This window comes from Leptinotarsa decemlineata, unplaced genomic scaffold (genome assembly GCF_025532065.1).
Source record: "Leptinotarsa decemlineata unplaced genomic scaffold, Ldec_3_MD MMD2_tig00026314_RagTag_RagTag, whole genome shotgun sequence".
Classification (NCBI taxonomy): domain Eukaryota; kingdom Metazoa; phylum Arthropoda; class Insecta; order Coleoptera; family Chrysomelidae; genus Leptinotarsa; species Leptinotarsa decemlineata.
The window spans coordinates 17,103,028-17,247,206 of NW_027412684.1; the positions used below are offsets into that span (position 1 = coordinate 17,103,028).

The following is a 144,179-nucleotide window of genomic DNA, read 5'->3' on the forward strand; positions in this document are numbered from 1 at the left end:
GATCGGATGCCACCGGAAGCGTTGCAAATGGCAGAAAATAATGCGCCCCGTTATTCGGCTAATAAAAGTAAGATGGCTCATAAATTTTGGGCGACAGCCGGTTACAATTTTTCATCAGGCGAAATTACACCGCTTTATGACGCCCTGACACAAAACGGGCTCTAATTTCAACCTAGATATGCCTGAAACTTAATTTTTCAAACTCCCGGTGATATTTCACGATGTGAAATATCACGTGCGGGGAGAGACTTCCCTGAATGCGGTGGGAATTGCGGAATTGAAAATTCATAAGGTCAACTGAAATGTTTCTCGTTGATGTGATGAATAATCAAGAAATTGAGGTTAAGTTTGGTTGATTTTTTAAGGAACTCGCTATAAGTTTTCAAGGTTATCCGCGACATAATGATGAATATCTACAAAGCACAAAAAACATCCACCGACAATAAAACGAATACCGCGATTGTAATGAAATATGTTTATAAATATCTTCATCAAATATTGTCCCAAATTCGACAGTTCTGTTTTTTCACGTACCAATTCATCCAGAAATGGGACTGAAGATGATTTCTCGATAAAAATCAAGGCCAACTGCTCCAGAGCCGATTCAGCAAACACACATCGTTGTCTATGATCGTTTACCTTCAGTTCCTGGGTTGGTTGAATTTTGTACGGGTGCTTCAACGAGATTGTTTAACAGATTGACCATTTCAGCACAGCATTTCAATCTTCTGTATGGTTAAACTTGAACAAAAGTTGCTTATTGCATATGTGCAGTCTAATCTACAAACTGAATACCAATCCCTCATGCTCCATATCATTTAACATCTGAACTTCTGAAAAGAGTGTATGTATATCGTCTGTCCGCAAGTTTCTCTACAAAATATTGGTCATTTTCACATTCATTCTTGAAAGTCTACGACTCCTTACATGGAAGAGCAAGAATGTTAAATGCCGCCTCCATGATAATTGAATATGTAAAGGATGCTATGACATTATCATTATTTTTCAACCTTTAAGTTTACGCTGGTCAGGGCCTATCCCCCGAAGCCCCGATGCATTTAGGAGGGCGTGCCAGCTTTATTCACCAACGACCACTCCCCACACCGTGGGTAGACCAAAAACTACGCCATCTGCATCTATCCGGCTAAGATTTCTGTTTTAGTGCGGCAGGCCTGTATGATTTCAAGATTCGACAGTAAAGAGGACATTATTCCACCAAGGACTTCAATAATCAAAACTATCATCTTGACAGAGTGGTCTGGATAGAGTCTGCCGAGTTCGAAGAGAAAATCTCGATATAGTGGGGAACCAATAGTTCCAATAAATTCGGTACTTATTGTTCCCCACAACGGATTCAATATTCCTCGGAGCGTAGGGAAATACCAGGGTCTCGTTATTACCGTAAAAGTATCGTAGGTAATAATAAAGCACTCCTAGGGCCGCGTTATGTCGATGTATATAGGCTGAAACCGCATATGCTGGCCCTACACTTTGGATCAGAAACTTCTATAACATCAAACCACTGCGTTAGACTAGGGTGTTAAAGACACCATCCTGGTAAGCCATAATGAACACCTGACTTCAGCCCACTCGACCTGAGGAAAGCGAAGGTCAGGCTCTTTGATGAGCCAAAGTCTTCAATGTTATTAAAGAAGACTCTATGCATTGGCTTGTCCTTTTGTTGCCGCAGAAGTGCGTCTTTTATATGGGCCTTTGGCTAAAGGGGTTCCAAATCGATGACAGAGGTGTGATCATCTTGTTCAGTGTCGAAAACTGAACCTGTTGAATTTACTGGCTTCATCCAATATCATTCTGTCATGTAGACACTCCAAACTGAAAAGTTCTTGTTGTCGGAGAAAGTACAAACTTGAAACAGACAGTTTGGGTTGCAAACTTTTATGGAGGAGCATCATTTTTCGGATCTTTACGTTGAGTTGATATAGTTCTTCCCGAGTCCACTCCATTACTCTAAACGGGTAAACTAATAATCCAATCATTTAAGCTTAAATTAGGTAAGAATCTCGGAAATCGAGATACCCATCTGTAAGTCTGTAAATACTTGTATATTGACACCCTAAAAGTTATCTCAAAACCTACATATGGTAGGGTGTAAGCACCTATTGAATTTCAAGGTCAAAGGTCACAAAAATTGGTTTTTTGCGCTTTTTTTGGAAATATCTCATTTCCTATGGGTTTTTTTGCTATTTGTATTTATTATCAATATTGTAGAATACAAAATTCTCTACAAATTTTGTTTGAAAAAATTATATTAGTACTAAACAAGCCAGAGATGATGCGGATGTTCTTATTGTTGAAACTGCAATTGAAGAATGAAAGTCTAAAAAAACTGCAGTTATAATAGGACAAGATATTGATTTACTTGTCATTTTAATTGGGCGTACACTGTCTTACGAACAAGAAATTTTCTTTAAAAAAGTTGGGAAAGGTAATGTAAAAACGGAGATATACTCGACTAAAAGTTTTGATAATTATCCTCATTCTAAAAAACATATTTTATTTCTGCACGCATTAAGTGGCTGTGACACAACTTCTGCGCTTTTTAAAAAGGGAAAAAAATCATTTTTAAAAGTTTTTGAGAAACTGACAAATTTGGATGAACTAGCTGCAGCATTTGAGGAAGAAAATTGTTCGGCCCAGAGTTTATTAGAGAGTGGAACTCAAACCTTATTGGCAGTCTATAATGCTCCGAAATCTGTGAAAAGTCTCGATCATCTTCGTTATATGCATTACGTCAAGTCTACAAAACTTAATAAACCTGTGCAGCTTTCAAATATTCCACCAACAAGTGCAGCTGCTCATCAACATTTCAACAGTGTATATTATCAAGTTCAAACTTGGTTAGGACATGATTTGGAACCCCAGGTATGGGGTTGGGCAATGCGAAACGATTTTCTGGAGCCTATCATGACAATTTTACCACCTGCTCCAGAAGATTTGCTAAATACAATTTTCTGCAACTGCAAGAGTGGTTGTGGTTCGCGATGCGGATATGCAGGAAAGCGGGCTTGCAATGCTCTTCAGCTTGTGGCCAATGTAATGGGCAAGCTTGTCTCAATGCTCTACCATATCAGAGCGACATTAACGAAGATGGAACCTTTGACTCCGAAATCATGGAAGAACTTGAAACAAATGTCGTTGAAGACGATAATGAAGACCAGTTTGAAATTTACCAGCAGCCAGAAGACGACGATGAAAAGGAAGAAGATGATTAAAATTATAAATTGTAGTTTTTGTACCCTTTATTCCATTTCTTTACTTTCAATAAAAATATATGTATTCAATGATATTTTTTAATAAAAAGATTAATTCATAATTTATTTGTTTTTTTTTTCATTATGTAAGAAGTTATAAATATTAATCAGGTTAAAATTCAAATATAATTCCTATATTTTCATTAACAATTCTGCAATTACATGGGCAGGTAAGTGTTGTTAAATAAATTAATACTGAATAAAAAGTGGATAAGTTAGGAAAAAAATGATAAAATATGATATAATAGTTGATAAAAATTGATAAACATTTATAATCATTGATTTATCGATAGTACATCAACTATATATGGCGCGTTTTCGACCGGAGGCACCGGTTGACCTGAAGTGATGCTGTGACCGCGCGCTCTCCGCCCTCTATCTCGAAAACGGTTCACCGTATAAAAAATTTTTTCAACAAAATTTGTAGAGAATTTTGTATTCTACATTATTGATAATAAATACAAATAGCCAAAAACCCATAGGAAATGAGATATTTCCAAAAAAGCGCAAAAAACCGATTTTTGTTACCTTTGACCTTGAAATTCAATAGTTGCTTACACCCTACCATTTGTAGGTTTTGAGAAAACTTTTAGGGTGTCAATAGACAAGTATTTACAGACTTACAGCTGGGTATCTCGAATTCCGAGTTGAACTTACTATAATGACTGTACTATAAGATTCAAATGGCAAGCATATTCATTGTAGCAAAATTTTTCTTCCCCAACAGTTCTGATGACCAGATCTGATAACGTTTGTGCTGATAATTGCCGGGGAGAGAGTTATTCACTGCTGTTACCTTTTGTATACGTCTCCCCGGCTTCCAGATGAAGTAGGATGCTTCCATCTACGAGCTGCACGTCCTCTCCGTAGTCCTCGTATCGCCTTGTTTTGAGATGGACCGTTGCACATTTGTCTATCCCGGATTTCATACCGATATCATGCCTGTACTCTCCCACCATATTCGAAGACCGATGGAGATCTCTTTCTCCAGAGGCATAAAGTTTAAGATCATCCACATAGAACAAATGGGCGACTTTGTGCATCCGGTTTCCTGATGTGCCACAGTTATACCCTCGAGTGTTTCTGAGCGCGACGGATGATGGCAATAGTGAGATACAGAAAAAGAGAGGACTGACGAATTCGCCTTGAAATAAACCCCTTTGTGATGTCATGTTTGGACTCTGGCTTGACCAGATGTTATGGTGAAGCGGGTCCGCCAGAGTGGTGTCAGTTGTTCACTATTTTTTTGGATACTGCAAGTCATCTGAGCTAATGCTTGGATGCCTTATTTAACATTATTATATAGGGTTGGTTGCCCAGAAATTCGACTTACAAAAAAACCTTTACATCACTTCCTGAAATAAAAAAGAATGCTGCAGCTGTTATGAAAATAAAGCAATTATGTAGCATCATCAACCCCCTGCACCCTCTCACGGAATTTTCATCCCACGAGGAAGCCTGGAATCTTCTATAAAACAAGAAAAACCGTTGTATTGTGCCGGGGTTATGAAAGAGAAGCTAGACCGTCGAAAACACGGCATTTCTCCATCGATCGACGGGGCGTAATTAAATTTTTTATGATCGCACCCGAAAATCGAGAGAAGGGTAGTTGCCGGGGGCGGCCGCTGGCTATAAAGCTTCGGGGGCTGCAATAGACTGTTATTTTTCGGCTTTCTCATGAATCGCCGTGATGGGATACTACCTCGATTTTTTATGGGCTAACGTCAGAAAAGCTGACGTCTTTGAACGCCGTTATGGAATGAATAAAGGTTTTTATTGAAAACGTAATGGATTTCATCATGAAACTGATTTTTTTATGTTCATATTTTAGCTGAGGTGGAAGAATTCGAGTACTCAGGATTTTTGGAGGTTTGTTTGAACATCCCGTTACGCGATTCTCCCATGAATTTCCATTATCGTAATTGAAGCAACTTGCTATGGTAATTGATGGACAAATTTTTTTTCAGTAATTTTCTAAATTTTATTTTCATTACGACTTGTGTGTTCTTCACTGAAAACTAGCATCGACCACAGTTAAAGATTTATATCCACCATGGCGGTTTATTGTTTTGATGTATATCTGCCTCCGATTGTATTGCAGTTGATGTTCAAGATTCAATAATTATATTCTCAACTCGAAGAAACTTCTTTTCGGTGAGTGATTAAACTGAAAATTCGTGATTTCTTGTCAAATTTGAATGATAACAGCAAGGGCGTCTCCTGGATTTGATCTAGGGGGGGGCAGTTGTTACAGTAAGGGTAGTAGCAAGGTGACGACGACTTCTAACAAAATAAAACTTTAGAAGATTCTGGAAAATTGTTTTTATTCATTAATTTTTACACTAATAATAATTTTCTATGATTTGCTGAAAATTTTTCTGAAACCTTTTCTTCGACCATCTCACGTTTTTTTTTAACAAAATCCCGATGCATGCTCATCAAACATGCAGCTAAGCCAGGTCTTCACTCTTTGAAGCGTACTAAAGGACCGTTCTACGGTCGCCGTAGTGGGTGGAATTGCAATCAGAATTGAAAGGGCTTGCCTCATGGCGGAGAAAAAAACATTGGCTTCATTTGAAAGGTCAGTTACTTGAATATCCTTCAATTTGCCATCAGTTAACCATTTTTTCCTCCATAAGTTAAACCATAGGTCCAGTTCAGCAGTGATGAGAAGCAGCGCCCTTTTGTCGATTTAAAAAATAGTGAATGGATGTGGAAGTTAGCCTTCTATGTCGATTTGACAAATCAAATGAACGAACTGAATTTGAGATGGCAAGGAGAAAATCAGCTTTTTCCTGATTTATTCACCAATATCAAATCTTTCAGGCAGAAAATAATACTATTTCAATCGCAATTACGTAAAAATGTTTCACACATTTTGAAACATGTGAAATATTCAGCCACACTACAGAGACTGAATTTCCCGTCAATTTTGCAATCGAAACTTTGAGTGCTTTGAAGATAAATTTCGATACTCGTTTTTCAGATTTTGATGTCATTGCGAATGAAATTAAGCTTTTCCAAAATCCTTTTGATTCTGACATTGAAACCCTGGCTCCGGAAGTCCAAAAGGAAATTATTAATTTACGGTGCAGTGATATGCTTAGGAATAAATATCAAAATTCGTCTTTGTTGGAATTTTATAAGAGTCTTCCACTGGAACAATTTGATAATTTGCATAAATTTGCTCGTGAGTTGTTTTCTGTTTTTGGTACTACTTACTTGTGTGAGAAAACGTTTTCCAAGATGAAGCACACAAAGAATGTTTACAGATCTCAATTATTCGATGAGCATTTTAAATCTCTTTTGATAATTGGTACAAGTAAAATTGATCTACAACTATAAAGTATTGTCGGTAGAAATCACAATTACATAATCTCATTAGTGTTTTTGTTTTACTGTGATTCATTTCAATTATTTGTTAGTTATTAATATGCTCAAACTTAGATACTTAAGTTAAGTTTTCTTTGTCATCATTTCTGTCGTTAAGTTTTACCTTGCAAGTAAATAAAACCGAGTAATTATCATTCTGTGTTTTCTTCTTCAACTTATAATAGCAATAATAACAACAATTAGGTAATCATTGGGTGTCGCGGGCCAGATTGATGATAGTAAATCATTGGCTGTCGCGGGCCGGATTGATAAAACTGGCCGGATTTGGTCCGCGGGCCGTAATTTGGAGACCCCTGCTCTATCCGCTTCACCGGTTTAGCGAGAGCTGACCATTTGGCGGGAGTTGGCCGTTTTCTGCTTGATTATGGGTTTCCAGGTGTTGCGTTTCTCCACGCTACTTTTGCTGAATGCGTCGTTGGACAACACATAAGCAGCTTCTTCGAATTTCATCTTAAACCAGTACTCCTCCCTGTGGATGATCTCAACTTGGGGCCACTTGATGTTATGATGATGACTCCAAACATGCTCTGCTATTCCCGATTTGCTGGTTTCTCCTCGTTGTGCTCAGCAATGCGGACTTTTAATGTCCTCTTAGTTTCACCGATATAGGAATTCCCGCACTTACAGGGTATCCGGTAAATGCAATTTTTGGAACTGCAGTCCACGTTTGGCCTTGTGTTTTCATGGTGCTGCTACGGATAGTGTTCCCGGATCTGAAGCAGGTTCTAATGTTATACTCAAACCCAATTCTTCTCATCCTTTCTGACAATCCTCTGATGTAGGGAAGTGCAATGACTGATTGTGGCGGCTTCTCTTCCTTGTGAGGCTCTTGATGTTTTCTAGCCAGAGTATGTTTCACCATCACTTCTGAAGATCTTTTTTGATAATGTTTAGTTCCTTCTCTAGACCTTCCTTCGATTTACAGAGCTCGAAAGCACGGTCTACTAGAGTATTGATGATTCCATCTGGACCATTCCTCCATGTAACATTGTCAACCACATTCAAACAAATAGATCAATTTACTTTTTGTACAAGTGCAGAAAATTAAATTTTTGGTATAGTAGATCGTGCAAAAAATACTGAATTCATGCTCGATCGTAGGCGAAATTGTTAGTAACTTCTCAACTATTTGTTGTTGTCAAATCGTAAAATAGTAAATTAAATTACAATTCGAATAACACGATAATTTTCTTTGAAGGCGAACTGAAATTATATGAAATTACACTAGACTTCTACCCGTTATTCCATCAAGCATAAAGCAACAAGGAAAGACAGCCCCGATACAAGACGCGCTTCTCTCGACAGAATTTCAGTTTCTTAAATCTCCGGCAGGCACTGACGAAAAATAATCGCGAAGGAAATTACATTTCTCGACTACTTAGCTTTAATAATGCTCAGGCACTCGCACTAGAGGGTGAAACGAGATTAAATCAAAACAGAAAAGCCAATCCGGGGAGGCAAGTTTTTGTTTGACGGTATCTGATACGGAATCAGCGGAAGATCGTCAGATTTTCTCTTCTATAATGCAACAGATCACTGATCATTTGAATGTTAATGAAGGTATAATCGATCTTGAGCAGTTTCGACAAAAAAGAATGGGTTAATGTAAATGTTGGTCACCTAATTATCAGTTATTTATTGATGATACTAGCACAAGACGAATTTAGCAATGCAATAAGAGCAACCAACCAGCATGAACCTGTTTGGCGAGTGGTTTTATCAATAACTGGCTGCTCCATTAGTATTGCTCAAAAATAAGAAAGTTTGAGTTAAAAAAATGGACATCCATCTACTCCTAATAACAATTCATGGAGCTACAAAAACACATGACATTGAAACGGACAAAACTTTAGAATTTTGTTTTCACAACTTTACACAACTTTATTTACTGAATAATTTTGACGTCTGACTTCTGACAACAGACCAGATATACCGGGTGTCCCACATTTTATGTGACAGGCAATATCTGGTTTGTTGAAGTAGATACACAAAAATGTTTCATACAAAAGTTTTAGGAGTTCATGAGAGCATATATATATGAGATATATATATTTAACGTAGATGCTACGTTAAATTCTGATATCATTTCATGTTTGGTTTTTGAAATTTGGTTACGGCGTTGTTGAGTTATTGCTTAAAATGTAAAGTCTTGAGAACGACTATTATTTTTTTTAAATATTTCATACAATTATTCTCTCTGCATCAGATCACATGGAAATTAGTCAAAATTTTGGGTGTTCGAAGTAATGGTTTCAATTTTGAAAACAAATCTTTAATTAATAGCAATGTAAATAATATAACTTGATAAATCATTTCATAAGAATGGTAGGTACCTAGAAATAAGTCATAAAAATTGTTCAAAGTGATGCCCATTAGATATTATACAAGCTTCGAAACGTCGAATCACTTCTCTCGTACAAGTCGCTCTTATAATATCAGGCGTAATATCACTGCACGCTAGTCGAATTGTCATTTTCAGATCATCCACATTCAAAGGGGGAGTAGTGAAAACAATATCTTTTAAATAACCCCATAGGAAAAAATCAAGCGGTGATAAATCTGGGGAACGAGCCGGCCACCGAATTGGACCTTTATTACCAATCCATCTATTTGGGTACGTTCTATCCAGATATTCAGTAACAACCTGTGAATTGTGAGGAGGAGCACCATCTTGTTGCCACCAAATTCCTTGTCGTTCTGCTATGGGAATATCTTCCATCAACTGGATCAAATCATTTTCTAGAAAATGTAAATATCGCAATCCATTGAGATTTTCATTGAAAAAGTAAGGTCCTATGATGCGGCCATTGAACAATCCACACCATACATTAATACCCCAAGTAGTTTGAAAATTACTTTCGCGGACCCAGTGGGGATTTTCTTGAGACCAATAGTGACTGTTATGTCGATTCACAACTGCATTATTGTGGAATCGCGATTCATCGCTCCACAAAATTTGACTGAATATGTTAGGACTTTCATGTAATATTACCTGAATACAAGCAATGAATTCAAGTCGTCGTTCAAAGTCCGTGGGTTTCAAACCTTGCACCAACTGAATTTTGAATGGGTGGTATTTATTTTCTTTCAGAATTCTCTGTACATTAGATTTATTCACACCGACTTCTTCTGAGTATGGATAGAAACATGTGGATGAATAATAATATAAGCCAACACATTGATCTCTAAATCTTCAGTTCTAACAGATCTCGTATGATGACGATGCTTTATAGTAGAAGGAAATGACCCAGTTCGCAATTTTTCTACAACTCTCGAAAAAGTCATTCGTGACGGAATGGGTCTGTCTGGAAAACGTTCTTGTTATAGACGTTGTGCTTGACGGCAGTTTTTCTGACATTCCCCAAAAATTGATAACATATCAATGCAATCACTTGGACTAAACGCGAAAGGCATACTGGAGTTTTCGCACAAAGAACACAGTTACTGTTTTGCAAAGAATCACTGAATCGAACTGACAAGTAGATACAATTCAACAACATTTGTTACTATGGCATCAACAAGCATAAGCTACTTGATGAAATTGTGCAATATAAAGCAATTCACCCTCAAGTTAGTCACATTCTCAAGAATTTCAATATTATATTCAACTGATATCGATATCGTATCGTAGAGGTGAGAATAATGGTTTGTATTCAGTAGTAGTCTAGTTCAATTTGATAAAAGATATAGACTGGATTCGTGTACGAGTAAATGAGTTTTTTTGAAACTTTATATTTAAGGAAAAGTGCAATAACTCAACAACGCCGTAACCGAATTCCAAAAACCAAACATGAAATGATATCAGAATCTAACGTAGTATCTGAATATGTAATGATATACAGGTCATTCTATTTAAAAAAATGGAATTTTGGTTTGTAGCACCTACACCAAACACCCTGTATATTTGAAAATTATATCAAAATATAGCTCTCATGAACTCCTAAAACTTTTGTATGAAACATTTTTGTGTATCTCCTTCAACAAACCAGATATTGCCTGTCACATAAAATGTGGGACACCCGGTATATTATTATTACCAGCACAGAGCTGGTTACGTTACATGAATAACTGTTTTATTCGCTATTTTGAATTCATCAAAAAGTCAATTTGAATGAATCCTCACGACTATAGAAAACAAAACAAAACATGTTCATATCATAGGTTTATTATAGGTTATGTAATATATTGGAGAGAGAAGGTAGATGCCATGGACCAAAGAAAGGAGTAAAAGCGGGTATTTCATGATTTAATTCTCCTTGGAATTTTCGTATGATATGATAAATTTGTGTAAGTTTTGTAATGGTGGATTCGAAAGATATTTTCAACGAGTATTGATTTTTTTTTTTTTGAATTTGGTAAGAGTGTTGATATTTTTCAGAGGTGATAGAAGCATAGCATATTGTGAAGTTGTGGACAAAAAAGAAAACAAATCTCTGAGTGTGAGTCTTACGAAACAATGGTAGTTTTATTTTTCAGTGACTCTACTTACGTTGGATTAACATTGGTCATATTTTTCAATGTTTGAATAAATCCATATCACGCTTTGCAAGGCATATAAGGATCTGATGTTTAGTAATTAGGTATCACTATATAGATAGAGAATCACTTGCATGTAATCTGTGTTTTTTAGATATTATTTCCATTGAAGTGTTTTGTATTGTTTCCATGCAAGTCATTGTACTATGAAATGTTCCACCCCAAGCTATTATATAGTACCATATTATCGACTCAGCTGAAGATGTATAACACATTCTCAAATTATTCCTATCCAGAATATCTCGTAGGTTATAGAAGGTTATAGAAGAAATAAGCTTTCTCAGTCTTTTGGTGACTTTACTTATGTGTTCGTCCCACCTGAAATCCTGGTCTAGCATAACCCCAAAGTATTTGATAGTTGAAGTCTTTTCTATTATATCACATGTACATGGTTGAAGTGAGTCGCATCTCAAACTTTTTATTTTTAGTTTTGTTCTGTTTGGATAATCAGTGAGAAAATGTCATAAATTTCGTCTTACTAACATTCAAGGTCAGCAGATTATAATCAAACCATGTCTTGATCTTTTGGAGCCCATCTTCAGCAAGTTTATAGTGTCATTAGCATAGCAGATTAGGTGACCACAAAAGAAGGTCATTTCTGTGATACTATTCATGCAAATGAGAAAGAGAACTGGTCTAAGAACACATAAAAGTGTTTAACTTTGCATATCCAAAATATCTGCCACCTTTCTTAATGCTTTTTTTTAGCAAATGTCTCTTCTTGATGAACATAAGCAAATTTCGATAATATAAGTCGTAGTCTCCAATACCCACATTATCTAAGCTTCTGAAATTGTTCATGACTTGAAAAAAACCGAGAAACTGTTTCGTATGAATCATGTTGACGGTAAACAGAGTGTTTTGAAATAAGTTTTTCATGTAACGACAGAAATTCGACACAATAATTTGGCGAAAGAACTGGTGACGGACATTTGATAGTGTGGCGAGAGCGGAGGGATTAATTCAATTATGAAAATGAAAAACACTCGTTTCAGAAAAGCTATTTCGAATTAGAGAAAAGATGGAGGCATATATATTACCACTGCGAAGCCGTGGCGGGTCGCTAGTTCAATATAAAAAATATTGCATGTATTGAAAACAAATTTCCATATTTTTCGCCAAGAATTTAAATGCTAATCACCGGTTCTTTCACCAAATTGTTATATGGAGTTTTGCTAATGAATTCTTTACCTCACATTATCGTTTTCAACGTTTTCATAAACTAGTCATTTTTCAACAGTAACAAAAAGTCGTCAGGTGATATTTCATTGTGAAATTTTCACTGAACAGTTTACAAGACCACTAAAGCGAAATATATCGATAGCTATCGATGACTATCATTGCCAAATGCCTGGTTGATTCTTTGATCTGTTTCGGCAACGCCCTGACTCAATTTGAATTCGTAGAAAAAAATTTGCCAAAAGTCGCTTTACGACATCACTAAGTTATGAGCTGAAAAGAGGAAATGAAATAAAAATTTGGAAAAAAACCAAATCAGTGTGGAGTATAAAATTTTTTATCGATCAATATATGGAGCTACGAAAACACACGACCTCAAAACAGAAATTTTTTGATATAATATAGTTGAAGCACTGAAGTCTTGAGTCTTCCAAAAAATGAAACCTTAAGAAAAGTTATACAAGCGGAATTTAGAAAAAATACCCTTAAGTATGCTAAGTTCAAATATATATAATATGCGTCGAAAACAGTAGACGACGTAGTAGCTGTTGAAGTCATTAATGAACATAGTCAATGCTACAACTTACATTCTACATGTCAAGGGGATACGCCAGCTTTATCCAACGCATCTGCTTTCCCTTCAAATCAAAGTTGAACAAGAACTGCATCAATTCGGTCGGTGGAAATAGTATGGGTTCCTTTCCATATTGTATTCTCTGAAACGAAAAGGCAAATTTCTCTGCCGTTACTCCTTTGAAAACTAGGAAGCAATAAATGTATCTAAAATAAATTATGAAGATCTATACTGCACGATTAGAATGGAAATATCGCAGGTTTGGACAAAAAAGTGACAAACTATGGATAAATTGTTCAAAATAAGTCTCAAATTGACCAAATAGAACTAAACAAACTTGAGCAGGAGAGATCAAGCCACTGTAACTCGTTTGAGGATCGGTCACGGTAGAATTACACAGGAGCATTCATTCAAAAAGCAAATTCCTGAATCATGCACTTAGCAATTCACCGCTGACAGTGAAATGTATCGTATGTTTTTAATCCTACTACCATGAAGCATGAAAACTACTGAACACCCTTTGAGGTTGATGCGGTTTTGCTTGAATAAAAAAATCTAATTCATATACAACAGCAAAAATCAAATTATATATTTTGGAGAACGAACCGGTACTTATGGCGAATGAACCGGTGATTCCTCAGTTGATATTCTGGCGAATGAACCACCATGCAATATTTTGGCGAATGAACTAATATTTAAGATTCTGGCGGACGAACAGGTCATTCTTCATTTAATATTCTGGTGAACGAACCATCGTTTGATATTTTGGCGGATGACCCGCCATTTGCTATTTTGGCGAAGGAACTGGCGATTCTGCATGTAATATTCTGGCGAAAGAACCGCCGTTCAATATTTTGGCGGATGAACTGCCATTTAATATTCTGGCGGAGGAACAGGTGATTCTTCATTTACTATTTTGGCGAATGAACCGGCGATTTTATTCAATATTTTGAATTAATTCCAAAGAAAACAAAAATCGCCTTCAGCAAAGAAGTGTTCCTTCCCTGGAAACCTGGATTTCTTGACTTCCAAATCGGAACTTTGACAGTTTTTATTTTTTCGACCCCAATATAGCGCCCAAAAAACTATGTTATTTTTTACTGATAAATAGCTACCCTATGAATTTGTTACCAATGATATTTTATCGAATCGAGGTATTTGTTCAGTTTGAATTGACGTGAAGCTGCATGCAAAGTCGACAAAAAAAGGTGTTAATTGTATCCATCATTAGGTGATACAATTGGTTTAGTTTCTTAGGTGTAAATTCTATGTGGCCTCGTCATGTGAAAAGAAAATCATTTATTGCTCCTGAAAACTTTGTTGATCTCATTGATTCGTTAAGAAAATTGAAAGTGAAGTTATGTAGACTCCGAGGAGAATATGCCAATTGAATACAAACTGCCTTATTTACAATAAAGATTAGTCTGTCTCTGCTGTCAAGCAAAACTTTGCTACTTTGCTACTTTTAGGAGATTCAGAAAAGTCGATTTGGCTATCAGTGTGGAATCACATGTCGCAAAGAATGATTATGAATTATATGAAATCAATACTTCTTTATATGCTCTGTTTCTGCAAAGATCCGTATTTCCTCCAACCGAGTCGAATTATACAATAATGGAAAGGATATACTATTACTTGTGTTCATGTGCCTTGTCTCGGCAAAGTGGTTTCACGAATACCACTCAAAAGCTTTTGATGAAGCTTCTAGGATGTAAATAGTGAGACATAAACAACAATTAGTTTTAACGGGATGAAAGCTTTTATTAGGAGCTGGCTATGATAGAAACATATATAATTTTGAATTAACTAATGTAAGGCTATCTATCCTACCTTTCATAATTGAAAAATGGAATGAAAAGTTTCAACGCGATTCAGACAAATGTACCTCTAAGCTAGCGGGTCAAGTGATGAGTGGGATCTTTGTTGAGGTTTTATAATATTCCGTTGAGTTTTTTTGTAGTCGAGACTCTGATAGATGAAAATGTCTATCTTCTTCTTGTTTTATGGCAGAATTAATTTTAAGTTTTTTTTCGAAGACAAAACACAAGCAGTTTAGGAAAATCATTGAGGTGATCTGAGATCTGTACCTGTGCAAAAATAGCGATTCAAGTTGGTTTTTCATCGCTGGGGAGTGAATTCATTTGGAAAAACTTTCTGAGGAAGTTTATTCCATATAAACACAGTTCTCCAAATGGATGAGTTCTTAAACGGTGATATGTATCGCTCTTAACTTGAACATCTTGTGGAATTATCTATAAAAGAGAGACCTTAATAGCCTGGAACATCTTTGATGTTCCAGGCTATTAAGTCGGGAAGTAGGTATTTAAAGGTAAACGTTTGATTCAATTTTTTTTCTAGGAATATATTTTTTTTATTGAAACCAAGCCTGTATGTGGCATCTATTTCATGGTGGGTCTATCATAAACGAATGCGTATACAAAATTTCGTGTTCGTGCTATTTACCGCTGAGGCGATCTCTCGTACGGAGCCGATCCTGGCTGCAGCATCAGGTCACCTTCATGATCAACATGCATTGTCGTCGGTTCTGGACCAGCATGCGAAATTTCAGGTCAATCAGATACCGGAAAGTGGGTCAAATTAAACTTGCAAGATTTGTTAACATACATACAACTCAAGTTAAATAAAAGCTTTCAAAAAGGGAATGATACGAAATGAGAAGTGTTTTATGGCTCAATGCTTGTTTCATCTGGCAAAGTAGAAACAACTGTGCCGAGAGTTTTTTTACAGAGATGGCCAATATGTGATTTCCAGCGAAGCGACTCATCTATAATTACCTATACCTTATAATTCATTTCTCAACGATTTATTAACAAATCAGTACAGTACAACTACGTTTATAAAAAATAATAAGAGAAGGTATAGCTCAACATATCCCGAGACTTTCTACTGACAAAATCCCACTCCTGAAGCCAAAATAGCAACACTTGACTTCCTGTTGTAGATCCATTACAGATAAAAAGCTCATTCATTAGTTTCCTGGAGTCGGCACGTTGAGCAGCAAGTTCTGACCTTGTCTTGATTTGGACAGTTGATAGGCAATATCCTCAGCTGCTTCGATTCTCCTCAATTCGACAAGACTCTCTCCAGCATCACCAAAAGCTTTGGCCAACAGAACTGCGGCTGTTCTGCCTTCTCTGCCAAGAACCTAGCTTTTTCAGCTTCCTGTTGTGCAACTTGTTTCAGTTCAAGAGCCTGCGTAAACTCTCTACCAAGTGTTAAATGTGTTGAAGAAATGTCGTCTAGGATCACACCAAACTGTCCCGCTCTTTCTGTCAGAACATCACTGAATCACTGACTTTTTGTGATACCAATTCACGGCTTTGAGAACTTCGGTGGTGATCGATGGTAGTACCCTTTCTTCGTAGTCCTGTTCCAGAATGGTGTAGATTTTTTGAAGCTCGCCTGGGACTGGTTTGAACAGAATACGAAGGGTGATGTTGACGTTTTGCAAATCTTTGCTACCAGTTACAACAGGAATGCTCCTAGGCCTAGACCTAACATCAAATATGATTGGTTTCTGTACCTACGGAATGGAAAAATGTGTTCCTTCTCCGATTACTTGCTTTTCAACGCCAGAGAATCTGTAGAAAATTACCGCCCTGTGTTCACCATCCACATTATACAAGGCAGAGTGAAAAACTCCTTCAACTAATGCTACTCTTTATCCAACTTGCCCGAATCTATTAAATACCTGAGCGGCAGACATAATCAATGTTTTAACTGAAAGTATTGACGAAAGTAATCTTATTCTTCTGTAATCTCAATGCGTAAACTCCAAATGAAATATTTCACACAAAAAATATGAAGAAAATGTCTGACCACAATGCTGAATTTTGACAATTCAAATTCAATTTAACTTGAGCGTTGATTGTTAAGTGGTATTGAAAAATATAGTTATTTTCTGAGTTTTTTTACCCGATTGAGTTTCAGTTTTTTGGATATAAACTAGTATTCTGCTTTGTCTTCGTTTCTTTGGCATCTACAAGTAAATTTGAGATATCGGAATTTGATTGAAACATTGTGGTGTCGTCGGCAAAGCAGATTACTGTACCGGGTGAAAGGTAATAGGATATATCATTTATATAGACTACGAAAAGAGATGGACCCAAGATGTATCCCTGAGGTATTGCATTATCCATAGACATGTCATCTGATAAATTACCATTTGTGTATACTGCCTGCTTTCTAGATGAGAGATAAGACTTGAAAACTGATTTCAACGATAAAAATGAATATTGATGAATTAATGAATATTAGAACTTTCAAATTGATTTGAAACATTATATACTTTTCATGATTGAAACGGAATGAAATAAAATATAGAGCAGCCTTTTTTCCCACACACCCTCGCCCGGTTTTTACGACAACATTACCAAATCGAACTTCATTCCTGAATGAACCATCGGAAAAATAATTCCCTTTCACCAAGATTTCCTCACGGTATCAGCCGCCCCGACGTGACGTGCCGTACGTTTCCGCCCCTACCGATTTGGGGAGCTTTTCCCGTTAGAGTGCGCGCTCAACTTCACAAAATCTCCCTGTCCGAACAACTTCAGTCCTGGCTGTAACTCCGCGGACGTCTTTTCGTGGAAACTCATAGAGTTACTCCCACTCGCGACATGACACGATATTTTTCTGTCGGCGGTTGATATACCGGGAAGGTCAAGAAGTGAGGTACCAGGGCTGACATTAACAGACTGTAAATTACCGTCGAGTGGGAATTCATAATGTTTTGTTTTTGCAATTAGTATGTAAGTATTTTTTCCCTTAGTTTTTTTTTGTAGATGATATAATGAAAATTCATGGCACGGACTGAAAATGGAGTGATAAAAGAACGAATTGATCTCTACTAGAAAATATTCACCTTTCAATTCGAATCGTGAGAGGGCGTTTTTGGTTTTTTCTGTTCGTTATTTTCTTAGGGCGTCTTCGTTTATAATAATAATGATGAATAGTAAATGGCCTTTATTTTACTTGGCAGTGCTTTTCTCTCACTCAACCAAGCATACATAGTCAGATACATACAAATAAAATTGATTCTGAAATTAGTTTTCAACTTTTTTGATGCAATGATTTCAAAGCCGTCGAATTTGTTCACATCTGAAGATATTAAAGAAAGCTGCTTCATATTTCTTCCGATATTATTATCGGAAGAAATGGAGTAGTGATACAGAAAGAAAAATCACATGTTCTCACAAAAATAATGTAAATATTTAAAGTATAAATGGAAATAATTTCACAATTCATGATATACACCAGCTTCATACTTATATTTGAACTTTTACTCATATGTTCTAATCCACATCTGTCATTATTCTTCACCATATTCTGTACTGTCGCAATCTTTCTGAACAAGGACTTACCTTATAGAATAGACAGCGACTCTACAGAAGTGCAGTGAACAAGGACCATATTAAGAACAGAACAGTAAATGAAATATAAGATATATGACTTTCATTTGCTATACGTATATGGTGTATGAATGATGAATGTTATGATTGATAGTTTAGTTTAGATAGTAACGGCCTGAGCAGAGAAGGATTGCCCAAACTGTTTGTGCTGTGGGATAGGTCATTCATTCCGATTTCTGAGACTTCTGTCATGTGTATGGCGTTTGTATGTCAACTTCTTCAGAATTTATTGAGGTTGTTGTTCCATTTGGAGGTGATAAACGAAGTTAACCAGATTCAATTCTCGTTTTTTATACATTTTCAGCCACCCAGTCTGATGTATGAAAGGATATACATGATTTCTAAATGTGGAACCAGAAATCAATCTTGTACATGCATTCTAAACTTTCTGCATTATATCAATCAATCAATTCTAACAGAATCAACTTAATACATAGATGTGTAGATCATGCAAAGAAGATGTGTAGATCATAAGTATTTACTAAGATAGTACATTCCATACTAGACTCATAAGAACGGACAAAACTGTTGGACTGGAAAAATGAAGTTATTGGTCGATGAAATTTTTAGAAATTTTTCTCACGTGAACTTTCCGACCTGATTGTATCATAGAAATCAAAATAAGTTTGTTTCGAGAATGTCTTCTCATTTTACTGACATCTCAGCTCTTCACAATCGCGAACATACATCATCCTCAAAGAAGATTGAATACATTTCCTCAAAGAAGATTGAATACATTTCCACGTACAATTATTTTCAACGAATAGCTTCAAGATGACTAGCTAAGACAACACCCTCATAATTACAATGTACCGTTCATTAATTATTCACACACAGTTATGTGTGTGCGTCTTCTTGAAGAGGCGGAAAACGATACAAAGCGAATAGCCTAGTTTACGAGTGCTTTTTAGCAAAATCCTATCCTGTAAGACCGAGCATAACGGTTGAGGTGTTATCAGAGTAGTAACTGAAAACTTTATGGAACTTCTGAAATCATCCATCAATTCAATATATAAAAAAAAATATACAAATTATGGAATTATAGAACAGCAATAAAAATTAATCGACGCTCCAGGGCGATTGATTCCAGTGGCGCATTTGCTTTTCCAGCTGCAGGATCACCCGAAAAAACCTGCAGCACCACATCATATGAAGATCTTGATCTGCCACTGTCCTCTCTTTCATAGAATAAAATGAAGGGTGTCTTCAAAGGCTCCAATAAATTCAAGATATCGCCAGACTATCGTCAAACTTAAACCAGTCCGTTTCGTCTTTGATCAAGGCGTAATAATGTCCAGATTCACCACAGTAAACAATGACTGCATGAGGGCTGATTTCTCAAACAACAATAAAGAAAAAACTGAGACGGATCGATCTGAAGTAAATAAGGTGACTTGTTTTTTTTAGAATTTAATAAGTCAAACAGGCAGAACTTTTTCTGAAGAATTGAAGATCACGGAAGTGGTTTTTTCAATGAGAAGACAATTTCACTTTTACAAAACATCTTTTGGCCATGACTTCAATCAACACGAGCTATTACCTTGAGAGGGTTCTCATTTTTGGGAATGAGGCGTGCTTTATAAGATATAAATAGTGCAGAGTTCTAGAATAGCCCACAACGTTTCAGAACATCTAGGAATATTCTGGAATGTTATATGATGTTCGAAAATAGTCTGGATATTTGTGTAAAATCCAGGAATACTCCAGATCATTCTAGAATGATCAAGGGAGTTATGATCGTATTTTATAGTAGCTCTATATCTCTCATCCGTGGAGAAGGTTCCTGTTTTTATCTAAAAAGAAATCATTTTGAAAACACAAGGTGTGACAATTTCGCATTTCAGAAGTTTCTTGAACAGCTCACAACATTCCAGAACATACAGGATCTTCAGGAATGTTGTATATAGGTCGGAAATATTCTAGAACGTTCGGGAACATCCCAGGTCGTTGTGTAACATTCTTGTACACAAATGAAGAGATATTTGATTGAGTGAAATAAAAAACATTATTTTTTGCAGATGCTTCAAAATGTATTTGTTTGTGAAAGTTTGTGAAACGTTTTTTAATGAATAGAGAAAAAAAGGTTTTGTAACACTGAAAAAATATGACTCAAAAATTGATTTGTTTTCACTCTAAAGCTTATCCAACGAATGAATGAAGTATTATCAGTCTTTATTTCAGGAACATGAAAGGACATTGTAAGTAATGCTCTGAAGGAAATATTCCTCAATATTGATGTTGGGTATCAAAAAAGTTCTAATAAATATATGCATTGTTAGCAATAATCCTTTGAAATTTACGGCGACTTTTTAAACAATATAGAAGTTATGTGAAAGCTAATTTCCGGGTTTTTTCAACACGATCTGTATGTTTTCATGTCTGAAGTTTTGTCTACTACTGCGGTAGGCATTATCGGAAATGTGGTAACGGTCGCAGTGCTCGAGTTGGTGCTCCAGTTGTTGTTCCCATCGTTTTGACCACATTACCTACAATACTCGTATCTGACTCTGATTTTATATTATCAATAAGGCGTTTCTTGGTTTCTCTGAATAACATGATCTTGTTTTTGTACCTGGAAGGAAAGGTAGCCAGATTTCATTGATGTTTATTGCCAATTTTTTTTTCAATTTCTTTCGCCCCTCTATATACTTTCAGATAGTGATTTTGAGTATTACTGTACACTGTATGTTCGAATCAGATGATGGTATACCTCGGGTGTTACTCAAGAATATCTGGGACATTGAGCTGACCTTAGACTTCGTCTGTTCAGTTACTGAAAGCCTAAATATTGACTTCACGTCGTGTTTCTCTAAGATTCTCCCAACCCAGTCTACAACATTTTCAAACTAGGGACGACAGCTTTTCTCGTGACTAGCCTAGCCTTCTTTGCTGAGCCCATGAGGAGACCACGATGAAGCTCACTAGTATGTCTCCAGGCCCTAACTTCATATTTTGAATGACTCTGTATTTCCTATAAATGGCTGCAATTGAGTTGGCCAGCTCATAAGTTGGTGAATCTATCGCATTTGAGATAGGACCAAGCGGTACATTCTCTTTATGGAAACGACCAGAAAAACAATTCGAGCACCAAATCATTACTGTTATCAAATCGCCTTCGATAATGTATACCGTAGTAGTAGACGAAACGTCAGGCATGAAAACCTGCAGACTACGACCAACAAACCCGGAAAATGTTTGACGGTGGTTGACAATATTTCGTTGTGCATTTCATCAGTTCGGACTTCCATTGTCTAATATGATTGAAATTGTTTTGAAATCCCTGAAAGAATCTGTAAAAAAATTACAAAGATTAGCTGCAAAAACACTTCCATTGAGCAAAAAACTGAAACTACAATGAAATAACATACAAGCAACAACCAAAAAAAATTCAACTATAACACTAGCTGAAAAATTAACGAAGTTATCAACAAGAAATGAAAATTAGAAATATAAAATTGAAAGATTCCAAATCAAGTCACTTCACGACGTTTCGATTGTTAGTATTTGTTTTTTTGGTTGTTGCTTGTATGTTATTTCATTGAAATTTCGGTTTTTTGATCGATAAAATTGTTTTTTCAGCTAATCTTTTTGATTTTTTCAGGGATTTAAAATCAATTCAAAACATATTAGACAATGGAAGTCCGAACTGATGAAATAATAATAATAATAACTTTATTCACAACGTATACAGATTAGAGTACAAAAATAAAACAAAATATGTGAACAAAGTGGTTTGACGATAAGAGCAGAGCTCTTGTTTCGCAAGAAGTTATAAAGAATATGTGAGTACATAAATATTTGTATGAAAGTAAGTAGGGCCTTCATGGAGTAGAAACTACAAAACATTGAATACTAGACAAACAAAAAGTAAGAGAAATAGATAAAACCTCAGACAAATATTACACGTTCTATAAGAATAAAGTATTGATATACAAATAGATAAAATCCTAGGCAATATGGATAACATTATGCTATTTACAATACAATATGATACAACTTTGGAATAAATTTGACTAACTTATGTCACTGTATTGGTTTGGAATACAAAATTTTCATTTTGTGAGGTACGGTGGTAATTTAGTTGCCATGAAAAAATATGATCTTTGTGAAATTGACTTTTTAACAGTAGGATAGGTTAGTTGGTCGCGATATCGTGTGTTATAGTCGTGGTTTCGTGACGATGCTTTAGTTTTGCTGAAATGATACTTCACGTTTGTACAATAGTAATATAATTGTCTCATATCCATAACTCCACACTCTTTATGCAGGAGATCTGACGAGAAATGTGAATTTCTAGACATGATCAACTTCATGAATCTCTTTTGTAATACCTCTAACGGATTGAGGTGTACACGCAGAGCTAATCCCCATGCTGTTATACCATATCTCAAATGGCTCTCTACTAGGGAACTATATAATTGATTAAGTTCTTCACATAGTTGTCCCCGGTCGTAAAAGCACATTCTTCGATACAGAAGTTGAAAATCAAACAATTATACTCACGTAGTCTTCAGTGGGATCTTTTTCAAAATTTCGAATGAGACAAGTAGTTTTTTAGATATACGGAAAAACCAGTCTATAATTTTTTGCTAGTTCAAACTTTTTGTCGGTCCTAAATAGCAATTTTTTGTGTTGGAGAACCAGTTTTCTACGAAATGGCTTTTGTGAACTAGACTACAACGACTATACCTCCCATCTATTGTACATCCTTATAATTACAATGTACCGTTCATTAATTACTCACATCCAGGGGTGCGTATGCGTCTCCTTGAAGGGACCGAGAACGACATAAACCGAACCTCAGATCTCATTCCGGCTCATCTCGTGATTTACGTTGCGAATTGTAATTTCCTTATATGGCATTCCCGGTTGTCTGGAGCGCTATTATAAACTTTAATGCACGTAATCTAGTTACCAAAATACCTTGTAATCCCTCGGGATATCTTGTTCGCTGGCGTTTTGAGATAATTCCTAGAGCAACCGTCTAGAAACATGATACAGGGGAGAATCTAGTGGTGCGGGATGCTAATCGCTCCTTATTTTTACTTTTACCCGTGAGGTTTTGGGAAGTTACTCTCACTTACGGTGTTTGTGGATGTTACTCTCACTTTTGGAGCTTGCGAAAGGTGTAGGAGGATTGATTGACCGCATTGGTGTGTGAGAGATTAGAGAGAGATAGAGGGAGTATGGATTCATTATCCAAAAGAAGAACATCCCTAGAGAACATCCTGATAAATGAACAATTACATTATTACATGAAAACAGTACATATAAATAATCACATCTAGGTAAAAGTACTTGTGATGTACTGTTTGGAACCTTTGGTGTAGTGATGAATATTACTGGAGTTTTTTCCCAACACCAAATCGTTATTTTTACACCTCGACACGTGTTTCGATCACCAAGTGATCATCTTCAAGAGGAAGATAAAATTAACAACTACTCAAAACTAAAGCTACTTATACTAATCAGGTACATCATACAGGTAGGTAATCAGTAATACCACCCATACAAGTGTACCACCCTAAATTAATTTTACAATTGGCCTTTCTATTATTTTACAATATGTCCTTGTGTATGTTTAAATGTTACAGCTATATATAGAACAATTTTCAGCTATATAAAAACGTGCTGGGTTGAATTTTTTGGTGCATCGTCTTTTGACTTTCCCTCTAACACATGATAGGTTCACAAAAGAAAAACGTACAATACAGGAAATAGCAGCAATTAATGGTTTCCCGAGGGGTATTGTAGATGACATAATTAGGAAAAAGAAGTTTAGGTTAAGAATGAACCAAATCTCGACTTTCAGAAAGGACAAAAACCAAGATAAATACATCTCAGTTCCATACCACCAATATACGAAGAACTTTGGAAAGATTTTCAAGGAACTAGGTATGGAGGTGGTTTTTAAAACAAGTTATACACTGCAGAGCCTTTTGGAAAGTCCAAAAGACAAAGTCGAGAATTCGGAAAAGTCTGGAATTTACGAAATTGAATGTAGGGACTGCGATGCAAAATATTATGGACAGACAAAAAGATATATTAAAGTGAGATATAAGGAACACATAGCACACTTAAAATATGGAAGACCTGAAAAATCAGCAGTCGCCCATCATATTTTGCAACGAAACCATTCCATAGACTTCAGTTCTTTAAGATTAGTTAGACAAGTTAACAACAACAGGCAACTAGATGCCTATGAGAGTGTAGAAATAAGTAAACATAATAATATTATGAATAACGATAACGGACCAATACCAAATAGCATACTATATAACTTGTTGAAATAATATTGTTGGGTTTACTGATTACTATAAAAAGACACATTGTAAATATATTTAGATAGGAAATATTGTGAAACTAATTTTATATAGCTGAAAATTGTTCTATATATAGCTGTAACATTTAAACATACACAAGGACGTATTGTAAAATAATAGAAAGGCCAATTGTAAAATTAATTTAGGGTGGTAAACTTGTATGGGTGGTATTACTGATTACCTACCTGTATGATGTACCTGATTAGTATAAGTAGCTTTAGTTTTGAGTAGTTGTTAGTTTTATCTTCCTCTTGAAGATGATCACTTGGTGATCGAAACACGTGTCGAGGTGTAAAAATAACGATTTGGAGTTGGGAAAAAACTCCAGTAATATAGGTAAAAGTACACATATATAATTGCATAGTGCTTTTCTTTAATGTCCTTCCCCCTCAAAAAGTTGAAATTTGGGATAATGAAATTTCAAGATGGCGACTAGGCGCCATCTGGGAAGAAAATAAATAGAAAGGAGGGTCTTGTGACAATATTTTTGAAGCTCCTGACAAATTCTGCACAACCCTAGAATATAATGTCAATACCTTCAACTACTACAGAATGGCGAAACTTTTAATAATTGCCTGAATTCATTGACACTTAACTACATAATATGAGATAATAAGCTTGAAGTCAGTTCAGAAAATGCTCAAAATGGTTGCCTTGAACTTCTTAACAGATGAACAGCGTATCCGATATTTCACGCCGAACATTTTCGAATATAGTAACGTCAATATCTCTACAAATATTTATAATTCTCTCAGTTCAGTTTCGTGCACCTTGCTTCAAATAGTCCCATAAAAAAGTCCGGAGGTGTCAAATCTGGCGACCGGGCTGGCCATTCTGTAGGACCTCGACGGCTAGTCCAACGACCGGGAAAAGTAGTACCCAAATAGTTTCTTACTTGTATGGAGTAATGTGGTAATACTCCATCTTGTTGGAATATAATATTCATATCAAATTCATTAGGATTCGCTTCAACGATTTCAGTGATGAGAGGGTTTACAGTAGTATCCAGCATATTCAAATACAATTCCCCTGTTGAATTTTGATCAATAAATGTAGGTTAATTTCACTAGTTCGGACTTCCATTTTTTAATATATAAAATGATTTGAAATCCCTGAAACAACTAAAAAATAAATTAAAAATAAATAGCTGTAAATAACAATTATATTAAGCAAAAAAATCCTGAAATGAAATAATAGTGAAATGAATTACAAGCAAAAATAAAACAATTGAACAAAATATAAAAATAAAAAAAATACAAAATGAAAATAAAGATAAAAATAAAAAGTTAACAGATTTGAAGCCAAGTTAGTTCACGACGTTTCGATTGTTGGTATTCACAATCGTCTTCGGGTGATGACAGTCATCACACCGAAGACTTTTTGAAAAATATTGGCGTACCGCCAGACCTAAATATTTCAATAAACGTATAATATCAATTGTTCTAGAAGTTTTCAAAGGATTTTTTCAATTAAATTCCTGAGAAAACTTCATATTTGATGGTTAGATATTTTTATAATCATATTATCAACCCGAAATTCGGGTATCACCCTCTACATTTCACGTGCCATATCTGGCACACAACCCTATATTCTGCCCTCTTGACCTCAGTATCCATTCATCACCACTTATATCCTCCAGGAGAGCCCTTTAGTCACCAAGTTTTGCGAAACGTTCTTTCTTTTCGTTCTTTTGTCTTTCAGAAGAGCGTAAAACTTTCAACATCCGAATAAAAGAAAAATTCATTATATTTCGTTTCGCATTTATTTATGCTCTGTGGATTTGCATCAACTACCCGAGCCCGAGTCCTTTTGTTTATTCGTTAACCCCGCATTCGACTAATGCATGCAGAACCGGATCTGGAAAAAAAATTCGGGGACGCTTTTGCGTTTGCTTGTTCGATGAACACCTCAGGCTTTCATTTTTTTATTCAGAACGAGTCGTCGAATAAAGAGTGGAGTTTTTGATTCACTTACGGCAAAGTAAACTCCGCTGTATGCAAATTACTCGTTTCAAATTAATTTCCTCACTTTGCGAATCAAACCGTACTGATAGATTTTTTTTTGGAAAAAATAGTTTTCAGTTTTCAAAACAGCAAATGTTTTACTAGCAAAAAGGATTCAATAAAACTGAATCGAAATATAGCATTCGGGCATATGGTATTCTTGAATGTCTTGCCATTAATATCTAGGAAAATGGATAAAACTTCTAGGAAATTCCTAATTTCTCTTGTGGATAATATGAGATTTTTGTTGGCTCTATATCAACAACATCATTTGTAAACAAGGCAATTCAGGGAAGGCATTTCCATTTTATTAGTCAGTGGGCTATGCTTAAAGACTGGCAGTGAACAAATCTAAATAAATGAACTTTGAACGTTCAAGCCAGTCTCGGATATACCTACACAATAGGTTCAATGTACTGACGCCTATCAATGTTAGGCGTCAGTCCATTCAGTCCACTATGTAGGTATATCCGAGACTGGCTTGAACATTTAAAGTTAATTTCTCAGAAAAGGAATTTTCAGATCACGTTATTATGGTCTGCTGATACTTAGAATTGAAAAATATATTGCCTGAAACTCAATTTATATTTAGGAAAGAGCATAGCCTCTATAGAATGAAACCCTGGACGGCTCAGTCGAACCCTAAAAATCTGATTCAATTTCCAGTCGTGCAGGTACAAAGTATATGCGCTGCTGTTTCAACATTTTCCAAACAGAGGCAACATACACTGTATTTCAACAGTCCGAGTTTCTGCATATGATGATGTAAGGCCTGTAAGAAGGCCTGTTAGACATCGTAGATCATTGTCCAACAACTGTTTGGTATCAAGCTTCGGAAGGTGAATGAACACCTTGGAAAGAGTCACTCCTGGAAATTCTGCCAGAAGTCCGTAAATCTTCTTGCCATCCAGATGTTCAATCTTTGTTTGGCGAAGCCTAAAGCGATACCAATGGCAGTTTCTGGTCCGATGAAGCTACTTGCAGCACCCCCCTTTGCAAGGAAGTCAGCCGCCCTCATTGCCTCAGGCACCAACTGTGATCAACGCATCAACCTATCGTACTTTGGAGGATATCACAGCTACCCTTCCCGACGTGCACTTTGCCAAGATGACAAGGTCATCTACGAAAGCTTGCTGATCTACTTTCCTTCTATCGAGGGCATCCATCAGGAACGACCACAGAAGGGGAGATAGTACCACACCTTGAGGGCAGCCTCTGGTGATCCTGAACCTGATGGCTTCGCCTTGAAGAGTCGTAGTTGCAGTTCTATTTACCAACATGGCATAGATCCAGCCAGTTACAGTCGATTCTATACCTTTCCTAGCCAGAGATGATCCTATAGATTAAGGAAGTGCATTGTCGAATGCTTTTCCAATATCGACAAATACAGCAACCAAGAAGTGACTCAAGGGTCCATTTTTGGACCTCTATTGTTCACATCCCACTTTTCTTCAAAGAATTTAGAATTTGTATACAGAATACCCAAGTGCATCTTCATTTTTCGCCAACAAAAATAAACAGAACTATAGACGATTCGAATATTTTTTGATGATATGAACGATTGGTTTCCTTAAGTTTTTGAACTCAACATATCATTTACTGGATCAGTAAGAATAGATATTTGCAAATGGAGATGAAGTACAATGAGCTGAATAGAGTTTCCCACAAAATGTATTCAGTCTTTGGTGTACCTTTCTTTGTGATAATGGTTTCAACATTTGTTTCTCTCCTTGATATCTGTGTATAGAAGAAGCAGCCTATGTTGATGGCAGCAGACCCAACTATGGTAGGTGGAATCATGAATGTGCTTCATGATATTCTGAGTGATAGCTTATATTTTATCAATTCAAAGTATGATTCAAATTATCGACAGTACATACCGTTGAATTTTACTTCATATTTCGGGGAAATCAAGTGGTAAAAAATATATCACACTTAGATCTCTGCTAGCTATTCCAATGTTAATGTATTGATGACTCATGAAGTATCAAAAGACTCCTAACTATCATACGGAGCGATTATAGCTTCTTGAGTTGATATTTCCATATCAAAAATCCTTTTGGCATGAATGCTAAGTTTATTGTGACAGTTGTATCATCATCCTGTGTTTGTTACTGAACTTTGATGGCTGTAACATTCTCAACCTGTGATCTTTGTATCTTAATTCTGTGATATCGACTGCCAGTCATTATGAAATAGTGTTGTTATGCAAAATCCAGAATTTCTCAGATAGTGCTTCTGCCGAGTGAGGGGTTCCTCGAGGTGCACTGCTTAGACCAGTCTTGTTCTTCATTGATTACAATGTGTTAGCAAATGTAACAATCAATCGAAGCCAAAAACTATTTTCTGAATCTACACTTATGTAGCATCCGATAATTTTTTGAGACAGTCTCACTAACTATTGCTATGCCAATACACATTATACCAAAGATGACAACATGATTCTCTTCTCTAAAAGTTTGTCATTGCTAGTATAGACTAATTCATTGAAGGACATGAATGAAAAGTTTGACTTAATGATAATATTGAAATATTAGCTTCTGTATCTGTATCAGCTGAGACTGAATTTTTGATTTCTAACCACATTTTCCATGTCTCTAGTTACTTAGATCCTTCAAATATTTGGTCGAGGGTTACTCAATAGTCAGAAATAACTTTTATAAATATTCCAGAATCACCAAATTCCTACTCAGTTATATGGAATGAAAACCACTCATCTTCCCGTGAAGCTGAGTTTTCTCAGTTGACATTACACGAATGATTTTGTCTTTTTTTTCGTGTCTGGCTATTTCACGCCTGAACGACTGAACGGATTAAGATGAAACTTAAAATAAATACAGCTTATACATCAGAATAACGTGAAGGCTGGGTGATTTTTTGGGAGGTATATGATTTGATTTTCTAAACAACACAAAAAATTTGAAAAAAGAGATGAAATCTTTATTGGAATCGATGAAACGATCAATATAATTTATATTGTTATCGGCGGCTCCGCTTTAGATGGCCCATGCGCAAGGTTCAATTTTGGCACACTCTCTCCAACATATCGACCGGTATTTCATGTATAAATACTTCAATATTGGTTTCCAGAGCGTCAGTCGTTGCTGGTTTATCCCTGTAGACATGAACCTCAATATGACCCCACAAGAAATAATCCAAAGGCGTTAAATCACACGATCTAGGCGGACAATTGACGGACCCCAAATGTGAGATAAACTGTTCACCGAAGGCTCTTAATTGGGCCATTGTTTCGCGTGCCATGTGGCATTTGGCACCAACACATGTCAGGCATGACCAATTCTTCCATTTTGAGCAAAAACAGTTGTCAATCATCACACGGTAGCGCTCACCATTCACAGTAACGTTTGGCCATTGTCGTCTTTGAAGGAGTACGGCCCGATGATGCCACCGACCCATAATCCACACCAAACAGTGACTTTTTCAGGGCACATCGGTAGCTCCTGCAATGCTTGTGGCTGGACTCCACTCCATGTGCGGCAATTTTGCTTGTTAACATATCTATTCAACCAGAAATGAGCCTTGTCGTTGAACACAATTTGATCTTATTCCAACTTTGCCAGCGCCATTCACCAAATGTTAGATGTTGTGGGAGGGTCATGTGGCTTCAATTCTTGCACTAGCTTATAAGGTTTCACATCCAAATCTTTTTCCAAAATTTTCCACGTAGTGGAGTAACAGAAGCTCAATTGCTGCGAACGGCGGCGAATCGACATTTCACGGTCATCACGAACATTGGCGTATACAGCCGCAAAATTTTCTTCGGTCCTCACTCTACGTATGCGTGTTGGTGGTTTAATGTCCAATAATGTAAACTGGGTTCGAAATTTAGTCACAAACTTCCGAATAGCTCCCTCAGTAGGCCGACGAAACTGCCCATGAATTGGAAGAAGTGCACGATGCAATTTCTTCACCGAGCATGAATTTTGATAACAAAATTCAATAATTTGCAAGCGTTGTTCATTCGTGAGTGAGTAAGTTCATTCGTGGTTAAATTATAGACCAAACTGAACAAGTTTGACAATGACACAAGACACGATTCACGCGTGATATGTCAGAAACAGTGTTGCCAGAAAGATACCAGCAAAAAAAAATTACTCGTTTTGTGTAATTTCGGTCATAATATAAGTATTTAGTGCTCCCTGAGAGCCATTTTGGCGTGCGCTACCTATACAGTTGGAGTCCTAAATGGTTCTAAATAAACGTTCGCGATATCATCTATCTACCTCCTATATGGTATCCATTATATACAAAATAATATATATATATATATATATATATATATATATATATATATATATATATATATATACACAATTGTCGTTTCAAGTATTTAGTGTAGATAAAGGTTGTCTTTTACACTAAGTAATTTGGACGAATCGTTTTCACGATAAGATTAACATGACACAATACAGTGAGCTATTACGCGTCGCGTCTACTGTAAAACGACGGGGGACGATATGCGGGAGTAGAGGAGCGTTGACGGTTGTGTTAGTTTTGGGAATTTCTTTATAGGAAACATAATTCCATTTTCGAAGCTATTCATTACTTAGTGGAGACAAATACGGGCGAAGTCTCGGGCAACAACTAGTAATTCATATTTCACGTTTTATCGATTTGGTACTCTGTTGATATAGTAGTATATTGAATTTGAATATGTCGAATTCATGTTTCTCACTGCTTCGCAAATGAATTATTTACACAGAAGACAATATCCTTCATTTTCTCTCCAAGAGCATAATTCTCTAAAACAGTCTTGTCAACAAACGCCTCATCTCTGCCTGATATTCTTCACCAAACACTTCTTGCGAGGACAAAATGAATTATTAGAGGAGATTTCCAATCTTTTCGGAACAAATGAAAAAATCCCGGAGAGTATTAATCTTCCTGAAAGGTCTGCGAAGTTGGAGAAACAAGTTCCAGCACAAAAAATATCTCCTGGAATAATGTGGCCCGTATGGAAAAACGTCTTTGTATGGCGAAAGTTTGGAATTCATTACCCACGACTGACTGAGTTATACTATTCCGTTATTCAATTTCAGTATCCATTCGGACGGTGTTTTTTCGGCATTTTGAGCGATCCCTTCGACTTTTAGGAATATATTATTAGTGGGTCTGCGAAAACTTTGGACGAGGGTGAGGAATTTTGTCGGACTTCGGGTATCTGAGATGGGATTTTGTAACACCTGGAATGTATATTTTACGAGAACTAACTGAACAAAATTAGAATATTGTTTAGAAAAGGTGGAGTTTGACCATGATGTCATTGTACAAAATTTGCTAGGTTGAACTTTCATGAGAGATTTGTTTAAGACTTACAGTAAGTAGAATTTTATGAGGTAAGGTTTCTATTTGGTATCTGTTGACTGATTAGGATTGCAGCAAGAAAATATCCATCATTTTTTCACTTTTTATGTGCGGTAAATACCAAATGAATAATATACATTGCATTTCTTTAATGTCACCTCCCCTTTTATTTTTTGAACCAACCAACTCAAAAAATTGAAATTTGGGATAATAAGTTGGGGGTAGTTGTTTTCTGATAGGTGTCAGTCCATTAACCTACTATGCCTATGCCCACTGACTATCTGTGAAAGTTTTCTTTCCTTATACGACTTATCATCGACTTTATGTTGATGAGATACACTACCTTTCACTGACGAGTGGCCAAACAGCCCGAAACCGGTCTGCAAGTGTGTTCCAATAATTGAAAACACAGCTCTACAAAAAAATTATGTTGCCCTGGATACTTTTGCAAATTTTTATGTTTTTGAGTGCCTAAATCATGAATATATTTATGAAACTACTGAATGTGCTCTATTTTCTTTGCGCGTACAAACATCACGTGATCCCCACTTCTCGGGCTCCTAGCTCTGCAAAACAGCTGAGAACACTCAGTTATTTGATAATATTGAAGTACTAACACGGAAATTTGGATAAGTTGTTATATGTTAATATTATGTTTCAATTGTTGAGTGTCCGTTCTAATATATTCATCTTGTCTTTTTAATCATAAGTTTGTCACGAAGGAAGTGCAAATATAGTAGTGATTCATTCTGTTATTTTTGTGGTATTTATATATCAAAAAAACAAAAAAAAATATCACAGATTTTGTTAAGAAAACTTATGCTGAATATTTCGGTTTTAAAATGGACAAATTAGATAAATCATGGATTCCTAATAAAGTTTGTAAGTCTTGCGTTGAGTCTTTGCGGTCGTGGAAAAAAGGAGAACGTTCTGAATTAGACTTTGGTATTTCTATGATCTGGATGGAGCCTAAGAATCATTTCGATGATTGTTACTTTTGCGTAGTAGATGCTGAAGGTTTTAATCGAAATCAAACGTGGAGATATCCAGACTTACAGTCTACAAAATGTCCTGTTTTACACAGTGAAAATATCCCTCGGCCTATTTATGTTTCAAAAGTGATTCGCATGCCCTCAGAAACAATGATGTTGCCAAATTCACAGAAATCGAATCAGTCTACCAGTGGAAGTGAATGGGAGGGTGAAACATCTACGGCAAAGTTGTTTTCTCAAAATGAACTCAATGATTTAATACGTGATCTAAATTTATCAGAACAAGGATCAGAACTGTTAGCTTCAAGATTGAAAGAAAAAACGTACAGAACGCAAGAAAGTGAACTATTACAGTTTTTTGATGAAAATGAAGGATTGGTATACTGTAATAATATTGCAAAGCTGCTTCTGGATATGGGTTTGAAAGAATACAAATCTACTGAGTGGCGTCTTTTTATTGATAGCTGTAAAAGAAGTTTAAAATGCGTCTTACTGCATAATGGAAATAAATTTGCATCAATTCTAATTGCCCATTCTACAAAACTCAAAGAAGAATATGAAAATGTCAAATTAGTTTTGGAAAAAATCAATTACTCGGAGCATCAATGGTCGATCTGTGTGGATTTAAAAATGGTTAATTTTTTACTTGGTCAACAAAGAGGATACACGATACCCTTTCTTCATTTGTATGTGGGACAGTAAAGCAAAGCAACGTCATTGGGAACAAGATGTTTGGCCTGGAAGAAATTCTTTAACTGTCGGTAAAGCTTATGTAATAAGAGAGCCGTTGGTGAGCAGAGACAAAATTATACTTCCACCATTGCATATTGAGTTAGGAATGATAAAGCAATTCGTAAAAGCTTCGGACAAGGAAGGAGATTGTTTTAAATATATTTGTAGAAAATTTCCAAAACTTAGTATGGAAAAGTTGAAAGGTGGAATATTTGATGGTCCTCAAATACGGCACTTGATGAAAGACACTGATTTTATTGAAGTTATGACTGTTCCGGAAAGTAAAGCTTGGGAAAGTTTTGTGTCGGTAGTCGAAAATTTCCTAGGTAACCATAAAGCACCAAATTATGAAGAAATTGTACAAAATATGCTGACAAACTTTCAGATTCTAGGAGCAAATATGAGTATCAAGTTACACTATCTTTGCAACCATTTGGATTTATTGGACGATTTTCCAAAATGTCGACTATCATAAGAAAGCAAAGTAAAGACATTTGACTTTTTCGATTTTGAAATGTAGGCCAAACTCATGAACACAATAGGTTACTGACTGATAGGATTCTTCTGTAGTTTATACCACGCAGTAATTTTTATGGCTTTCAGTTAATCCTTTATAACACTACAGCACATTCTCCATCGATGTAGCTTTGTAAAATTTTTGTATTGTGCTAAGTTATAGGCCCGAAAACAGTAAGAAATAACACTTAATTCTGTACATCCAATGAACAAAGTAACCCAAACAAAGAAAGATGCGTGATAAAAGCATTATCACAACCACATTTGCATTTATTGGGTAAAATAAAAAGTTTTCGTATGCTGGCCAATCAGATGCAACTGCAATCGGCTGCAGGAATTCATGTTACAGTATCGAAGTTGTCAGTAATGTTTTAAAAACTAATCAATGCAGTTTATTGTATGATTTTCACTATAAACTCTCACTATAAGATCCACTTATAGTGAAAATCATACAAAAACTGTATTGATTGGTTTTTTAATATGGATTTTCATCAAGTATCGGCCAGTTCTATTCAATTACAGTAACGTTTTAATGCCTGTGGTGTGTACACATACGGTATTTCATAGGTTGAAATATTTTAAATGTCAAGTACTGAAACGGCTGAAGAAACTGCTAATTGGTGTCCTGACACTCCACCGGAAAAATTTTCCTATACCCAGCTGCATATTATTGAAAATAAAAATCGGTCGTTCCTTAATGCGACTCTGTACAAGCAGCCTTGTCTGGGAGATCACGTGCACTGTGCATGATAATGTTTTGAAGCACTATGTTGCTTAGATGAACAGAGTATAGATACGTCACTCTATCAATGAGAAAATAAATTTCCACAACCGGTAAAACTTTCAGTTTTTATTCAAATTTCAGACAGAATTCCGCAACGCACTTTGAACGTTTTCGAAAACACTGACGTCTTTTTCGGAAATCAATTCAACATCATTTGAAAGAAAACAAAAATATTTGAAACGAATCAGTATCAGTTCCTCAAAGAGATCTGCGAACGGAGTCTTTTACAAAGTTAGTAGATCAGGAAAAGCTATATTTCCAAAGATTGAAGTAGAGAATGAGAGTTGGATCAGAAACAAGCGACGCTTCTGTTTGCAAGTTGACACAGTGGGCAATCTATCGGAATTCCCTAGTGGCAAACACTATAAATCATAAGACGCCATTAGTCAAGACTAATTGACCTATCAAAATATGTAAACACCTCTAATTAAACATCTATATTAGCACCTGTTACCAATTTGACATACGATGATATATGAGAACATGGACACTCATACGACAAGCAATTAAACAAAGATTTTGGCTGATATTCAGTAATGAGTTTCTTTCATTCTGCCTATGGAATTTGTACTATCTATAAAGCTGCTGAGTGAGCTGAGAATCTGGGGATTTTAAATATCACCTGATTCCTCAAAACCTCACAAAAATCCAAGGGTAATGCAGAGATTACTTTTAAAACTGTCTCGATGTTTCCAACTGATTTTTATGTATTTAGGTGTTCTGGAAACTGAGAAAATAGTTTGCAAAACGCAGAATTGTATTTGTTTGAAGGTGGTTGACAATGTTTCGTGGTGTATTTCATCAGTTCAGACTTCCATTGTCTAATATAATATAAATTGATTTGATAACCCTGAAAAAAGAAAAAAAAAGATTAACCGAAAATAACAATTTTATCAAAATGCTGTGTACGAAACTGCTACTTCCAACTGAGGGGCTGCCAATGGGGTCGCCACTTCCACCTGTTATAGCCAATTTATATATGGAGTGGTTTGAAACTTTGGCCATTGAAGAAGCCCACGAGAAGTCCCGAGTCTGGTTGAGATACGTACACGACACCTTCATAATATGGAACCATGGGAATGCAGAACTAGACACTTTCCTGAAGCACATCAACAACGCAAGGCCTTCCATTACTTTCACAATGGAGAAGGAAATCCACAACGAATTGCCTTTCTTAGACTTATTGGTGGAAAGGACCGACACTAAATGGGAAACATCTGTATATCGAAAACCGGATCACTCTGAACCAGAAATCCAACCACCGTCAATTGACTAAGAGAGGAATTATCAAAATTCTACTGGAACGTGCTTTTGGGCTCTGTAATACAAAGGAAGGTCTCGAAAAGGAACAAGGCATCATCAAAAATGACCTTCAACGAAATGGTTACTCCAAAGTGATGATAGAACAAGCCTTAGCTAGAAGACAGCAAGAACTCCACAAGGAAGAGAAGCCGCCTCAACCAGTACTTGTACTCCCCTACATCAGAGGATTATCGGAAAGGATAGGACGAATTGGGTCCAAGTATAACATCAGGACCTGCTTCAAATCTGGTCGAAAAAGCACTCCAAATCATACACAGACAGCTATCCGAAGACGGGAATCTGACAGAGAGAACGAATCTACCTATAGAAGTAATTATGGAATTACTAGGATGCTGTGTACGAAACTGTTATTTCCAACTGAAGGACGAATTCTTTACAAAAGATGACGGACTGCCAATGGGATCGTTACTTTCACCAGTCATAGCCAACATATATATGGAGTGGCTTGAAACTCTGGCCATTGAAGAAGCCTACAAGAAATATCGAGTCTGGTTGAGATATGTTGACGACACCTCCATAATATGGAACCATGGGAATACTGAACTAGACGCCTTCCTGAAACACATCAACAGCGTAAGACTTTCACAATGGAGAAGGAAATCCATAACGAATTGCCCTTCTTAAATGTTTTGGTGAAGAGGACCGACACTAAGTGGGAAACATCTGTATATCGAAAACCCACTCACACCATCAATCGACTAAAACAGGAATCATCAAGACTCTATTAGACCGTGCTTTCGGGCTCCGTAATAAGAAAGAAGGAATCCGAGCATTCTGAATGCTTTATTACAGATATTATTGACATGATCAATAAAGCTTGGATCTTTATCGAAAATAATTCCCAAATCGCAAAAGCTTTTGACAGTTTGAAGAGTTACATCATTAATGGAGTAGTTTTCAATGACAGGCTGTCTTATTCTATAAAATCTCAACACATTACATTTCTAAACGTTAACTTTCAGACAATAAGTATCACAGTAGGTACAGAAGCTATCCAGGTCATTCTGAATACATTCAATATCATTGGTAGATCGCACTGTTTTGAAAAACTTAAGGTCGTCCGCATACAGAGATATATTACAGTGTTTGAACACTGATTAAACATCATTAATAAAGAGTAGAAATGATATAGGCCCAATGTGCGAACCTTGCGGAATCCCTGAAGTCACATGAATTATTTCTGACACACTGTCAGCTATCCTCACATTCTGCGATCTACCGGAAAAGTTGGATTCGATGATAAACATTTCGATTATCTATTGTAATAAACTGGAGGGTTTTCATTAATTTTTTTCCTTGAATTTATGATAATTATAGTTCGTTTGCTGATTCTTTCATCGGATGTGATTACTCGGGACCGGCCAATTCGAATTCCAACGAAGAAGTATTGGATAGAAAATTGAAATACCTTTCATAGATTTCTTTGTTTGGTAGCGCCCTCTTTTCGACGAATGATGCAACACTATTGTTTCTTCTGTCAAAAAGTACTAAAATGATATTATTCTACATTGATTCAGTCCGACCTTGATGTCATGTTTTGTTTAGGAGTTAAGAGGAAAAATTAGTCCGCACTGTAGTTCCTAATTAACAGAAAAATATACAGCTTGTAGCAACGAAAACTTAACAGAGCCGTTTTTGAATATAAACAGTGAGATTTTTAAAAAAGCTCGGACACGTCGATTTCTAATTGAAGGGGGACACCTTTCAGACTAATCAGATTTTTTGTTGTACGCACCCCCTCGGAGAGGTGCATCCGACGACCCTTATTTAGATAGGGAAAGTAGGTCGAGTGGCACTTTGTTTTAAATCTGATTAGTCTGAAAGGTGTCCCCCTTTAATTAGAAATCGACGTGTCCGAGCTTCTTTTAAAAATCTTACTTTTTATATTAAAAAACGGCTCTGTTAAGTTTTTGTTGTTACACACTGTATAGCTTAGGGTAGGAAATACAAAATATAGATAGAATAGATGGAAAAGTGTACACACAAACTGTACCTGTCTCTATCAGATGACCACGTGACAGAAATGTATACAAACTACTTGCATATCAAAACACGAAGACTGAGTTAACAACTAAGTGAACAAGTTCTTGATCTATCAGGAAGCTAATGACGACAAAGATGGTCCAATTAGCAAGATATATTCCCGGAGGATACTTGGCTGTTTGGTTAGTATCCCGGACGGAGTTTAACTGAATTCCGTTGCAATTTTCTTGTGGAAATTCGCCTTGCATGAAGTTAACTAGCGGTGAAACTTTGTGGACTTTGGAGTATAATCTAGTATTGTTTCAAGTATTGATCAAATGTGCACCAAATGCATATTGAAAATAGGATAATGTCTCATTTCAATTCTTTCTTGATGAACAAAGTGTGTGTGAGATATCATCGATATTTTTGATTCGTTTGGAAGACCTCTTGATGCCATTATGTGTGGAATATAACATCGTCCAAATGTACGCCACGACTTTTCTGGCTGAAACGCATCCGAAACGCACCAAACATTTCATGACTTTCACACTTTGTGACTTATTCGAATACAGTTGCGACTCAAGAGAACCCCACAAGAAAGAGTCTCTCCTCCCTTTATTTTTTGAACGAGTCGACTCAAAAAATTGAAATTTGGGATAATGAAATCAATACATGAGTACTTTATTTTGAAGTGAAATTGACAGATGAAATTTCAAAGATGGCGAGTGGGCACCATCTGAAAAAAAAAACATTGAATGGAAAAGGGGGTCTTGTGACACACCATTTCGAAGCTCCTGACGAATACTTCACAACCCTAGAATATGAAGTCAATATCTTCATCTACTACAAAATGGCGGAACATTCAATAATTTCCTGAAGAGAAACACATCAATATCAATATTTCTGGAAAAAAATTTTTTATCTGCCATATAGCAATTGCAACAACCCGATAAGGTTTGTAAAGTTATTTTTTGTTCATAAAAACGACAAAAAATGTCAGTACGACAATGAATATCATTGTTCAGTTAGAATATTCTCATTTATTTTACCGGTTTTACTAGTAAAAAGGTACTACGTCATCAATCTCTAAAATGGTCAACTCTCGTCTTCCTACTTCTCCATCATTACATATTTCTCAGCTTGGAAACCGTCTGATTTGCCTATTCCTTTATAATTCCAATCGCAAAAATGACAATCTCAACATAAAGTCGTTGAAAATTTGTTTGGAGGCAGTCCCAGTTATAGTTGAGAGGAAAAAATTGAAAAATCTATTGAATTTATTGTATTTTCAGAATAATTCTCAACAATGATTATTATACTTCATCATTTTCACACAGGCTAAATTTATATAAAATATAGGATAAAGAAAATAATTTTTGTTCATTTTCCACTAAGATTTTTATTTCGCTGGAAGTAAATTATTTTGTAATCTTACAAACTTCCTCTCGTTCATTGGTGTAATTCAGGATACATTTGGTTGAATTTTCTACAAGTTCTGGCAATTATTTGATCACACTGTCCGTGTATAATAAATAATTTCATAAGAACTTCGTTTGAAAAATCAATATTTGCATTCATTTTCGGCGATTTTTTGAAACACCGTCAATAACCATTTATCAATTACTTATAAAAGTCACCAAACTGTCATAAGCTTGATATTTCCACGGCTACCTAGAAATCAAATTCTTTAAAAAATATTTTTTGTACAACTGTTAGTGAAAATCTCTTCAATCAGAACACCTACCAAAAAATCATTTAGAAAAGTTCACACATGCAGTTCGTGCTATTGGTAATATTAAATCCCTGTGAAGTTACTGACGATGACGAAGTAATATTCAGTCCAATTGTAGAAAGTCCTTCATGACTAACCAATAATCCTCCTTAAAATAACGTGAGTTGGCGTATGTAGTTGTAGCATATGCCTTGTAATCCAAAGAACATGTGTTCAAATCCCATGGACCTTATAGTTTTTTTTATTATCAGCAGTAACTTTATACAAAAAAATTTGTATGATACATTTATTGAAAGTGATTTTAGTTTGCTCGTGAGTTTGCTCCACTTGCTGATGCTCGTTTTGCAATAATCCCCACTCACAAAATAAAATGCCACTTTCAACACTTGTAGGTAAAATGTGAATAACTATTTTTTCACAAAAACGGCTTCATTAAGAAAACTTGACGATTTAGGTATAGCGACATGTATATTATCTTGAAGCATTTTTCACCATCTTTCAATTTACCGAGTAATATACAGGGGGTTTCATTTGAAATGAAATAATGGTAATAATGGAAATAATAGTAATTTTAGCACGCCCTGTATGATATGGCGTCGATTTCTTGGTATTATTTGAATATTTCGAGTTTGTCCAAACCATCATCAAAATATCAACATTCCAATTTCAGTTCGTTTTTTTATGACTGAGCACTTTAAATCGGTCAAACTAGAGACCAATATTAATCGTTTAGTTTTGATGCTAGAGACTTCTACAAAGAATTGAAATGATTTTTTTTAAAAGCTTTACTAAATATTCGAAGAGGTTCCTCAAAAACTGCGTTATTTTTTGATAACTTCAGATTGAAACTTTCGATTTGACGAATGAGAATCAATATTGACACCATTATTTCCGTTTCTTATAAGCTACATCGTCAATAAGGATGCTTTTTGTTTTTTAGTTGAAAAATTGACACTTTCACTTACGGAGAAATCGAGAAATATTCACTTTCAGAAGCTAAAGTTACTCAAAACAACTTCCTGGCTCATTTTTTATGAAAAAAATTTAAATCCTTGAGAAAGGGTAGCACCAATTCCAGGGTGAGAGAAACCTCCGGTACAGTGTCTACTTTCAAAGAGACTCAATAGATCGGTCAGGTCAGGTCAAAACTGAGTGGGTCAATTCGACCTTCCACCGCAACCCGCAAAGGTTTATTGTGTGTTACACCTATCCAGCCTCGATCAAACAAACCCAGCTTCTCAATGAAGCCGATTAGTTCATATGGTGAGTAATTTTTCAGGTCTTGGCTTTGGCTCTGCCAAAATCTGATAACCTCATTCGGTCCGCAGCGGGGCAGGCACAAAGTATCTGCTCTGCTGTTTCGTCATCTCCCAAACAGAGGTAACACCCACTGACTTCCGACAGTACGAGTGACCTGTAAGAAAGTCTATTAGACATAGTAGTTGATCCCTTCTGTAGTCCAACAACTGTTTGATTTTAAACTTCGAAAGGTGAATAAACGCCTTGTGAGCCAATCCTGTGAGATGTTGCCTACCATAAATCTTCTTGCCATCCAGGTGTTCAAAATTTGTTTGGCAAAGCCTAAAGCGAAGCTAATGACAGGTTCTGATCTGATGAAGCTGCTTGCAGCACATTTCTTTGCAAGGAAGTCAGCAGCCTCATTGTCTTCCAGGCCAGAATGGCCAGATTTGTTGAGTATTCCTTTTGAAGAGAGTTGTTTTTGACAGCGGGAGGCATGTTATTGGTGATATTCAAGAGTTAGTCGAACCCAAATTTTATGGACTTCATTGACTGGACTAAATTCTCCAAATGAACTACCAACCAACTGAAGGAATGCTGTTACTCAGATAAACGATGAGATAGCGGTATTCGAGATATCCAAAAGTTGATAAACTGCATGGAAGAGGTGAATTGTAAATTTCGTGGAAGAACATCTCCGAGTAATCCTTTCAATTTATTGGCCTATTATATGAATGTTCCGGCGTTATCCTACAATGCGATGAGATTATTCCGCCGGGGATATATCTTCATTATTGCACCGAACTTCGATAAATTTAGCTTTTAACCTGTTTTCGAGATATACGTTATTGCACTTCAAATTTGTTGGATTGATATATCTTGATCTCGCTCAGTGCGAGCGAGGAAATGATGATGTACTGTAATGGTGGCTGGAGAAACCAATATATCAATCAACTTCCACAGATTTGCAAGATGGAGGTGTTAGATACGTCATTGCTACTGATACTGATGATACTGTTTGCAAATAAACGCAGATAAAACCACTGTATCAGTTTTTGGTAGTAAATACCACAGAAAAAAAAAATAGAAAACGTTAAAGTTGAAATCAAGAAATCTCACAGATGAGATGCTCCTTCAATCTGGGTATATTTATGGATGATGAACTGAGATTCAAATCCCATATCTGTCATATTCGTCAAATAACATTCATGAACTTGAAGAAAATATATGCCAATAGACAATTCCTGAATCAGAAAATGAAGTCATTTCTCTGTGATTCATTGGTTCAATTATTGTGACTCGGTATATGGTCCATGTTTGGATGCCTAAGATATCCGTCGTTTACAAGTGATGCAAAATTCGTGTTTGTGACAGATATATGGGATAAGAAGGCGACAAAACATATCTCAAAATCTAAATGAGCATGAGTGGATAAATATGGCAAAGAAAAGATGAGTTTAATCGTTTTGTCTGTTTCGTAAAGTTATCAGCTCAAAAACCCCACCTCGAACAAACTTTCTTTCAGAGAGGATATCCACAACATAATTCATAGAACAAACACATATGAGAGATCCTTTCCGTATTGAGTGTCGGAGGTTTATAATCTAATTTCCAAAGACTTAAAAATTTGGGTTGAAAAAGTTTTTGAAAAAAGATCCTTCACTTTTGTGGAATTATTCTAGGATTCTTACAAATATTGAATAAACGTTGTTTGTACAATAGTGAAATTGGGCATTTCTCACATTATTAACAAAATTTTTCACCGATGATGTATAAATTAGATTGATGAACTGTTTTTATTTTATTAAAAATACGCTTCAACCACGTAGGGTTATCAGTGAAGGTTCAGTGATACAGATTATGCTAGTGCTATATTTCGTATAACATATTAATGTGTTTGAGAAAAGCTAAGAGATTGTCAGTGAATTTCACTAGTTCGGACTTCCATTGTCTATTATATAAAATGATTTGAAATCCCTGAAACAAGTAAAAAAGAATAATTAAAAAAGAATAGTTGAAAATAACAATTATATTAAGCAACAATAAACCTGAAATGAAATGATAGTAAAATAACCTACAAGTAAAAATATAATAATTGAATAAATAAAAATTAAAGGAATGCAAAAAGAAAATAATAAAAAAAATAAAAAAGTGTAGAGATTCCAAGTCACGTTAGTTCACGACGTTTCGATTGTTGGTATCTACAATCGTCTTCGGGTGATGACTGTCATCACCCGAAGACGATTGTAGATACCAACAATCGAAACGTCGTGAACTAACGTGACTTGGAATCTCTACACTTTTTTATTTTTTTTATTATTTTCTTTTTGCATTCCTTTAATTTTTATTTATTCAATTATTATATTTTTACTTGTAGGTTATTTTACTATCATTTCATTTCAGGTTTATTGTTGCTTAATATAATTGTTATTTTCAACTATTCTTTTTTAATTATTCTTTTTTACTTGTTTCAGGGATTTCAAATCATTTTATATAATAGACAATGGAAGTCCGAACTAGTGAAATTCATCACGAAACATTGTCAATCACCTTCAAACAAAGATTGTCAGTATTACAATTTTACCCTAATATGTCTTTGAGTGAACAGGTAATATTGAAAATGAGTCTATCATTATTGTTGGAAATGCAATGAGGGCAGTGCAAAAGTGTAATTACAATAAGCCTGAGCTACTTCTAAACGTTATATTGAACATATCAATAATTTATATATGTAATGATGAACTTGTATCTGACAGTCATTCATTTACATACAAATGTCAAACAATAACTGAAAATAAATGATTGACGTACAATACAGGGTGTGTTGCATTTTCAATTACCAACAATTATGATATATAACGCATTCGGTTAACATATGTACAACAATTGAAATAGAATTACACACTGTACATTTAGGTTGCTGTTCGCCCGTCAGAAGATGTTCATGAGTAGCGCGTGTATGACCCAGTTAAAGTCGTGAGAGGATTACTTGTTTTTGCCTGTTATCAGGTGTGTTCTTCTATGTCAGAACCGATGCCTTGATGCTGGATAATTTTGAGGATGATTCGTTGCATTGGGATTGCCAACAGTTGGAGAGGATATGTTTGTAAAAGGGTTTCAGATCTCGAAACGCAACTTGAAGTTCTGTTGCTGTAATCGGGTTGGTAATAGCTTCCTTTGCTAGTTTGTCTGCCATCTCATTACCTGCTATTCCTAGATGCGATCTAATCCACATAAAATGAATTTGTGATTCTTCATTTTCTTGCAGAGAGTGTATAGCTCTTTTCATGGGGAGTATAATGGGGTGGTTGGTGTACATCTTCAATTGCCTCAAGTGCATTCCGCGAGTCAGATCTTGTGTAGTAGAGACAAAAGTCCTTGAATATCGGAAATATATGATTTTGCCACACTTGAAGGATCAGGCGTCAGACATTGGTGTAAACTGGGTGTAAAAGGTCTTCCACTGGTGGGTTTTTGTCACCAGTCCTGAGTTTTTTCCTCCTCTGATCTGTATCAGGTTTCCAAAATGTTGGATTTTCATTGACTTCAAGGGCTGGTGGAGTTGTTATCTCAGATCTCGTTCTCTTAGTTGGATTATTTGATGAAGGATTTTCATTAACATTTTCTTGAGAATTGCTATCGGTGTTAACTGTGTCTTTCTGTATTGAGAGTCTTCGGTTTTGTTTGGGCAGTTGACTGCTAAATGTCCTCCTTGTTTGCAGCTGAAGCATAGCTGATGATCCAAGGAGAGGTATGTATGGTAGGGAGTATCGTCAAAGTTTATAATTATTGAGTGGGGGATTTTGGTATGGTCTGTAGGAGTAACGTACGTTTGTCTTCGAAAGCTTAGAATGTGTTTGTATTCGGGATTAGAAACTTCTATTCTCAAAAAGAAAATTGGTGACACCAGGTTTAGATTTAGCTTGCGTAATTCCTGCTCCAGTAAACTATGGGGACTAGAAGGCCACCCATTCGAAATTATTAGCTAGTCTTCGAGCTCTATGGATTTCTTGATTGATAACAATTGTTCCGTTAGCGTTGTTCATGAATTCTTCAACTTTTCCTTCGCTGGATAGATATATGCATACTCTGTTGTTTAAAATTCTTGAGGAAAAAAAGGATATCCTTCGGGTTCACATTTCCACCTGAAGCAAGGAGGTAGTCTTCTAACTTCAAGTTATCTAGGGCATTAAATAGAATTACTTGTTTTTTAGTGGGGAACTTCGGCATGTATGGTTGGTTTAAAACAGTGATAAACAATCTTGTAGAGTTATTGATACTCTTGTAGTCAGAAGTACCCGCCAATGGATTTTCATCCATAACTGATAGCAGGTTTCATCGAGATCTAGTACGGACCTGCACGCTGCTTCCCGGGCCGATGATAACAAACAGTATTCGTCCTTGGATTGACAGCAATTTACTATGTTTTTCTTTTGTAGGTGAATTCAATTGAGAAAAAACAATGGACTTACGGGTCTCCAAGTGGTCTCCAATTTTGTGAAGACGTGTGAAATCCGTGAATTTTTCAAATGGTTTATTTCACTAATAAACTGATAATTTGAAACGTTTCTGATACGTACACCAGTTTTTTACTCAGTCAGAACCGTACTCCCGATGAACTGTTTTGTTCTCCGTAAAATTGTATATATGTTGGTAGGAAAATGTACATAGATATACGTGTCTGCCAAACTAAAAACATATGTCAATTTTTCTTACCTAATTTTTATCTATTATTTTTACTCGTGTCAATATGTCAAGAATTGCATTTACCGGATACCCTGTGAGTGCGGAAAATCCTTTATTGGTGAAACTAAGAGCTCATTGAATATTCGCATTGCCGAGTACAAGAAACACACACAGCGAGGGGAAACCAGCAAATCAGGAATAGCAGACCATGTTTGGACCCATCAACACAACATCGAGTGGTCCCAAGCTGAGATCTTGCACAGAGAGGAACATTGGTTTAGGAGAAAATTCAAGGAAGCCGCATACGTGTTTTCCAACAACGTATTCAGCCAAGCTAGCGTAGAAATACGCAACATATGGAAACCCATCATCAAGCGAAAAATGGCCAACTCCCGCCAAACGGTCATCTCCCACGGAACCAGTGAAGCGGAAAATGGAAAGCGGGGATAAGTGAAAGTACTCGAACGACCTATTAATAGTCATCTCTCGGAGGAATCAGTCCAGTCATCACCCGAAGACGATTGTAGATACTAACAATCGAAACGTCGTGAATTAATTTGACTTGGAATCCCTCAACTTTTTATTTTTATTTTCTTTTTTCATTTCTTCATTTATTTTTGTTCAATTGTTCTATTTTACTTGTATTTCATTTCACTATTATTTCATTTCAGATTTATTTTGCTTAATATAATTGTTATTTTCAGCTATTCATTTTCAATTTTTCTTTTTTAGTTGTTTCAGGGATTTCAAATCATTTTATATAGTAGACAATGGAAGTCCGAACTAGTGAAATTCATCTCAAACTTCTTTATCTTGAACACACTGTATGCATCTATTCACTAAATGGAGTTCAGTAAAATTAAACAATTCCTTTTGGAAAAGACTTCCTGATTGGAAATGAATAATGCAATAAATCCTACAGCGAATGCAATATCTTATTGAATCAAACTCCATTTTGACGTGAATTCCATCTGCATATTATTTCAGCTGTGCCATGTTATACTCTGATTAATATGTATGGATACATAATCAAGTTTGCTGTATCTCCGCTTGAATATCATCCCATCTGAAGGCAGAAATATGCCAAGCTGATATTTGAAATAAACTTTGTTCGAAGAAAGTTTTATGAGACGGTATTCGAGCTCATACCATTGTCTATTTGTTCTTGCGAAACCTACGGGGATGTCATCCTCATAGTGGTCATGGTAATCTTTAAGTTCACCAAAAATCTGTACAGTATGGAGATTGAAAAAAATTACTCAAAACATTATTTGGACTTGGCAATGACAAAAATCAACAATAAACACGAGTTTTCAATGTTTTGTCTTATCCGTACACTGTCTGTTCTAAAATTGAGGTGAATATTCATTTTCCAGTTCGTTGCCTTCAATGTAGTCTTCCTCCGATATAATACACTTGTGTCATCGTTCACCTCAATCCTCGGAGTAGTTCTGATATGCACTTTTTGGTATATCTTTGATAGTCCGGTCAAATTAGACTAAAAAATAAGAGTGAAGGTACATAAATTCACAACAAGCTGCAAATGCACGTAATTATTCAAAAAATAGTTAAAAATGAGATTTTGAAATTCCGAATGACTACGATGCCTGGAAAAAATGTACTGGAGGTCAAAGGTCAAAAATCTCGAAAAAAATTGGTTTTTCGCGAATTTCAGGAAAACAGTAAGTTTTATCATAAAATAACTTAAGATAAAAATTGTAGATTATGAAATTCTCTACAAAAATGTATCAATACTTTTTCTTCTTGCAGCCACGATTTCTGAGATATGACGAGTCAAAAAGTTGTAAAAGTTGTAATCGTCATTATATGCATAAGTATGCCACGTATATACAGCTCTAAAGTTGTAATTTTAGTGTGATGACCTCGGGATGCGTAAAACACAGAAGTCTGCCATTTACGATTATTTCCAACAGGTCAATATTGAAATTAACGATACTAATACGACATACATCATTGACGGTGGATACTTACTACATCGTGTTGTGTGGGATAGCGAAGAAACATTTAGCATTATTTTAGATAAATACGTTCAGTATGTACGTAGACATTTTGGTGCCAGAATTACGGTCGTATTTGACGCCTATGATGATTGCACGATAAATATTAAAGCTGCAGAACAACGTCGTCAAACTTTAGCAACATCTTCATCTTCCGATATTCTATTTGATGAACTTATGACAGTTCCTACCAGTAAACAGAAATTTCTTTAAAATACTCACAACAAATCTCGGTTCATTTCAATGTTGAAGGATAAGTTTATTGGCGAAAATATATTGGTTGAACAGGCTAATAACGATGATGACGTACTGATTGTTGAAACAGCTATAGAGCAATTTAATTTGACAAATACAACTATTGATGTTGGTGAAGATGTAGACTTACTCGTACTTTACTGCTCGAACTCCACCTGAAAAAACTATTTTCTTTGTAAAGCCAGAAAAATTGTAATATATTCATCAAAAAGTTCATCTACTTTTGCAAAGAGTCAAAATCATGTACTATTTTTACACGCAATGACTAGCTGTGATACGACGTCTGCATTTTACAGGAGGGGTAAAGCAACAGTCTTTAGAATGTTTGAAAAACAAGATTTAGTTCAATGTTCTGAAGTTTTCAAAAAAAGTAATTCGACTCAACAAGATATTATCACCAACGGGATTCAGTTTCTTCTTTCTATGCACAAAGCTCCGAAAAAACCACCTGCTTAGATAAGTATCGATATGCATGTTTCGTAAAAAACACTAAAAATGAGAAACAGGTGCAATAAGCTTGTCTTCCTTCAACCTCAGTTGCTGCTCATCAACATCTTTTCCGGGTATATTACCAAGTTCAAGTGTGGCTTGGTTATCAGCTAGACCCAAAAGACTGGGGTTGGAAGTTGGTCGACAATGCATTGGAACCTATTCAGACTTTACTTCCACCTGCGCCGGAAAAACTGTTGAACACAATTTTTCGCAAGTGTAAAAAGGGATGCAGCGCTAAATGTGGCTGTAAAAAAGTTGGACTGTTGTGTTCTCTGGCATGTACACATTGTCAAGGCCAGTCATGTTCTAATGCTGAACCACCAATAGTGGAGGATTCATTTGATACCAACGAGGAAACATGCGATACATCACTCTTGACGCAGTCTACCTACACCCAGGATGAACATCAAGAAGAAGAAGAAGAGCAAGAAGAGGAAGACCAAGAAGAAGAACGACAAGAAGAAGTATTTGAAGGTTATGACTCAGATGAATACATTTTTACATTTTTTTAATTTCAATCGCTTTTATAATTTCCAACCCTTCCTAATATATTTTATTATGCAATTTTTCAATTCGACAGAATCACAACAGATATGTGGAATAGGCCTACTGGGGAAACCACGTTAAAAAAACGAGCTAAGTACACTACTTCATAGGTGGCGTGGAAACGTGTGCATATAATGACGATTACAACTTTTACAACTTTTTGACTCGTCGTATCTCAGGAACGGTGTCTCTTAGTAAAAAAAGTATTGATATATTCATTTATTTTGTAGATAATTTCAAGATCTACAATTTTTATCTGTGATTATTTTTTCGAGATTTTTGTCCTTTGACCTTGAATAATTTTTTTTACAGGCATCGCAATCATTCGGAATTTCAAAATCTTATCTTTAACTATGTTTTGAACAATAACACGCGTTTGCAGCTTGTTGTAAATTTATGTAGCTTTCAATGTCTAGATTGACCGGATTATGAGCTTCATTCTCAATCGTCGCAAAACGCTATCCTTCTAGAGGTCCCTTCAGAGGCCAAATCTGGTGAATACGGTGGCTGGGGCATGATTACAGTTGACGTATTATAACATTCATGTTTCTTCCACACATTCATATCAACACAAAGTAACATGATGAAGTAGTGTGAACTAAACCAAATAAAACAGTTTATTTGAAGGTGGTTGACAATGTTTCGTGGTGTATTTTATCAGTTCAGACTTCCATTGTCTAATATAATATGAATTGATTTGAAATCCCTGAAAGAATTTGTAAAAGAATTAAAAAGATTAACCGAAAAAAATTATAATTTTATTAAATAGAAAACTGACATTACAAAGAAATAACCTATAAGCAACAACCAAAAAATTAAAAATAGAAATATTAATACATTTTTTCTTATTAGTCAGTGGGCTGTTTGAAGACTGGCAGTAAACGAAGCTAAAGAAATGAACTTCAGTAGGTTGAATGAACTGAAGCCTATCAGAAAATATTTACTCCCCTGGCTAATACCACGAAGGGCGTCAGTGCAGGAATCTTCATAGAAAATGTCCTGCATATGCAATTGGTTATACAACTGAAAGAGTCGACCTTCAATTTTGGAACGAGCACACTTGCAGACCGGTTTCGGGCTCATTAGCCCGAATATCATCGATCTTAAGTCGATGATATTCCATAATTGGAAATCGGAATTCTCGGTATAGTTTTCGAGTCTGATCGAGGTGACTACAACTCTGTCACCGAGTTGGAACCCGTTCAGCAAAAAGCTCAGATAAAAGCCGCAGAGATCACCTTACTTCTGCGGAGACACAAGGATAAGCCAATGCATGGGGTCTTCTTCAATAATATTGAAGACCTTGGCCTATCAAAGCGCCTGACGTTCGCTTTTCTCAGGTCGAGTGGGCTGAAGTCGGAAACTGAGGGGTTTATCATGGTTTGCTGGGCAACACCTTAGTCTACCGCAGTCGCGTGATGGGTATAGAGGTTCCTGACACAAGGTGCAGGGCCTGCCGCGAGGCGCCCGAGACCCTAATGCACTTGCTATTAGCATGTCCAGCATATGCGGTCTCGGCCTATATCCATCGACATAACGCGACCCTAAGAGTGCTATATTACCATCTACGGCACTCTTACGGTATTGACGAGACACCGGTGTTGCCCTACGCTCCGGGAGATATTGAATCCGTTGTGGGGAACGAGAAGTGTCGAATTTATTGGAACTATTCGTTCCCCACCCTCAGGCTCAGACAAGCTAATGAGCCTGATGTAGTCCTTCTCGACCACCAGAGCAAAACGATATTTGTCGTGGAGTTTTCAGCTCCTGGCGAGACGAATATCGTCAGAAAAGAGGAGGAAAATCGGATAAAATATCGAGATTTTCTCTTCGAACTCCGCAGACTCTATCCATATCACTCTGTCAAGATGGTTGTTCTGATTATTGGAGTCCTTGGTGGAATGACGTCCTCTCTACTCTCGAATCTTAAAATCATACCGGCTTGCCGCACTAAGGCAGAAATCTTAGCCGTACAGATACACAAGGCTGTCATTCTTGGTTCACTGCGCTTGCTCAGGGCACCTGATTCTCGGAACCAATGATCACTTACCCTTTCACAAACTCATTCATGCAAAGATATATCCAAGGAACTGAAAATATTAACATTAGCATGTCTAGTCATATCAGAGTTGAGAATGCTAGTATTCGACAATAATAATGACAATTTCCCGATCATATGGCTCCTAGAATATACAATGCTCTTCCTTCAAATGTAAGAAATTGAATAACAAAACTATCATTCAAATATAATTCGAAAGCCTTTTTGACAAAACAGTGTTTTTATAAACTGTACGAACATTTGTCGTGGAAATTTGCGGTGAAATCAATTTTTTAGTATTAGTTTTATTGTATTTTAAATGTAAACGACTGACTTTTTCCATATGGTTTGTAATTGTCTTAAAGAAATAAATGACTATTATTATAATTACTATTGCTTCAAATTTGTGTTTCCTCATGAAAATCTTTCTAAAATCCAGCTTGATCTAACTCCAGTATCATTTCAGGAAATTCAACACCGCTCCCGAAACACCAACTATCAAGGCCAAAGTATCAAGTCCGCTAGAAAATAGTTTGTAACAGATAGATAGTTACAGGTTTCTGCTAACATTAGTGGTGAGTTGGAACTGCTACGAAGCTATAATCCGATGCAATTTGCAGCCGGACAATTACAAGTTCATGCACGTTACGTCGCCCTAAACGAGTTTGAATTATCAAAGTCTCATCGACGGATGGACGATTCGAGAGTAATTACGAAGAGAATCGCACAATGTGCCGTTCAATTAACATAAAGTTGATTCTCTGGCCTCAGTGGGTGGAATATCGAGCTAACGATCATTTAATAAAAGGGGTGATTGGAGTTCGCTTGAACGCATTTCCTTTTGACACGCTCGGGTTGAAGTTTTGAATGGCAATTACCAGAAGGGGTTTTGAATTTTATGTCTCAGCTTTGTGCCACTGTAGAGGGTTCTGTAATTTTTTTCGGTTTCGAACTGCCAGTTATCTTGAAAGCAGAAACCTATTTAAATTTTAATTAAATTTTTGGTGTTTTCGAAATTATTTTCACTATACAGGGATTCTGTCAGAAAGATATGAGTTTATCAAAGACGATGAAATATTCAACTTGTTCGATTGATGACCTATTGATTTTATAGAAATTCATATTGAATATAGGATGAAGTAAATAATTGTCGTCTGATTTATACTGAGTTTTTTATTCGTAACGACTGGTTTTCGTTTGTTAAACCAATTCACCTGAAGATGGTTTAACAAACCGAAACTGGTCGTAACAAATGAACAAGTAATAACCATTTTACTTGATAATGGTTTATTAAACCTGAACTGGTCGTAACGAATAAAAACCCACTTATCATTTTACTCAAAAATGGTTCAACAAACCGAAACTGGTAGTAACAAATAAAAACTCACTAACCATGTTACTTGAAAATGGTTTAACAAACCGAAACCGGTAGTAACAAATAATAACCAGCTAACCATTTTACTTGACAGTGGTTTAACAAACCGACACCGATCGTAACCAAATACAAAACTTAGTAACCATTCAACTTGAAAGTTGTTTAACAAACTAAAACCGTTAGTGATAAATAAAAACCCACTAATCATTTCACTTGATAATAGTTTATCAAATCGAAACCAATCGTAACAAATAAAAACACACCAACCATTTTACTTGGAAATGGTTTAAGAAACCGAAACCGGTAGTAACAAATAATAGAAACCCACTAACCATTCTACTTGAATGTGGTTAAACAAACAGAAATCGGTAGTAACGAATAGAAACCGACTAACCATTTCACTTGAAAACGGTTTAACGGTTTAACGAGTAAGAAAATAGAAACCCACTAACCATTTTACTTGAAAATGGTTTAACAAACCGAAACCGGTTGTAACCAAATGAAAAACTTAATAACCATTTTACTTGAAACTTGTTTAACAACCCGAAACGTATTAACAAATGAAAACCCACTAACCCTTTTTCTTGAAAACGGTTTAACAAGTCAAAACTGGTCGTAAACAAATAAAAAACTTAGTAATCATTCTACTTGAAAGTAGTTTAACAAACCGAAACCTGTAGTTACAAATAAAAAATGTAATGATTATTTTACTTCAAAATGGTTCATCAAACCGAAAACGGTCGTAACAAACAAAAACCTACGAACCATTTGACTTGAAGGTGATTTAGTATACCGAAACTTGTTTCGACAAATGAAAACCCACCAAATATTTTTATTGAAAATAGTTTAACAAACTGAAACTGGTCGTAATCGAATAAAAGAAACTGAGTAATCATTTACTTAAAAGTGCTTCGACAAACCTAAACCGGTCGTAATCAAATATAAAACTTTGCAACTATTTTACTTGAAAGTGGTTCAACAAACCGAAACCGGTCGTAACAAATGAAAAATTGTAATAACAATTCTGGTTGAAAGTGGTTTAACAAACCGAAACCTGTAGTAACAAATGAAAACCCAATTACAATTCTTTTTGTAAAATGATTTGAAAAACCGAAACCGGTCGTAACCGAATAAAAAACTTTGTAACCGTTTCACTTGAAAGTGCTTTAACAAACCGAAACCGGTGGTAATCAATTAAAAACGTAATGATCATTTCACTTTAAAGTGCTTTAACAAACCGAAACCGGTCGTAACCAAATAAAAAAACTTGGTAAACATTTCCCTTGAAAGTGGTTTGACAAACTGAAACCGGTCGTAACAAATAAAAACGTAATAAACATTTTACTTGGAAATGGTTCAACAAACCAAAACCGGTCGTAACAACCCACTGATAATTTTTGTTAAAAAATCTGTCTGTTTTAAAATCTGTTTTTCCGTTAACCAGCTGTCGCACCCCTACGAACGACAACCCTCAGAAGTCGAAACTTGTGCAAGCTAAGGATTAACGAGGTCTTACCTTTTAACGTGTGATTCCTAACACGGTAAAATGGTTTAATGAATCGAAACCGGTCGTAACGAAATGAAAACCTCAGGAACCATTTTACTTGGAAGTGTTAACAAACCGATACCGGTCGTAACAAATAAAAAACGTAACGACTATTTTACTTGAAAGTGGTTTAACAAATCGAAAACGGATGTAACAAATGAACAATTAATAACCATTTTACTCGATAATGGTTTATCAAACATAAACTGGTAACAAATGAAAACCCACTAACCATTTCACTTGAAAATGGTTTAACAAGCCAAAACTGGTAGTAACAAAGCTCACTAACTATTTTACTTAAAAATGGTTTGACAAACCGAAACCGGTCGTAACCAAATAAAAAACTTGGTAAACATTTCCCTTGAAAGTGGTTTAACAAACCGAATCCGGTCGTAACAAATAAAAAAGTAATAACCTTTTTACTTGAAAATGGTTTAACAAACCGAAACCGGTCGTAACAACCCCCTGATAATTTTTCTTGAAAATGGTTTAATAAACCGAAACCGGTCGTAACGAAATGAAAAACTTAGGAACCATTTCACTTGAAAGTGTTTTAACAAACCGAAACTGGTCGTACCAAATAAAAAAACGTAATAACCATTTTACTTGAAAGTGGTTTAACAAACCGAAACCGGTCGTAATAAATAAAAAACTTAATCAGACGAAAGTTAGTTTATTTATATCATGTAAAATAGATTGGTGAGAAAAAGGTAACAAACTCAATATTTTGTAATGCCCAGATTCAAGAATTCTCAAAAATTTACTGAATGACCTGTTAACCTCTATTGCATCAGTTTTTTGATGTGGTGATTGGTAATAACTTCATTACATTAATATTATTGAAGTTCTTTCCCAACACCAAACCCATATTCCTAACACTTCGACACGTGTTTCAAGCACCAAGTGATTATCTTCAAGAGGAAGAATATTCTTCCTCTGGTGTTTGTGGATCCTGTACCAGTCGGCCCCCCTAGTTGGAGGCAATTAGTTCTTTTTTTTCTGTGTGGCGTCATCAATGAATGCGTGTTCTGCCACAGTTTGATCCAGTCTACAGTTTATTTCATGTTCCTTCAGCTATGTTCCCATGGACTTTTTGGTGGTTCCGATATATACGTTCCTACAAGTGCATGGGTACGCGATAGGCCTCTACTGCTGAAAGTGGGTCACTTTCGTCTTTTGCCGACCTGAGGCTTTGTTGTATCTTCCTGGTGGGCCAGCTCCCCGACAATCTTGATCTAATCTACACATCTTTGCGAAGAGATCATCTCGAAATTGATCACTTCCTTTCTTTCTTTGGAAGATTCTCACATTCTTTTATATAGAAATGGAGGACTAGAATATTCTGAATGAAAAATATTCTTCACCTAATTAATTATACTCAGTTACTCGCTCATCCATTATTATTTCGCAAGTGCGTCTCTATTTCTCTAGGAACTCACATGAAAAGGACATCCACAACCGTGTTATTCAAAATTCCAGCGAGACAACCCCTCACATAATCTGCCGTTGTCTCCAAACGACGCCGTTGAATAATTCCCCCTTCACCACGCTGACGAAATTAGCGTCAAAATTGTATCCCGTCTAATAAGATATTGCCATTAACGAGACGCTCTATATGCATAAACAATATCTCTCCAGACTGAGATCGCTTTTAAATTCCTGATTTAATCTTGTCTCGAGCTAGACGTTCAAGTCTCTAGTCTTGATTTTATATTATGGCGGAATACTATAATTTCTGCCGAGATGGAAAAAGACTTGATTTATTATTCAGATGGCGTTTCCAAAAAGTGCTCGAATGGAGATGATAAAAAAGTGATCATTCACTGAAGGACGATTTCTTGAGGGAGATACTTTGAATGATGAGTATTTTTTTGCCAAATGCCACTTGAATTTCAGTATGGAATGGAATGAAACTTTATGTATATCGATTAGGTGAGAAAGTTCACAATCTCAGGATTCTCAGACTCACACAGAACTAATAATAATATATTCATTCACTAGAACAAATGAAAGGATTGATTATATAATATCTACAGGGGAGTAAATGGTTTTGATAATATTTTTTATACATAATTTATATAGTATTATATCATGAAATGAAATACAAATGGATAAATATGAGTGATACTCCACAAAAACATATGATTTTGTCATGGAACAATGAAAGAAAATAATGAAGGATGAAGGTGTATACTTGTTGACGAAAAAGACAATCAACGTATACATATACATACATATATACACACACACATACAGATATATAAATGGAGCCATTTGAACATTATAATATCGATACTTTTTCATTGAAGAAAACTCAGTCTACAATGAAAACGAAGGCCTCTGAAGAACAGTCTGTTAGACTTTCACTTGTTATTATTGCTTTTATAGTTGTTTATTATTTGATGAAATAATAATTTTGACTCGGCTAGACTCTTATGTTAAGTTGAAATCCCTTGAAGTTTTAGGAGTTCATGAGAGCTATATTTTGGTGTAGGTGCTACAGACCAAAATTCCGTTTTTTAAAATAGAACGCCCTGTATATCATTACATATTCAGATGCTACGTTAAATTCTGATATCATTTCATGTTTGGTTTTTGAAATTCGGTTACGGCGTTGTTGAGTTATTGCACTTTTCCTTAAATATAAAGTTTCAAAAAAACTTATTTACTCGTACACGAATCCAGTCTATATCTTTCATTAAATTGAACTAGACTACTACTGAATACAAACCATTATTCTCACCTCTACGATACGATATCGATATCAGTTGAATATAATATTGAAATTCTTGAGAATGTGACTAACTTGAGGGTGAATTGCTTTATATTGCACAATTTCATCAAGTAGCTTATGCTTGTTGATGCCATAGTAACAAATGTTGTTGAATTGTATCTACTTGTCAGTTCGATTCAGTGATTCTTTGCAAAACAGTATCTGTGTTCTTTGTGCGAAAACTCCAGTATGCCTTTCGCGTTTAGTCCAAGTGATTGCATTGATATGTTATTAATTTTTGGGGAATGTCAGAAAAACTGCCGTCAAGCAAAACATCTATACCAAGAACGTTTTCCAGACAGACCCATTCCGTCACGAATGACTTTTTCGAGAGTTGTAGAAAAATTGCGAACTGGGTCATTTCCTTCTACTATAAAGCATCGTCATCATACGAGATCTGTTATAACTGAAGATTTAGAGATCAATGTGTTGGCTTATATTATTATTCATCCACATGTTTCTATCCGTACTCTTGCAGAAGAAGTCGGTGTGAGTAAATCTAATGTACAGAGAATTCTGAAAGAAAATAAATACCACCCATTCAAAATTCAGTTGGTACAAGGTTCGAAACCCACGGACTTTGAACAACGACTTGAATTCATTGCTTGTATTCAGGTAATATTACATGAAAGTCCTAACATATTCAGTCAAATTTTGTGGAGCGATGAATCGCGATGGAGTTGTGAATCGACATAACAGTCACTATTGGTCTCAAGAAAATCCCCACTGGGTCCGCGAAAGTAATTTTCAAACTACTTGGGGTATTAATGTATGGTGTGGATTGTTCAATGGCCGCAACATAGGACCTTACTTTTTCAATGAAAATCTCAATGGATTGCGATATTTACATTTTCTAGAAAATGATTTGATCCAGTTAATGGAAGATATTCCCATAGCAGAACGACAAGGAATTTGGTGGCAACAAGATGGTGCTCCTCCTCACAATTCACAGGTTGTTACTGAATATCTGGATAGAACGTACCCAAATAGATGGATTGGTAATAAGGGTCCAATTCGGTGGCCGGCTCGTTCCCCAGATTTATCACCGCTTGCTTTTTTCCTATGGGGTTATTTAAAAGATATTGTTTTCACTACTCCCCCTTTGAATGTGGATGATCTGAAAATGAAAATTCGACTAGCGTGCAGTGATATTACGCCTGATATTATAAGAGCGACTTGTACGAGAGAAGTGATTCGACGTTTCGAAGCCTGTATAATATCTAATGGGCATCACTTTGAACAATTTTTATGACTTATTTCTAGATACCTACCATTCTTATGAAATGATTTATCAAGTTATATTATTTACATTGTTATTAATTAAAGATTTGTTTTCGAATACACCTCTTTCAATTTCGCAATTGTTTCATATTCAAAATGATTCCTGACTGAATTCCACAACTCAAAATTGAAACCATTACTTCGAACACCCAAAATTTTGACTAATTTTCATGTGATCTGATGTAGAGAGAATAATTGTATGAGATATTTAAAAAATAATAGTCGTTCTCAAGACTTTACATTTTAAGCAATAACTCAACAACGCCGTAACCGAATTTCAAAAACCAAACATGAAATGATATCAGAATTTAACGTAGCATCTGAATATGTAATGATATACAGGGCGTTCTATTTTAAAAAATGGAATTTTGGTCTGTAGCACCTACACCAAACACCCTGTATATTTAAAAATTATATCAAAATATAGCTCTCATGAACTCCTAAAACTTTTGTATGAAACATTTTTCTGTATCTCCTTCAACAAACCAGATATTGCCTGTCACATAAAATGTGGGACACCCGGTATATGTATAGAGATTTTTCCCAAGCCCACAGGTGGATTCAGGCTAAAATACAATCATTACTTACCCAAAATGATCTGAATAGCAGGTATTCCTGTAAATAAATTTAGAAATGACACAACTGAATGAAAGAAAATGTAGAACAGTTTGATGAAATATAAAATTCAAATTCTAAATAAAAATTACCTGAAGAGAATAGCAAATAACTCGACAAATGTTCTGTGGCTACACCGAACTAATTGAAGTGAATAACGGAACGCACTAACAGTCTGTAAAATGTCAGTTAATATCTCAGGGACATTATGTGATTTTCTACTCTTTCTCGATGGACGTTCTTGGAATTGTCCAGTTTTTGTTTTTGAACAAATTATTTCTTTATATATGCATATATTTAGATACTGAATATGGAAAAGGTAAATCCCTGGTTTTCCTTCAGTGAGTTGTGTGTAGTGGAAATTTCTTATCCACTGGATCTTCCTCTCCTGTGATTGGAATTCTCCAAGTGCTGAATTTGTGGTGGAATTCATCTTATATAGGTTAGTTTTTATTTTAATTCATTCAGTTACCGTTATTCGATATAATTATATAATATTTACTGACTTTCTATCAAATTTAATTTAATTTTCGGAGACAGTAATTTTACGTGGCGTCCACTTTCGTCCTCTTTAGAAGAATCCTCTTGTTGATAAAAAAGTTGAAAATCTTCCGCCTTCCTTAGTTACCAACTATAATTTTTCATAAATCCAAATTTTCAACTTTTATATCTCAAAAACTATCTGCTCTACAAGTTTACTGCTTACTTCTGAATTTAGATACTTCTTTCCTTAACATTCATATAAATAGATAGTTAACCTCACTTATGTGTAAGAATAACCATTTTTCATTAGCATCCTTCAATATCTGTAAGTAGGGAAATGGTTTACAACAATAAAATTTAAACTTTTCATCGTTTCTAAATATTTACAACAAGTTTATAATTTCTCTTCCAATTTTATTTAAAATATATCATTTTGTTTCCATTTGACGTTAATTTTCAACCTCTGCAGGTTGTCTGTTTCATGGAAATGAATAAATTTTGGTACACACATTTTTAATTTCCCACCCTTTTGTAGGTACTTGTTTCATGTCAAGTCTGGAGATTTCTAGACATGTACGGGGTGACCTCGCTGTACTTCTTTATCTGAATTTTTATGAGATGTTGTGAATATCTCCACCCATTGTTGTTATTGAGTATTTTTATAACAATATAAGACTGATTTTGATTTTAATAGTTGTAACAATACAAACATTGTCAGTCATACGCGATTATTGTTGATGTTATGTGCTTTAGCATTCTCTCGTGTGCTTTCCAACATTGTTTGCCTACTCGAAATTATTCAAGGGTCTTCATACGTTCCACAATGCATCGTAAATAGTTGGGAGTGCCTAACCCTGGAGAAACGTTTCATCTAGTCAAACATCACAAATCTTGATGAAACGAGTCGGCGATCCAGAGCGAGAACGATTTTCTGAAATCCCATCGTATGAAAACTCCCGGAAAATGACACACTTCACGCGAAATGCTGATTTCTGAGCGACATGACAGAAATTCAAATAGACATAAATGTGAACGAGGTTATTTCTTTTTTGGATTTCTTGAGGGAACTCGCATGGAAAATGCCCGTTACATTTTGAATTAGTGAAAGTAACATGACTCAATGGAATCTAATTAGAAAGAAGAATGCCAGAGGGAATTTTTACGATTGAAACGATTTCGTTTTTCATACAGGAGTAGAGCCATGCATTGTTTCATTGAAATATCAAGTTACGGAAATTCCAATACATTTACACATTTCACTTGATTGGAAAATCTCGGAGTGGATGAACGTAGTGAAGAACTTCTTTCGTAATTATTGAGAATTATTTAATCTGGTTTTTCTTTGAGATTTCGTTATGAAAATTCTTTCCAGCCTTTTGTAATGCTTGGCAAATCCACCTATGCCTCTTAATATTGGAGGCACAGAAGATCAACTGGTACAGTGAGCGAGAGCTCAATAACATCGAGGAACTCGTGTAGATAACATCGTGTTAGTACAGTAAATGTATCCTTAACATTTTATAAATGAAGGATACCACTCAGCAATGAAGTCCGGAACAAAGAACGAAAACGGATACACCCAAAAGACAATAGATAAACTAGAAAACAGAATCAAACAAAAAATACAGAACAAGGATCAAACCACCCCAACAGACAAAACAACACAACGCTGGACAGCATTTACGTACGTAGGACACCAAACCAAAAAACTAACAAACATCTTCAAACCACTGAACATCAACATCACATACAAGCCGAACACGAAGATAACACAAAAAATAAACAACTATGAAAAAGAAGAAGACAAAGACCAAAACGGGATATACAGTATACAATGCTCGGACTGCAACAAATTCTATATCGGCCAAACCAAGAAAAAACTGATCCAAAGATACAATGAGCACAAAAAGGCATACATAAATCCAACAGTATATAAATCAAACCTTGCAACACACGCCATTCAAAACAAACATAATTTCCCCCCACCAGAGAAACTAAAACTCATAAAACAAGTCAACAAGGGAAACCGCATGGACATTTGGGAAAACTTGAACATCCATAAATTTAACAGTCATAAATCACTTATCGAGGAACAAGTACAAATCAAAACACAACAAGACCTCATATTCAATATATTAAACAAAGCCATACACATTCCTAGAGAAAATCTAACACAAAGAAGAGTACCTGATGCAGAATAAATACAGGCAAATTTACCTAAAGTACCTGAAATACCTGAGTTAAGACGCTCTGACCGTATAAAGAGGCAGACAACAGGATGACCAGTTCAGTTTGAGGAGTGCCTAGAAGATGACAGTACTACCAACTGTCGAAAGCGCTCGCAGATAATCAATAGAAGATATAAAGCTTCAAATCCTTTTTGTAGAATTCAATATTGAAATACTCAAAAAAAGGAAAATTAGTTGCATCAATCAAATATATCAAATATATATATATATATATATATATATATATATATATATATATATATATATATATATATATATATATATATATGTATATATATATATATATATATATATATATATATATATATATATATATATGTATATATATATATATATATATATATATATATATATATATATATATATATATATATATGTGTGTTCCTTGTGCTCCATGTGAAAAATTATGTACTCAATCTGAGAAATGAATCAATAGTTCATAACTGTTCATAGTTATGAACTATTGATTCTATTCGAAATAGACATTTATTAATTATCCCAAAACATAAAACATCGACAGTCAAGGAATCACTTGCATATAATGGCATAACATTTTCGGAGGCAGCTATAGCTACTTGCGTGACATCCGGGTCCAGGATAAATACAAATAGAGATTTTATCGAGTGTGCATGATATAAATCAAAAATTAAATAATTTGTGGACACAACACTCAAAAAAGGGGGGCAAACCGCGGACACGTGTTTCTGGCTATTGGCCTCATCAGCGCGGTGCAGCCAAGTGTAAAGATGGGAAACACTTGTTTGCCGAAATCAGGAAACAACACAAACGCACGGAGTCAACAACAGGAGCCAACCGCACATTTGTGGTTCCAGTTAGAAGACCTAGAATTTTCAAGCTACATCTAACATGACCACGGAGGCAGTTATAGCTACCTGCGTGACATCTGGGTCCAGGATAAATACAAATAGAGATTTTATCGAGTGTGCATGATATAAATCAAAAATTAAATAATTTCTGGACACAACACTCAAAAAAGGGGAGCAAACCGCGGACACGTGTTTCTGGCTATTGGTCTCATCAGCGCGGTGCAGCCAAGTGTGAAGATGGAAAACACTTGTTTGCCGAAGTCAGGAAACAACACAAACGCACGGAGTCAACAACAGGAGCCAACCGCACGTTTTTTTAGGTAGCTGGAGAGCCATACACAAAAATAATCCGACAAACCATAGCATCAAAGCTTGTCCAGCAAACCTTCATACCAAACAGGGTCAAAGGCCTTAGAAATATCGAACGCAACAGCTATTGACTCTATATCGGATCGTCACGTGAGATGGAAGGTTGATCCTCTACGATAACAAGAGACATTGAGGATAATGGTTGAATACCAATGATCTTATTCAATCAATTTGAATAAGTTCACTGAGTTATTACAGTTTGAAGTAGATTCAAAAATGGACAAAACTTTCAGAACCATCTGATATATACAGACATCATTTCTTGTAATGAGTTCGAGCAGGTGTTGGATGGAAGAAAATATGAGTATTGATGATAATCAGTCACAAATCAACAACAAATGATTCAGTTCTCGTATCAACTCTATTTATGATTCTGATGACTGCAGTCGGGAATCACCGGTAAAACTCTAGAACTCTAGAATCTACAGATTTCTAGAAAGGACAGTAACATTATATAAGCCTGCCTTCTTGACCCAAGAGGGCAGTTCAGAAAGTGAATCGAGCGGCTGAACAGAAGCTCGAATAGCAGAAATAAATTAGGCGTAGGTGTTGTGAATAAATTAGTTTGTGATTAGTGAAATATTGTTGAAAATTAATTTGTTCAAGACGTTTATTCTTTAATTTGTAACGATAGTAAAAAATAGCTTGATTTGCCAAGCTGTACAGCTATGACTCTCTCTTCAGTTTGGAGTATCACCGGAGCTCCCAAACCCCATCGAACAGATCCGGTATTGGAAAGCCGGAGTGCTTCGTTTGTTGCTGTCTCTTGGTTTATTCAAAGTTTAGATAGATTGAATGCCAGAGGGACCAACTCAATTGTCTCCTCCGATACCGCATCCTCACCGCATTTATAACCTTCCTTCATCCCTCCCTTAAAGTCTCTTTCCATGCTTGATCGATAAAAACAACGAAGTTAAAAGCAATCATCACTGTGGCAACTAATGAAAACAAATACTGGAAATGAGGAAACGAGCAAATACTGCCTCAAAAGCATCAAGGTACAAGCTACTAATGAGCTAATTATGTAGCACACTTGACATTAATGAACCCCAGAACTAATAATGACAACTACATTGACAAACACCGATACCGTAATTATCGCCCTGTTATACTCATTTGGATTGATTTGCTCGTCGTTCTTATCGAAATTATTCACAAACATTTGATGACGTGTCAAACATACGATCTAATTTGAATTCGAGGGTTTGGATACCATCTAGAAGCGCTGTTGAAGGATTAGTTATGCTTTTGGAATATTGAACAATCTTGAAGAAAAAAAAATGACAACAATTACGGAATGTCAAAAAACAGTTAATGAAAAAATGTACACGGTGTTCCTAAATGTCATGTTACAAGTTTAGGAAGTGATTCTACCGATGAATATGAAAAAATAACTCAAAAATAATGATGATCATCTTTATTTCCACAGACTTGAAAATACCATTATCGGTGCTATCATATGAAATTATATACATACGAAGTCTTTTCAACAAATATAGTGAATTTTCATTTTTCTCAAAAAAAATATTTACTCATCAATTCCTATTCGGTTTCGTTCAAAGTATTTACCCTCATATACAGTGTGACCCATTTTTAATGGAAACACCCCCCTAAAATTTGAAGTTAGAAATCGATTTTGATAATTTTTTCTTTAAGTGTCAAGTACTAAAATGTTTACCTTGGGACAAAATTTGAAATGTTTATTAAAGTTTCAAGGCATACTACGATATTTTTTCTTAGTCGAAAATCGGGGTTTTTCATTAGCGATTTTTTTATTGAAAAAATCACTACGCCACTGGATTCAGAGTGCCTCTAAATGGGTGTGACCAAAATTTCATGAAGAAAAATTCATTATTAACAAAGTTATGACAACTCAAAAATTCGAAAACTCACAGAGCTAACAGTCACAATATATCATTTTTTTTATGATTTCAACAATAAAGTGCCGCTAGATGAAAAAAAAAAAACAGATAGCGTGAATATTTTTAATGAAAATAACGGAATTACATTCACAGAATTCAACTAACAATGAAGCAAAAAATTTTAGTAAACGTAACTAATAACTAATTATTGAAATGTTTCGATTCAGTGCAACAATTAATTCTAACTCATATTCTAGTAGCCTCTACTAATCCACCACGTATTTCGATACATGTGTCGTAGCGCTTACGAATGTTTCTGATTACGTTCCTTAGTTCTTGAGGGCTAATATCTGCACATACCTGTCGAATTCTTGTCCAAAGTTCATTTCTATCTCTTGAGCGGTTTTTGTAAACCTTTTGTGTGAGAAGTCTCCAGAGAAAAAAGTCCAAAACTGTGAGGTCTGGAGATCTGGGTGGCCACTCTATAAACGGACTACCACGGCCTATCCATCAGTTTGGAAAATGTTCGTTAAGCCATTGCGTCACAGCTCTGGCATAATGAACTGAACACCCATCTAACAGGACAATTAAATTCGATCGTTCATTGATTGGCAGCTCGTGAATAGCATCCCAAAACTCTGTTTAAAAATTCCAGAAACCTCTGCGCATTAATGTTTTCCTCAAACAAGAAAGGACCAATAATTCGTTCGTTCAATATCCCACACCAGACGTTGATTTTTTGGGAATAGTAGCTTTTACAGTTTATTACCCAGTTAGGATTATCCGCTGCCCAATAGCGATAATTCTGTGATGACACTACTCCATTTGTAGTTAAAGTGGCTTCGTCGGTATATAAAATATTTTTTAGGAAATTTCTATTGTTTAAATATTCCCCTTGGGCTCATGAACATGGCGTCTTGCTTCGTCGCCTTCTTCAAGTGTGTGTAAAAACTTCGGCTTGAAAGGTTTAATATTCTTCGCCTTGAGACATCTCCGAATAGTTTCTCGTGGAATATTCAAATCTAAAGTGGCATTCCTTATACTGGCATTAGGATTATTTCCGAAATAATCTAAAATGATTTGATCATTCCTGTCATTCCTGTTTCGTCTTTGTACAGGATTACTTTTTAACATCATTTTTGATACTGCACCAGTTCCATTGAATATTTTATTTATTTTATTTACCATACTGCAGCTAATACGAGGACGATCTGGATGTCTCTCATTAAATACTCTACAAACCTCTCTAGCACTTCTAACGTCATCTCCCGAAAGGCGTACAATTTCAATATTCTCTCTTACGCTCAATCTTGCAGCCATGACACTAAATAATTCGAAGAACTGTAAGGTGAATATTGTTGACAATAGTACACTTGGATCTTCCACAACTGTCAAACTGTAATATCATTTCCATGGCAACTAAGATTTAAATTGAAATATTAGGTCGTATTTTTAGTTAATTTGCATGAAAACTTGAATGTAATTCCGTTATTTTCATTAAAAATATTTACGCTATTTGTTTTTTTTTTTTCATCTGGTGGCACTTTATTGTTGAAATCATAAAAAAAATATTCTCATGGCTATATCTGTTGATATAGGGTGTTTTTTTGTAACTGTTAGCTGTGTGAGTTTTCGAATTTTTGAGTTGTCATTACTTTGTTAATAATAAATATTTTTCTATGAAATTTTGTTCACACCTATTTAGAGGCACTCTGAATCCAGTGGCGTAGTGATTTTTCCAAAAAAAATCGCCAATGAAAAATCCCGATTTTCGACTAAGAAAAAATATCGTAGTATGCCCTGAAACTCTAATAAACAATTCGAATTTTGTCCCGAAGTAGACCTTTTAGTACTTGACATTTCAAAAAAAAATTATTAAAATCGGTTTACAACTTCAAATTTTAAGGGGGGACCCATTAAAAATGGGTCACACTCTATAATAAGTGTACTTGTGCCAGCTTTTTTCTAGAAGCAGGTTAGAGTTTCGATATGCACATATAATGGATATAACTGGAGTTTTTTCCAATTTTTTGCTTGAGAAAGCTATTGTATAGCGAAACACGTGTCGCGGTTTTTGTAAAATCCTTTTATAGTGATAATTATACAATAAACTGTATTAGAGAGTTTTTTTCCAGGTGGCATGTAGTCCATTGAAGATGACATATTAGGATGGAAAGATTCATCGTTGCTGAAGTCATCACAAGTTGGATTAGTTGCCTCAGTACTGGGTTTATAAGAGAGTTTGAAGTTCAATTTTTCAGCAGGGGGTGGTCTTTGAGCTTTTTCCTCTTTTGTGTTTTCAAAACCTCAAGTTACGTCTTCGCCTGTGCTTTTTGTGGAGTACAAACAAAATTAGTTCTGAAGCGAGCAGCAACAGGTGGTCAACTGTCACACTGGAGCATCATGGGAGTTTTTTGAAGTTCATGATATAACTGGGAGGAAACAGCACTGAACAGAACTAAATCCTGAGTATTCTATATTTCCCGACTATACTGTGATACCTTACTCTCCTTTATGAATAAGCGTTTCTGAAACGCAAATATCGCATTGAAAGGGGTTTATTTTTCCAGAGAGGCTGGAAAAAATGCTTCTTCACTTTTCATTTCTGCATTAATGAACATTGAACTTTCGAAGAAAAGAAACAAATAAATACAATAAGAACTCTTCATGAAGATTATATCATATTACAGAAAAACTACTTCGCAAAACTCATGAATAATGAATTTGAAAAATCTCGATTGGAAGAGGAATTTTGCGATGTGCATACTATAGAATCAAGAGCCACCGAATTGAATTTTTGTTCAATTTTTATTCTCTGCAGAAATTTCGCTCCTGAATTTCCCGAAAAGAGCAACAGCGAAAGAGTAAATACAGACAATGTAAGCCTTAAAAATCGCCTGAATAATTCATGTGCCCCCAAGACAAAGGCTGGGGAAGTGCCGTTTGGCCATATTTAATGCAAAACTCAAAGTGTATACATAATACCTGGTGTTAATTAGCATTATTTCTCTTCGGGACTTTTCCACGGAACGTTAGCCTCTGCGAAAATGTTTCAGTTAACCGAGCGAAAAGCGGAAAACTTTATGCAATGTACCTACTTCGCGCTAATTGTTTTTCTTTCAAGGTATTTCTGATTGAACGCAGGAGAATTAAGTAAACGGAGGAAACTAATTCACTGAGTTGATAGCGTTTGAAATAGTAATTTACGTAACAAGTTTGGAAAACACAGTTTTTTTGGAATAGTAGACAAAATTCTGCGAGTTAAAAAACAGTTTTTGACGTGTTGACAACCGTGTAGAATACACATAAATGAGACACATTTCTTCATAAATTTTTTTTGATGTACAACAAAATTTTGAACTTTTTAATTAGCATTTGTATTAAATATAGAAATTTGAACAGAAGATATGTTTATATGTTTAAAATCTGTTTTTCCGTTAATCAGCTGTCGCCCCCATAAGAACGACAACTCTCAGAAGTTGGGAAACTTGTTCGAGCTAAGGACTAACGAGGTCTTACCTTTTAACGTGTGATTTCTAATACGTGATGACATAAACATTCTAATTATCATTTATATAAATGATATCTGTTGCTGGGGCTTCGTTCGCGTAGAATTTTGATTGTCACTTTAAGTTTCGTTACAGACATCCTAATCAAATAGTCAAAATATATTTTCGAATGATCCAAAGTTTCAGCTTTTCTTGACGAAATTCAATATAGTCTTTGAATCCCTAGTTTTCCACCTTGGTGGTGTAAATTCCAGATTCTTCTTCTTGATGCTTATTTACGCTATACAAAGAACATACCTGCATATTTCAAGATTCTAGGATCTATAGTTTCAGCTGTACGTTGATATAAGAGTATCACTAAATCAATAGGTACCCACTTATACGATATTGAATAGCATCACCAAAAAAACTGAAAGGATTAGAATGAAATAAATTGGTGATCCTACTCCCACTAATATTATAAATGCGTAAAGTTTGTGAGGATGGATGACTGTAATGCATGCTTTAACGTTTTTTACTTTTTCACGCCTAAACAGCTCATTAGGTTCAAATTCAAGTTGGTATATAGATAGATTATGACCTGGAATAACACATAGGGTAGAGGTTCCTATAGGCTAGTATTGTATAAGTGGGGTTAACTGACACTTTGATATTACATACAGCCGAAGCGAATGAATCTAAAATCTTGAAATATGCAGGGTAGATTTTTTGTATAGCGTTAATGAGCATCAAGAAAGAAAAGGAGGATTTTCCACCCGTAAGGTGGAAAAAGAGAGTAACCAATTTGTTCAAATTATTTAGTGTTGAAGACAAAGTTTATCTATACTGAATACCTAAAAATACAATTATATCAATTTTCATAGAAATTTGACAGATATTTTAAAATGTGCATTGTGAAAAAAGTATCCAATTCAATTGGTGTTTATGGCCTGAAGTCTCTATTATTCGTTCATGAACTCGGAAGGAGAATATGCTAAGCAACGAAAGATCACCGTTCTACCTCTTTTTTGATAGGAAGAATTAGTATTGCTAATCAACATGGCAATGCTGCTTTGGTCCTTGGAACTATTCCTCTTTCACATAATTTTGATGAGATCATGCATTGCCCTAATTTGAGTACGGAACTGAAATCTTCCCGAAACAAGCCCAGATATGTAGATATTCATCAGTCTCCTATCAAGGTTAATTCGCAAGTGATTGGACCACCTTCTTCTTCTTCAGTGCGGTTAATGGATTTAGGTTATTCCTGTTTCCCAAATATGAGTTGCAGTCCTCGTAGTTCTGGTTCCCTTCCAGTGGAAAAGCTGCATGGAGCAAGATCCGAATCGATTCCTTTACGAAACCTTTCTTCACTTGGAAGGATCGATCGCAGCTTGAGAAATGGTTCTTATGGAGATTCTGTGGAACATGTTCTTCCTGACGAATCAGTAGAGAGTTGTCCTGATGATCTAGTGAAGATAATTGGATTGGATGATTTAGAAAACACTTGTTACATGAATAGCATTTTACAAGTGTTGTTCATGACGAAGAATTTCAAGAACGAAGTTTTAATGATGAACGAGAACGGGAATGTTTCCTACTTATTTATCAAACTCAAACACCTGTTCATGCAGCTGCAGTTTCGTAAGAATGTATCATCTTTCCCTCCAACCGATTTCCTAAAGTCTTTGGAGTCCACTAGATGCCCGTTAGGATAACAAGAGGATTGTTCCGAATTCTTGGGGTTTTTGTTGAATACTCGTGAGCAAAACAATAGCAAAATCAATACTCCTAACCGCTCTGGATTAAATAATTCCGTACATTCCATATCGTCTTGCTGGAAGAATCCTCACTCGTTTACTCTGTAGTAAATGTTTAAGAGGTAGTGAAAACTTTTGTGAATTTCTGGAACTTCATCTAGCTTTTCCTAATACGACTAATAACCAGTCAGTGTAAAGCTTATTGTTGAATCATCTGAAAATGGAATTTTTAACAGGTGATGATCGACTGTATTGCCAAACATGCGCCAAACTAACTGACTGTTATAAGGAAACAAGTATATCTGTGGCACCAGTCAATCTAATAATAACACTGATGATCTTAAAACAAGACTCAACCTCTGACGGAAGCAAGAAACTCTTTGGAAGGTTCGAAATAGATGAACATTTCAATCTAGCAGACCACTATTATAATATTCATGCAGTCATTGTTCACTGTGCTTCTGGCGTTAAATTTGGTCATTATTACGCCTTGGTCAAAGACGAAACGGACTGGTTTGACGATAGTCCTGTCACTAAATGTTCTGGCGATGTATTGAATCTATTGGAGACTCTGAAGACACCCTACATTTTGTTTTATGAGACTTTGGTAGATCAAGATCTTCAGATGATGTGGTGCTGCAGGTTTTTCCGGGTTTTCCTGCAGCTGAAAAAGCAAATGTGTCACTGGAATCAATGTATAGCGAAACACGTGTCGCGGTTTTTGTAAAACCCTTATAGTGAAAATCATACAAATAAACTGTATTGACTAATTTTTTAATATGGATTTCAATCAAGTATCGGCCAGTTCTATTCAATTATTATAATATTGGTATAGATTTATCCACGTAAGAATTCATGCAATTTTCAATATTTAAAAAAATGTGTTTATCTTGCGGTTCAAACCACTGGTTCATTCAGAGGTCGACTGAGTGAGTGGAGCAATCAGTTACTACTACAAATAAACGTTGAGGAACTGAAACAAATATTAATATTAGAAATTGTGTACAATGTCACGTATAAGATGAAGCATCTTTTTCTTCCATCACATTACGATTTGATGTCACCGGAAGAAACAAATTTGCTTTTTTCCAGAAAGCTAATTTTTTCTGAAGATAACCCCTCCTCAATTCCTTCTGAAGTATCTGATAGTTCCAGATCCTATACAGAAGATTTGGAGATGTTGGTATCACTCAACATCCCTGCAAATCTTTACAAAGGAATAGTTCGTGTCACCTACTCACTGCATTTTTCTAATATAGTAGCATTTCACGAACATGAAGTGCAATGTATATCCTTGAAAAACATGGTGGAAAGAGATTGTCTTCTCATAAATGACTGGTTTTGCCAAAAACTATTAATTGTCAATCCGAAAAAAAAAATCTTATCACTTTCAGTTGCAATAAATCCGGGGCTGTACCTTTCCATCAAATTGTAGTCAACTTACCTAAAAAAACATTATATATTGAATCTGTAAGAAGCATCAAATATCTAGACGTGTATATCGATAATAACTTGAGGTGGAACTCTCATATCACCATAAACTGCGTAAAAGTATTTATCAATTCAATACCCTTAAAAAATGTATGCCCATCACTGAATTGAAAAAACTGTACTATTTCAATGTTGAGAGTCATTTGAGATACGCTATTCAGGTTAGGTGAAACGCATCTAGGATATATTTGAGTCATCTAGAAATAATCCGAAAAAAGATTCATTCGGCTAATTCTCAATAAACCCTTCAGATTTTCTTTCAGATAGCCTGTATGAAGATTTTTTTTTATATTGGACATATAATGAGTTACATATGTTCCAATAAAATGTTATAATTCGGTACCTGAAACAATAAAAAATGGTGTTAACAAGCATTTCTCAAAAAAAGCTGGGGGTATATGGATATGCTGAACTAAGACTTCAAATACTTACCAGGACTTGATACAACTTTAACGACTGAGCCTAACGCATCTTCCGCAGATGAAATTCTTCTTACTCACCTGTTATTTTATTATATATCTTTATTGAAAATTCATTATTATTCTTATAGATCTATTTGAAATTAATTTCATGTATATTTTATTGCTATAATGAAATAAGTACTTGGGTACTTATTATTTTTTACTGTCTCATTCATTTGAAAATTATTTTAAAATGAATTTATATTATGTATTTTGTACCGCTATCTGTTGAGTGAACAAAGTTATTATTATTATTATTACATTGTGTGTTCTTTATGATGCTTGACTTATTCATTTATATACACGCGCATTCTCAAATTGTTACAATTTTCACATTTCATAAATTTTTTTAATTTTGTAATTTTTTCTGAATGTTACATGCATATGTTTTTTGTACATGATACCATTCATACATATGTCAATTTTTATGGGAAACAAGCGCTTTGTACTTTTGTTTGAAGGTTGTTAACAATGTTTCGTGGAGTATTTCATCAGTTCGGACTTCCATTGTCTAATATAATATAAATTGATTTGGAAACCTTGAAAAAAAATTACAAAATTACCCGAAAATAACAATTTTATTGAACAAAAAACTGAAATTATGGAGATATAACATACAAGCTACAACCAAAAAATTGAATTGAATGAATTAAAAATATTATTAACATAAAATGAAAAATAAAAATCGAGAGATTCCAAACCAAGTTACGTCACGACGTTTCGATTTTTAATGTCCACAATCGTCTTCGGGTGATAACTGGACTTATTCCTCCAAGATCTGACTATTTATAGGTCATTCAAGTGCTTTCACCTATCCCCTCTTCCCTCTCTCCGCTCCATTGGTTTTAGCGGGAGATGATCATTTGGCGGGAGTTGGTCGTTTTTCGCCTGATTAGAGGTTTCCATATGTTACGTATCTCTACGCTGGCTTGACTGAATGCGTTGTTGAACAACATATGCGCGGCTTCTTTGAATTTTCTCCGCGTTGGTTGGCCTGGTGTTCGTGAGGCTGCTACGGATCGTGTTCCCAGATCTGAAGCAGGTCCTGATGTTATACTTGGACCCAATCCTTCTTATCCTTTCCGATAATCCTCTGATGTAGGGAAGTACAAGTACTGGTTGAGGCGGCTTCTCTTCCTCATGGAGCTCTTCAGTATCTGAACCAGAAATCCAACGAACTGATGAAATGCTTTGCACTTATCCCAAAATTGCTTAATTCATTCTATGTTGTTACTTATTTGTATCTGTATTTGTATTTATTATTTGTGAATAAAGTTATATTATTTTTATCATTATTTTCAAATCCTTTGCCAAGTTATTTGTTTTTTGTTGAAAGAAACACCAAAAATAGTTCATTCTGTGCCATGTTGGAGTCAGTAAATAACTCTTAAACAATCTCCCAAATCAGTTCATTACAGGAAAACTTCTCTTTGTTTCAGATCGGCAATCCATTAGAATGCCCAACAAATCTCGCCAACAACCCACATCGCACATCATCAAAGACGAAGTAACCTAACCGACTGACATCGCAATACAATGCATCATGCATAACACGATCACACTGAGTTTGACCCTATTGATCGCTTCCGTCGAATGCTGCCCCTTTCCCTGCATATGCAGATGGAAGAACGGCAAGCAGACCGCAGAATGCGTAGACAAGGACCTGCTGATAATCCCGGAGGGCCTCGACTCCACTACCCAAGTCCTCGAATTCTCGGGCAACAATTTGAGAACGTTGCATCGCGAGAAATTCCAACAACTGGACTTGATCAACTTGCAGCGCATACATCTGGCTAGTTGCAGGATTAGCGTGATAAGCGAGACAGCTTTCAAAGGATTGACGAACTTGGTCGAGTTGGATTTATCAAGTAACTTCCTGGATTCCGTTCCCACTGGATCTTTCCGGGAATGCCCATCGCTAATGAGGCTGACGTTGACGAGTAATCCCATCAAGGCGTTAGAACAAGGAGCGTTCCGTTATTTATCACTTCTGAACACTTTGGAGCTGAGCAGTTGCGATATCTCGAAGGTGGATGCTGAAGCTTTTCAAGGGCTGTACAGTCTGGAGTGGTTATATCTGGAAAGCAACAGGATGAAGACATTTCCCGCCTCCTTACACTTGCCTGCTAGCTTGAAAGGCATTCAGCTTCAGGAGAATCCCTGGCAGTGTGACTGCAACTTACTGGAGCTCCACTCGTTTTTGCTGCAGTTCATGTACCCCTTTTCCATAGAGCCGCTGTGTGACAGTCCGAAGGGCTTGGCAGGTCGCAAGATCAAGGCCTTACCTAGCGATGTCTTAGCCTGTCTGCCAGAGGTGAGTCCCACCACGTTCTACCTGGAAATAGACCAGGGGAAAAACATATCACTCACGTGCCAGGTTGAGGCTGTTCCTGAGGCAGCGATCAGCTGGTACTTTGAGGGTCAGCTGCTGCAGAACAACTCTCTCCCAGCCCCTGGTCTGAGGTTGCTATACTTCCTGGAAAGAGGATCCTTGAGCAAGCGCAGCGAGCTGCATCTTTACAACGCTCATAGCGAAGATAGCGGGACCTTCATTTGCAATGCAGAGAACACCGCTGGAAACTCACACGCCAACTTCACCATCCGCGTCATGCTAAAACAAGAAGCTAGAGTAGACCTGGACGAGGTCCCTTATGAATTCATCCTCATAGTCACCTTCGCGACTTCTTTATCCGTGCTGATACTGCTGATGGCAGCTGTTTTCTCGGCGATGAAGTGCCGTCGGCATTCCCGGATGAGGAAAAAGCGACACGATTCCAAGGTAGCTTTGGGCAATTACAGCACCGATAATTCTTTGAAAGATAGCGTTAACGAGTCTCTGGAGAGCAGTAGGAGCGCCAATTACGCAGAAATTAAATTTCGTAAAGATCTCGCAAATCAGGAAGGGGTGTCGCTGGTTGTTATTGATCAGGAGCTCAAGTTCTACCAGGAGCAGAACCCGGACCTTATCGACGGGACGGACGTCATCGAGAAGGGGGATGGAGCGTTGCGGAGACAGAAGTCGGTGTCGAGGAACGTGCGGTTTGACTATGTCGGTGACGATGGAGTGAGTGAGTGCGGGATGTTCATTGTGCCCGGTGACGTGCGGGTTTTTCCAGGTATGAACCATTATAAGACGCTGCCGAATAAGAGAAGGACTGCTGCAGCACCCTCTGGTGAGTTGATACTTCACTATTCATCATTAACTTGAGTTTTTTCACAAATCCAATAATGGTAATGATGATGGAAAATGGTGAATATTACAGTTGATTTTCTTATTTAATTGATTTTTATAAGTATCGGTCGGATCAAACGATATTCTTTTCAATAAATTATATTATGGATCTTGGGAAAGTGACGTAGTTGCAAATTCAGTTCATTTTTGAAATATTTTTACATAATTTGATAGATAATCTACAAATAATATTTTTTAATGCAACCTATACTGTGTGTCCGCAAAGTATGGAATAAATTCGATATTTCCAAAACGAAAAGTCGTTTTACAAAAACCTGAAACACGTCGATTTTCAATTCCAATATCCTACATTTCACAACAAAATTTCTTTATACAAGGTGATCCATATTAATGTGATGGCGTCGTCGATAATTTTTTTAAAGCAACACCCTGTATTTGGTATCAGTTTTAGATAATAAGTAACGAGCTAATTCCGAAAAGGTATGATATTTGGGGTGTAATAGAGAGAATTTGAAAGATGTTCGCTCAGAAAATGAATTTTATTGATATCTAATAAAAGTAGAAATTAATTCACAACACAACAAAAACATATTTTTTGAATGTTTCCTACACTAAATTAGTCAATTTCTACTAATTTTGGGGTGATAAAAACGAAAATGACAATGAAAAATTTTTATTAGCTCTGGTTTTCGAGATACACAGTACTTAATCTTAAAGAGTAGTTATACAATACGTGAAAAGTGAAAGTACATAAAACAATATTGTTATGTTTCTTTTAGAATATTTTAAGTACAAAATAATAAAAAAAAACATTATTCTTAGTGTTTTGACAAATAAAAGAAGTTTGTACCACCAAATTTCAATTAAGTCCATCCGATTCATTGTAAGATCGCTGTCGGTTAGCTTGTCTTTTATAAAACACTTCTGGAGCATCCCTACACACAGACCAGCAGTAGTCTGCAAGCATTGCTTCATTCCAACGGCCCTGATATCTCTGTTCCATTAAGGCAATGTCTTGATGGAATCTTTCTCCATGTTCGTCACTCACAGCTCCACAGTTTTGTGGGAAGAAATTAAGATGAGAGTGAAGAAGATGAATTTTTAAGGACATGTTGCATCCAAGTTGGTGGTAAGCTTGAAGAAGCTCTTTAACCAATGCTATGAAGTTATCATCTCTTTTGTTACCTAAAAACCCATGTACAACCCCCTCAAAGGCTTCCCAGGCTCTTTTTTCATTTCCTGTTAAAATCATGTCAAAAGCAGGATCATTTACGATTTCACGGATTTGAGGCCCAATAAAGATGCCTTCCTTGACTTTAGCATCACTCAACCTGGGAAACTTTGCTCTCAAGTACTTAAAAGCTTATCCTTCCTGGTCCATGGCCTTCACAAAGTTTTTCATTAGTCCCAACTTGATATGTAATGGGGGAAGGAGAACATCCTTAGGATCTACAAGAGGCTCGTAAACTACATTTTTCTCATTAGGGTTTAGGTCTCGTGTAGGCCAGTTCATTTTTTATAGTGAGATTTTCTATCCCGACTGTCCCACAGACACAAAAAACAACAGTACTTGGTGAACCCTAATTGCATTCCTAGGAGTATAGCAATGACTTTCAGATCACCACAGATGTGCCACTTGTGTTGTTCATATTTGATTGATTGGAGAAGTGTTTTCATATTTATATACGTTTCCTTCATGTGAACTGCATGACCTATAGGAATAAAGGGTAGCTGATTTCCATTATGCAGAAGTACAGCTTTAAAGCTTAGTTTTGAAGAGTCTATAAACAGTCTCCATTCAGATGGAGTGTGATCCAAATTCAAGCAGTCCATCAAACCATTAACATCAGAACAAACTACGAGGTTTTATTTTTTCTCAAAAAAAGGAAGCAAATCTTTTTGACGCTATGTACCAACTGTTGGTGATGAAATATTTCATTTGTTGAAAACTCAATATACATATATATAATATAATGATACTATATCTTGAAAACAAGAGCTAATATATAATTTTTATGGTCACTTTCGGTTTTAACACGTGGAAATACATTAAAATCATCTAATTTCAACCCCGAAACAAAAACTTTGTTTTGTTGTGATTATTTCATATTTTTTTCTAATTATTATTAATTCAACAATAGGTAAGTAATCCAGTAATGAATACATGACTTTATTTTATATGTTCAAACTATAGTCCTTGCTGTAGTTGACAGTAACCGTGCTAACAAGTATTTCTTAATAATTTCAAAAAACTAGGCGGCTAGTATTTTTTGTTATTGTGTCAGTATTTCGATTGACGTCAGTAAACGTTGAATAGGACAGTAGTTGTTGTATTAATTCCTGAATTTTCTGTAGTATTGCTTCGAATCAATTTGAAGTAGTAGTGAATTTAAGTATAAAGCAACGATTTGAAATATTTATACTAGATTGGCTATGGAGACAGATCGAGAAGTCAGATGGAAGTGTGTACCTTTTTCAGTGAAAAATATCCAAAAGACGCATACTGCAGTCAGCAGTAAGTAAGATTGAAAAGAAATTTCGAGAAACTGGTACAGTTGAAAATGCACGCAACTCAGGTCGTACTTCTGTAAATAATGATACAAAACTAGATGTTCTACTTACTTTTGAAGAAGGTGTGCACACTTCTGTTCGTAAGGTTAGTCCTGATTTCGATGTCAGTAAAACAACTGTACACAAAGTATTGAAATTGGAAAAATGGCATCCCTTTGAAATCGACCTTCAACAGAAATTAAACGAGGATGATCCAGATAGAAGAATAGAATTTTGTGAAGCCATGATGGATAACTGTCTCCTCGTAATTTTTTTTTCTGATGAAGCCACTTTTACAATAAATGGTGGGGTAAACTGTCAGAATTGTAGGTACTGGGCTAAAGAAAACCCCCACTGGATGCGTGAGCATGATACACAATACCCAAAAAAGGTAAATGTATGGGCTGGCATTGTAAGAAACAGGATCATCGGACCCTACTTTTTCGACGGTACTTTAGACGGGCCAACATACCTTCAGTTTTTGAGGGGATATCTTGTACCTACTTCAATTAATTTATTCCCCAGTAGAATTAATCCTGGAAGTTTTGATGGAAGTTTATGGTTTCAACAGGATGGTGCGCCTTCACATTATGCTGCAGATGTTTGAAGGTATCTCGATCAAATGTTTACGAACCGATAGATTGGTAGACGTGGACAGCTCATAGTGAAGATAGCGTGACCTTCATTTGCAATGCGGAGAACACCGCTGGAAACTCACACGCCAATTTCACCATCCACGTTATAGACGTGGCCAGCGAGGTCACCAGACTTAAATCCATTGGAATACTTTATGTGGGGCCATCTGAAGAATGTTGTTTATAAAACGAAACCAGCAAATATTCTAGAATTTAAAGAGATAATTCGAACAGAAATAAACAATATTTCTCAAGAAACCATAAACAAGGTCCAACAAGGATTTATTCAATGTTCAGGTTACTGTCAAATACAGCAAAGTATACAGTTCGAACATCGAACATTTAAATTAAAGTCATGTTTTCATTACTGGATTACTTTCCCATTGTTAAACTATTCATTAGAAAAAAAAACATAAAATAAAGAATTAATTTCTACTTTTATTAGATATCAATAAAATTTATTTTCTAAGCGCATATCTTCCAAATTCTGTCCGTTAGACGCCAAGTATTATACCTTTTTGGGATCAGCTCATCACGGATTATCTAAAACTAACACCAAATAGAGGTTGTTGTATTTGAAAAAATTACCGATGACGTCATCACATCAATATGGATCGCTCTGTGTAATGGAATTTTGTTGTAAAATGAAGAATATTGAAATTAAATATTGACGTGTTTCAGATTTTTGTAAAACGACCTTTGGTTTTCGAAATATTGAATTTATTCCATACTTTGCGGACACACTGTATAGTACAGGCACTGTTACCGCGAGAATTTCCGAGTCGTCTTGAATTTTACAATTGGATGCTGGAAATGATTAGAAGAAATTGTGACTGTCTAATGTAGACGAATGTAGTTTTTCTCAGGACAAGATTATTAATTTTCATGATTACCATATATGGGCTGATGAAAACCCTCACGCTATTGTCGAAACTAACCATCAAGAACAGTTTTCTCTTAACGTGTGGCTCGGAGTTATTGGGGATGATTTAATCAGGCCTCATTTTCTACCTCCCCGATTGAATAGTGAGACATACGTTCAATTTTCAAGAGAAGTACATCCAGTACTGCTGGAGGAAGTTTCTTTGGGCTCCCCCCCATTTTAGTCAAGTAGCATGTCAGCATTCAACTGAAACATATGCAAATCAGTGGATAGCTCGAGTAGGACCACATAACTGGCCCGCTCGAACCCCGGATCTTAATCCTCTCGATTTCTCTATTTGGGGCCATTTATAGCATTTGGTTTATCGTCCTCCTGTTCGCGATGTAGAGGACTTAAGAAACCGCATCATCAATGCTTGCAGGGTAATCAGAGAGACTCCAGGAATATTTGAGCGAATACGTGGCTCAATGCGCCGAGGTCTAAACGCATGCGTAATGTCTGAAGGTAGACATATTGAACATTTACTATGATTTCTACATGTTGTGTGTCAAGTTATTGATGAATTAGTTTTGTTTATTACCCTTCAATCGTTTAATGCAGGTACTAACTACAAAATAACAATGAATCCAGTTCGCATTTATGACGATGTATCTCTGTAGTTGTTCGTAAAATAATTTTTTGCTGCGAACTGGTTTATTTTGGGCAAAAAACTCAAGAGACATTTTTTGTTTACAATGAAACAGGCTATCGGAAATTAACTCTTAAATGGTAAACAAATGATAAGACAAAAAGTTAAATTGGAAATAAATTTTAGGGGCTGCGTTTTCCACCCCTTACAACCATGGGGTAAACCAAATAAATTACTGGCTAAGTGTCTTTTCGGCAGTACCAAACGTCTGATTAATTTCAATATTGTAACTTTCTCAGTGCTTGTGAAACACATTTTTATACAAATTTTATATACCCCCTTTAAGGGGCTGTATATCAACAAGAGATGCTCCAATGAAGTTTCTTTGTATGAAAGAACCTACCTTTTTTCGATGAGGAATGACCTCCTTGGATGTTTTACACTTATTCGCTTACACCCTGTATAATTTTAGTGAGTGACTATAAACAAATATAACACTCGCTCACAGAAAAACTTGGAATCATTGAATGGACAAAGTATCCTTCAAAAACCAAAACTTCCTGACCAAACTCTGCCTCCACAGTTTTTTTGTAAAAAATACTCATAGAAAAACACAAATCTCAACGTATCACGTGATAAGAATGTCAAAAACGCTAGCGTCTTTCACAGAACTTCACACATACCAACATATAACTGGAAAACTCAGAGATTCTCATCTATATCTGTTTATATTTTGTTCTTGTCACAGCTCTGCGATGGTAAATTAATTTCGAAAAAACACCAAGGTATTTGTGCCTTGAATTCATAAGTAGGTACGTGTTTTGTATACATATTTATGGTAATATCATTTCATCAATCAGAATCAATTATTTCTGCTATCTCAGGAAGTCTATGAAAACAGGAAATACTGTAGAATGCAGCAAAAAAGAGACTTGGCACGAGTATACGTCTGGAAAATTCGAGCGACGATAATCCGTTCGAGAATAGCCTCGACGAAAAGCAGCAGACAAGGATGGCGATATTGAATTAGCCAATTACTGAAAATTCACTTTCACGAAGGGAATACAAATGAGTCTTTTTCCATTGGCAAGAACGTCGGTGCATTTTTACCTGGAGGAAAATGCTGGAACGGCTGGTGGATGGTATATTACTATTTTCTTCACTGAGTTCCACTCGATTCGAGAAGAGCTTATTAAGGAAAAGTGGAGCGTCTTGTGGCTTCATTATTTGAACGGAAAGGGAATGAAAACCGGGCGTTATTTTAATTAACGGGTTGGGGTTTCTTCTTGGAAACTCGGCGAGGTATTCTCCTCAGCTCATTGTTCGATGTTGGTAGAATTCACTTCCTTTTTCTCATTATTTTATAAAACGAGTGCACGATATACTCACGCTTTTTTTGAATAATCTGCTATATCTTCAAGTGCCGGAAAAATGCGGTTTCATGAAAATTACTCATTTTTATACATTATTCTTGCACAATTGTGCAATCAAAACTGATTCAAGGAATTAAATTCGCTCTAATTCTCTTTCCTCTCGACATATTCAATATATAAGACTAGTCAGAAATAATTCGAAATAAAATAAAACAATGTACATACAAAACAAATCAAAAATACCATATAAACAAGTTGTCACAATAAAAGTACTAGTTGATGAAAATATAGTCAACAAGCACAAATTAGTGATAAAACTTCACTTCAAAACACTCATCTAGTGAGTAAAAATATTTTTTCAATAGAAAGTTATGTTTTTGAAGCGAAATAATGCTTTCGATGCTTCAAACTTTTTGAGAAGTTGGTATAATATCCTAGGTCCAATACAATTTGGAAAACTTCATTAAATTCAATGTATTAATTTTGGAATTTCCATGAAATTTGTCAATATTTTCAATATTATGTCTGAATAATGACTTGTTCACCTTATGGTAATTCATGATCACTTAAATGAAGAGGATAAAAACACTTTTGCGATTTTTAGCTAAGGAATTCATCAACATATACACCTAAAAATTTAAGGGTTTCTGCAGTACTGTCCTTCATTCCATTATCAGATGTAAACGTGAGTTTTTGCTGAAAATTCTAGTAAGATACCTAACGATTTTTATTTCAGACTGGTTGAAATGTAAGTCATTACCGCTATAGTAGGCAATTCATTTTTTTATACAGGGTCCTGCAACAGTGGCGCGGTGTTCCATATCTCTATTTAGGAAACAGATAGGAATCTAAATTTCTATAATATTACTTTATTGCACGAGGTCGGCAAAATAAAAATATTGGCTGTCACACAGGGTGTTCAATTTTTTCTGGGCGGATCCCAACTGTGTTTTTTCAAATGGCAACCTATATTTTTTAAACTTTTTTCGGTTTCTACATAGAAAGTAAAACACACTTCATGCATATCTTTACTTCAAAACTATTGACGGTTTTCGAGATATCTAGCATGACAGGTTTTTTTTCCAATATTCGTCACTCAGAATATTTGAAATTATAAAGTTGTGCCCAGTCCAATTGAATTTTTTTTTTGGTCAAATATTCTACATTGGTAACCCTCTCAAACGATATATCTGAAATCTACCTGTGATATACAGGGTATGAAAAACCGCTTGCCACATATTGTAAATAAAAAATTGCAGAATCTTCCTTATTTTGAATGGAACACCCTGTATATTATTGATTCATAAGGAGCGCCAACGAAACCTCTACAAATTTCATCAAGTACTCCCTATGGCTAGGTTCAATAGTTTTTCTTAAAAAAGCATTTTTTTCGAAAAATGGTCGTTTTTCCTATTTCTACGCCATAAACTCGACATTTTTTTAAAGCGAAATCTATTTGACGACTGAAGAATGTACGAAAAATATTTCGTTTCAATTTTGTACATGATAGTGTGTCCTATAGTTTTTCTTATTTTTTTTTTTCTAAAAATGACAATTCTCTATTGTATCGCCATGATATCAATGATTTTTTGACTGATGTGAAATCCATATCTAACGACTGTGATCGAGATATATATTATGTTTATAACACATTTATTCTCTAAATAGAACACAGTGCAATTTCATCATTTGATGCATAGTTTTTGTCCAAGTCTTTCATTTGAATTTCGCCTCATGCCTAAAATTACCTGTTGCTAGATAAACAAGTTTTGAATTACACCGCAAAATATACATTCTTGAATAATTACAATAATTTCAATAATCTCGAAATTTGTGCCATATTTTTCCGGTCTGAAACAACCTCAGCGAATAAAATAAAATTAAACGATTTGTTGAAACCGGATGTATCAATTATTTTAAACATGAGCGCATCAAGCCAGCTACTAATGAAGATAATGAATTGCAAATTCTTCTTGCTGTTGAAGAAGATCTTAGTTGTAGGAGTCAACGACAAATTGGTGAAATAGTGGATATAAGTGAGAGATCATTGCAACGAGTTTTGAAGAAACATCGCTTTCATCCATCTCATACTACTGTATGCCGCTTTTGAGAAAAGAGTGAGATTTTGCAATTGGGCCATGGGAAAAATTCGTCGAAACGAATATTTATGAACCTAGCTTTCTGTCTAAGCCGACTACTTTGAATGGTGAGTGATTTTTCAGGTCACATCGAAAGAGCGTGACTCTGCTAAACTCTGAAAACCTGATTCGATCCCCAGCGCGGCAGGCACAAAGTATATGCTCTGATGTTTCATCATTTTCCAGTCTTCCGACTGTCTAAGATGATTCAAATGACAGTAACCTGTAAGACGGACTGTTAGACATCGTAGTTCATCCCTACTGTAGTCCAACAACTGTTTGGTTTCGAACTTCGAAGGGTGAGCCTTGGAGTAAGCCAATTCTGGAAAATTTTGCCAGATGTCTTTGAATCTTCTTGCCATCCAGGTGTTCAATGTTTGTTTGGCAAGAATTCAAAGCAATGCCAATGACAGGTTCTGGTCCGATAATACTGCTAGGTATGGTTTCGGAAGTTGGTCATCTATTCCAACACAGTAAGAACCATTTGATGAAAAATTTGGATTCAAATCAACATGGGGTCAGTAACATCAAAATGCTGAACTCAATACAGCAGTTTTCCATAAGGAATGAGTTTTCACTGTCGAAAAACATAACATGGACAGGACGTTGATATAGTTAGGATAGTGTAATAGATTTGAAATGGTGGATCGACCTCAGATCAATTCTTGGTACTAGATTTCAAGTACTCCAGCCTCTAAGAATAATATAGTAAGTTTCTCAGTTGTTATTTTTTCCATGCATCTGCTGTAAAGACACGTTGAACTAATTTGATGATAGTTTGGAAGATCTAACTTTTCTCCATTTTTCCCAAAATCAGGAAAAACTGTACACCATATCCATTTCTATCCTTTGTATAGATTTAGATATTTTCACTTCGTTGAATGTGATATTTCCAGTGGTCTGTTCATTTGTGACTTGGCTTTGGAAAAAATTAGGATTACTAATGTTATTGTTGAGAAAAGAAATTCTGATTTCGTTTCGGAAGTCCTACGAATATATTTTTCCTGGGAACTTATCTTTCCTGAAAATATTAGTTTGTCAATTTGAAGAAAACCTAATCTTAACGAAACTCTGTTTTTCCTCTACATCAACAAATTGAATATTGATATCTTCGGGAAAATAACCGTATCTCACGCTCCTCGAACACCCACCCTTTCCGATATTCCGGATCCGCGAATGGAAAGCGAAAAATAGTAAAAAGCGACGTTTTCCCACTTTCCTCCGCGAAAGCACTTGACTTGATCCCTTGATTTCCAGGTGAACCATTTCTCCCCGACATAACGACCTCTTATAGCCACTCCGAAAGTTTTTATATTTCGGTTCCATCCCCGTCCTGATGGATAAATCCATTGCAACCCCGACGTCACTCATGACGAATTCATGAGCCGGATACCTGACCTGAAACTAAAATGTTTGCGAGCCTTTTTACGACACGCTGCCATAAAAATCGTGGTGCAACTATTTTGTATCAATTTTTCAGGTGGTTTTGAGTAATGCCGGAGATTTCGTAGGGGGAGCAGTGGCAGTGGATTCTCGAGGGACGTGTAACTCGAGATGTTTCAACTGTCTTAGGTTTTGAGATTGGAAAGGAAGGGGTTCTCAGTGACTTTACAACTGTTAATACTGTGGAAGTCGGTAAATTATGTACAGAGAGGCTAAATTGGACACTCTTGAAGGGAAACTCGTTTTCAAACTAATAGTTGCAAAGTAGCAGCTTATAATAGCATATTTCACAGATCAGTCAATGTTCCTCTTTCAATAGATAATTTCAATGAAGAGATTAATATCATCAAGCAACTTGCGGTAAACAATGGGCTTAAAGCCGAATCAATAAACAAAATACTTGCCAAGAAAATTATAGAGCTTTAGCGTATTTTAGACAACCAATGGAAAAAGTGGCTTCATTTTTGAGAGATGATATATTTAAATTGCATATAGAATAAGTAATAAGTTGGGAATGTTAGTTAAAAATAATAAAGTCAAAACATCCAAATTCGAGAAATCAGGAGTATATAAATTAAATTGTGGAATGGTCAAACGGGCAGAAAATTCAGGAATCGAATCCAGGAACATCATACGAGCTATGTAAATAAGAAAAATTCAACATATTCAAATCATCTCTCTCCACTTTTTTATTTTTATTTTCTGTTTTCATTTCTTTATTTTCATTCATTCGATTGTTCTATTTTTACTTGTATTTTATTTCACTATTATTTCATTTTAGGTTCATTTTGGTTAATATAATTGTTATTTTCAGCAATTCATTTTCAATTCTTCTTCTTTAGTTGTTTCAGGGATTTCAAATCATTTCATAAAGTAGACAATGGAAGTCCGAACTAGTGAAATTCATCATAAAACATTGTCAATCACCTTCAAACAAACGAATAATAATAATGATTTATTATTTACCACATGTGCTATATTTTTCAATTGAAGACTGTGGAAATCAAATCGTGAGATGTAGTTTTTGAAACTAGATGAAAACTGATGGCTGTGTCTAAGAGTCAGATTTTATAAAAAACTCAATGATGAAAACCGCATATCGATACCTATCATCGTTTCTGAGTCACAGCATGTTTTTCGAAAATGTGCCTTTTGATGGAAAACATTTTTTTGAAGAAACACCCTGTATATTCCTGCACATTTCAATAGAGCTTAAAATCACTTTTCCAAAAATGTAGCACACTTGATGTTCGGCTAGAGTCATCTTTGAAATACGGAGCTTTTAGTTGTTTTATGTGGACTTTGGAACGCACACTTTGATCAAATAGGCTTTGGACGATGCAGCAATGAAACAAAAAAAATTCAGTAGTTGCGATTGGATGTTAAGAAAGCTTTCCACGGCAGTAATTGAAAGGCATGGTTTCAATAAAAGTAATAATGGATTCAGTCGTGGTAAATCTACCAGCACAAATCTGCTTATTTATCAACACTGTATAATAAATGGCTCCGAAAATAGACACCAGGTGGTGTCTATTTGTAAATGATTTGAAATATGTTATTCTTTATAGTGAATTTCTTTTGTTTTCTGATGACCTGAAGATGTTCAAAGTTATTCATGACTCAACTGATACAAATTTATTACACCCCATATTGCAAATATTACTTCCAAAGCACTTGAATGTTAGGTTTCATTTTTTGATCTGCAAATGAATTATTTCTTACTTCAATAAAACTTATATATTGTTCAATTGTTAGATCAATAATCAAATACAATTCCACAATTTGGTGCCCTTCATATAATGTGGATGTTGATATGCTTAAAAGTGTTCAAAATAAGTTTTTAAGGTACTCTGCATATAAACTGGGATATCATATTGGTGAATATGACTTTAAAATTATATTGGATATTCTTAACTTGAATACTCTGGCTTTCAGAAGATTAAAATCAGATCTTACACTAATTCATGAAATAATCAACGGTAGCATCAATTCCCGAAAGTTGTCGAACTTATAACTCTAAATGTAAATCGAAGGGGAACAATAAATTCAGAAATCTTCAACGTACCCTTTTTGTCGCACCAACTATGGCCGGAATGAATCTGTAGGTAGAATTTTGAGACTTGCAAATACATGAAATGTAGATTCAGAATTTTCTCATTTTTTTTTGGAAACATTTAAAAAGACTGAAAAATCATTAACTTATTTTTACGATTTTTTTTATACTTTATATATTTTCTCCTCAAAACTAGCTTGTATTACTGTTGAATACATATGTGTGAACTTGTTAATTGTTTTGTGAAGAATAGGCAGTGCCCTAAATGAATAAATAAAATCTGTACTATATTCACTACTATTAAATGAAACTTCAACAATGATAATAATAATTACAAAGAACAAACAATGAAATATATTTTTTCAGAGAAGGTGAGATATATACCAGCTTCTCCAACACATAGGCGACATCTCTTCTGAACGTTTTTTACCGAATTAACTAGTTCAGCAGGGGCTAGAACTTTGCATCCATGCCGCTTCCAACTCGTATCTAGAATTGGTCAGCAATTTTGAAATGAAATCTTTCACACTTCTCAAGAGATAGTATTCCATAGGCGTCAGCTACGGTGACCTGGCCGACCAATGGTTGGGTCCTTGGTTGGCTATCCAATTATTGCGAGGCGAAGCCACGTCTTGTTGGAAATATATTTTTCTGAGCTCTATTAGTGGTAATTCATCAACAAGAGGTTCAATATTCTGCCTAAAACTTTCTAAATTCCTCTGAGATATGAGTGCCATTATAAATGAAAGGGCTGATAATTCTACCCCCGAAAACACCTGCCTACACACTAAATCCATGTCTTCCTTGACTCCTCTGCTCCACAATAGGATGAGGATTTTCTTGTGCTCGAGTATAAAAATTATAGCTCTGTTGGAATATGCAGGAAAAAACGGGTGTCTCATTAAAAATAGTTTTCCACCGATAACTATCCATATCTCATTTTGAAAAATGAGATTTCTGCACCATTCAATTCTGAGTGGAACAATTCTTTGGAAATATCTGCATACAAACTAAAATTTTTCGACAGGAAAAAAGTTATAGTAAATTTTCGAAAATGCACATTTTCTAAGAACATGCTGTACAAGAAATGTATTGGTAATTTACCCGGAAAAGATGATGAGCAGCAACTGAGGTTGGAGGAAGACAAGCTAATTGCACCTGTTTCTTATTTTTAGTGTTATTTTTAGGTGTTTTTTTTCGGAGCTTTGTACATAGAAAGGAGAAACTGAATCCCGTTGGTGATAATTTCTTGTTGAGCTTTTCCTGGCTTTAAAAAGAAAATAGTTTAATAACGGCATCGTTATTAGCCTGTTTAACCAATATATTTTCGCCAATAAACTTATCCTTCAACATTGAAATGAACCGAGATTTGTTGTGAGTATTGGCAAGAAATTTCTGTTGACTGGTAGGAACTGTCATAAGTTCATCAAATATAATATCGGAAGATAAAGATGTTGCACGTACACAATTGAACAGGGAGACAGATGTTGGCTCAAGGTTACACTAGCGTGCAAATTAAGGGACTGGATTTCATTCTACCTGATATTCTTATATTTATACTTATGTAAACCAATAGAAAAATATTTTTACCTGAATTACAACTTCAGAGATGTATATACGTGGCATACTTATGCGTATAATGACGATTACAACTTTTTGACTCGTCGTATCTCAGAAACGGTGATTCTAAGAAAAAAAGTATCGATACATTTTTTGAAAGAATTTCATGGTCTACAAGTTTTATCTGAAGTTATTTTATGATAAAACTTACCGTTTTCTTGAAAATCGCGAAAAAACAATTTTTTTCGAGATTTTTGACCTTTGACCTCGAATACATTTTTTTCCAGGCATCGCAATCATTCAGAATTTCAAAATCTCATTTTTCACTATGTTTTTAACGATTACACGCATTTGCAGCTTGTTGTAAATTTATGTACCTTCTGTCTTATTTTTTAGTCTAATTTAACCGGACTATAAGGTTAAAAGGCATATTATTGTCATTTTTGCACAAAATTAACCGAAACCTCCTGAAATAAACTTCAGGACAAGGAACGAAATTGTTTTTCATGACCCGTATTATCAAAAATGTGACTATCGTAACAGTGTATATTTGTATCATATTTTCTATGTTGAAAATTCTAGAGGGATACAATTTGTGAATAAGTCATGTACTTGGGATTTATCGTTGACGGATATTTTACATAGTGTTCGAAATGAATTTGTCTGCAAATAACATTCACTGACAGAATATGAAATTTATAAGATTGGGTGGTTCTATCGAAAAAATCTAAAAGTTTTATTCAGAAACATATTTTCAAAACGAATTGAATTTTTCACAATTCTTGAGTTTTGCAAGATCGAACGACCATTTCTGTTGTTGAATTTACTTTCAACATTGTTATTTTTTAGTCGATTACCCTTAGTTTTTTTTGTTACAGGTCGAGTGTCGAGAGAAGCTGAATTCCTTAACCGGAGCAGTATGATCCACCCTCAACAGCAGGCTTACGAATTTTTCGGCAGTGACATACGACATACCGCGGACGGATATCCAGCTAGAACGACTGATAAGTGTCTGCAAGCAGGGGAACCACCACTAGAATTGGATACAAAAAATGCAGCTGAAGATTCAGAAAATGTATTCTAGAAAGAAGTGTATAGAACTTGTTGTGAATGGACTTTCCGTTTCTGATTGAGTGCAAAACCAAGACATTTGTTTGTCTAAAAATGGAGTTGTGTTAGGAAAACACCCAAATTGTTAGACTTTTACTTTGGGTGAAAAACGTCATCAGATATCACCATTTCGAAAAAATATTGTGTAACGCAGGCTGTACAAATAAAAAGAAATATGGAAAAGTGACTGTGTACTTGGATAATTCTTTATTTTTATGAAAAATTCCAACCAGCAAAACTACTGTATCACAACGGTAACTCTAAATAGGGTTGATATAATCAAAATTTTTAAATGTAAATGAGACAAAGTGTGTGTGATATATCATTGGAATTTTTTATTCCTTTGAAAGACCTTTTGATGCCAGCATTATGTGTGGAATATAACATCGTTTGAATGTCCGCCACAACGCATCCCAAACGTCCAATTTTTCACAACACTGGCCCATAAATCAGGATGAATTTGACCGATGTAGGCTTTGAGGACCACTGTGGTGTGTGGCTTATTGGCATACACTCAAGGAAACCCCACAAGAAAAAGTCTATTGGGCTCAAATCGCACGATATCTGTGGCCAATTCACATCACCTCCACGTGCACATTCTCGCAGACAACAGCGATATTTTCAGCAGGTCTTGCCTTTCGTCGACGTACGGGTCGATCGTTTACTGAATCACTGTACTCAAAATCGAATAGTCCTCTTGGTAGGACGATTATGACGATAGATGAGTGGAAGAAGCGCGCGGTACGTTGCACGAATAGAACACCTATTTTGATGGGACAATTCAATTATTTGCACTTGTTGTTAAATGATATGTCAGTCGATAGTGATTTGGAAAAGAGACTGAATAAATGAGAACTAATTTGACAGATGTAGCTTCCATAAGATGGCCGTTATCAATTGTCAAATTTCGGAAGACTCTGTTAGAAGACCCTATAGACACAGAGTAGTTGATAATTTTCAGTCACAGAAAATGTTCATGGAAGTGAAAGTTATTGATGTTCGTTTTTTGGAATTTTCAGATAGAATCAATTCAATTCAACCAAACTTATCTTGACAGTCTAGGGTTCAATTTGATTACCAAACAGCGGAAGATCAACATCAGGGTTGCCAACCAGAAAGTTACCAGTTGTGTATGTATTCTTGAACTTTCTATGATGACTATCAAATGAAGGTCAGGTGTAAAAATAGATTTTCTAGAGGAAACTGGCCTATTCATCATCTATTCCATATTATTTTGTTCGTTTGTATCGGAGTGATGGATAAAGGTATTATGATTGAGAAACAACTACTTTCATTCTGAAGTTTTGTCGATAAAACACAAAATATGTTTCTATACATATTTCTAACATCTTCATTATGTGACTAGTTGTTAAATCTAACAATTCAATTATTTACGTCCAATGCTACCAAAAAATGCATCTTCCTTCTAAACTGTACGCAGTTTGTATCAGCATGTCCAGCATATGCGGTCTCGGCCTATATCCATAGACACAAAGCGGCCCTAAGAGTGCTATATTACCATCTACGGCACTCTTACGGTATTGACGAGGCACCGGTGTTGCCCTATGCTCTGGGGGATATTGAATCCGTTGTGGGAAGTGCCAAATTTATTTGAACTATTCGTTTCCCAGCCTCAGGCTCATACAACTCAATAAGCCTGATGTAGTCCTTCTCGATCACCAGAGCAAAACGATAGTTTTCGTGGTTTTCAGCTCCTGGCGAGACGAATATCGTCAGAAAAGAGGAGGAGAAACGGATAAAATATCGAGATTTTCTCTTCGAACTCCGCAGACTCTATCCAGATCACTCTGTCAAGATGGTTGTTCTGATTATTGGAGTCCTTGGTGTAATTATGTCCTCTCTACTCTCGAATCTTAAAATCATACCGGCTTGCCGCACTAAGGCAGAAATCTTAGTCGCACAGATGCAGAAGGTTGTCATTCTTGGCTCACTGCGCTTGCTTAGGGCACATGATTCTCGGACCCAATGATCACTTACCCCACGGTGTGGGGAGTGGTCATTGGTTGATAATGCTGGCGCGCCCTCCCGAATGTATAGGGGCTTCGGGGGATAGGGCCTGACCAGCGCACACTACGGTGAAAAAATAAAATAATAATGATAATAATAATTTCAGAGAAGATTACAATTTTTTATTGCAAAAGGTCGGTAACATAGAATGAAATGGCGTCAAACAAGAAGGTACAGATTTTTTTTTGTTATAAATATTTTTAAATGAATGCTCCAGTGAGATATCTTTCAAATCATAGGGTTCTGAGTCTATGAGAAGTTTTTTTAGTTCGTTTTAATCTGTTGGGAAGATGGTTGAAAAGCTTGATTGACATATAGTGGGCGCTTTTTTCAGTTTCTGTTGGTCTATAAAGGGGATACAAATATTCATTAATTCTAGTGGGATAATTATGAATAGGTATATTCTCAGTGTAGAGGTGTGAATTTTTATAAATGGACATTAGGCATTCATAGTTATAAATCATGTAGATTGTCATTATATTGGTGGATTTGAATACTGTTCTGCAAGTTTGGTTATAATTTAAGTTGTTGATTCCTCTTATTATTCTTTTTTGAACCATGATTTGTTTTTTGATATTTCGATTCCTACCCCAAAAAATAATTCCGTATCGAGCAACTGTTAGTCGTGTATATTGTTTTTATAGCCTCATTGTGCAGATATTTTGATGTAACTATAATCCCGTACGATATTCCACTTAGTTTGTTTGCGAGGTTATCAATATGAGAAGTCCAATTCATGTTCTCGTCTATGTGGATTCCTATAAATTTGGTGTTGTGGGACAGTTCAAAAGAAGAGTTTTGAAGGTCGACCCTAACTGGATAATCAATGTTGTCTCGGTTTGTTGTAAACAAAATCATATGTTTATTTTTATTGAACCAGTCCTTGGTTTTGTTGAATATTTACCATCATCTCTGGGAAGGTTTCATCACCTGACAACAGACTTGTGTCATCTGCGAAGATAGTTTTGAACTAACGTTGATTTAGGTTCAGATTACATAAGTCGTTCAAATAAATGACGAACAAAAGAGGGCCGGCAATGATCCCCTGTGGAATTCCCACGTGTGTGGGAAGGGTTTCGGATATTTCAAGCATAGCATAGTTGAAATGTAATAAAACTAGTGCTGTACATAATATTAATTTCAATATCCGTGGAAGGTACTGCCTAACTCCATATATCAATTTCGAAGGAGAATATGTATGGCGAGAGTCATTTGATTACTTTTCGAATCTGAGCGTGGTCAAGGATGAATCCAAGATTTTTTGCCTTTTCCACTAACTCGATATTCACGCCATTGATTGATATGTTGATGGATTCTAAACTATCCTATCAAATCGCTTGGACTTTGATCCAAATAATGGAACGTTTCATTTTCGAGATACTTCTGAACAGTCAAATTCTGAACTGCACAACAATGGAAATAAAAACTTTCCATGAGTGCCTGTGAATTATTCAGTATCAGCGTTCACCGCGTGAAATACTGCCAGTTACGAAAATCAACTGAGTAAATGGCGGATGTTTTTTTTTAAATTACACCAAGGGACTCCTCCCACAATGGCTCAGTTAACGCAAATTTTATTTCCCAAACATCCCCTGAACGTTACTCACCCTCGAACAAACCGAGGAAATCAACAAAGCCCAACGAAGCAATACATTTAATTTGGAAATGGATTTGCACAAGGAGAGAATAAATTCCCGTGTTCAGTTTGGCAATCGAGAAAAAGAATAAACCACAATGGATGTGAAGGGAAAAAATGTTGGGCGCTGCAATCGGTCTTTTGTGCCTCCAAATCGATCGAAAAAAATTCCAATTGGAAATGGACAATGCTACTGATAGCTTACAATGTTCCATGATGACCTCTACAATTTGCTTCTCGAAAAAATTTACTTTGAATGACTGTTTTGGAGAAGTTGAAAATCAGCATGTCGGATATGGAAAATGTATTTTGAAATTTCTTCTACCGGTTTTCTTTTAGTTATTTAATGAGCCTTTTTTCTGAGAATGGTACAGCAAACGTGTCACGAGAGGCAGCACAAGTTGTGAGGACAAACAATGGACTATTCACATGTAAAACAATGTTGAATTTCACTAGTTCGGACTTCCATTGTCTATTATATAAAATGATCTGAAATCCCTGAAACAAGTAAAAAAGAATAATTAAAAAAGAAAAGCTGAAAATAACAATTATATTAAGCAACAATAAACCTGAAATGAAATGATAGTGAAATAACCTACAAGTAAAAATATAATAATTGAATAAATAAAAATTAAAGGATTGAAAAAAGAAATCACCTTCAAATAAAACAATGTTATTTACGTAATAATAATTGATGATTTGGAAATATAAATCTGATATAAACAATTATTTTGTGCTAGTATAATGCCAAAATGCCAACAAAACATTGCTGTTTTGCGAATTACACGTTGGATAATCGATATCCGGAAGGAAACGTGTTTTCTATACCATTCATAAAACCTCATAACAATGAGGTTAGATGTAAGAAATGGATACATGCTTCGAGGAGAGTGAATTTAACAGTGCAAAAAATGAAATAAATAGTCATATGTATGCTCTAAACTTGAAATAAATAGTAAATTTTTCATATTCAATTTCGACTAATTAGAATGAGATATAACCTCAATCGTTTATTAAATTACATTCATTATATTCAATTGAATTTATTTCATTACCATCTATATTTGATTTATATTTCACTCGAAAATGAGTCTGGGATTCATAATTACCTATTTTAATTTTCTTTCATTAAAATTTGAGTCTGTGTTGAATAGAACTGGCCGATACTTGATAAAAATCCATATTCAAAAAACTAATCAATAGACTTTATTCTATGATTATCACTATAAGGGTTTTACAAAAACCACGACACGTGTTTCGCTATACAATAGCTTCTTCAAGCATAACTGAGAGTTACTTCTAAATTACAACGATTTATACTATAACCTAGTACCTATTTGTCTACCTTAATGATAAATCTATCTGAAAAAATAGGTAGATTTATTACTTAGGTAGTTAACAGGTTAAGTTTCAAAAAATTTTTCTGGAAATGGAGGGGTTTGCATTCATGGTTGAACTCGTGTCCCTCTGTGATTAGATGACTGACATATGTGGAATTCATTTTTCCGTTCTGAAAACTATATTTGTGTTCCTTTATGCGGGTTTTGAACGTTCTTCCAGTTTGACCTATATAAAACATCGGACATGACCCACACGACAATTTATACACTCCTAATTTTTCTGAAACTGAACTTTTATCTTTGTTATTTTTAGTGTGCATGCCCAAGTTGTTGTTGGTTTCGAAAACAGTATTTACACCTTTGCTGTGTGGAAAATCTGAATTATTTGTAGTGGGTTGGCCTAAGTAGGTTAAAGTTCTATAACTATTATCCTCTTCTCTTCGAATTGGGTAAACTTCTTTCAGATCTTGACTGTATAACTTCTTTGGTAATGGAGAATGTATCAGACCACTATCATAATCATTGTTGACAGCTATTTGCTTCATTATATTCAGTTCTTTATTTGAATCTTTTCGTTTAATAGAGTCTGTGTACTAACCTGTCTATTAATTCACTGTTTTTACAGTTACTTTTAAATAACGGCATGCAGGCCAACGTTTCAATGTTACAACATTGTTATCCTTTACAGTTGCAAACTTTACTTTTGCTCCAGAAACATATTTTCTTACGTTAAAAACATTCTTTTTTTAACTGTACTTCACCATATGTTTATATAAGAATAAGTTGTGATCAATTCAGGCATATCAAGCATCTTTGATAATACTCTGAATTTATATATTAATTTTCTGTCACGTTGTCGACATGTATATTCCATCTTAAATGTCTGTCAACAGTGACACCACGGTATCTGATTGGTCGGTTGCGCTAATTTCAAAAGTAGTTCCGTGATTGGGCAAGTTGGAAGCATAACAGCTCAGCGGTAGGAACATAGATTTTTCAAAATTGATGGTGAGTAGTTTGTGATTAAACCAATCTATCATGTGGCTAAAATCTTCTTCAACGATATGTTTCAAGTTGTCCCAAGAGTCTGCGCTATAAAAGATAGCCGTATCGTCAGCATAGCTGATGATATTTCCACATGTTTGCAAGGTGAGTAAACTGTTTATATAAATCACGAAGAGGGTTGCCCTAGAACTGTTCCTTGTGGAACTCCGCAAAGTACAGTTCTTCCTTCACTTATACATCCGTTTATATTCACGAATTGTTTTCTTGAGTTCAAATAAGATTGAAACAATCTTGAAGCATTTCCTCGGATGCCAATACTGTCTAAGGCTTCCAACAACTGGGAATGATCGACAGTGTCGAACGCTTTAGCAAGGTCGAGAAACAAACAGAGTGACACCCCTCCTTTATCAAGTGCATCATACATTCGTTTGGTTAGGAAGGAAATAGCATCCTGAGTCGATTTATCATTTCGGAAGCCAAATTGTTTGGCAGGAAGAGTATCACTTTGCGCTAAGTAAGAGTCAAGTCTGGTTTTCAATATTTTTTCTAATATCTTAGCATGTTCTATTTTTTCTATTTGTTGATATACAATTTTGCAATATACAGGGTGTCCCTGGACTTCCTCTTTTCCTCTCGGGAATGTATAGATGGGGTCAAAATATCACCAGTACTTCATATAACTTTTTTTCCTAAAATCTTTCGTTACCAAGTAACGGGCCCTCGAAGTTACAAAATGAAAAATGTTTTTCTTTGATAACTTTTCAAGTGAATATTCAAAATCATCCAAATTTTGGTAATTGACTAAACAAATGAATTCCTTCGATGAGCTTTCATGCAGGAGTCAGTTGTTTTGCTACAAAGTCAGGAACGGACTATCTCCGATGGTCCACACCCCAAAACTTTGAAATGACAGATATTTTTCAATATTTTTCAACAAATTAAGGTTACTTGGACAATTTTATGAATAAAAGTACTCGTGTGGAAAGCCGATCGGAGCAACGAGTCTTGATAAAAATGTAGTTTCACTCGACGACATCAAACCCGCTCGTCCACCATTATTTGAAATGAATAATTATCAAAACAGAAATAATAATGATAACGTTAATTCAACAACATTTATCCTGAAATGTCTACCATTATTCGAAAATATTAGTTTTTAAGGAAAATGGAAATGATAGGTAAAATGTTCATAACGAATTTTTATAATGCAAACACGTTTAACTAACGAAACTCAAGAGCCTCAAGAGCAAACAGAAATGAAAAATCCGCTACAGAAACTGCTCGATATGACCACCTTCTCTCTCTATACATTTTCTTAGTCTGCGAAGACACCCTCTCTGTACTTGAAATAGCATTCCAGGGTCGTTTCGTATGGCTTCACAATGTAATGTTATTCTATTCAACAATGCATCTCTTGTGTGAATAGGTGTAGCGTAAACAAGGCTTTTTAGATGCCCCTACAGAAAGAAATCCAATGGATTTAAATCCGGAGACCGCGATGGCCATGAATATGGCCCACCTCTACCAATACATCTATTGTGGAAAATATGGTTCAGATGGTCACGCACAATCAAACTGAAATGAGGAGGAGCGCCATCATGCATAAACCACATATCTCTTCGGGTTTGCAATGGAACATGTTCCAAAAGTCCATTCAAATCGTTCTGAATGAACTCCAAATAACGTTCTCCATTCAATCGGTCCTGTAGAACGAATGGTCCTATAAGATGGTTTCCTATGATACCAGCCCAAACATTCACGTTGAATTTCCGTTGGTGTTTGGTTTGCAATATCCCATGGGGATTTTCTTCGGCCCATATATGGAGATTATGAGAGTTGATAACTCCATCTCTACTGAAACCTGCTTCATCAGTGAATAAAACTCGATTAATAAAAGTCATATCCTCTCTTTGCCTATCCATGAACCAATTGGCATATTCCAGTCGTGCTGGAAAATCTTGAGGTGTCATGGCATGTACCTTCTGGATGTGAAATGGGTGGAGCAGTTGTTCCCTAATTATTCTATGAATAGTGGACTTGGATGTATGGAACTGTTCTGATAGATTTCTGATGCTCATTGAAGGATCATCAGCGACGGCTTCCAAAATATTTTCCTCCAATACAACGGTACGTACAGTCCTAGGAGCGCCCTCACCACCTCGTTTTGGCAAAACTGTACCTACAATAATATCGAAATAAAACAACGTGCTTAAATTAATTATCAATTATTACATACCTGTCTTCCTCAAGCTGCGATCGACACGCTCGAATGTTTCTCTTGACGGTACCGTTCGATTGGGAAAATGCTCGGAATACAGACGACGAGCTTCTGCAGCATTACAAAATGCTCGTCCATAAAATACATGCATATCTGCATATTCATTGAATGTAAACTGTTCGGCCATATCAAAAAAATTCAAAATATCCTATAGAATATTGACAATACAATGATAGTCATATGACAACGCACCACTCAACAAAACAAAATCGCATTCCAGTTTCTCATTTTTTATCAAAACTTTCTAAAAGGTTTTATTTGTCAACATCTGTGAAAGAAATGGAACATAATTATTCCCTGGATATTTTTCACCTGATTATGTGCAGCCGTTTTTGTAGTTCATTCGTTTGCTTTTTATTAGTATAGTAAATATTTCTTCCGATGTGCGTTTTTTCAGCTAAATTTAGATTCGTGTTAAAGAATTTCTCCCATAAAATTATAATTATCAGTGAAACTCCTCAACAGTTTAGCTGTGAAGAAGAATTTGAAACATTCGAATGTTGAGTTTCATGAGATTCAGATAACTGATCAACACGGAACGTGATTATTCCACACGTATTATGTACATACAAAATATGAAATGAATTCGATATTTCATAGTAGAGTAGCTTGTTAGTTTAAAAACACCACGAATCTACAGAACTTGATATTTCTTTTGAAAAAATATCTGCTATCCCAATTGTGACTTAAACTTCCATATAGGTACTGTACTTTTTGTTTACGACTTCATTTCAGCATACTTTGTATTATTCCTGTTATAAATGTTGTTGAATTAAAGTTATCATTATTATTTCTGCTTTAATTATTCATTTCAAATAATGGTGGACGAGCGGGTTTGATGTCGTCGAGTAGAACTACATTTTTATCAAGACTCGTTGCTCCGATCGACTTTCCACACGAGTACTTTTATTCATAAAATTGTCCAAGTAACCTTATTTTGTTGAAAAATATTGAAAAATATCTGTCATTTCAAAGTTTTGGGGTGTGGACCATCGGGGATAGTCCGTTCCTGACTTTGTAGCAAGACAACTGACTCCTGCATGAAAGTTCATCGACGGAATTCATTTGTTCAGTCAATTACCAAAATTTGGATGATTTTGAATATTCACTTGAAAAGTTATCAAAGAAAAACATTTTTCATTTTGTAACTTCGAGGGCCCGTAACTTGGTTACGAAGACTTTTAGGAAAAAAAGTTATATGAAGTACTGGTGATATTTTGACCCCATCTATACATTCCCGAGAGGAAAAGAGGAAGTCCAGGGACACCCTGTATACATGGAAATATTGAAGATACAATTTCTAATCATTTTTTGAACATTCGTTAGGAATTGAACATTTTCAGTTCGGTTGGCAGTTCATTGGAAAGCTTTGGGCTTAGAAAGAATATCATTTTTGTCCTTAAATTTTATTTGTTTTCGGTACTATAAATTTATTTTTGTCCAATATCATAAGTGTGTTCGCAATATTCTAAATACACTCTATTTTTGTATTGCCATAGAAGGCTGTTATTTGCCATAATTGAATCATATTCATTGAAGCTACTTCTTGGTGAAAATTGATTCCTGGTTTCTTATTCATCATCTCAAAGAAGCACTTTTGAACAATTTCTTTACTTTTCACTGAATTTCCCGGAGCTCCTCCCCAAGCTGTGATTCCGTAACAGGGGGACGTTCAATTGTTGAATCAATGTTTCGGCTTTCAAAGTGGAAAAACCCTTCTAGGCAATTCGCTGCGATAAAAATACACCAGTTCAGCTCACTGTATCAAACTGTCTCCAGACTAAACTCAGTATTCGCAACGAAAATAAAACAAGGCAATCAACAATCCAGCTTCCGATTTGTTCATCTAATTGGCCACTGGACCCAATAAACAAAACCGATCACTTCATTAGGGATAGATAATTGTTCAGCAAACAAAAAGTGCTGCGACAGATTACGCGACTCTTCAATTTATGCTCTCGACTCCAACGAGTTTATCAGGCCCAATCACTCTTTTAGTGTCATCCATCGTGTTTGTACAGTAAGGCAGACTAACGCGGTTGAATGGTCATTCATCGAAGTACGATAATTGGTTTTGGAATAGTTTACGCATGAGTTATATCATCTGGTTTTACAATTATGAAGGAAACAGGGAGACATTTGAAGCGGGTATTGCAGTCGCAGACCAGAAGAAAATGAGAATAGCATTTTCTCAACTCATTCAAGATTACTGCAAAATATCTGCAACATGAAACTCATACTTTCATAACAAGAGTTATTCGAGTGTTTTTTCTGATGATAATATTAATTGGTTTCTTTAGGACATCCTAATATACATACATCTAATAAACACAATTTTCTCATCAGTAATATTTCCAGATTGCTTCAAACTTTTCAAAATAACACCGTTATTCAAAAAAAGCGATAGAAATAATATCAACAACAACCGTTCTATTTCCATTATCTCTGTTTTTGCGAAATTAATAGAAAAAAATTTGACAGCTCTCGATGTCATGGATGTCGTGAAAGATATAGTACCTATCTACCATGTCCAAGCGGCTATCACCTTGTGTGATCTTTCCAAGGCAGTTAATTGCCTTGTTCCGAATATACGGAGTAAAAAAAAATTCGACAATAAGAATAAATTACTAATAATTACATGTTATGTTTTTTAATCTACAAGAACTGTTGAAAATTACTACCCCATGCTGGGATGCAAGATTCCAATCATCGACTCCGAACTGTTTCAAACACACCAGCATCTTTTCTTACAAATATTTCACTAGAGTAGTAAAAACTAATGACTTCAGGTGGCCTCATAGAAAATAATCCAGAAGGTTCAAAATGGTGATCAAGCAGACCACAAGTGAGGTCCACCTGGACCAATCCAGCGATATCCGTATGTTACTCTTGAAAACTCTCAAGCCAATATGCTAAAATGCGCTGGTGTACCATCGTGCATAACCCATGTTGCATTCTTGTAACCAATGGTATATCCTCCAGAAGCTGAGGTAGCTTTCGTTCCAAAAAGTTGCTGTATAAGGATGAAACATGGCTCATTTCATACCAGATTCAAAACGATCGTCATCTGAGTGGGCTGCACGTGGTGAATCGACTACAAAGCGCATGGGATAATATACATCGAATATCTAGAAAAGGCAGACACTGTCAACAGCGATGAAGACGATGCACTATGTTACAGAACAATGAAAACTATGGAAAAATTGCATTAATGGGGCTTCGAATTGCTGCTGCATCCACCGTATTCTCCAGATTTGGCCTCCGTGACTTTCTCAGACCACAATAGAATGCTCTCTGAAAGATTGGTCGTCGAAACTGAAGCCTATTAGCTGCTAAAGACAAATTGTTTTATAAAAATTATATTGAAACTTGTATAACCGTAACAATCGTTGTGCTGCACTCGAAGACAACTATATTGAATACGGAAATCAAAATTGATCGGAACAATTTTTTTTATGCTACCCGACGTAGTTTTCAGCCCAACTTTCAACATAGATTATGTTAAAGCTAAACAAAAAAACACATTGGTGGATATTAATACACAAAACACATAATACACAGAACTCATAGTAAAACATGTAACGAACATTCAAAATTATTGAACAGGTGACATAAAACACATGTAACTTCGAAAACTGAAACTGTATTCGACATATGAAGTATGTCACAGAATTTAAAAAATCGATGTCTGTCAAAAAACAAACCATGGAACAATAATTATTGTGAAGATGGCGCAAGTATGATGAGAGACGTCTATCGTGAAAGTATGCTTCCAAATGAGAAAACACTACTACCAACTGCTAAGGAAGAAGTAGCAAATAATGTCCCTGACTTTATAAAAAATATTATACAGTGTCACACATAAAGTCCGCATCAAATGGGATTTTTTTTGTTCATCTCTTCAAGCAACTTTTGATTTCTCCATTAGGTTTTGCTTTAAAAATGATGCAAAATGACATGCATATGACCGATCAAGTGATTTTTCTTCCCTGTCAAATTTGACATTTTTCCAAAAAATGTTCAGAAAAGCAGTTATTTTTTACCCATATACCAATTTTTAGCTCTCTAGTACAAATTCAGTTTTTTTACAGTTTTTCGAAAATTTGACATTTGCCGATTTCTCAAATTTAGCCAAACCCCAACAAAGTTAGTGCTTTATGCCTAACTTATCTTTTCAACGCATTTTTATTACCAATTGCAATTTTAAATACAACTTATTTCGCAAAAATTTAAAACACCAGAAACAATTATGCCAAAAATGATGCAAAGTTGATACAGTTTTTAAAAACAGATAAATATTTCACTTTATTTCTACTTTTTGCGAAATAGCTTGATACATAAGCATAATTAAAAAACAATATCAATGAAAAGTCAATAATTTATTCTTTACTGCACTTTTCAAACAGTTAAACTTTGATTTACTAATTACGAAAAATTACAACGCAATTAAACCAAGGAAAGGAATTATACGAAAGTAATTTCACATTTACTAAATATCTTTCATGTGGTATGAATGAACAAAATTACTTCAGAAATCAATTTAGATTTTGTTGTCTAGAAAACTATACCGTAAAAAATTCTAACAAACATCTGTTATAATTTAAATTAAGAACACTAAATCAAATCGAAACATATGCCTAAACCATGTAAATAACAATAGAAATACAAAATGAAAAGGCACATTTCGGTGTGCCTTCTACCACGTTCAATGCAATCAATTGTCCTTTTTAAAACATCTTTAACTGCATTCTTTATACTACGGGGTTTCGTGCTTACAACACATTCTCGAATAACTGCTTCTGAATGGTTTATATTCCGAAAAGGTCTTTGCTTATACACCTTTTGTTTCAAGCAACCCCACAAGAAGAAAACTAGTGGGGTTATATCAGGAGATCTAGGCGGCCAAAAGTGTTCCATATTGCGACCGATTACTTTGCCCCTGAATATTTCCAAAAGACGCTCTTTAATCACCCTTGTAGTGTGAATAGGTGCACCATTACACTGATACCACACAACATTTCTTACTTGAAGGGGCAACTTCAGATAGTTCGGTATTCACAAAGTGTAGGTAGTCCGCAGAATTTAAATTATGTCTAAAAAAGTATGGTCCTATAATTTGATCGTTTAATATGCCACACCATACATTCGTCTTACACGAATATTGATTTCGACATTCGATTACGAAATGTGGGTTTTCTTTTGCCCACCACCTGCAGTTTTGCGAGCTCACAACGCCATTTGAAGAGAAGGTCGCTTCATCTGTCCATAAAATTTGATAAGGAAAATGATAATTTTCTTCTTTTTTCCCTTGAAACCAAAAAGAATAATACAAGCGCATACCGAAGTCCCTTTCTTTTAATGTATTGATAAATTTCGGTTTATAAGGCTTAAATTTATTTTTGTGTAAAATACGTCGTACACTCTCTCGGTTAACATCTGTTCTATCTGCAATATCTTGAATACTTTTTTTTTATGTTCTACGACATCCAAACATATTTCAAATTCCACTTCTTCAGTATGTCTAGAAGGCTGATGTGCTTTTCTAAAATTACTCTCAACCGAGCCAGTAGATTTAAACTTAGCTATTATCCTACTAACTGTTGACTGATGAATATTTCTTGCAGGATGTCTGGCATTGAAAATATCAGCTACTTGTCGGTGACCGGTATTCTCGCCGCATATTGAAACGATTTCAATTTTCTCTTGAAGATCCAGCATTTTTAACAACACACTAGACAACGAATAAACTATTTTAAATCTAAAACTGATAAACACTATTTTGAGTTATTCAACAAATGTCATATGAAAATAAAATATTTTGCTTAATCAGTTCAGTTCAATTGTTTCCACAGTACCCTTAGTTTAATTTCGTTGTAATTTTTCGTAATTAGTAAATCAAAGTTTAACTGTTTGAAAAGTGCAGTAAAGAATAAATTATTGACTTTTCATTGATATTGTTGTTTTTATTAAGCTTATGTATCAAGCTATTTCGCAAGAAGTAGAAATGAAGTGAAATATTTATCTGTTTTTAAAAACTGTATCAACTTTGCATCATTTTTGGCATAATTTTTTCTGGTGTTTTGAATTTTTGCGAATTAAGTTGTATTTAGAATTGCAATTGGTAATAAAAATGCGTTGGAAAGATAAGTTAGGCATAAAGCACTAACTTTGTTGAGGTTTGGCTAAATTTGAGAAATCGGCAAATGTAAAATTTTCGAAAAACTGTAAAAAAACAAAATTTGTACTAGAGAGCTAAAAATTGGTTTATGGGTGAAAAATGAAAAAACAATCATCTTTTCTCTTCACCGATTTTCGAAATTTCGAGTAATAACTGCTTTTCTCAACATTTTTTGGAAAAAATGTCAAATTTGACAGGAAGAAAAATCACTTGATCGGTCATATGCATGTCATTTGGCATCATTTTCAAAGCACAACCTAATGGAGATATTAAAAGTTGCTTGTAGAGATGAACAAAAAAAATTCCCATTTGATGCGGACTCAAGTGTGACACTGTATATCAAGTATGCATCAACTTCATTTATTAATATTCTGCAAATAATGATACAAAACCTGTTTAGTGAGCTTTGTCGATAGACAAATATGAATGGAATATTTTCATCGAGTGGAAAGGCATAGATATTCCTGAGTTGATTAATATCAGTCTCCAGAAAATATCAACTTCAACGTTTTAAATAATTTCTTCAAACATTGTTTTCGCAAATAATGTGGCTAATCGAGAGATTATGAGAAAAGATAATACCAACCCAAATGTCTGCCTTCCTTACCCCATTGTGGAGATACTGTGGATTCTGAAAAAGGAACTCAAACAAAAAGTTATCTTACGCTCAAAATAAGCCCCTAGTGAACTCAAACACGATTCATCGAAACCGCATCAAGGCGCCTAATGAAAATTTCGAAAACCCCTGCTTTTGTTTGTCGACAAAAACCACCGAACTCATAATTGAAAAGTTCCCATCAATGAGCTTCTTTCCATTAAGTTTTTACGACGACTTATTCCAATCCGCTCTTGATAATATATTGTGCAGTAATTCATCATACTTGGATTTTCCTTCGGAATTTCATGGAATTCCATTGAAAAGATACTTTCATCGGGATTTTTTCATAGCTGCGGGGTTTTTTTCAATCCTGAGGATTCAGAAAGATATCATTGCTGCTGAATTAAGTTTGAGGCCAAAAAACTTTTTTTACATTCGTTTTAATGAGAAAATAACCTATTTCTGTTGAAAAACATCTCTAGGTGAACAGCACAACGAAAGTGAAGGTAATACATAACACAAGTTTTTCCAATATTTCAATATTTCGATAGCATTTATTATAATTATCAGGAAAAAGCTACAAAAAAGTATTGATTATGGTTAAAATTGAAATTTATGAGACGAAGATGAAACTCACTGTTGTTGAGGTTAGCCGTATCATAAAAGCAATACATGTCAGTACAAAAAAACAAGTCACTGAGTTGAAATAACTTAATTCCGCACTGAGGCACAATAATTACATGAATAGTTCTCAGTAGAACATGCGAATCCGAAGACCATGTGCTAAGCGCAAAGGAAAGAGAGAGACAGAAAACATGACAATGATATACATCATAGAATTCAGTTTAAGATATGTCAGTATATGCTGAACCGTGATACAAACTGAAGCAAATTCAAATCCAAGATAGAGTGGATGTAAACATTGACATGCCCTACGCACGTGATATTGAAAATCCCAAGAATTGGTCAGGGTCGTATTCAGAACCAACATCTTGTTGATCGCAAATGCTATATCATACTTAGGAAAACTTTTTTATAATAACGAGTGAAATGCACAAGTTTTAACGGGAAGAATGCAGATAATATGTGTAATATAAAAATATTTTCATTGGATTTTTCACAGCGCACTCAAGCATTACATGAAAAGAGACGTAGTTATTCCTTTATTGATAATTTTTATTTTATGTAAAATCAAAGGGAATATTAATCAAAATTATTCAACTGGATGAATTTGTCTTTTCATCAGTAGTGTCATCCTCACCAATCTGAATTATCAGTGGCTCGATTTGTGCCTCTATTTTGTTATCGAGCTTCCACATCCTTGTCTCGACTTTCGATATCACATGCCAAACACACTTCTCCCATTTCTCCGCTGTGACTTTTTTCAAAGCCTCATCAAGAAGTACTTTGAGATCTGCAAATTTGAACGTGGTGTTAATGCTGAGCTACAAAATTCTTCACATCCGCCCATATTAACTCGATGGGAATGAGCTCGCAGTGGTATGGAGGCAGGCGAAGGACAATTTTGTTTTGGCCTGCTGCCATCTCATCGACTATATATTTTTGGTATTCAAGCTTGCGCTCCTTGACAATTTTTAGTAGCTGTACTCTTAGCATTGAGTCTTCAACGCTAATATTCTTTGATCGCAGCCAATTTTGGATTTCAACCTTCTTTGAAGACGTTGTCGGAATCTTCTCTAACCGTCGCGAATGATGAGGTGCATTGTCCATTACAATCACAGCAGTATCCTCAGGATGGGGTAGAGCTTTGGAAAACTACTGTTCGAAAGATTCACCGTTCATCTCCTCGTGATAATCTCTAGTTTTCTTCGACTCGAAACACCACAGCCCTTCAGCAACAAACCCATTCTCATTGCCGATATGACAAATAATAAGCCGTTTTTCTTTACCTGAAATTATGAAGAGGTATGTAAGTGAATAAAACAAATACTAGGGTTACATTTTATATATTGAGATTGAGGCAGATCTTAATATAAATATAAGTTTACCTGATGGATTTGTTGATCCGGTGGATAGTTCATCTAGAAAGGCCCTCCTCGATAAGGTCACAGTTTCATCGACCCATACTTCAGGGGTAGTATTACCAGCATTAACCCAGGTTTCATCCATATGATGAATTGTTCTCTGTTGTTCCCTGTAATATTTGATTTTGGTCAAATACTCTCTCCCCCAAAACACAATTTCCTCTCTATCCAATAATAAACTATTGCGCCCTCGTTTTTTCCATACAAAATTCAAATGTTTCAATACTTTACGGAATGTTGACCGCTTAAAACTTGGCAATGAAACATCATCATTTATTTTTGTGAGTACTCTGTCTATCGTGGGTATTTCATTTCTGAAAAAGTACTCATGAACTTTCCTCCTGATTGCATGTTTATCAGCATCGTCTATTGATTTCATAATGGTTTGACGATTCTGATTTATATTCGGTTTGGAAAATGTATGAATTTGTTTATATTCCCGTAAAACATTGTAAATCGAAGCGCAACACACTCCAATTTTATCGGAAACTTTCAATAAGACTTTGTCTACAGTCGATGTCTCAATTTCTTCCATCTCTTTCTTGAACACATTTAAAATCACTTCTTTCATCTCAACACTCAAATATCTTTTTTGGATCGTTTCCTGGCTGGACTCAGAGGATAGCTCACAGTGTCATCAGCAGTGTCTGTACTGGACATCTTGGAAAACAATTTCAAACAATATACTATAACGCATGCCACACAAACACGCAAACGACTGATTACAACCCTGTGCTGGTACCGAACTCGTACCAAGAAGGCGAATTCACCAATGAACGCTGCCCTTTCCATCTGACACTGGGCGACCACGTGAACATCACGCTTCGGTTTTGTTTTGTTTCACTCTATCTTGGATTTGGATAGACTTTAGAACAGTTTTGGTGCGAGTGTGATGGGAGACATCTGTTGTTGAAGTGTGCTGGAAAATGAGAAAACTACAAAGCCATACTCATCAGGAAATATAAGAATACTTAATGAATGAATTATAAACTTCACAATAATTTGTTATAAAAAGAGATAATTTATTTCTGTATAGAAGAAGTACATTAAGTAATCACTGATAAAACGCCAATAATTTTTGACACTTCTAACCTCAACAACAGTTTTAACTTTGTCTTGTGAACTTCTATAATAAGAATACACTTCTTTTTATTGGGAAAGAAAGTTTTTGGCTTTCTACTACTCCATCTGATACAAAAAAAAAGGGATGAGAGAATTTTCCAAAGAAAGGAAGGAAGTAATCAATTTGAAACTCTATACATGGATGTGTAGATCATGCAAAGAAGTAACTTTCAGACACAAACTGAAAGAAAGTCCTCCTGAAACAGCTACTTTCATTAAAATTTCAGGAGGACTTTCTTTCAGTTTGTGTCTGAAAGTTACTTCTTTGCATGATCTACACATTCATGTATATAGTTTCAAATTGATTACTTCCTTCCTTTCTTTGGAAGATTCTCTCATCCCTTTTTTTTTTCAGATGGAGTAGTAGAAAGCCAAAAACTTTCTTTCCCAAAAAATTATTCACTCCTAAAAATATAACCCCTTCAATTCAAATACACTTCTGTTCTGCTGTCCACCAAAAGATATTTTTCAAGTTTTGTAACTCTCAGTAAAAAATATTTGATATGATATAAATAATATGAATATATAAAAACTTTTCTTTTGTTGTATGCAGAAATGTATCTGAACCAACGAATTTCCACAAATGTTTGTGAAATCAATTTATACTTTCATTCGATTTTAATGGATAAGAAAAAAAGGTAGTTCTTGCTCTTGATAAAAATGTTTCAAAAACATTCTTTTTAATTCATTTAATCTATTTTCAACCTTAACAGTTGGTATTACGTGAGATCTGAGAGACAATCTTCCGTCTTGACGACAACGGTTCGTATGTCCACTTTTTATATGTATGTTTGGAAAACATACATTTGTAACTTGTATAAAAAACTAAATTACAGAAAACGTGTACGATATTTTTAATTTTCAATTGTGGTCTGCGATTTCCTTTGCTTTACGTTTTGTCTACAGTGGCGGTAGACATGCTAGTAATGCTTTAGTGGTCCTCACATCTTTGCAAGGCTATTTCACACTTTTTGTATAAATCCATAAGCAATAATTATGTTTCATCAATGCCAATTTACACATAGTCATAATTTGATGATTTTTATCAACCCAAATTATCAGTTTGTAGTATTTGTTGTTTCAAAGAGTGTTACTTTACTTCAGTCATGTGTATTCCTGAAAAACTGCGGGAAAAATAAATGAAAATAATGAAAAATAAGATTATTATTCTGCCAAGACTTATTTTCTGCATTATTCTTCATTATTTTGATAAATTTTTACAAGAAATTTTGTCATTTCTACTTTGTTTTTAGTGGATAGGTATATAACATGCAATGAATCCAGGAATGCAAAAAGTGCATAGCGAGGTCCTAGCATTTTCCAACGCTCCATCAACTCTTCAGAAACTTTCCAGCGAATAACATTTTATTCCACTTTCCATTATCTACTGCAGGGTGATTTATAGGCCCCTGATGCCTTTCCAATAATACATAAATCCTTCATTATTATCGAGTTTTAACTTTATTATATTCCCGGTTCATGCTCGAGTTTGCATATCACTGGAAGTTTCCAGGGATATTTTTCAGTTGCAGTGAACGATCATAAATTTATGCATGCTAACCCTTCCCCCAACCTGGGAGAGAGGAAAGATTTTCAGCACCCAGGTCGTCAACTCTGTGTCTCAATTTTTCTGCCCATGCATCATAACTACGAATAACTACGAGTTGAGATGGAGAAGGGCGATCGAATTTGAATATTGAAGGATATGCTTTCTACAAAACTGGATTCATTTAATTAGTTTGGAAGTATGGAATTGGCAGCGGCAAATTTTATGGAAGTTTGGACTGCTTTGAGAAGTTTTTCAGGACAGATATGAATACGGAAAATTACAATGAGAGAAATGTGTTTTACGCAGCAACTGTTAGAGAGCAACATAACTTTTTCGGGTGAAATAATTAATGGGGATTTCGAAAAAAGTTGTCTTTCAGCTGAATGTAGTTTTTAAGTGTGATCATGACTGGTAAAATACCGCTTTTAAAATCAAAAGCAAATCCTTTATTGTCCTGTTTGACAATTCTATAAGTAATTGTATGAGGAATAGTTAGTAAACGCTAAATTATAGGTGAAGATAAATTATAAACTATTACACTGAAACTAGAAGCACACAGGAAAACGCATACTAGTATACTATTCATATGTGTTAGCATATTTTAAAACTTTCCCAATTAGGAGTTCGCATAACAAAAAGTTTTCATGTACAAAACCTTGTTTTGGGATTGAATTGCTGGGTGTGTCTTATATTTTCTCTCTATTGAATACAACGCAAAATCATCTCTGACCAGTATGCTACTGTTCAGAACTGTAGCAAGAGTCAGATATATTTCATTTCTCTAAATACACCAAACCGTACTCAGATGAATGTTAATTTCATTAGTTGAATCAAGAAAATAAACTACCTGTAAATTTGTGAAGGTAGATATTTATTCTGTGAATCAACACAAAAAACAATTCAATGTAGAATACAAATGCTTCCACAATCATGAACTTCACAATTATGCCATTGTTTCGTTCGTTACCTTAATGAAGCTGTTTTTCATTACTTTTCGGAAGGAAATTCCTGCAGCAATTTCAGCCGTTCACTTGTGAAATAAATTTTCCCTTCGAACAAATGTAAACAATTATAATTAGAGATGATTGCAATTAAAAGAAAATGAATCTCGAGAAGAGAGGACAGTATGGCAAAATCTAAAACCATAAGAAAAAAAAAAAGATCATGGAAACAAGAAAAAATTGCCAATCTAAGAAATTGATTATTTTCTTTTCAATTTTTTCATTACATTATTTGACGGGATATCAAAAAAACAGTCTCGTGAAGAAACTTACCACTCGCGTAGGCGAAACATCGGGAAGAAATTCAGAAGATCGACGGCTTTCAAACCCGGAAAATAGTATCACTGGTTTTTCCTGATAGTTGTGGAATAAACTGCATTGAAACACTCTTAAGGAGATTTACAATTGAGTAATTCTTGAGGCACCAATCTAGAAATTCGACAGACAGCTCATCTAGTTCCACTTGGAGCGGTATATATGATTATTCTGTTTGTATTTACATGTTCTGGCATATAATTGATGAAAATAAGAAACATCAGAGGTCCCAAGATAGATCCTTGGGGGACTCCGTAGTCGTTAAAGTATGGTTGTGATTGACAGTTCCACATTTCACGCACATCTTTCTGGAGGTCAAGTATGCCTTCAGCCATGAAAGTACATTTGCTATGAATTCCAGCGAGTATAACTCACACAGAATTACTTCATGACTGATGATGAGTCGACAAAAAAAGCACCTACGTACTTTTTTTCATCAAGGGCATCTTGAATATATTAGAAAAAACTGGAAACAAGTACTGATATATATCATTGACATAAATGGTGAACAACAATGGCTCAAGTACGGATCCCTGTGGCACGCTATGATCAGTACGAGCCTGTAGCGTCATGTTTTTTGAAAATGGAAAGAACTTTGGATATTTCAAAGGCATCGGGAAATACATCATCAGTAAAACAAATGTTAATCAGTTCCGTCACTGGATTTATTATCACTTCTGTTATCTACTTCAGTATTTTGCTTAATAAAAATTATACATCAAAGCTAGAGGAATTTTTTAGATTTTTGATTGCGTACAACACTTCGTTTGTTGTGACTGGCTCAAGAAAAAAAAGAATGCTGAGGTTTCAAGTTGGGATCTAAAAAATCAATCGCTTCATGATGACTCTCGGGTAAACAACTATGTTACTGTATATATCTGTCACAAAGTCTGTTACGGTTTTATTTTGTCATTTGTTCTGTTTTGAGATCAACGACTATTTAAACCTGAAATTAATACTTCCATGAAGGTTTTGGGATATTTTAATACCTCGTCATTCGTTTAGTTCTCATTTACTGATTAACAACTATACAAGGATATATTCGAACGCATTAGTTATATTCGAACATATATTCGAATCCTCTGAGGGTTCTGTGCTCTGTACGGTGAATTGTGTAGTGAGGATGTTCTGTGACTTTGGTTCCATGAATGTTTGCCGCCGGGATTCAAAATTTTTTGTGGTACTTTCGGTAGCCATTTTGCTAATTTTGGAATTTTTATCCAAACTTCTCGATTTTTCGGATTAACAAAGTAAGATCATCTTCTATAAGAAAAGGAAATCGTTTTATTCTTGGCATTTGGATGCTGGTAAAACAATCAACTCACTTGTTGGATTCAATTTCTTACGGAGAACCGAATCCTACTGATTTGAATCTTGGCTTTTTGGGGCAAAAGTAAACCTATAGGCCATACGACATCAAAGGTGAGTTGGTATTTATCAACGAGACAACTCATACATTCAGAGAATGAGCTTGATCATTCTGTCCAGACGTATCGTCCTGGACATCACTTCCAGTGAACCGTTACCATCTAATATGAATTGTTTCATTTCAGGCCTTCTTTTATCTGGATACCATTTCCTCATGTTAGTATTTCTGTAAGACTAGACATCTTTGCATGAATGCTTAGTACAGTAGTAGCAGTAGTTTGTAGTTACCCGCTGTTGAGCCGATCACAATTGTGGTACCGACAGAACACTGCAGACCCAAGTTCGGAATTCTAAGACTATTCTTGTTCTTCAAGCCATCTCGAGGGAGACGCACACAGATAAGCTTAGTTATTAAGATAGGGACAAATAACTTATCAGTGACTAGGTTTTTGATGCTTGGTTTATTATCTCAACAAAGATTTATGTTCCTCAAACCTGCCCAAAAGGGGAAAACATATTAGTGAAGGGTATATGCTTTTATGCATATGTAGATAAATGCATTCCCTCAACCTACTGTAAGCTGGCGATATAGCTATATCAAAGGTGAAGTATAACTTCAAAACAGCAACGTCTCAATTATTGAAGAGACATCCTCCTTTCTTCTTTGAGGAGCCTGGGTTCATTACAGCCCCCTTTCATTTGTGCTATAGGTGTGATATAATTTATATCTTATAAACATTTTGGTATTGTTTACAATTAGGAAAGTAATATCTTCTCATATTTGACACTTTGTGGCCTCAGGAGCTCAAGGCTTCATGCCAGTATTGTAGGGAGAGTCCCATAGTAACGGTTGATGAAAGATTGATAAAATTTATGAACTGACAGGTTAACCAGGGGATTTGTTGACAAGTTTGCAACCAACTGAGGAAGGTGTAGATATTAGGGAAAGGAATTATAATTATTTTGAATGGGTTCGAGTTCGATTCAATTTGTTACCGTTTAGAATTAATTTCCCATTTTTGTTTTGTATGCTATATAAGCTCCAGGTTTGATAAAGCGGGTGGCGCTCTACCCTCCATCTTACCCACGCCCTTCTTCACTGTTTAAAAGCTGGCAGCCTACCCTGGGAGCTATGCTCTTTCTCTAATCCCTAGTAGCCACCCTCACGCCAAGTTGTGGAACAACGAGAAATCGTTTACGATTTGACTTAAGTGGTCAACGATAAATAAAAGGCGTGACAAGTCCATCATGTCAATGAATTTGTTAATGAAAGTTTCGAACTTACCGTAGCTGCGAGACCTGTACACTACGATTATAGCTACGTTAAGAGGTTTCAACACGATGCCACAAAACTCAGCGTGCATTTCCACACAGAAGTTATTTAAATTTAAGATTTGACAGTTGAGTTTATTTTCAGACACCTCCGTGTATTGTTTTCGTCCTACAGAAAAATGATTGCATTATTACATGATTTCATGCCTGTCAGTTTATTCGCTGTGTGATGATGTGAATTCGCCACTGAGAATGTGCGATTTGACTCCGTTAGACTTTGTGAGGTTTTCTCAAGTCGCAGGTATATGCGAGTGAGCCACAAACCACAACGGTCCTCAATGCCAATTCAGCATGATAGCTTCAGAGTCATAAAAAATTGAACGTTTCGGATGTGCGTCATCCAGAGAAACCGTGAAGGATTTTTGAACAATGTTATATTCAATATATTATGGCATAAAATTTATATGAAAAATGGTTTATTTGGTGGAACAAATTTGTTTCGAATTGAAGGGGTATATTTTTAGGAGTGATTAATTTTTGGGGAAGAAAGTTTTTGGCTTTCTACTACATCGACGTATACCAGTGAGGATGACAGTGTTCCATGTAAGTGCAATTTGTTACCATTCATTCATTCAAAGTAGAACTCATGTAAACGATATCTGATTTTCATTCCACAACGAATGTTTGAAATACAAACTGAGTAGAGAAAAGTATTATCTGTATAATTCAGTGTTCATATAGAAGTATTTTTTTCGAAAGAATTTTTTTCTTTTGTGTAATTCAATGTTTCCATAAAAGTAGCTGTTTCAGGAGGACTTTCTTTCAGTTTGTGTCTGAAGGTTACTTCTTTGCATGATCTACACATCCATGTATAGAGTTACTTCCTTCCTTTCTTTGGAAGACTCCCTCATCCTTCTTTTTTTGTATCCAGATGGAGTAGTAGAAAGCCAAAAACTTTCTTTCCCAAACATTTGTTTCATTCCACAAGATATTTGAAATATGTAAATAGAGATCCCCAGCAGGTAATCTTGATGATTAGGTGTCATTTCACAACCGTATCTTTGGAAGTACAACCGAGTGCCAAGTTTTGACTGCAGATACGTGTTGCAAATATTACCTAATTTGGTTGAAAAATTCACAATTTACCACAAAAAATGTAGCTAGTTCCTTCCTTTCACCCAGTATGTTGGAAATTAGGGAAAATAGGAACGTAAAGTAGGAAAGGTCTTTTGAAAATTGTTCCCAAACAAACGAATAACTAAATTCAAATATGTCAGGAACCGATGAAACAATAATAATAATATATCGTGAGCTCCGTCTTTCATTAACTCAAGAAACGTACTACTTTTACGTACCAATATGGTTCGTATAATTTGTATCTGTATTTACAAACTTTGAGCGATAAGGAACATTCGCTGATCAGTGAACACATTTATATGTTGTGTCGGATTAAAAATTCTTCAATTTTGAGCGTGGGACAGAGGAACGAATAATTAGGTACAATTTTTCGAGGCTGCAAATGTTCCACACTGTAGAAACTTCCATCTACAGCAACCAAATTTCTATCATAAAATTTATCTTCCTGATAACGTGTTCTCCAAACAAATCATAGTAGCCAAAACTTTCTAGAAACCGCATTTATCCAATCGGAAAACCAGAGTGACAGCAACCCTCCTCCAGTCGAATTCCCGAATTCAGCATTCCTGCCAGATGCATGATTCACAGCAGGAAACTTTCATCCGAACCGTGTCAAAAGTCGCACATAAATCGCGTGGGTCCCCTCCGCGAGGATCCCCCATTAAAATCCCTTCAGGCTGCGTGATAGATTGCCAATTATCGTATTTAAAATTTCACCGCTGCCACGCCGACTTCCTGATACACACTCGCACCAGCGATTATGAAGGATGAGTGGAAGGATTCTTGATTCCTGCAAGATTCAGAGCGCGTCGCAGCTCATCAGGAATGGGATGAAAGGACATTTATCTTCTGGTATTGGAAATAGAAGATGATTAGGAAGTACGATAGGAGAGCCGCTGATTGATGTAGGTACTTTCATTACAGCTACTGGATGGGTGGAATTCTTTTAATTCTTCAGTTTCATGTTATCCATGGAATGGTAATACGAAAAATGGCCATCATTAGTAATAGTTACATTTTCAAGCCTCTTCTTCAGAAAAAAAGATGAATATAGGCAGGTTGCTCGTTTTGCTAATTGTGTGTTATCTGATTTGTCATTTTTTTGAACTTTGCAAATACTGGAGTTGAACAAAGTACTCAGTCACGCACATTGAGAATAACAAAGATAAAAGTTCAGTTTCAGAAAAAATCGGGAGTGTATAAATCATCATGTGGGTTATGTTCGATGTTTTATATAGGTCAAACTGAAAGAACGTTCAAAATCCGCATGAAGAAACACAGGAATATCACCCAGAATGGAAAAATAAATTCCACATATGCCACTCATTTGATCACAAAAGTTTATGAGTTCAACCATGAATACAAGCCCCTCTATTTCCTGGAGAAACAAACGAATTCAAAAGCTCTCAATATCTAATGAACGATCAAACTGAATTGGATAATTCGCCATTATTGAATCTGTTTATTTCCAGGTAAACATGGTTGAGAATATTTACGGTACTTTTGAAAAATTTATTCATATAGATAATGAATTCATACCTGATCTTTTCAGGTATGAATTTTCTAGTACACGATTAGGTAGCTCGAAGTAATATTCCTGTCTTCCATCTTCACAGCTGGCGGAAATGCCTGTTTTTTTACCCCTCTTCTTTGAATATCATCTGCTGCATTGTATATGTGTGAGATGGATTATTGAATGGTGAACAAATTTTGCTATTGGTTGTTTGATTCCTAGCTGCTGCGCTAGATATGGAAATAACAGGATAACCCACAGTGCTCTTATTCTGTTACCAAATGGCTTTCCAAAAATGTTTTTATCTTAAGGTATATGTATACATGCCAATAGGATGAATGACTAAGCTCGTCACTATCACTAATGGAATCTTCAAAATACTGAGGGTTAAACTAACCAAAGAATCCGACCCCGGATGTTGCAGCTAGAAAGCAACTCAGTTGCTTCGAAAGAAGCATATCTCATGAGTCAGCCTCACATTTTTCGGAAGAAAAAGCAGAACCTGTACCAAGAGAGAAAACAGACTTCCATTGTACAAACTCCTCATGCAGTCGCAACTGCTTCTGCTCAAATGATGGTCCTCTCAAACTTGAGAAGAAAGAGCTCAGCACGGTTGAATTCAATATTTCTTTAGTTATACTTGCAAATGAGGAGTTTGCTGCAATTGTTGAGGAGAATTTGAGAATTCAAAAACCTCAATATTGACTCATCAACTTAAATATCTTCATTATACTATTATAGCTGCTGGATATTTCAGGAGATGATCCACAGGTACGACTCTAGAGCTGCATATTTCGGTCTAGATGGCTACAAATCACCTGGTGTGTGCAGTAGGTTTGTTGCATCCATGGAACAACGTCTTGTGGAAATGCGTTACTCCGGGCCTACTTCCCAAGCCATATGTTTGCATTGTTTACATATTTGCCGAAGAGATTCGCAGCCTAACCGCTGATCAGCTCCTCACAAAATTGAGAAGAAAGTATTACAATCTGTCAACAGCGAGGTTCTTAAAGTACTACGCTTCATCAGCTCTGTTCATCCAGTTTACTATGGAAGAGGAAATGAAGTAGATATACAATTTTTGATATACTGATCGATAGAAACACTGACGGAGAACTGGGTCACACAATTTATTGCGAAACTTCTCCTACTGATCGGTATCTCAGAGAGAACTCAAACCACCGACCGTCCAGGACAAAAACGTGCTATGATGAAAATCCTTTCAATCTTGCCATTAGATTTTTTTGGGCTACATCTTCCTGAAAGAGAACTTCGTCATCTAGAGTGGAATATACCGAACGTGTTCTACATCTTAGAAAAAGAAATATTCTAATTTCAACTGCTTACCAGTGGTGGGCACAGTCTACTTGCCTCATACAAAGTCACGGCATGCATTGGAAAGCTGTTTAAACATGACATTGGCTAATTAGTCTATTATGCAACAGAATCAGATCGGCCGAAGACAATCTGCCAATTCAGCATCCACCAGTGTTTAGAGGATTTTCTGTTCCAATTACGTTGTAATTACCAAACAAAGCATCAGCACTAGATTTCAAGAACACAATAGTAGATGACTTCTCATGCAACCGTAAAAATCCGCAGTTGCAGAACATGTTTTAGTAAAAATATACCATGTGATGATATACGAAGGAACTGCTGTCATGGCTAGTTCAACGCATTGTCACGCACGATTTCATAGTTGGGTCATTGAAATATATGAGCATCCCAACAACAACAGAGGAGGAGAAGGTGTGCAGGTCAACAGAACTTGGTATCCACTACTCAAGAAGGCCAGAAATGGACTAGAATCCTATCACACACCACCAGCATACCTGTCAACAACGTGGACCAATTAGAACATCCTGATAACAGTGCGAACCATTCGCAAAGATAATTTTTGTCGTCTCAGTCAACGCAGTCTGTCGCTGTAGCACATGAAACGTTTGGCACTTTAGGTTTCATTTGACTACAGCTTACCAGCCCGTATTCGGTTTGAATAATAAATACCCAAATCAAATATAAATTGTATTTCGCCGTACAAGTGAGGCATCATGTCGGTTGGAAAGATCGATGAGTTTAAATTAAATGAAAAGTGTTGGTCTACATACATAACGCGTCTTGAACAGTACTTCAAGGCGAATAATGTGGAAGAAGACATCAAAACAGCTATACTTATAACGGTCATTGGCGACGAATCTTTTGAGTTACTGACTGATTTGTGTAACCCGGAAAAGCCGGGAAACAAGACCAATGCAGAGATAGTGCAAGAGATGAAAAATCATTTGGACCCAGTGCCATCGGAAATTGCAGAGAGGTATAAGTTCCGACAAAGAAAACAGGATTCTGGTGAGTGTGTCGCTTCATTTTTCGCAAATCTCAACAAGCTGTCAAAGACTTGTAATTTCGACGCTGCCCTGGGAGAAAACATTAGAGATCAGTTAGTATATGGTTTGAAGAGCGATGCTATTCGTCAACGATTATTTTCTGAAAAGGGTTCAACTCATAACACGGCATATGAGTTGTCTATTAGCATGGAGGCAGCAGAAAAAAATTCAGGATTGGTGGAAGCAGTTTCGTCATTGAATAAAATAAAATTGAAGAAGAGTCGAAATGCTGCCTACAGGCAGCAACAGCCATCTTGTTCCAGGAAGTCGGCCTGCCGCCATTGTGGTAAATTTAATCATGACGACAAACATTGTTATTTCAAGAATGCTCAGTGTCATATGTGCAGACGTACAGGCCACGTGAGCAGCTGTTGTTGGAAAAACAGTACCGGACAACAAAAAATTAAATATAATAAATATGTTGAAGTAGATTCGGATTCTGAAAAAAGTGATGTCGATGATCATTTTGAGAGTTTTTTCAATTTGAGAGAAAAACACTATAAATTACTAAAATTAGATCTGAATGTTAATGGTATTGCTCTAAAACTGGAAATCGACACAGGATCTCCAGTTTCCGCATTTTCTAAAATGACATGATAATCAATTCAAAAAATTTTCAATTTGTGCTGGAAATTTGAACCTGAAGTCTTATGTTGGCAACTACATTCGAGTTCTAGGTTCTATATTGGTTGATGTCACACTCCGTGGAAAGGTGTACAGAAACTTGAAATTGTTCATCATTGTCGGTGGGGGTCCTCCACTGATCGGTCGCGATTGGATACAGAAACTGGAAATTTCACTTGTTTCCTTTTATCTCAATAATGTTTCTTCTAACGAAGTCGTTTCCGAAACAGTCTGGAGAAACTTTTTATTAGAACGATTTCCAGAAGTATTCAATGGTGAACTCGGCTGTTTCACAGCAGGTAAGGTAAAATTATATATCAAAGATGCTGTTCCGCTTTTTCTAAAAGCGAGATCATTGCCATTCTCTCTAAAAAACAAAGTTGACGAATAATTTAATCGTTTGGTTGAACAAGGTATTTTGAAACCAGTAAATTTCAGTGATTGGGCAACGCCAATTGTGCCTGTATTGAGAAAGGATGGAAAAATAAGAATTTGTGGAGAGTTTAAAGTCACTTTGAACCCTAAATTATATATTAATGAATACCCCTTGCCCAAAATTCAAGATTTGTTGGCGAATTCAAAAAACTGTAAATATTTCACAAAAATTGATTTATCTCAGGCGTATGCACAAATAGAGCTGGACGAAGAATCACAGAGCTTAGTCACCACACAAGGGATTATTCCGTTATACAAGATTACCATATGGAGAATAATCGAAAGTATTTCTGCAGGAATGGATGGCGTAGCCTTATTTTCAGATGATATTTTAATGTGCTCAAGTGATGTGGAATCACATGTTCCTTTACTTGTCAGAGTGTTCGATAAATTGCGTAAATACGGTATGGGAATTCAAATATCGAAATGTAGCTTCTGTCAAGCTGAAATTGAATATTTGGGTTTTGAAATAACTGGCCAAGGGGTACATAGATCAAAAGATAAAATTTTAGCGATAACAAATGTAAAAATTCCTACTGATATAACACAACTGAAGGCATTTCTAGGACTGGTAAACTATTAGGCAAAATGTATTGAACATATTTCAACAAAACTAGCTCCAGAATACTAATACAGAACGAAATCTTTTTTGAAGCACATCAACAGTGACAAACCTTTCAGCACCTTCACCATTCTGCAAGATAGCAAACACTTTCGGTTGAAAGACGGATGTGTAGTTTGAATTTATATCCGCTCGGTATATTCCAGCTCCCGTTCCATGTTTGGTCTTCGATCTATCGTCTTTGTCTATCCATCTAAACCAGGTGGTTTTTCCAAACATGTTTCAGAGATGACTAATGGTCTTATACTCTTCACGGCTTATGATTTTGGCTACCATTCGTAGCAGGCTCATGTAATTAAGGCCACCAAACGTGGACTGCGATTCCAAGAATTACATTTATCGAGTACCCTATGAGAGGGGCATTGTCGAACACAAAATCCACCACAAAACATTGTCAACTACTCTCAAACAAAGTAATTCAAATGTTCATTCGGAAAGTGTCATCAATGCGTTGGAATCATATCCCATAACATTCGCTGTCGAAACTGAACTTTCAAATCAACCAAGTTGCTACATTTATGACTACCATCTATCATGGAGTCCTCACCTCTAAATGAAGTTTTCTGTCGCTGCCATCCACAGCTGACTTTGAGTAGAACCCAGGCCAGCCAGTAATTATATCACCAATGAATCGCACACAACATGGAAAACGAATTTCGTCGGATTGAAGTTTGAAAACTTCGGCACTTACACGCCTCGTCACCCCAGGTAATCACCTCGCATGGTGTGAACCGAACCAGCAATTAACGAATTCATATCCCCCGAGATTTATGAATATTTTAGGCGGAAAACACTAAAACCGCATTCTTGCCTGTAACTATCCCCACGCAAAATTGCTGACATCGAACGATACCGCGTTAGTTGAGCATACCTTATCGATTCGATAAGCTCTCCGCCGAGCTCTATTTGGACGGGGTTTGCTCTAAACCGAGATATAATTAGTTCTGGAAGTGCGGAATTACTCAACTTCACGGGAGTTATTTCGGTAATAGCTGATATAACGAGGTGACATGGTTTGCGGCCGGAATCGATTTTCACCTCTGTAAAACTGGAAAAGATCGAAAGGATTCCGCTGTTCAAATCCTCGACTTTCATCAGCAATTTTCGGGAATTAGTGTCAAATTTCGTATAAAAGTTCATATTTGTTGAAAAGATTTGGCGATAAAACTCGTATTTTAAATCCTTAGCAATGGGGTGTTTTCGAAGACTTCCTGGTGATGACTCAGTTGGATTTTGGTCCAGTGTATGAGAAAACATAATTTGATTAGAACAGGGGTCTCCAAACTACGGCCCGCGGGCCAAATCCGGCCCGCCAGTGTCATCAATCCGGTCCGCGACAGCCAAGGATTTACTGTCATTAATCTGGCCCGCGACAGCCAATGATTACCTAATTGTTGTTACTATTGCTGTGATAAGTTGAAGAAGAAAACACAGAATGATAATTACTCGGTTTTATTTACTTGCAAGGTAAAACTAAGTTTAAGCATATTACTAACTAACAAATAATTGAAATGAATCACAGTAGAACAAAAACACTAATGAGATTTATGTAATTGTGATTTTCCACCGACAATACTTTGTAGTTGTGGATAAATTTCATTTGTACCAATTATCAAAAGAGATTCAAGATGCTCATCGGTTAATCGAGATCTGTAAACATTCTTTGTGCACTTCATCTTGGAAAACGTTTTCTCACACAAGTAAGTAGTACCAAAAACAGAAAACACGAGCAAATTTATGCAAATTATCGAATTGTTCCAGTGGAAGACTCTTATAAAATTCCAACACAGATGAATTTTGATATTTGTTCTAAAGCATATCACTGTACCGTAAATCAATAATTTCCATTTGGACTTCCGGAGCCAGGGTTTCAATGTCAGAATCAAAAGAATTTTGAAAAAGCTCAATTTCATTCGCAATGACATCAAAATCTGAAAAACGAGTATCAAAATTTATCTTCAAAGCACTCGAAGTTTCGATTGCATAATTGACGGGAAATTCGGTCTCTGTAGTGTGGCTGAATATTTCACATGTTTCAAAATGTGTGAAACATTTTTTACGTAATTGCGATTGAAATAGTATTATTTTCTGCCTGAAGGATTTGATATTGGTGTATAAATCAGGGAAAAGCTGATTTTCTCCTTGCAATCTCAAATTCAGTTCGTTCATATGATTTGTCAAATCGACATAGAAGGCTCACTTCCACATCCACTCACTATTTTCTCAATCGGCAAAAGGGCGCTGCTTCTCATTTAAAAAAATTTCGATCTCTGCTCGAAGTTCAAAAAAGCGCTTAAGGACTTTTCCGCAACTAAGCCAGCGTACGGCAGTATGATATGGTAAATCATTTCCTCCAATCTGTTGAATAAACTCGCGGAATTGTCGGTGATTCAGCCCAGTGGATCTGATGAAGTTAACAACTGATATGACTGGTTTTAGAACTTCAGACATAACCAAATATTTTCCGCACAAGGACTGTTGATGAATGATACAATGTAAGACTAATGGTTTTGAATCACCATCATTTTCTACAGCCTTTGACACAAGTGCAACCACTCCTTCATTTTTACTATACATATTTTTGCCTCCATCAGCTGTTATAGATTTCAAATTCCTCCATCGAAGGTTCTTTTTATTAATGGCATTTTCAACTCCCTTAAAAATATCTGTCCCAGTTGTCGTGCCGTGATTACTATCAATATCAAGAAGTTCTTCATACACTTCATAGCTTTTATCTACTCCGCGAATGAAAATCAACATCTGAGCAGTATCTGACACATCTGTTGACTCATCCAATGCTAGAGAAAACCACTCATGATGTCCATTTTTGTCAGAAAGTTGAGATGATATATTTTCTGCGATGTCTTGCACCCTCCGAGCCACGGTGTTTGCTGACAAACTGACACTTTTAAATAAATTAACATTTTCGGGGCATATTTCTTCGGCTACTGCAATCAAACATTCTTTTATCATTTCTCCATCGGTGAATGTTTTGCCACGTTTTCTGATTTCAAGAGCCACACGAAAGCTGGGCGAGTTACAGACTCTTGTTCAGTATTCGCTTTGGTAAACAAAGATTGCTGCGATTTGAGTCCGCGTTTCAAAGCTTTGAATTTTTCCTTCCGTAAACTTCCGGTATACATGGAGTTACTTTGAAGATGTTTCGATTCATAGTGTCGTTTAATGTTATAGTCTTTGAGAACAGCTATGGTTTCATTACAAATTAAACATAGCGCCTTATTACTGGACTTAATCACAAAATATTGAAAGTTCCATTTTACTTGGAACGTTTGCATTCACTGTCTATTTTTCGCTTCTTTTCCATACTAACAAATCACACAAAAAAGTAATAAGTCAAATCAAAATACTTTCATTGACGGGTGTTACTTTATTTAACAATAGACAGTTTCGCTTCCTTCGCCTTTCCTTCGCAGACTAACTCGCAGTTGCGCCGCTAGCCTTTTTATATGCCATTATTACTGCCATCTCGAGGTGATCGGAATACACTAGCTAGAACCAGAACTTTCTCGAACCAACGCGGTAATTCCAAATATTTAATTACGTCTAATGCCACCTAGCGGGTAGCTGAAAAAGATGGTACATTATAACACTATCCGCCACTAGATCTCGTTAAGTGTCACAATACACAATAATAATTGAAATGCAAAGAAAGCGTAAGTTTGCTTAGGTCACGCACTTTGCGACTATCCTAGTCTAGAAATATAGTTAAAGCCAGAAATTGGTCCTTGGAACAAACTGAAAAAATAATTATGGCCCGAAGGCTTCAAAGTTTGGAGACCCCTGGATTAGAACAACAATGGCGTTCTTACTATTCGGGAGCCGTTTGAGGTTTCAAGTCTTTGAAATAGCGTAATGTCTGCGTATAGCGTATAGCGTAATGTCTGAAGGCAGACATACTGAATCATTTACTATGATTTCTACATGTTGTGTGTTTTGTTATTAATAAATCAGTTTTGTTTATTACCCTTCAATTGTTTAATGCAGGTACTAACTACAAAATAAAAATATATCCAGTTCGCATTTATGACGATGTATCTCTGTAGTTGTTCGTAAAATAATTTTTTCTGGCTAAGTGTCTTTTTGGTAGTACAAAACGACAGGTTAATTTCAATATTGTAAGTTTCTCAGTGCTTGTGAAAAAAAATTGTTATACAAGTTTTATGTACCCCCTTCAAGGGGCTGTATCTTAACAAGAGATGTTCCAATGAAATTTCTTTATATGAAAGATCCTATCTTTTTTTCGATGAGGAATCGCCTCCTTAAATGTTTTACACTTATTCAGTTACACCCTGAATAAATACCGGTTTTATTTTAAGTTCAACGCCCTTTATCTTACAAACCAAACAACTCCGGACATATGTTCATATAAACTTTTTTTCTTAAAACGACCTAACAAATCACTCTGTGAAGTTTCGTACCGTATTTACGGAACACTCTGTATTTGCTTGAAATATCGTTACTGCAGATGTGATAGAAGGTCACACTGCAAATGCTCCAAAGAGAACGAAAGGAAAATAAGTACCCTTGGAAAAGTAATTCTTTTTCGACGCCTTTCATCCCCCGGAAACATCATGTGAAACAATGTCCCATTTCAGGAAAAATCCCAAACATCCCAATAAACGAGTTCAGGTAAAAGACATTTCTCAGCTCCAGTCGACTACAACTGAGTATTCAAGATAATTACCGAACTTAAATGGGAAAACTTCGGTAGGAATTCTCTGGAAACTATGCACCTTTCGAGAAAGTGGCAATTATTTCGACACATAAAAAGGGAGATTCGAATCGAAGCGATCAGCGAAGGAATGTTGATTCGATGTGAATTCGAATGAGTGTCAAGTGACGGTTTGTTCTGTCTTATCGCAGCGAAGGAAATATTATTCCTACAGTCGAATTCACGACATCGTCAATTACTGTGATAAATAATTTCAACAGGACATGTTTTACTTGAGGAGTCATTTGGACTTACTGGAACAATAGCTCTCTTTGACTCGTACCTTAAAGGCAAAAGACAGTCAGTGTGCTTCGATGGTATCACGTCAGAAACAGTAGCAATGAAATATGGGGTACCGCAGGGTTCTGGGCTGGGGCCCCTCCTATTTGTCATTTACGTAAATGACTTATTTTATCATTAAGTTGATTCAACGTGTAACATGTTCGCAGATGACACCACTATCTTTCATCAAAATATAAACTAGAAAATAATAAATGAAGCTACTGAAAAAAAAGCCGAGTGTTGGTTTGCAGCAAACAATTTGGAACTCAACGCTAGCAAAACAAATCATATGACATTTTCTTCACAGGCAAGTACCAATGAACCTACAAAACTTTTAGGAATTTTTCCAGATCCCTCTCTGAATTTGACGTTTCACATCGAGAGGCTCTGCTCCAAACTTTCAAGCTCCATTTTTATTCTGAGGCAACTGAAAAATATAAGTTCTGACACACTAATGAATATCTACTTTGCTTTTTTTCACTCTCATATTTCCTATTGGGTGATTTTATGGGGTAATGCATCCGACTCTGTCAAAGTATTTAGGCTTCAAAAAAAAGCCATCCGAATTATTGCTGATATTGCTTTCAGAGACCATTGTAAAACTTTATTCCAGAAATTCAAAGTCATGACAATACCGGCTCTTTATATTTTCCACCAAGTACTAGAAATACATAGTAGAAAAAATAAACTAGGTATAAATTCAAACTTTCATTAATATAAGACCCGCGATGCAGGGCGTCTCAGACCACAGATATTTAGATTAAATAAATCTGCTAATAATTATCTAGATATTGCTCTCTACAATAAATTTTCATCCAGTTGGAAGATTCTAGATATGATTTGCTTTAAAAAAAATTATTAAGATTTCTTTCAGAAAATGGGTTCTATTCAATTCGTGAGTATATGTAGTATTACCTGAAATAGTAGGTATACTAGTTTATGTGTATATGTATATATGCGTGTATTGTGTGTATGTATATATGCATATATGTGTGTATGTACGTATAATGTGTGTATATGTATATGTGTCTATATGCATATACAGTGTCACCATTAAAGTGCGCACCATATAGGAAATTTTTTTTTCGAAAGTTTTAATGAAGTTTAACTTCGGCACTCGTTTGTGCTTTAAATTTAACTTAAAATGATGCGGCCAACTGCGACCCACTGACGTTCAGTGTTTGTCAAATTCAACTTTTTTGAAAAAAATTGAAAAAGTGCATTTCTAGATCGAATTTAACAAAAAGTTACTTGAAAAAGTTGTGTCTAGGCAATTTTATATCCATATGCCAAATTTTATGCAACTAGGGTAAAGTTAACGTTTTGATTATTTTTGACAGATATCCCCTTTATTTTAAAAAAACGAGTTCGGTTAATTGTCATCAATTCATGTATACATAACAATCTCATCATGGAGTTTAACTCTTCTGATGAATTTTTCATCAGATTTATTTCACGCCAGAGATTTTAATTCTACGGATTGAAAAACTGTTCTTTGGCTCACCAGGAAACTTTGCAAGTTTATTTTCGGTTGATATTAGTTCTTATGAAATACTTACAACCGATGATTCGAGGACAGAGTAATCATTATATTTTTGAAGGAGGCCATGGTTTCATTTTGTGGTTGTAACTACCATACTCTAGACGTGTATGCATGTATGTATGTATGTATGTATGTATGTATGTATGTATGTATGTTTGTCTCTCTTTTACGCCTAAACAACTGAACGGATTCAGATAAAACTTTACATAAATACACCTTATACAACAGAATAATATATAGGCTACAATTTACAAAAAAAGGGTTATTTTGGTCATAATATAACGATAAGTATTAAGTAAGTCGGAAAATTCTTGCTGCTTGGGAGCTATCTTGACGTGAGCTGCCTATACCATTGGAGTTGCATAATAATAATAATAATAGCCTCCATTACCAAACAGTTACAAACCATTTACAGGGTTAACTAAGTGTGTTGAAAAAAAGTAATATCGATCCTTATAATTACTAAGTTACAACTTGAGAAAATGAAATACTGAGATGCAGTGCCAACAATATATTCTAGGGAATCAAAATTGATATCACACGAATTTGAAATTAATTTGAAATTATTGCTAATGCTAAAGATAGGTGACTTGAGATACAAATTGGTTCCAGCCAGTCGGCTGTAAAAGGTATTTGTACTTCTAGTTCTAAAATGAGGCACACAGAAATTTATAAAAGTTAACACCTCCTCAGCATCCACATTGTTGTGCAGTAATTTATACAGAAAAATTATTCCAGCAAGTTTTCTCCGTAATTCAAGACTTTCAATATTGAATATTATGGTAAGAGATTCATATGGAATACCTCTATCAGGATAGATACCATAAGATTTGGAGTAAATAAACTTCAGGAAACGACGTTGAACTTTTTCAGTTGATGTATCATAGCAATTGTAGAATGGAGACCATAGAACAGAGCCATATTGTGATTTGACCTTACGTAGGCTATATAAAGAGTCAATAGAGCAGATATGTTTGAAAAAGATCTACAATTGCGAACTATGAAGCCATAAACTCTCAGAGCTTCACCTACTTTTGATCTAATATGGTTGGAGAAAGTCAAATTTTGATCAAGATCTTTAATTGAGTTAGTTCGTGACAGTGAAATGGTATCTACTCGATAATTGTACTCGATGACCGACATTTTTCTACTATAAGACACCACTTCACATTTGGATGCATTGATATATAGTTTGTTCACTTCACACCAAGTCTGTATATTTTCTAACTGTCGTTGCAATTTATTAGTCTTCGATAGTTTCGATAGGTAAATATATTTTCAAATGATCTGCAGAAAATAACTTATTACAATCGACATAATTACTGAGGTCATTAATAAATAATAAGAACATAAGTGGTCCAAGATTAGACCCTTGAGGTACACCAGATTAAGGATTGTAATGAAAATAATCATACCCGTTATAAGATACAAACTCTTCGCGTTGAAGTGACTAGGATTTAATGAAAAGTACTGCTGAATTATGGAATCTAAATTGGTGGAGTTTATGTAGAAGGATCATGTGATCAAGTCGATCAAATGCACTGGACACTTTTTTTACAATGCACATTTTGGAGTATCTGTCAAATTCTCATAAAAACTGATACAATCTGACCCAACGCAGTGAGCCATCACGCATCGCGTCTACTGTAAGATGTTGGAACACGATGTGCGGGGGTATGGGAGCAGTCTAAGCAATGAAGCGCCATCGCCGAGAATGCAACCCGAACGCGGGCAGACGCGTAAGGGCACACGTAGTTGACGGTTGTGTTAGTTTGGCGAATTTTTTCATGGGTAACATAATTCAAGACTCGGAGCTATCCATCACTCAGTGCAGTTGGCATATTTTTTCAGTTACTTCATTTTCACAGTAAAAAATATAGATTAATAGCTGCTGCCCGCTCTTATATCAACGTACATCTGAATCTGCTGTACCTGGAACTTTGAAATAAGCAGGTAGGTTGTTTGTATAGCGTAGATGAGCATCAAGAAAGTGAATCAGGAATTTCCACCCCAGGAAAAAAATAGGGGTGCAAAGATTTTATTGAATTTCGTCAGTATTGAAGTTGGAAACCTGAAGATTTGTGTTGATCAAAAAATGGTCTGTCATGAACCTTGAAGTGCCAAATCAAATTCTAGGCTGACGAAGCCGCGGGCAATAACTAGTCGAAACAAAATTTCAAATAATAGTTTTTCCGATCATTCTGGAAGGCTGAAAGTAAACCGCTTCACCGTGTAACTTCCCAGCTCACAATCCGTAACTTTTCGATAAGACAACGAAACTATTGATCACAAAGCCCGCTGTCACATAACCGCAAACTTTTCTCTCATTCGAATTCGGCCATTGTTAAGTTGGCTGCTTGGCCTATTAGCGAGAAAGCACCGTTCGAAGTTTCGGTCGCCTCACAAAAGAAACCAACTTCTCGAATATACTGCTTACGATGTCACAATCGAGAATACATTTTATGCTCGCTTTTCAGCGCTGAAATACCGACATGTTCCACTACATTTCATCACCGAATCCTTCATTTGGCAAAGGCACTGCAGGAAATTGCTGCAGCAGTGCATTAAATAGATTTCTTTTTCGTCTGGGCTCTTTGATGTCTGACTTTCATTTGTCTGGGACTTTTGTTCGATTTATGTTATTGTGAAGTAGACTGCCATCGTTGAATTTATTTTTTGGAATCATGACCGTCCGAAATAATGAGATGAATATTTCTACAATGTTAACGTCAGAGACAAAGTTGGCAAAAAATGTGTTTTGCTTCAAGTCAGAATTCTGTGACATATTTTCTATGCTATTACTTTGCGTTTGTTGATTTGAACTATATAAGATTGCTGAAGTTTCATTTTACATTGTGGAGCAAGTGAAGACACTCTATCTAGTGCCCCTATTTCGTAAAGTAATATATTTGATGTCTGTCAACTCTTCTTTCTGAAAATGAATATGTACTACCACCGTCAGCGGCCATAGGGATCCTTCTAGATCTACCTACTCTCTACATTTTTCTGGAGAGAGACTGGATGAACGGCATATAGACTAATGGCACAAATCAATTCATTGCCAAGTAAAATAGACTGCTAATTGACATTCTGGAAATAACCTCTAACAATATACCTCCAACTGTCAACTACGAACTGTCTTATACAGTACTGTCCCCCAGAAGAGAGGGCTGGATTCTCCAGGAGAAGGAAATATCAAGAGCAGATAGTTGTTGGTTTACACATGGATCAAAAACGCTTTCAGTGTCTGATGAAGATCCATAGTGCAATAAATGTTCCTTTCTGATTCACAGCTGTGCTGTGTGTGCAGATTTCTCCACACCAGAATTTGGAAGTCAAGCAATTGAGAAAAGTCTGTAGGGTTCTCGTTTTGATATACTGACAAAAAGTCTGTTATTCATTTTTGTTCTCTTAACTTTAGCTTACTCTACGAGGACGGTATTTTTCTCAGTCCACGAGAAAATGAAAATCCAAGGTTTCAAATATAAAGTGTGATAAGTAGAAAAACGACTCCATGGACAAAATAATGAGAAAAACAACGCGTGAAATCTTATATAAAAGGAGAATGTTAAATTCTATGGAATAAAAAAAAAATAGAACACAGGAAATGCCCCTAATTTCACCATGCTATTTACTAATAATTCAACCTGTTGAATAACCATAAATGCACCAAATTGATACGAAATACTTTTAGTTTTACTTTTACTATAGTGTATAACTTAAATTTTCACCATTTTTTGTAATTGTAATATGACTCTAGCTAAATAATCAGCACTAGAAACCCAACAATATTTGCAAATAGGCCTCTTTTGGTGGTTCATGGTCAACCATAGGCTCCGTTTACCCGGTTTGTCTTTAACACCAACACTTTAATTTCAAACTATTCTGTATCCATCACTGGTTTATGATTTCACTACCGAATTTCCTTGAATTTCGCACCTCGCGCTTACCAACAAAATAACTACCCTATTTAGGCCACCTCCCTTAGCCTCGAAGGCTGAGGGATGAGACCCCCGATCTCGTCTCGACGGGATCCAGTGACAGACTTCTTGTGTCTCCCGCAAAAACTCCCAAGTCCTCGCATCAACAACTTTAGATACCTAGTACCTCATCTCATCATTTTTTAACTCTCCCAAGCGTATGATCATCGGAAGAATGTAATATATTCATTTGTTTAGTCTAGCTCAACTTATACTTGACCACAACGACGAGTAGCTTTATCAAGTGATTTAAATCACTTCATACTGCAGTACATTACCCAATATGGGACCCCTAAATATAGGAAACAGTAATCACATACCTGTAGGCGGGACAATAAAATATCTAGGTATCCATTTAGATAAACAAAGGGAATTTCTTTGAATGCAAACGATGTGGCAAAACCATAGGACAAAGAAATGCAACATACCTCGGATCACGCTCATACCAAATATTACCAGAAAAAATTAAAAATATCAACAGTTCTCACATGTTCAAGAAGTGAAGAAATTCATTCAGAATACCGAAAGAGCTTTTTTTACTGATTTTATCAATCAAACTATTTCAAACAACAATTTAAATCAGGCATTTGTTCAGCAGACGAAAATAACTATGTATATTGTCTTAAACTACTTACTGCCTCTGTTAATGAGGTTATTGATCATTAATTATTTTTCAATGTTAGATTAAGTATTTATACAGTTAATTACAAGGTATCCTTATCACGAACAAGCTATAGATTTCTACGGTTTCTGTGTTGTTGTTATTTTCGATAGCACACGATATAATGTATATCAGTGTATGCGATGATACACATATATTATTATTATTATATTGTGGAAAAACAATTAATGGTTTTTGCATCATGATAATGCATCTGATCACTCGTTATTGTTTGTTAGTGATGTTTCGGTCAAAAACAATACCATTATCATGCTTCAGCCAACGTATTCAACAGATTTGGCTACCTGAGACTTTTTTTGTTCCCAAGATTGGAGAGAACCATGATAGGATAGCGTTTTGCGCCGATTGAAAAGATTAAAACCGAATTGCTGAGATAGAACAAGGACATACCAAAAAATTCATATCAGAACTACTTTTAAGGTTGATGAAAACGCTTGCAAAAGGGTGTTATATATGAAAGGGACTACTTTGGAGAGGATAAAATATAAATTGAATGGATAAATATTTTTTGAGGGAAATGAAAATTCAGCTTATTTTTTGAACAGATAGCATATATATTTGTAATATATTTCACACTTCTAAAATGAATTTTATGAAGCTGAATCTTTTGAATGAATTTCACACACCGTAATACTGTTTTCTGAAATAATGTTTTCAAATAAATTTCGTCTACAGAGAACTGAATTTAACGGTACTCAATTGCTATTTTCATACATTCACTTCTCTCAGGAAACCATGAAATTTCTTCTTTAGGGCTTGTTCATGAGCCAAAACATCTATTTATCAAAACACAACCCTCAGAAGTTGAAACTTGTGGCAGCTAAGAATCAATTGAGCCTTTCCGTTTAACGTACGATTTCAACCACGGATTCACCAAAAGAATTGGCCACATTTACATTACTAACAATTTTATTTCATGAATGAAGAAGTTGAATATTGCATCGTTTGTGAAAAAAAATAATTCACATTCGATCCCTTTCCGTATTATAAATGTAGAAACTTGATTATTCAATATCATCAACAATGCCAATGTGTCTGTTTTTATCGTTGATGACACATATAGATATGTCAGGTATCGAAACCCACCACATTTATAAAAGCGTAAAGGTAATTTCCAGGATATTTGAATATAAATAAAACGGATATTTACATGAATATCAGCCCGAAATCCCATTACCAAATCCATCCTCTTGCAAACCCCACGCCAAATGTCACAGTCTAGCGAATCGATGAAAAATTAAATCGTCGAAAGCAGCATAGACCGCTTTTCTGAATAAATAGTCAAGTCAATGAATACTTGAAACTGGGAAGCTTCGGAAGTCCTTAATAACGGCTTTGATTTTGAAGTCTTTTTTAATTTTTTTTATCTGTTCATCGTGGTCAAGAGGAAGATCTTCCTCTTAAAGATCTTGGTGATCAAAACACGTGTCGAGGTGTTAAAATAACGGTTGTTGGGAAAAACTTCAGTAATATTGACGTGGTTCCTGGATTGGAAAATCTACGTGAACCCTGCAAAAATTCTAGCAATATCACCAGTTAGGAAACACACTCACCCGCAGCTAAGAGTTAACATGGCGGAACAAGACATTTCTTGGAGCTCTTAGGTGGTGTACCTGGTGCAACATGGCCCAACACATACCGTGAAGACTGAATTGAATGCGACGATATCCAAAGTATTGCTTCTCATTAACTGTCGTCGGAAACTCAGTGTAAAAAACAAAGTTATATTCCATAAAGCGATGTTCAAGGCAATCATCATGTATGCCTCAGGAGTCTGGGGCCACACCGCAAATAAACGTGTTGAAGTTCTGGAACAAGTTCAAAACAAAATACTGGGGATGATCACCAATGCTATTTGGAACGTGCGGAACGTTAATATTATATAAAGAATCGAAATCGGAGAGTATTTGCCGAAAATCTCTTAGTTAGGGCCACGATAGACTACGATATCGAGGACCCGTCACGCTTCAAAAGGCTCGGAGGTTCAGTCGATGAACCAAGTTCATCAATGATCGTCTCACCAGATGTAGGTTGAACCTGGCGGCGAGAATCACAATTCTCGACCATGCAATTAGCCCACCCTGAATCCTAAAAAAGACCAAACCGGCAGCAAGTTGAAAGAGTCAGGCGGTTTGACTTCAACTTGACTGAAATCAGGATGGCAATCAGCGACAGTCCACTCTAAATATCTGCGATAAAAGCTACTCTGAACAAACTTGGCTTCGTGCGCTAGCAAAACGTCATGAAAAAATTCCTCAGTGCAACAGTCCTCAAACCTGAATGATGAAACTTCGATTTGTTTTTCCAATAAATTTCAAATCTGTTAACACCTTCTTCAGAAGATGTGAGTTCTGACTTGTAACGTTATCAATGCCTTCAAGAGTCTAGAAATAGCAAAGTGAGGCATGATTGCTATGAACAGTGACAAAGGTCGAATCTGAAAAAATTTGCTACATAGATTAATATAAGGAGATTTTTTCAAAATTTCATAAGTTTTGAACATATTGTTCTCACAATATGTTTCCTAAGACTGCCTGTTTTACGTATCTATTCACGCGTCTAAAGTAGGGCATAGCCCGGCTCTGTAAATATATCTCGAACCGAAAAGATAATCCACGGACCAGCGTTGCGACGCCCTCCATCCGGGCGCCACGGGACGTCGCTCGTGAGTATTATTGCGTTGAGAATCTTACACGGCTCAGAAGAAACTGTTCGACGGCTCTAGTTTGATGTTCCGTGTCGTCCATCTTGATTATTTCCTGAACGAGATTCTGATGGGACTATCGAAGCGAAGGGTGGTGGAGGTCGGTATTTTTTTCGGTATTTAGTTAACTAGGCAGTAAATCTGTTTCTCTGTCGAGTGAAACATACAATTTTTTCTACGATTGCACAGTGTGTTTGGAAAATCTATATAAAAATAAATATACTGAAATAACAAAAGAAAACAAAAAAATCACCAAGCCAGTGGAGCGATGTAAGGAAATTGTTCACACATTGCTATAAATACCCACAACAATCATTATCATTAAAGAATATCAATTTCTTGTAATTTTGTTATGTTCTGTTTAAAAAGAGAGGGTTATATTTTCAGGAGTGACAATTTTTTTGGGAAAGAAAGGTTTTGGCTTTCTTCTACTCCATCTTGATACAAAAAATTTGGGAGCCTCTCTAAGAAAGGAAGGAAGTAATCAATTTTGAAATAAGTAACTCTATACATGGATGTGTAGATCATGCAAAGAAGTAACTTTCAGACACAAACTGGAAGAAAAAGCCCTTTCGAAACAGCTACTTTCACATAAACATTGAATTACACTACAGAAAAATTCTTCCGAAACAAATACTTTTATATGAAGAATGAATTATACAGAAGACAGTCTTCTCTACTCAGTTTTGGAAGATTTCCACAATTTTAAAAGCATTTATTTAACTTGACTTGACTGTATGTTAACAAACGTTGCAAGTTCAATTTTGCATGCTGGTCCAGAACCGATGACAATGTATGTAAACCATAAACGTAACCTGATGCTGCTGCCAGGAGCGGCTCCGTACGAGAGATCTTCTCATCGGTAATTAGCAGGGACACGAAATTTTGTATACGCATCCGTTCATGATAGGCAGTTGGTAGGCCCACCATGGAATAGATGCCATATACAGGGTTGGCTTCAATAAAAAATATACGATCAATACGAAAGTCTATCTATAAAACGGAGAGTCAGTTCTTCAACAGAAAAACTTGAGGAATGGGAAAAACTATCATTAGGATAAACTATATTCTATGGAAGTAGGTAGGTACCTACTACTCCGGTTCTTTGAGTTCGGCAGATCCGTACTCTCACCATGTGACCTGAAAGATTACTTACCATACAAACTAATCGGCTTCATTAAGAAGCTGGGTTCATTTGGTCGAGTGTGAGCCACAATAAACCCTTGCGGGTTGCGGTGGAGGGTCAAAAACCTATCTACCTACACAATTTTTATGCTGACGGAAATATTCAACTTGTATTTCGGTGATGAAGTGCACTGATTCAAAAAGCCTTATTTCGATTGAATTGAATCCACTGTAGACAATCCACAGTGCAAAGTAGACTTATAAAAACGAAAGAAACTTTTGAAGCGACCCAATATTAATGAAGAATAATGCAAAATGCAACTCAATCGAGACACTGGTAATTTTAAAAAAAATATGTTTTTCAAAAGGTATTTGAATTGCGTGGCAAACTGTCAATTATACGAATTGTGTAATGCAATAAATTGGAACGTTTATTTTGATTGATCCAAACTTCATTTTCTTTTTGGTAAAAACGAATACATCCCTGTTTCTGAAAATTATTTTTGATGTTTATTGATTCCATCTACAGTATGGAGATGCCTCAGTCCAAGTGGAATCCAAATCAGCAAGAAAACCCGTTACCTTCGGTTACACAAAGGGTTTCAACACGTCCGAACACGTGAATTGGTTGTTCTTTACGAAGAAAAATGGCGAGAGCTTGAAAAGGATAAAAAGCAGTCATATATCACTGAGGATCCTGAAATCGTATCCTGTAACGATGGGGGATTGAAATGAAATATCGGGGAATGTTCTACACATGGGCCCGGCTTGTTTTCATCCAGGCTGTTGTGTTGTGATCCGGCCAGCTCTATGCTCAGGAATAGTTCATTTGGTGGGGAATTACAGGGTGGAATATTTCGCTGCTTGAGACTGAATTGACGTGAAGTGTGATGAGTATTCATATTTCGCGGGAGATCTACATTCCATTAGCGATTTTTCTATTTTATTATGTTGGTACACTGGTCTCTAACATAAGTTCAGCAGTTTCAGTTGTTCAGCATCTTTAAATTGTTGGTGAGAAGCATAGAAATACAGTGTGACCCATTTTTAATGAAAACACCCCCCTAAAATTTGAAGTTGTGAATCGATTTTGATAATTTCTTTTTTAAATGTCAAGTACTAAAACTTGGGACAAAATTTGAAATGTTTATTAAAGTTTCAGGGCATACTACGATATTTTTTCTTAGTCGAAAATCGGGATTTTTTATTAGCGATTTTTTTATTAAAAAAATCACTACGCCACTGAATTCAGAGTGCCTCTAAATAGGTGTGACAAAATTTCATGAAAAAATATTCCTTATTAACAAAGTTATGACAACTCAAAAATTGGAAAACTCACACAGCTAACAGTCACAATATATCATTTTTTTAAAGATATCAACAATAAAGTGCCGCCAGATGAAAAAAAAAAACAAATAGCGTAAATTTTTTTAATGAAAACAATGGAATTACATTTACACAATTCAACTAACAATGAAGCAAAAAATTTTAATAAACGTAACTAATAACTAATTATTGAAATGTTTCGATTCATTGCAACAATTAATTCTTACTCATATTCTAGTAGCCTCTACTAATCCACCAGGTATTTCGATACATGTGTCTTAGCGCTTATGAATGTTTCTGATCACGTTCCTTACTTCTTGAGGGCTAATATCTGCACATACCTGTCGAATTCTTGCACAAAGTTCATTTCTTTCTCTTGAGCGGTTTTTGTAAACCTTTTGTGTGAGAAGTACCCAGAGAAAAAAGTCCAAAACTGTGAGGTCTAGAGATCTGGGTGGCCACTCTATAAACGGACTACCACGGCCTATCCATCGGTTTGGAAAATGTTCGTTAAGCCATTGCCCCACAGCTCTGGCACAATGAACTGAACACCCATCTAACTGGACAATTAAATTTGTTCGTTCATTGATTGGCAGCTCGTGAATAGCATCCCAAAACTATGTGTTTAAAAATTCTAGAAACCAATAGGACCAATAATTCGTTCGTTCAATATCCCACACCAGACGTTGATTTTTTTGGAATACTGGCTTTAACCGTTTATTACCCAGTTAGGATTATCCGCTGCCCAATAGCGACAATTCTGTGATGACACTATTCCATTTGTAGTGAAAGTGGCTTCGTCGGTATATGAAATATTTTTTAGGAAACTTCTATTGTTTAAATATTCCCCTTGGGCCCATAAACAATAGAACAGGCGTCTTGCTTCGTCGCCTTCTTGAAGTGTGTGTAAAAATTTTGGCTTGAAAGGTTTAATATTCTTCGCCTTGAGACATCTCCGAATAGTTTCTCGTGGAATATTCAAATCTAAAGTGGCATTCCTTATACTGGCATTAGGATTATTTTCGAAATAATCTAAAATTATTTGATCATTCCTGTCATTCCTGTTTCGTCTTTGTACAGGATTACTTTTTAACATCATTTTTGATACTGCACCAGTTTCATTGAATATTTTATTTATTTTATTTACCGTACCGCAGCTAATACGAGGACGATCTGTATGTCTCTCATTAAATACTCTACAAACCTCTCTAGCACTTCTAACGTCATCTCCCGAAAGGCGTACAATTTCAATTTTCTCTCTTACGCTCAATCTTACAGCCATGACACAAATTAATTCGAAGAAATGTAAGGTGAATATTAAATCTTTCACGAGTGTCAAACTGTAATATCATTTCCATGGCAACTAAGATTTAAATTGAAATATTAATTCTTAGTTTTAGTTAATTTGCGTGAAAACTTGAATGTATGTCCGTTATTTTCATTAAAAATATTTACGCTATTTGTTTTATTTTTCATCTGGCGGCACTTTATTGTTGAAATCATAAAAAAAATATTCTCATGACTATATCTGTTGATATAGGGTGTTTTTTGTGAGTGTTAGCTGTGTGAGTTTTCGAATTTTTGAGTAGTCTTAACTTTGTTAATAATGAGTATTTTTTCATGGAATTTTGGTCACACCTGTTTAGAGGCACTTTGAATCCAGTGGCGTAGTGAATTTTTCAATAAAAAAATTGCTAATAAAAAATCCCGATTTTCGACTAAGAAAAAATATCGTAGTATGCCCTGAAACTTTTCAAATTTTGTCCCAAGGTAGATCTTTCAGTACTTGACATTACAAAAAAAAATTTAAAATCGGTTTACAACTTCAAATTTTAGGGGGTTGTTTCCATTAAAAATGGGTCACACTGTAGAAGTGTTTTACGTCCTCGACCATCGACAAAAGTAGGTCAAAAATTTGCATCAAATTTTAGTGTTAAAAATGTGATTGAGTTCCCAAAAACACTTGGAATATTGACAGTGGCATACGTTGATTGTACTCTGAGTCAGAAAAATGTTTACAAATGATACACGCTTCTCACAAAAAGTCAAGGAGATGCTAATTAGCAACCAATGGAAATACTGAGAAAGTGGAGAATCATCGAATTACTATTAGAGAAATTGCTGAGGATGTCTGTCATGCCATGCAATTTTTTCGAAAATTTTGGTCATGAAGAGTGTGGCAGTGAAGTTTGTTCCAATATTGCTAAATTTTGACAAATAAAAACGGCTGCATGAACATCGCTCGAGAATTGTTGAATGACGTGAACGGTGATACAGATTTGCTCAAAACGGTCATGACTGATGAAGAATTATGGGTATATGGTTATGACATCAAAATCAAAGTCCAATCGTCCTAATAGAAGAGCACAGGAGGGTCAAGACTAGAAACAACACCGCGATCATGCCTCAGCCACCATTTTCACCAGATTTGCCCCCCTGCGATTTTTTTCTGTTCCAAAATTTGAAGACACTCATGAAAGGGCAGCGTTTTGGGACGATTGAGGAGATAGAAACCAAAACACTGGACATTTTCTAAAATACAATGAATGCAATTGAGTGTCACCTCATTATTCTAGCCATTCTCCCAAATATTCCTATGACTTTGAGAACCAAAAATCAAAACAGATATTTCATTCTTGTCAAAATTCAGATAGACAATTGGAGATTTGTGAATCATGTCTGAATTATTGAGAAAGAAAGTTTTTGGCTTTCTACTACTCCATCTTGATACAAAAAAAAATATGTGGGAAACTTCCAAAGAAAGGAAGGAAGTAATCAATTTGAAAATGAGTAACTCTATACATGGATGTGTAGATCATGCAAAGAAGTAACATTCAGACACAAACTGAAAGAAAGTCCTCCTGAAACAGCTACTTTCATATAAACATTGAATTACACGAAAGAAAAAAATTCTTTCGGAACAAATACTTTTATATGAACACTCTACTCAGTTTATGTTCCAATTATTCATTTGAATGTATCAAAATGGATTAGTAGAAAGGCAAAAACTTTTTTTCTCAAAAATTAATCACTCCTAAAAATATAACCCCTTTTATTCAAATGTCTGAATTATTTTTGATAATGCCATCTCATACAATATTTTGTAGTGGAAAGCAATAGAGCTGCTGCTACATCCAATCTGGAAACGAAGCTGTTTACAAGAAGGTGTTTTCATGAGTACTTTGATGAAAAACTTTTCCACTTCTCCTTAATAACTTTTTTCAAAATTCTTCAATTCGTACCATACTGTAGTGAGATCAATTTCTCTAGATCGGAAGCCACATTTCCATAGCGCTTTCAGAAACTTTTCTAATACATGAGATAGAGAGAGAGAGAGAGAGTATGTCCAAGATACAGGACCTTATTGACAAACACTGGTAATTAGAGAACATGTAAATAACTACATTTAGATAAATATACAATTACATATTTACATGAAAATAATACATATAAATAATCACATCTAGGTAAAAGTACACATATATTATTACATATAAGTACCGTCAATTTCATATCGTTTCGTCATTAAAATATTCTGTCAGATTGTAATAGGCTTTAGATGCCAGTCTGTCATGTAACTTTTTCCTAGAAGTTGACACCGACTTAAATTACTGAGTCTTTGATAAGTGTGGATTCAGGGATGATTAATGATAAATTCATTGCATTCCGTGCAGTGCGATTGTTATTTTCATGTAGAGATTTATTCTTGTAAATGCGACATGTAGCTTCTAAAACGTAGATTGAGGTTAGTGTCAGTATTCTGTGTTTCAGGAAAAGAGGTTTGCAGGAACTCAATGTATTTATTCGGCACAAATACCGCACCGCTCGCTTTTGCAGCAACAATTCACTATAAAAGAGTTCATCACTACAAGAACTCCAGAACTTGGTTGCGTATCTCAAGTTTGACTCAATGTGAGCAAAATAAACATTTTTTGTAGCAGCACAACCTAACTCTTCATCTGTAGACTTGAGGACAGAACAGCCGGATGATAATTTTTTGTTTAGCATGTTAATATGATTTGAGGATTTCAAATTGGTATTCGGGCGTATTTAAATTGGTATTCTTTACTTTGTATGGTGAATATCTCACAATAAAGTATTTTGAAATACGTTAGTTATGGAGTTCCATCAAGTATTGGCAAATTCAATCATATATGAAATATATATGGACCTAAAACTGATCCTTGGGGTACTTCCCAACTAACTTCCAGTAGTTCGGATGTATGGTCAGACTAGACTAGACTTGACTGGAGTTACATTTCAACACCAAACCGTTATTTTCTCAAAATTTTCGAAACACGTATCGAGGTGTTGAAAATAACAGTTTGGTGTTGGGATAACACTCCAGTAATATTAATTACAATAAAGAGCCCTATCAGGCTAGCATGGCGAATCCAACAAAATTGCAAAAAAATACATCAATTTGTAGCTAATTAGTTGCTAATTAGTTGCCAAAACAACAATTTTGTTGCTTGTGCCGATCCCTAGAAATCGCAAGTAATGCTATCGTGATATAAAGGTAGCAAGGTACCCCAATAAATTATATATTTTCCCTTTGATCTTTACAGAAGATTAAGTTGCTATTCAGTTGGTAAACCTTGGATATAACGAAAAATTTTTAAATAATTTTTTTTTTAATTTTCCATGATCTTGCTATCTTGAAACTGGTTTTTCCTGGAATTTAAGATGTTCTAAATGTGTTGCTCACCAAGAGTGAACTTGAATACACCTTGAGTATCAGCAACAAAATAGTTGAAACCGATCGGCCGATTTTTATTTATTTTTTTTCATTTTCCTCATTCTTGCTACCTTGAAACTGCTTTCCTTTGGAATTGGAAGTGTTTTAAATTTGTTGCTCATCAGGAGGGGACTCAAATACACTTCGAGAAATAGCAAAAAAATAGTGTGAAATGATTGGTTGTATAAAGAAATTGATTCATTATTCGTGCTCAAGAACGCTATTGTATAGTAAAATACGTGTCAAATTGTGAAAATCGTACAATACATTGTACAAGTAAGCTGATACTCAAGGTGTATTTGAGGACCCTCCTAATGAGCAACAAATTCAAAACGCTTTTTATTCCCAGGACAATCAATATCAAGATAGCAAGATCGAGAAAAAATAAAAAAAAATAAATAAAAATCGGACGATCGGTTTCAACTATTTTGTTGCTGATACTCAAGGTGTATTTAACAAATTTAGAACATCTTTAATTCCAGGAAAAACTAGTTTCAAGATAGCAAGATCATAAAAAATTAATAAAATATATTTAAAAATGTTTCGCTATATCCAAGGTTTAGCAACTAACTAACTCTTCTGTAAAGATCAAAGGGAAAGTATATAATTCATTGAGTTATCTTCCTACCTTAATATCACGATAGAATTACTCTTGAGATCGGCACGAGCAACAAAATCGTTGTTTTGGCAACTGATCAGCAACTAATCAGCTACAAGTTGATGTATTTTGTTTGCAATTCTGTTGGATTCGCAGCCTGATAGCCTGATAGGGCTACAATAAAGTGAAAATGAATCATAATGTTAGCCCTAATATAAAAGTGGCAAAGAAACATAGAAGATGTATTGTTATTTGTCATTTTCACTATGAAAAATTCACAGACATGATTTGTGTTGGTAGATATTCCCGAAAATCTCCAGTTAGAACCAGTATTTCCCACAAACAACTTTATTTCGCTTCACCGTGAATATCATCATCTTCCACTACTCCCTCACAATCTCAGAGCGTACGTGTAACCATACCAAAGTATAAAATGACTCCAGCACGTCCCCGTCATAACGGTTTTATCATGGAATGGAGCAACGAGTATGATATTAAAGTTTGCACCGAAATCTGCCGGTGCGGACCTGATAAATGGTCTCCGCTCCGGTATTTATGGAATTGTAACTTTTTATTATTGGAAAAGACGGAAAGAGTAAAGTTTGATTATGGTCTCGGAGTCTGTGACAAATAGTAGGAGTGCGGCTACATAACAGAACATTTGTCACTATCAGAATAGAGAGTGGAGGAAATGAGATTGGAAACGTGCAGAGGGTGTTTGTGGATGAGAATTGTTTGTTTTCATCCCAGGAATATTTTGGTTGAGATTGACTAATAATGGAAAGATGAAATATGAGTCTTCAAGACACAACAAGATCACAAACTACACAGGAAACGATTTGGTCTTCATCAACTTCATTTCCAAATATCACAGTAGCTCTTTCGTAGTGAATAACTGAAAACTGATTTTTCACTTTCATACACCTCATTCAATCGCAAGTGAAAACTACCTGGCCAGGTACATACTCAATCATAATTACCAAGAGCAAATATTATTTCTACATCAATAATAACATGTCTACAAAGACTAAGATAACATCGATTTCTAAGAAAACAAGTCCATTATTGGTGATCTATTTAAATACAGTTGGTCATTCAGTAAAATGTTTTGAATTTTCAAGTTTACTAAATTCTAATGTTTCCAAATGATGTGCAAAATTTCAAAATCTCTGTTGAAGATACGATTCTCACCATAAGATGATTTGAATATGTTGAACTTGTTTTCTCATTGACATAGCTCATACGATGTTCCTAGACTCGATTCCTGAATGTTCTGCCGCTTTGACCAATATATACCTCACAAGAATCTCCACAGATCAATTTATATACTCCCGATTTCTCGAATTTGATGTTTTGTGTCCACTATTTTTGACTACCTTTCCCAACGTATCACCTCTCATATACGCCATTTTAATATTTGTTCATTCAAAAATGAAGCCACGTTTTTTGTTGTTTGTTCGAAATATGTGGCTTTATAATTTTAATTTTGATTATCTGACTTATTAATAGAAAAAACGTCCCGGCATTCGCTTATGCGCAAACTTGAAAGTTCAGATTATTAGTAGAGTTTCTTTCCCAACACCTCGACACGTGTTTCGATCACCAAGTGATCATCTTCAAGAGGAAGAATAAACTAGAAACTAACGCGAAGCTAACGCTATTCAAGCTATATAGATATACCATACAGGTAAACCGTACAAGTGTACTACCGATTCAGGTATACCACCCTGAATTGATTTTACAATTTTGCCTTATCTATTATTTTACAATATATGTTTGAATGTTATAACTGTATATAAAACAATTTTCAGCTATATAAAAATTAATTTCACAATATTGCCTATCTAAATTTACACACATCGGAAGAGTCTAGGAATATTTTTATAACATACTAAATGTCATAAAAATAAATGCATGATGTCGTTTAATTTCGATTAAATTGGTACACTCGACCACCCTGTAGATTTCTATGGGTTGAACAAAGCCTGCAAAAACGGTAACTGATCTTTTATCAAGTTTTTTACACACTGTAGGTTTTCGGCTAAAATGAATAATCTGAAAGTGTCGAGTTTGTACATTCTATGCAGTTCTTGCTCAGCAATTGAACTGGAAATATTGTGCTTCAACATGGAACGCCATCACTTACCATTGGCTGAGATGAATAGAGCTGTAGGGCTTCTTCAAGGTGGCATGCGACCAAATGATGTAGCTCTTCGTTTGGGGGTCTGCCAAAGTGTTATCAGTCGATTGTGGCGGCGTTTCCGTGAAACTGGCAGTCCAGCCGAACAATATCCAGGGCGAGGACGCGCTACAACTGCAGTTCAAGACCGATTTTTGGTTTTAACCGCAAGAAGACAACCGACAATCACAGCACCTGAGTTGGTTAACGTGTTGCAGCAGACGCACCAGGTAACCATTGGTCGTGATACTGTCAGAAATCGACTCCATGAAGTAGATCTCCACAACAGAAGGCCACTTAGATGTCCACCTTTGTCGAGAGGCAATCGCGGTAGGAGAT

General features: G+C 35.6%; 1 protein-coding gene and 1 pseudogene across 2 annotated transcripts; one reads left to right on the forward strand and one right to left on the reverse strand.

The window, feature by feature from the left end:
* Window positions 1-15,860: 15,860 nt before the first annotated feature.
* On the reverse strand, window positions 15,861-16,681 carry LOC111503547 (prohibitin 1-like; annotated as a pseudogene).
* An 862-nt stretch (window positions 16,682-17,543) lies between these two features.
* Window positions 17,544-89,681, forward strand: LOC111503549 (uncharacterized). Of its 2 annotated transcripts, XM_074181545.1 has the most exons (4): window positions 17,544-17,726; window positions 51,822-51,930; window positions 73,375-75,108; window positions 89,270-89,681. In XM_074181545.1, the coding sequence occupies exons 3-4, from the start codon at window positions 73,479-73,481 to the stop codon at window positions 89,473-89,475; spliced, it is 1,836 nt and encodes a 611-aa protein (XP_074037646.1). In that variant the 5' UTR covers window positions 17,544-17,726; window positions 51,822-51,930; window positions 73,375-73,478; the 3' UTR covers window positions 89,476-89,681. The 2 variants fall into 2 exon arrangements, with proteins under 2 accessions (XP_074037646.1, XP_074037645.1); XM_074181544.1 differs by lacking the exon at window positions 51,822-51,930.
* The last annotated feature ends 54,498 nt before the right edge of the window (window positions 89,682-144,179 follow it).

Coding starts and splice junctions, on each gene's coding strand:
- LOC111503549 (XM_074181545.1), top strand. CDS start 73,479: ATGCATAACACGATCACACTGAGTTTGACCCTATTGATCGCTTCCGTC. Junction 75,109..89,269: donor GACTGCTGCAGCACCCTCTG/GTGAGTTGATAC, acceptor TTTTTGTTACAG/GTCGAGTGTCGAGAGAAGCT.